General features: G+C 46.1%; 3 protein-coding genes and 6 long non-coding RNA genes across 9 annotated transcripts; 5 read left to right on the top strand and 4 right to left on the bottom strand.

Moving 5' to 3' along the window:
* Positions 1 to 38,946: 38,946 nt before the first annotated feature.
* On the bottom strand, positions 38,947 to 44,779 carry LOC136357254 (uncharacterized). The gene is made up of 4 exons (XM_066312256.1): positions 43,088 to 44,779; positions 42,776 to 42,855; positions 39,575 to 40,093; positions 38,947 to 39,465 (listed from the first exon to the last, which is right to left on the bottom strand). The coding sequence occupies exons 1-4, from the start codon at positions 44,313 to 44,315 to the stop codon at positions 38,947 to 38,949; spliced, it is 2,346 nt and encodes a 781-aa protein (XP_066168353.1). The 5' UTR covers positions 44,316 to 44,779.
* An 18,858-nt stretch (positions 44,780 to 63,637) lies between these two features.
* LOC136357404 (uncharacterized) lies at positions 63,638 to 64,231 on the bottom strand (the record flags this gene model as incomplete). Its single annotated transcript, XM_066312652.1, has 1 exon — positions 63,638 to 64,231. A coding segment is annotated over exon 1 (594 nt), but the record flags the coding sequence as incomplete, so codon positions are not given.
* Positions 64,232 to 87,861: 23,630 nt separating this feature from the next.
* On the top strand, positions 87,862 to 92,680 carry LOC4342890 (uncharacterized). Its single transcript, XM_066312255.1, has 6 exons — positions 87,862 to 88,244; positions 89,303 to 89,396; positions 89,480 to 91,653; positions 91,730 to 91,852; positions 91,953 to 92,244; positions 92,322 to 92,680. The coding sequence occupies exons 2-6, from the start codon at positions 89,391 to 89,393 to the stop codon at positions 92,523 to 92,525; spliced, it is 2,799 nt and encodes a 932-aa protein (XP_066168352.1). The 5' UTR covers positions 87,862 to 88,244; positions 89,303 to 89,390; the 3' UTR covers positions 92,526 to 92,680.
* Positions 92,681 to 92,839: 159 nt separating this feature from the next.
* Positions 92,840 to 94,024, top strand: LOC136357252 (uncharacterized). Its single transcript, XR_010742454.1, has 5 exons — positions 92,840 to 92,975; positions 93,175 to 93,257; positions 93,341 to 93,416; positions 93,628 to 93,686; positions 93,773 to 94,024. It is a non-coding gene; the product is annotated as an uncharacterized lncRNA (long non-coding RNA).
* Positions 94,025 to 96,944: 2,920 nt separating this feature from the next.
* On the bottom strand, positions 96,945 to 99,389 carry LOC136357253 (uncharacterized). Its single transcript, XR_010742455.1, has 3 exons — positions 98,787 to 99,389; positions 98,395 to 98,460; positions 96,945 to 97,275 (listed from the first exon to the last, which is right to left on the bottom strand). It is a non-coding gene; the product is annotated as an uncharacterized lncRNA (long non-coding RNA).
* Positions 99,390 to 101,811: 2,422 nt separating this feature from the next.
* On the bottom strand, positions 101,812 to 106,883 carry LOC136357251 (uncharacterized). The gene is made up of 3 exons (XR_010742453.1): positions 106,321 to 106,883; positions 105,929 to 105,994; positions 101,812 to 101,979 (listed from the first exon to the last, which is right to left on the bottom strand). It is a non-coding gene; the product is annotated as an uncharacterized lncRNA (long non-coding RNA).
* On the top strand, positions 102,465 to 104,764 carry LOC136357249 (uncharacterized). Its single transcript, XR_010742451.1, has 3 exons — positions 102,465 to 103,025; positions 103,351 to 103,416; positions 104,556 to 104,764. It is a non-coding gene; the product is annotated as an uncharacterized lncRNA (long non-coding RNA).
* A 1,077-nt stretch (positions 106,884 to 107,960) lies between the features above and the next one.
* Positions 107,961 to 110,268, top strand: LOC136357250 (uncharacterized). The gene is made up of 3 exons (XR_010742452.1): positions 107,961 to 108,527; positions 108,855 to 108,920; positions 110,051 to 110,268. It is a non-coding gene; the product is annotated as an uncharacterized lncRNA (long non-coding RNA).
* Positions 110,269 to 119,243: 8,975 nt separating this feature from the next.
* On the top strand, positions 119,244 to 123,084 carry LOC136357507 (uncharacterized). Its single transcript, XR_010742828.1, has 3 exons — positions 119,244 to 119,686; positions 120,861 to 120,951; positions 121,896 to 123,084. It is a non-coding gene; the product is annotated as an uncharacterized lncRNA (long non-coding RNA).
* Positions 123,085 to 144,179: the final 21,095 nt, after the last annotated feature.

Here is a 144,179-nt window from a genome sequence, read left to right as displayed (position 1 = left end):
CCCTAGGGAAATCGCAATCCGCAGTCCATGAAGGAGCGCCTCATACTCGGCGACGTTGTGGGACGCCGAAAAATGTATCCAAAGCACATAGCTTAATCTTTCTCCAGTTGGGGAAATTAGAACCACTCCTGCTCCAGTGCCCGAAAGTCGTTTTGATCCGTCAAAATGCATGGTCCAGTGCTCCATCTTCTCCGCGGGAGTATCCTCCTGGCACTCGGTCCATTCGGCGACAAAATCAGCTAACGCTTGGGACTTGATTGAAATTCGGGGCTTGAATGATATGTCCAAAGACATCAACTCCAAAGCCCACATAGCAATCCGTCCATTTGCTTCGCGGTTGTGCAGTATATCACCGAGTGGAAATGATGTGACCACCGTTACCGAGTGACCTTGAAAGTAGTGAGATAGCTTCCTGGTAGTAATTAAAATACCATATAACAGCTTCTGAACCTGAGGGTACCTCGTTTTGGAGTCGGATAGGACTTCACTGACAAAGTAAATCGATCGCTGGACTTTCTGGACATGGCCTTCTTCCTCGCGCTCAACAACCAAGACTGTGCTCACAACCTGGGAGGTGGCTGATACATACAGCAGCAACGGCTCCTACGGATGTGGTGAAGCTAAGACTGGTGGCTCGGTGAGGAGTTTCTTGAAATCTTCGAAGGCCTTCTGTGCTTCGAGTCCCCACTGGAAATCATCTATTTTCTTCAGTAGCTTAAAGAAGGGCATCCCCCGCTCGCCAAGTCTTGAAACAAATCGGCTGAGCGCCGCCATGCATCCAGTCAGCTTCTGAACATCTTTCTGGGTACTTGGCGGTTTCATGTTGAGGATAGCAGTAACTTTCTCCGGGTTGGCTTGGATGCCCCTATGAGACACCATAAAACCAAGCAGCTTCCCTGACGGTACTCCGAAGGTGCACTTTTCAGGGTTTAATTTCATCCTGAAAGCGCGGATGCTCGCGAAGGTTTCTTCTAGATCCGAGATCAAATCATCCTTTTGCTTGGTCTTGACGACTACATCATCCACATAGGCTTCAACGTTGCGACCGATCTGCGTTGAGAAGCATCTCTGGATCATACGTTGATAAGTTGCTCCTGCATTTTTTAGTCCGAACGGCATGGTGACATAGCAGTACGCTCCAAAGGGCGTGATGAATGAAGTCTTCAAGCAGTCGGATTCCTTTAGTCGGATCTGATGATACCCCGAGTAGCAGTCCAAAAAACTGAGAAGCTCACAGCCGGCGGTCGAGTCGACTACCTGGTCAATGCGAGGCAACCCAAAAGGATCTTTAGGGCAACATTTGTTGAGGTCAGTATAATCAACACACATGCGCCATTGCCCCGTTTTCTTCCGAACTAGAACCGGGTTTGCCAGCCAGTCGGGATGAAGGACTTCTTTAATGAAGCCTGCTGCTAACAGCTTGGTTAATTCCCCCTTGATCGCGTCTTTCCTGTCTTGTGCGAATCGGCGGAGTCGTTGTTTGATAGGCTTGGCATCTTCTTTGACATGTAAGGAGTGCTCAATCACCTCTCTAGGAATACCGGGCATGTCAGATGGTTTCCACGCAAAGATATCTTTATTGTTCTGAAGAAAGGTGATGAGCGCGCTTTCCTATTTACAATCTAACTCGGCGCCTATTACAGCAGTTTTAGTAGAATCAGAAGGATCTAGGGGAATCTTTTTAGTCTTGGCTTCGCTTTCTCCACTTTTTGAAATCTTGGTAGCGGGCACTTCTCCTTCGCTCGCCGTGGCTGCAGCCAGTCGGATATCCTCTCGGGCAGACGCCATCTCGCGGGTTTGGGCCATGTCGCAACTCTCCTTGTCGCATGTGACGGCTTGCTTGATGTCGCTCCGTAGGGATAGGACTCCTCGGGGACCAGGCATCTTCATCATCATGTAAGTGTAGTGCGGGACGGCCATAAACTTGGCTAACGCCGGGCGCCCGAGTATGGCATGGTACGCTGTCTCGAAATCGGCGACTTCAAAGCTGATATTCTCTGTGCGGAAGTTTTCCCGAGTGCCAAAAGTGACCGGGAGGGTGATCTGGCCGAGTGGAGTTGCGGATAATCCTGGAATTACTCCGTGAAAAGGCGCATTGCTTGGTTTTAGCTCGGAGCGAGGAATCTGCATATCGTCCAAGGTCTTGGCGAAGAGGATATTGAGTGCACTGCCACCGTCGATGAGGGTTCTGCGAAGCTTGACATTACGGACCACTAGGTCTAGTACCAGGGGGTACCGCCCCGGGTGGACCACTCGGTCAGGATGATCCGAGCGGTCAAACTTGATTGCAATCTCTGACCATCGAAGATATTGGGGCGTGTCGGGCTGAACAGGATTGATCTCCCGTTCGGTCAACTTTTGCTTCCGTTTAGACTCATAAGCCAGGGGGCCGCTGAAGATATGGTTGAGTTCCTTGCGGTGGTCTTGAAATCCTGCCGGGGTGTCGCCGTCGTCCTTCTTCCTCGACGTGCTTTGTTCTTCGTCGGAGTTTTTCCGTGTAGTCTTGGTGTATTGCTCCGCGAACTGCTTGTAGACGAAACAATCTTTGGCCACGTGGTTGGAGTTAGGATGATGCGGGCATTGGGAGTTCATGATCTTGTCGAACGTGTTGACGCGCGAACGCTGTCGAGAAGAGTGAGTGGCGGTTGCAACAAGTTCTTCAGGCTTACGCTTGCGGTCCTTATGGTTGTTACTTCCACCTCCTCCCGTAGCCGGCGTACCCTTGTTTGGCTTCCAACTGGGACCCGACTGCTTTGATGCGGTGACGGCGTCTTCAGCTTTGGCGTACTCGTTGGCTTTTTCAAACATAAGCTTGACTGTCCTGGGAGGCTTACGCCCGAACTTGCCGACCAATTCTTCGTGGCGAATCCCTTTGGTGAATGCGGCGATGATAACGTCGTCGGTGATGTCGGAGATCTTGTTACGTTGTTCAGAAAATCGCCGGATGTAATCTCGAAGGGATTCTCCGGACTTCTGAATAACGTTGTAGAGGTCGTATTGTGTGCCGGGACGCTCGAAGGTGCCTTGGAAGTTGGCGATGAAGTGGTCGCGTAATTCAGCCCAAGATCCGATTGTACCACGGGGCAATCCATGGAGCCAAGATCGGGCGGAATCCGCTAAAGCCACTGGTAAATAGTTCGCCATGGCCTTGCTGTCTCCTCCTGCTGCGCGGATTGCGAGACCGTAGACGGTAAGCCACGATTCTGGGTTAGTGGTACCGTCGTACTTCTCTATTCCAGTCGGCTTGAAGCCAGCTGGCCAATCCACTCGACGCAGGTCGTCGGTGAAGGCTGCTACTCCGTCGAGGTCGTCGTCGTGGCGGTCCGGTGAATGATGATGGCCTCGAGCTGCTCGGCGCTGTATGATTGTGTCGCGAAGATTGACGGGGCGGCGACGAGGTGGTGAGCGAGGCCGTTCCACTCGGCGCTCCCTATGATGGTCGGGAGGTGAGTGAACGGAGCGCTCGTCGTGACCCCTTCTCCTGCGATTGGATCCTGCGCCGGTGATGCTGAGGCTTGGATGACGGTAGTCATGAGATCGGAAGTGGGGGACTCGGCTGCCAGTCGGCGTGTGGACGCTTTCGGAGTTAACTGGGACCGAAGCCGCAATCATGGTCTTCGTCTGGTTCAAGATGTTGACGACGTGATCAGATTGATTGAGCTCGTTTTCCTTGAGGAGGGTGTCGAGGAGGGTGATCGCGGCAACCGCATTCTGTTGAGGGGTGCGGAAAACCGGTGTCCCTTCAACATCTTGTTGGCCGATGAGATCACGCGCTCGGCGCCCTGCTTCCAAAGCTCGCTGCCGTCGATCCTCAGCCTCCTTCGCAGTCCGCTCACGCTCCTGCTGCTCACGCCGTAGTCGTTCTTGTTCTTGTGCTTGATGCTCCTCCTCCAGTCAGCGACGCTCAATCTCGCGACGTGCTTCGGTCTCTCGGGCTTGGCGTTGCTCCTCCGTCTCGTTATCGGCCATGAAGACGCCGAAGTAGAGAGGGGTGTAGTTGTCATCTAGGCTTCCGTCGAAGTCGTCGAGATCCGGATCGTTGTAGCGAGAGCTAAACTCGTCGTACTCCACGATGTCGGTGGGGCGCGAGTCGACGGTGGGAGAGCTGTAGTAGCCATCCAGCTGATCCGTCGAAACCGTGCCGAGTGGTTGGAGGATGACGCCGACTTCCCTGAAGCTAGGCGAAATCGGTGTTGAAGCCGACTTCCGCCTAGGCCTACGGGATGGAGACGCTGTCGTGATGGAGACGGCCGCCAAATCGTCGGGGAGCTTCATCAGGATTGGTGGGTAAGCCCCATCATCTTGATCTGGTGACGTCGGAGAAGATGCGATCTCACCCGAGTGGTTTGAAGCCAACTCGATTGAGATGGTCTTGAAGTAACTTTCAGCCGCGTTTGGGAGTCCAAACGGGACTGAAATCTGGTTCTCTCCCGACTGGTCTGACACCGAGTCAAGGAGAGAGATCTTGCCGAAGTTGTTGGTGACGAAGTCGAGGCTGCCGAACCGAAACGTCTGCCCGGGTGGGAAGACGAGGTCGTCGATGCCGGAGACGGAACCCATTGCACTGATCGGCGAAAAGCTTGACGCTACCCCTACCTGGCGCGCCAACTGTCGAAACTAGATTTCGGCAATAATAAAAGGGGGTGGCTATCAAGCTGGAAAAGTGTATGGGTTTGGAGACAAAAGATTTATACAGGTTCAGGCCTTCTTATTCAAGAAGTAATACCCTACTCCTGTCCGGGGATGAATCCGCCGAGTGTCTTATTGATTGTATAATTTGGAGAAAATCAACATCCGCCCCTAGAGGCACCCGGACCCCCCTTATATATGGGAAGGAGTCCATGTTACAAAAGATAATCTATATCCCTAACGGAATATGTAGATACAAATAAAATACAGTCGTAACCGACTAAGTCTCAAGGTGTTTCCTTGATGTACGAGTTGAGAAACAAACCCGAGATACAAATAAGATATTCTATCTATATTCGGTATTCTGTATTCAGCCCAAATACCATCGCCGTGCAGATATGGGATATCCATAATCTCCACACTCGTGATCTTACTAACTCTTGACTACTTCCCCATCAGTTCTACTGCTGGCATATCTAGCATGCTTTTGGCCTACCTGCGGTGTCGTATGCTTGAACAGATTGCATAGTTGACATTCTTTGAAACACACACTGACCACTTAACAGATCAAACTCAAGAGTCATTCTCATGACATAACATCACGCGTCGATTTTTTTTTGTTGACTCTTCCTGGATTAATGAACCGTAAACCCTGCAACTGCTTTCCCAAAAATATTGTAATCTGCGCGACTGCCAGAAGCTGACTTTGATGCTGCCAAGAGTTTCTGTTCTCTAGTCATAACAACTTTGCTTTCATATTTTCGGTAAAATGATCCGTTGAAAGGGGATTCTCTGCCGTATACCCTGCTTGACTACACATTTCTGGACTTGACTCTGTATACTTCTGACCCATGTATTGGAACAATTTCTTTTTTTCAACTTCTGGGAAACCTCATGAGGATTTTCTGGAATTTATAGCGGTTGCCTTGAACTATGGAAATCATTCTTGTTTCATAATCACACCACTAGGGTGTAATTGCTACTTACCATTCTCTAACGGTTTCCAAGGGTAGAGATTCCTTGTATGATGTTACTTCCGAATATTTTTTTCGTTACTCCTTACACTTGAATACCCTTGATACTGCCTTTGGAGAGATTTCATAGTGTCGACCGCGATGGATCCAACCATTGTCACTTCATTGGTTAATCTTTTATTTACTGGCTCGCAAACAGGTTTTGGAGCAGAACAAAAGTGCGATGAGTTAGAAGGGAAACTCTTGGTTTCTTGTGACTTGCAGATACACATGTTAACTTCCTTTTGCATACTCAAAGGTGAAAAGAAGAGAACCGCTTGACTCCTACTCTATTCAATATTCCCTTTTCAACTATATCACTGTATTGGAACTTCTATGCACAAGGAAGGTATTTCAACACCAAAGGCCTGTGCACAATTGTTGACTCTTGCTGACAGAACTACTGATCAGTAGAACATTTACCCATTGTAATTCTGACATGGTTAACTTGTCCTTTTGTTGGTTACTAGCTGAAGCTCCCACAAGAACAAAACTTTGACTGATGACGTTCCTAAGACAAACATCAATCCTCTTGGTAGCTGAAAGGAACGAGACCTTCTCACTGTCGGTGCAACTCTTCTGTTAATTACTTGCCAGACATCTGAGATGGAGCAGCATGAGATGCATGGCTGATGTTGACAACCACATTGAAGTCTAATGCTTGAGACATTGACTGTAGTCGCTGCTGAAGAATTGAGCTGTCTCTCTACAGTAAAAGTAGATCACTGATTCCCTGACATTGTGTAACATCCTGAAAATTCCCAATAATAAAAATCACTAAAATTTTGAACTTTTTAAAACTTTTGCATCATGCTGGTTGTTATGATTGCTATTGCTTGCCAAACCGTAAATAATCACAAAGAAAGTAAAGAAAAGATCGACATTTAAGCAATAGATATAATTTACGAGAATATATTATTGTTAACCCTACCAATATTTATGCACAAGATAGTAAAGTCAAATATTAATTTCTATTATAAATTACAAATCAGATATTAAATATTCGAACCATGATTGATAGCTTGATGTCACAATTAGCTAAAGAATTAGTAAGATTAAATCTAATTCATTTGAATCCAATCTCACATGAAATATAAGCACACATGAAATGATGATCATCACTATAATGATCGTGTTTATAAATAAGTAATTCACCAGAATATATAGATTGATACTTAGAACATTTCGTCGAGTTCCTCGTGACATGAAAATCACTCATATAAAATAATGGTCATATAAATAAATTAAGCTTTATATATAAATAAGAATATGTGAGTGTTTAATTAAACAATTGGATTAATGCTGTACTGAGTCTCAATTTATATTTATAGAATGAATAGACCCACGTAAAATGCATTGTTATACAAATAAGTTCATTCAATGTGCTATTGTAATAATAATGGCCACATTAGGATATTTTAATTAATTTTAGAACCCTCAAAGCCTCCAAAATTATCTAGGTTAATTTTAGAATTAGACCCCATTTAAATAATGCAATAGAAAAATATATATAAGAATAAAATATGGGTAATATTAAAATTTGGTCAACTTTCATCTAAATTAAAACATATATTGGTTAAACTCCATTTGTGTGAAATCTAGAATTTATAGGACAAGTTTTAATAGGAAATAGGCCCCAAAAGAGGATAAATAGGAAAAAGTCACTGTTCATTACGGCCTAGGTGTTCGATGTGGTCCCCTAGCCCTTTCCCCTCCTCTGCCACACCGCACCTAGCCGTCCTCACGCCCCGCGCCACCACGGGCCGTCACCGTCGCCTCGATCTGCCGCTGCCACCGCGCGCCGTCGCGCTGCCTCGCGCCCCGCGCCGCCGTCGCCGTCGCGTTCCGTCGCCGCTCCCGCACCGTGCACTGTCGCCGTCCCGTCGCCGCGCACCTGTCCCGTCGGCCCCGCGCCCCTGCCCCGCCGTGCGCCTATCACACCGCCGTCGCGTCACCCGTCGCGTCGCCATCGCCGCACGCCGCGAGCCGTCGCCGTTAGCCTCGCGCCCCGAGCCGCCGCGCTCCGCTCGCCTGTCGCCGTCCCGCCCGTCGCGTCGCCGCTCCAAGCCCCGCGCCGTCGCGTCGCCGCGCATCACCGTCGCCTCGCTCTCCGCGCGCCGCGCCGTCCCATCGCCCTCAGGCCGACCACCCCTCCCCGCGCCTATATAAACCCCTCCCCGGCTGCCCATTGCTTCCCACACTACCCTCACCACCTCCCCTCCCTTTCCCCTCTCTTTCCCATCCCCAGCGTCGCCGCCTCTTTGGAAGCCGCCGCCGCGCTGCGCCTCGTCGCCGCGCCGTGCTCCGCCGTCGACCCCGCCACCGGTCAGGTGAGCCTCCCCCTTCCCCACCGCTTGTCGTCGCGCCGCGCCGCCCGCCGGTTCTAGCCGAGCCGGGAGAGAGAGAGAGGAGAAAACAGAGAAGAGAGAGAGAAAAGAGAATGGAGGAGAGAGGTTAGAGTGGGCCCCACGTGATTAGTAAATAGTAATCCTCCCCTTGATCTTTATTAGTTAAGTCCGTTACATGTGGGGTCCCTATGATTAACATCTATGGAAATTCACTTATATATGTTGTGTCCATGGCAGGCCGGTCCCACGGGTCAGTCTATGTAAATTATGGAATAAAAATAAATGAATTAGGAACAGTACTGTTTCGCAATTATTCAAATTTGAATCTTTACACTAGCATAACTTATTCATTTTAACTCGGATTTGAGTGAAACTTGAACCTAAATTCATCTAAATTCATAAGCTTTCCAATGGTATATAATTCACTATTTAATAAAACATATTTATAATTATTAAGTAATTAATATCAAATGGGTAGGTGATAGTGAACTTAAAAATGTGCTAATATATAAAATTGATATTGTACAGTAGAGTAGATGTGATAATATTGGTCTTTAACATGTTTTGTTACTGTAGCAACCACATAAATTAATTATAATTAATGTTTTAAATTAATAGGAGCATAGGAAGTATTAGTGCCATTAACTAATAGATGTCCATATATAATTATGTCCATGACATATAAATTATTTACATGAAGTTTAGCCTTACATTAACCTTTAACTTTTAACTTGTTTATGAGGAATAGGAGCAGAGTGGCTATGATAGAACCACCTAAATAAGGTTGAGTTGGTTAGCATCCAATAATTACTCCAACAGTAAAATCATTTATCAACCCACTTAGATCACATATACTGTGTAGCTTGTAGTATATATATAGTTCGGTCAACCTCCAGTGAATAGCCAACGGAACCATCCTGTACAGTGAACAGCCAAGCCCTTAGTTGTTCTTGAACACTCACATATACTGTACAGTCCATTATAGCTATAAGTTGCAGTATTAAATCGCTTGATTGCATATATTAAAATTAAAGAGGATATATGACAAACATGTATGGTGGATAAATACCAATTATAGACCTTGACCTTATATAACCCAAGTCCAATTGTAGATTAGGATTAATCATTGTAAAATTATATGATGGGATAATCTGTAACCATAATATGATTAACCTAAACAATTCTAACATACAAAGCCTGGATAATTATTAACCTTTTATAATTTATTGTGACAAGTAAAATATGTTCATAATTAAAGTAAAGCCTCCATCAATTAAATAATAATACAAATGATTCACTGTAATTATTTGATTGATCCTAAATCCATCCGACAACAGAACCTCTAGTATATGACCACTTTATTTAGATAAATGCATGTGTAGCCATAATCCTTCCATAGTCATTTGATAGACTAAACCACCGATTAGCCAAATATATATGTATCCCATAAATGCTATGTTGGCTAACTCCTAAATAGACCATGATGACAATAGAAAGATTAAGAAACTTTAGCCCTTAGCATGATTGGAATCCATTGGTAAACACGAATAGTACATTTTGTTGTGCATATTTGATTGTTGTTTGAATGTTGGTTTTTCTCGCGTATTATAGACCTTGTATATCGGTTAGTCGTGAGGCAACGTCTGCAACTTCCAGGAGGTGAAAGTTGATCAAGATTATATCAAAGAATAAGGACAATCCTGAGCAGGAAAGTCATCACTATTCCTTGAACATGTTGATCCCAATTGCGAAATTGTTTTGTTTACAAATAAAATTGCATGCAATGATGAACATCCTACTTGTGATTATGCCATGCCTTGATTATTGTTTACCCTTAAAACTTTGTAACCATGATTACGTATGAGTCCCTAGTCAACTATGACCATTGCTTAGAAATGCTATTCTAGAATCATGCATACTCATATTTATCAAATGCTATATGCTTGGGCAATTACCTTTGGGAAGGTAATTGAGATGCGGCATGTGGAGACATGAGCGCCACATTGCCATGATATTGATGACATGATTTGCGAAAGGAAAATAAAGTGAAACAACTGTTTTCGACTGGGGCGGCTGGAGGATTTGGGTGGTGTCCGGAAAAGGCTAGTGCCGTCCCTGGTTAGTTAAGGACCGAGCCATGAAGTTAAGCATGAAACGACCCAGTACAACCGCACTTCTCGTATGGGTATAGACCTAGCGGAGTAGATAGCTGAGCGGAGGCAGTATCCATGCGTAGTGGTCTTCTTTTAGGTGTGTGATGCAGCAAGCAGTCTGCTGGCGGATGCCCGGTTCGGATGGCCAGGTGGATGGCGGATGCCCGTTCCGGATGGTCAGAGGCTGGCTTGGCAATACTACATGAGGATACCCATAAGAGAACAATCATGATGGACTGGGTTCAACGACAAGAAGCAATGTAGGAATGCGTGTGTTTTTCCCTTCCCGGGAGCGCCAGAACTCCTCTCACTGCTAGAAACGTATGACGCCTAGAGTGCATGAGGGCTAAAGTTCATGGAGCGGGTAGTGCCAACGCGAGGTTATCGAAAGGCTTTGCCGTGACGCGTCTCATGTGTTGGGATGAGGCTCATGTGTTGGGCAGTCGCGGAGCGCAGGTAAAGTGTACATCCACTGCAGTGTGAGTAAACCAAATCTATTCGAATAGCCGTGCTCGCGGTTATGGAGCACCGGGACGTGTATTACACTTGGCTAGACTCTAAATTCTTAACTTGTGTGGGATGGGATATTGCATGATGATTTTAATGCTGATGGAGCCACTTCCTAAGAGGAGGGAAGGTGGACGTCCTCAGAAAACCATGACGACTCAATGGCGGGAAGCTATCCTTGGGATCACAATGGATGGTGGACAGAACCGTCGTTGTTTAATGTGGACATTGGTACTAAAATTTGATCAGTCTATGCTAGATCTTAGACTTGTGAAAAGATTTGCAAAGTTTACTTTACGCAAAAGAACCTGGAGTCCTTCCTTGAAATACCCTATATCATATGCATTGTTGCTGTGGTGGCTTGCTGAGTAAAGTTGGTACTCACCCTTGCTATTTATATATCTTTTAGGAGTGTTGAAGAGAAGCCCTTGTCGGTATGCTTGCGTATCCAACAAGATGATCGGAGTGCGGTCTTGTTCTAGGTCTCGTTCCCCAGTCGACTCCCTGTGGCATGTTAACCGGGCTCTTATAATATTTTGTCTTCCGCTGTTGTTCTCTGATAGTTGTTAGCCTACCTGGCCCTAATGTAAGTATTTAACTCTTTTAGCTTGAATTCATTCGTGATATGTTGTGATCCAACTATGTATGTGTGTACCAACTACTGATCCAGGGATTGGTACGGATAAACACAGAAGATTTCCGATTTCCAAAATCGGGGGTCCACACATTGATTGCCCTACTAATGCTGATTCTGTAGCCTTGAAGCGGTTGCTAGTGAAACAATAGAATCTTTATCAGTGCCCTTAATGACAATTCAGCAAAATGGAAACCTTACTATCAAGTGACTATTGGAAGCACTTCTCTTTCTAGTGTCATTGGACTGGATCTGACCACTTCATATAGGAACTAATGTAACTTGAGGAGGCAAAGACGTTCTAACCATGTTGCTGACTTGATGAGACTGACGCTTTGGCACTGAACAACCTTTTGGGAGATGATAGGCCTTCCAACAGTTGGAAACAATGGTGGACTATCTTTCTTGGTCTCGAGAGTAGACCATTACTGAGGTGATGTCCCGGCTCAAGACAATTGAGACACGTCTCACTTGATGGATCTTTGATGTGCACTCTTCCTGCTGTGCATGCTTCCAACTGAAACCGGAGCAAAGAGGGGTTCATAACCTTGGTGACAATGTTATTACTATCACCGTGGGTTGCCGCTGGAGATGGAGCTTGTGGAAGAGCGGAAGTATTGCTCCTTTTGTTACTGGCTGCCATAAGTTGACGAACAGGTTGCAAGGTTGTCCTTTGGTCTCTCACTTCCTTAGCTAGCACCAAACTCAGTTGATCATCCTTGAGTCCATGGTATATTCCCTCACACAACAATCGTGCGTCCTCTCTCTGCCAAAGACTGGACTGAGGTGTACCATAGTTTTTGTAAGCAAGCTGACCTGGACCTTTCTTCTCTCCTGGGCACGGTGCCCTATTGTCGGTCATTTTGACAAATAAGTCCAACAGGTGATTGAACACTTTGCAAGAAACTGCCCTTGAAACCCATACCTTCTGTAGGTATCACTTGTTGCTCCTGGGATTAGTGGTGGCTTGGCTATGCTGGTCTGCTGAGGACACAACTGGACATTGCCAAGAGTTGAAGGTGCTCGCATTGGAAAAATGTCGTTGACTTTGATTCTGACTCTGGGCTTGCATCTGAGCTTGCATCTGTTGTTGGTGACACTGTCGTTGCATCTACTACCTCGGACTCTGCGGTTGCTGCATCAACAAAGGACCCATCCATCATCTGATCTTGAACACCACATGTTGATGACGAGCAGGGGTTCTTCTGGCATTGGGGCACCTTGCAGCTTTCAACTGAACCATTGATTTGTGACCTTAATACACCGTCGTCGTTGTTGCTCTTCTCTCTGATACTGACCATCCGCTACCATAACGGAAGAGAGGTCGAAGAGAGGGGTTGCTAAAGATAAGACCTTAAACCACTTGCCTACTGATCTGCTGTGAGTAGATTTTTGTGGTTCAAGTTGCTTAAGCAAACTACCTAGTATGGTCGCATCCCCACCAATGATGCAAACCATACCCCTACACACAAGCAAACAACACACGATCTAGAAGCTAACGAAACTACTCTTCTGGGACAGATTGGGTTTAGGTCAGCTATGGGAAAACACTTCTTGACCTTCACGGAATGACGACTCTGAACTGACCTTCTTGCTCTTTGCTGCACGAAGCTTGAGGCTCGACTTGACTTGACTTCCGAACAGGCACTGTCGCGTCCCAAAACGACTCTAAAATACATCCTCGAAATTATGCCTAGAATAATTAAAATCCGTGTGAAAGCCTCCAACAATTAAAATGTGCAAAGTTAAAAGTCAAATAAGGCTTGGAGGATTTTTGTATATTTCCTAAAAAGCCTAAAATGCGTAAATAAATTTTAGTGGAATTTTCAGAGCACAAATAATAATTATTAAGAAATAAACAAAGTTAAAATGATTTTATAAAAAGAAAAGCTCTAAAAAGTCCTTTTCCCCCCCTTCCCCTCTTGGGCCGGTTCGGCCCATCTCTCTCCCTCTCTCTCCTCTTCCCCGCGGCCCATTCGGCCTCCTCCCCGCGCGCGCGCCGCTGACGGGCGGGCCCGCCCGCCTCCCTCGCTGACGGGTGGGGCCCACCCGTCATCCCCTTCCTCCCGCCGCTCCCGCCGCCTCGCCCGCGCCCTAGCGCCGCCGCCGCCGCGAATCCCGCCGCCCCCGTCCGCCCCGCGTGCAACCAATAGGGGGGAAATATTCCCTGGGATCCCCTCCCCCTTTCCCCCCATTTTTCCCTCTCTCTCTCCCTCGGAACTCCTCCCCTAACCTCGCCGGCCCCATTACTCCTCCCCTAACCTCGCCGGCGCCATTAATGGCAGCCGGGACTCCCGCGCCCGTTTCCCCCTCCTCCGGCCACCCCCTCTCACCCCCAACCCTATATAAACCCTCCCCGTGCCTCCCTCCACCGTTTCCGCCACTCGCCGCCCTCTCTCCCCGCCGGAATCGAGCTCACGCCGTCGCTCTCTCTCTCCGCCGTCGCCGCCGAACTCCGGTCCGCCGCCGTCGTCGCCCGGACCACCTTCCCCCTCGGCGCCGCCTCCTTCGGCTTCGCCGCATCCTCGCCGACCTCGTCCACCCCTCCGTTCCGCTCGCCGACCGCCAGAGCACCGCCGACCCCGTCCACCCGAGCAGCGCCGCCGCCTTCCTCCGCTCCGGTCGCCGTTCCCGTCGTCGCCGTCGACCCGGGGTGAGCCGTGGACCGCCGCTTCGTTTCCCCCCTTCCCTCCCCTCTCTCGGCCGCCGCTCCGCCGTGCCTATGGCCGCCGCCGGCGACCATAGGGGCGCGGGCGCGCCGCCTCCCGCCAGCCGCACCGGCGTGGTCGCCTTCGGGCACACCGAGCGGCTGCCGCGTGGGGCCCGGCTGTCAGCCGCCCGCGCCCTTAGGTACGGCTGAAGCGTGGGACCCACGGCGCCGGCCGGTGTGAGCCCGGGTGCGCCCGGTCCACCGTGGACCGTGGGGCTGCCGCGTGGGCCCCACCCCCGTGGACCCGGTCCGCGCGCCCCTCCCCTCGGCTGACGCAATAAATCCATTTTTTAAATTAAAATTTAAATGAAAAAATTCGCAAATATTCATTTAAAGAGCATATAAACTTCAAATGGCCATAACTTGGCCATTTGAACTCGGAATTGGACTGTTCAAGTCTCTAATTTTTCCTTATAAAGTCAAGAACCCATTTTTGTGCTTTGTTCCTGCTTGTTATATGGAGTTTATTAGAGTAAAAGCCTTTTCTTTTCCGTTGGTCGTGTAGACGCTGCAGCTTCGGAGGATCCGCTCTTCGTGGAAGTTGAAACCGGCGTTTGGGAAAGCGAGCAAGGCAAGTCACATCATCCTTGAACATATTGAATCCCAGTATATAAAATTATGTTGCTTTAAATTATTGCATTATCGCTTTATTTAAATTCCCGCGTTATCACTTTTTTATCTAGCCATGCCTATTTACCTTTGTTATGACCTTATTATTATTGTTATTGTTATTATTACCTTGTTCACCCTAGATTAAACAAAACCCCAACTAGTGGACACTCTACCCATAGTGCCACTAGTATAATTTTAGGTAGATGCTTCGCTGTTTAATTAGGTAACATTAGACGGTTTTACAACTCTAGACTTTGGGATATTCATATCACCTGGACACTTTGGAATTGTTAGATTATTGTGGAATTGGATTCACACCGCCCCCTCTACCGGTGAAGGCAGTCACCCCGAAGGCAGCAACCACAACAACCAGGGCAGCCCACCTCCACCTCCTCCCCTGCCTCCACCACCACCACCAGACACCAACGCCATTCTCACCCAAATCCTCGCCCAGCAGGCCAACATGATGGCTGCTCTCCTCCACCACATCCAAAATCCGCCACAACATAATGCTCCACCACCACCGCCACAACACTCTAAACTCGCTGAGTTCCTCCGCATCCGTCCACCTACCTTCTCTAGCTCCAATAACCCCGTGGATGCGTTGGATTGGTTGCATGCCGTGGGGAAAAAGTTAGACACCGTGCAGTGCAGCGATGAGGAGAAAGTCGTCTTCGCCGCCCACCAGCTGCAGGGGCCCGCATCTCTATGGTGGGACCATTTCCAGGCTACGCAGCCAGAGGGGCAGCCTATTACTTGGGCCCGCTTCACCGCCGCTTTCCGGAGGACCCATGTGCCTGCCGGAGTCATGGCCCTTAAGAAAAGGGAATTCCGAGAGTTGAAGCAAGGCAACCGCTCCGTGGTGGAGTATCTGCATGAGTTCAACAACTTGACCCGGTACGCCCCGGAGGATGTACGGGAAGATGAGGAAAAGCAGGAGAAGTTCTTGGCAGGAATGGATCCTGAGCTGTCCGTCCGTCTAGTCTCCGGGGACTATCCGGATTTCCAACGTCTGGTGGACAAGTGCATCCGCTTGGAAGCCAAGCACAAGGAACTGGAGTCGCACAAGCGCCGCTTGGTGAATTTCCGCAATCAACAGGGAGCTAACCAAAGGATCCGCTACACCAATCCCTATCCAGGGGGATCGTCCTCGCCGCAGCAACAGCAGCAGCAACCTCGCTCCGCGCCCCGACCTCAATTCGTGGTGCGCATCCCACAGCCGCAGCAACAGCAGAGCCAGCAAGGGACCCGTGCGCCCCGTCCTCCTACGCCAGCTGCGCAGTCTGGTCAAGGCCGCAGGGACGCTCCAGGTCCGCAGCGTCTGTGCTTCAACTGCCTTGAGCCTGGGCACTTTGCGGATAAATGCCCAAAGCCGAGGCGCCAGCAAGGCCAAGCGCCTCCCCGCTCCAACAACGGTGGTAAGGATGTCATTCGGGGTCGTGTGAACCACATGACGGCCGAGGACGTGCTGACAACTCCAGACGTCATCGTTGGTACGTTCCTCATTCATTCCATCCCTGCTACCATTTTGTTCGACTCTGGCTGTGCCATTCGTGGGGAGAAATCAGTTGGGGGTAGAAAGGCTTAGGAACCCTCTCCTCATCACCACCCCTGGAGGGGTTATGACAGCAAAGTATTATAGTCCTGCCGTCCCTATTGAAATTCAGGGGATTCCTTTTCCCTCGGATCTGATTCTTCTAGACACCAAGAACTTGGATGTGATCCTTGGGATGAATTGGTTGGCTCAATTCCAAGGAGTAGTGGATTGTGCAAGACGCACTGTCACTCTGTACCGAGGGCCGGAACAACCGGTTGTTTTCTTTGCACCCCCAACATCTGTCAGTAGTTCAGAACTTCATCAGATAGGACTGTCAGAAATCCCCATCGTCAGAGAGTTCGGAGACGTGTTTCCGGAAGAACTACCCGGTATGCTGCCCAAGCGAGAGATTGAGTTCCGGATAGATCTTGCTCCAGGAACCACTCCTCTGTACAAGCGACCCTACCGTATGGCAGCAAATAAACTGGCCGAAGTTAAGAAACAGTTGGAAGAGTTGAAAGAAAAGGGGTACATACGTCCGAGTACTTCCCCCTGGGGTGCTCCTGTGATTTTTGTGGAGAAGAAAGACAAGACGAAGAGGATGTGCGTTGACTACAGAGCTCTCAATGAAGTCACCATAAAAAACAAGTACCCTCTTCCCCGGATCGATGATCTGTTCGATCAGCTTAAAGGTGCCACGGTATTCTCCAAGATTGATCTTCGTTCCGGATATCACCAGTTGCGCATCCGTGAAGAAGATATTCCGAAGACCGCATTCACCACGCGATACGGACTGTATGAATTCACGGTGATGTCGTTCGGTTTAACCAATGCTCCTGCCTTCTTCATGAACTTAATGAACAATCTGTTCATGGAATACTTGGATAAGTTTATTGTGGTTTTCATTGATGACATTCTGGTATACTCACAATCAGAGGAAGACCATCAGCACCATCTCCGTCTGGTGTTGGGAAAGTTGCGGGAACATCAATTGTATGCCAAACTTAGCAAGTGTGAGTTCTGGTTGTCCGAAGTCAAATTCTTAGGGCACGTGATATCTGCTAAAGGAGTTGCTGTGGACCCCGAAACAGTGACCGCCGTCACCGATTGGAAGCAACCCAAGACAGTCACTCAAATTCGCAGTTTCTTAGGTTTGGCAGGATACTACCGGAGGTTCATCAAGAACTTCTCCAAAATCGCTCGACCCATGACACAGTTGTTGAAGAAAGAAGAGAAATTTGTGTGGAGCCCGCAATGCGAGAAGGCGTTCCAAACTCTCAAAGAAAAGCTGGTTTCCTCGCCAGTGTTAATCTTACCGGATACTCGCAAGGACTTCATGGTGTATTGTGACGCTTCGCGCCAAGGATTGGGGTGCGTGCTCATGCAGGAAGGACATGTGGTAGCCTATGCCTCACGCCAGCTACGGCCCCATGAAGGCAATTACTCTACCCATGATTTGGAGTTAGCCGCTGTGGTTCATGCTCTAAAGATCTGGCGGCACTATCTCATTGGGAATCGCTGTGAAATATATACTGATCATAAGAGTTTGAAATACATCTTCACCCAGTCGGATCTGAATCTTCGGCAGAGAAGATGGTTAGAGCTCATCAAGGATTATGATGTGGGAATCCACTATCATCCCGGTAAGGCCAACGTGGTCGCCGACGCTCTAAGTCGAAAAAGCCATTGCAACACTCTTAACGTCCGTGGCATTCCACCCGAACTTAATCAACAGATGGAAGCCCTGAACCTAAGCATAGTTGGTCGCGGATTCTTGGCTGCGTTGGAAGCCAAGCCTACCTTGCTCGATCAAATCCGCGAGGCTCAGAAGAATGATCCGGACATGCGTGGACTCCTCAAGAATATGAAACAGGGTAAAGCCGCTGGTTTCACAGAGGATGAACACGGAACCCTATGGAACGGAAATCGGGTATGCGTTCCAGATAATAGAGAACTTAAACAGCTGATACTTCATGAAGCTCACGAAAGTCCTTATTCCATCCACCCTGGCAGTACGAAGATGTACTTAGACTTGAAGGAGAAATACTGGTGGGTTAGTATGAAGCGGGAAATTGCAGAGTTCGTGGCCCTTTGTGATGTGTGCCAGCGTGTCAAGGCAGAGCACCAACGACCAGCCGGACTTCTCCAACCTCTCCAAGTACCAGAATGGAAATGGGATGAAATTGGGATGGATTTCATCACCGGACTTCCAAAAACCCAAGGTGGATATGATTCTATATGGGTAGTTGTGGACCGATTAACCAAGGTAGCTCGGTTTATTCCTGTGAAGACCACCTATGGAGGGAACAAACTAGCCGAGCTCTACTTCGCTAGGATCGTGAGTCTCCATGGCGTTCCTAAGAAAATTGTATCCGATAGGGGAAGCCAATTCACCTCTCACTTTTGGAAGAAGCTCCAAGAAGAGCTGGGTACCCGATTAAATTTCAGCACCGCGTATCACCCGCAGACAGATGGACAGACCGAGCGTCTAAATCAGATCCTAGAAGATATGCTTCGCGCATGTGTCCTAGATTTCGGGAAGACCTGGGATAAGAGTCTCCCCTATGCCGAGTTCTCCTACAATAACAGCTACCAAGCCAGCATACAAATGGCACCTTATGAAGCGCTGGACACCGCTCCTGTGGGACCAAGTTGGGGAAAGCCAAGTGTTCGGGACTGATATACTGAGAGAAGCTGAAGCGAAGGTCAGAACCATTCGGGATAATCTCTAGGTGGCACAGTCCCGGCAGAAAAGTTATGCAGATAACCGTCGCCGTAACCTGGAATTCGCAGTGGACGATTTTGTGTACCTTCGGGTCACGCCATTGCAAGGTGTACACAGGTTTCAGACGAAAGGGAAGCTCGCACCTCGGTTCGTGGGTCCTTTCCGTATCATTGCTCGGCGCGGAGAAGTCGCTTACCAGTTGGAGCTGCCCACCTCCTTGGGCAACGTGCATGATGTGTTCCATGTGTCGCAACTCAAGAAATGTCTTCGAGTGCCATCCGAGCAGGCCGACTCAGAGCAGATTGAAGTTCGCGAAGACTTGACCTACGTGGAGAGGCCAGTGAAAATCCTGGACACCATGGAGCGCAGGACCAGGAACCGGGTAATCCGTTTTTGCAAGGTCCAATGGAGCAACCACGCCGAGGAAGAAGCTACCTGGGAGCGTGAAGACGAGCTGAAGGCAGCCCATCCCGATCTCTTCGCCAGTTCTTCCGAATCTCGGGGTCGAGATTCCGTTTAAGGGGGGTAGGTTTGTCGCGTCCCAAAACGACTCTAAAATACATCCTCGAAATTATGCCTAGAATAATTAAAACCCGTGTGAAAGCCTCCAACAATTAAAATGTGCAAAGTTAAAAGTCAAATAAGGCTTGGAGGATTTTTGTATATTTCCTAAAAAGCCTAAAATGCGTAAATAAATTTTAGTGGAATTTTCAGAGCACAAATAATAATTATTAAGAAATAAACAAAGTTAAAATGATTTTATAAAAAGAAAAGCTCTAAAAAGTCCTTTCCCCCACCCCTTCCCCTCTTGGGCCGGTTCGGTCCATCTCTCTCCCTCTCTCTCCTCTTCCCTGCGGCCCATTCGGCCTCCTCCCCGCGCGCGCGCCGCTGACGGGCGGGCCCGCCCGCCTCCCTCGCTGACGGGTGGGGCCCACCCGTCATCCCCTTCCTCCCGCCGCTCCCACCGCCTCGCCCGCGCCCTAGCGCCGCCGCCGCCGCGAATCCCGCCGCCCCTGTCCGCCCCGCGTGCAACCAATAGGGGGGAAATATTCCCCGGGATCCCCTTCCCCTTTCCCCCCATTTTTCCCTCTCTCTCTCCCTCGGATTCGTTTGGAAAATCCTCCCCTAACCTCGCTGGCGCCATTAATGGCGGCCGGGACTCCCGCGCCCGTTTCCCCCTCCTCCGGCCACCCCCTCTCACTCCCAACCCTATATAAACCCTCCCCGTGCCTCCCAACACCGTTTCCGCCACTCGCCGCCCTCTCTCCCCGCCGGAATCGAGCTCGCGCCGTCGCTCTCTCTCTCCGCCGTCGCCGCCGAGCTCCGGTCCGCCGCCGTCGTTGCCCGGGACCACCTTCCCCCTCGGCGCCGCCTCCTTCGGCTTCGCCGCATCCTCGCCGACCTCGTCCACCCCTCCGTTCCGCTCGCCGACCGCCGGAACACCGCCGACCCCGTCCACCCGAGCAGTGCCGCCGCCTTCCTCCGCTCCGGTCGCCGTTCCCGTCGTCGCCGTCGACCCGAGGTGAGCCATGGACCGCCGCTTCGTTTCCCCCCTTCCCTCCCCTCTCTCGGCCGCCGCTCCGCTGTGCCTATGGCCGCCGCCGGCGACCATAGGGGCGCGGGCGCGCCGCCTCCCGCCGACCGCACCGGCGTGGTCGCCTTCGGGCGCACCGAGCGGCTGCCGCGTGGGGCCCGGCTGTCAGCCGCCCGCGCCCTGAGGTGCGGCTGACGCGTGGGACCCACGGCGCTGGCCGGTGTGAGCCCGGGTGCGCCCGGTCCACCGTGGACCGTGGGGCTGCCGCGTGGGCCCCACCCCCGTGGACCCGGTCCGCGCGCCCCTCCCCTCGGCTGACGCAATAAATCCATTTTTTAAATTAAAATTTAAATGAAGAAATTCGCAAATATTCATTTAAAGAGCATATAAACTTCAAATGGCCATCACTTGGCCATTTGAACTCGGAATTGGACCGTTCAAGTCTCTAATTTTTCCTTATGAAGTCAAGAACCCATTTTTGTGCTTTGTTCCTGCTTGTTATATGGAGTTTATTAGAGTAAAAGCCTTTTCTTTTCCGTTGGTCGTGAAGACGCTGCAGCTTCGGAGGATCCGCTCTTCGTGGAAGTTGAAGCCGGCGTTTGGGAAAGCGAGCAAGGCAAGTCACATCATCTTTGAATATATTGGATCCCAGTTTGCGAAATTATTTTGATTTAAATTAATGCATTATCGCTTTATTTAAATTCCCGCGTTATCACTGTTTTATTTAGCCATGCCTATTTACCTTTGTTATGACCTTATTATTATTGTTATTGTTATTATTACCTTGTTCACCTTAGAATAAACAAAACCCCAACTAGTGGGTACTCTATTCATGGTTCCACTAGTATGAATTTAGGTAGATGCTTCGCTGATTAATTAGGCAACATTAGGTGGTTTTATAACTCTAGACTTTGGGAATATTCATATCACTTGGACATTATGGAATGGTTGGATTATTGTGGAATTGGATGCACACCTCCCCCTCTATTCAAAACCCTCAAAATGGTTTTAGGCTAGGCACGGGGTGCATGGTTTTGATAGTAGCACCTTGGCCACATAAGGACCGGTCTTCGGGCCTCTGTTGCAAAGCACTACCGTACTTCCACATGTCTAGTGGGTAAGGCTTAGTTTGTGGCTCAGTCTGGTTGTAAACAAAAGTACACGGATGGAGATGGACGAAGTCGGGGGTCGATGGACATCTCTAGGACAAATGAAGGCTACACGAGCTGCGGCCCGGTAGTCGAGATGTCATGGCACAGGGCTGGTGTCCTGCTGCTAGGGGCTCAGTCCTGCCTACCTGTCCCGGAGGTTCTGGCCGTAGGGGGGGTTGGGTCGGTACTCTTGTCTATGGCTAGGATGGGTTGGAAACTATGTCATGTCTTCCGTCCATATGCCGTGGTGGTATGTGGCACGTGGTTGCACGTGAGAAAGACGTGTCTTGTGGGTAAGGATGTACACCTCTGATCAGAGTATAACCTATTCGAATAGCCGCGCCCTCGGTTATGGGCAATCCTAACAATGTACCCAAGTTAGTGTTTTAAATTCTTAAAACCTGCTTAACAACTAAAATGTGGAATGGTTGGCCTAGGTTGGCTTGGGACGAGATGGGACCCAGGGTCGGGTTGAGGCAGGTTAAGGCAGGTTCGTGTGGGTTCACGGCCTTGTTTAAAAATATTGTATAGATCTAGGATCGTGTTTTCTAAAAGTAGCTTTGAGCAACTAAGTGTCTTCTAATGCTGTTTACTGCAAACCCTAACCCCCTCTATATTATTACTCCTTTGTACTCCTTTGCATTTATTCTGCACTCGTGGGTGTGTCTTGTTGAGTACGGTGGTTGTACTCAATCTTGCTCAATTTTTCCCAAACCTAGAAGAGGAGCTCCTGGATGATGAAGGCTTTGGTGTCTAGCTCGTGCCTGCCATCAAGCGTGTCGCGTCCCAAAACGACTCTAAAATACATCCTCAAAATTATGCCGAGAATAATTAAAATCCATGTGAAAGCCTCCAACAATTAAAATGTGCAAATTTAAAAGTCAAATAAGGCTTGGAGGATTTTTGTATATTTCCTAAAAGCCTAAAATGCGTAAATAAATTTTAGTGGAATTTTCAGAGCACCAATAATAATTGAGAAGAAATAAACAAAGTTAAAATGGTTTTATAAAAAGAAAAACCCTAAAAAGTCTTCTTTTCCCCCCTTCCCTTCTTGGGCCGGCTCGGCCCACTTCCCTCTCTCTCTCTCCCCTCTCCCCCGCGGCCCAATCGGCCCCCTCCCCGCGCGCGCGCCGCTGACGGGCGGGCCCGCCCGCCACCCTCGCTGACGGGTGGGGCCCACCCGTCATCCCCTTCCTCCCGCCGCTCCCGCCGCTCGCCCGTGCCCTAGCGCCGCCGCCGCCGCGAATCTCGCCGCCTCCCGCCGTCCCCGCGCGCAATAAAGAGGGGGGAAATATTCCCCACGATTCCCTCTCTCTTTCCCCCCGTTTTTCCCTCTCTCTCTCCCTCGGATTCGTCCGGATTCACTCCCGCAAACCACGCCGGCGCCATCAATGGCGGCCGGATCCTCCGCGCCGGTTTCCATCTCATCCGGCCGCCCTCTCTCACTCCCGTCGCTATATAAACACTCCCCGTGCTTCACTCCTCCGTTTCCGCCACTCGCCGCTTCCCCTCCCCGTCGGACACGAGCCCGCGCCGTCGTCCTCTCTCTCCGCCGTCGCCGCCGAGCTCCGGTTCGCCGCCGTCGTCGCCCCGGACCTCCTCCCGCTTCGGCACCGCCTCCTTCGGCTTTGCCGCATTCTCGTCGACCCCGTCCGCTCCTCCGTTTCGCCCGCCGACCGCCGGAACACCGCCGTCCTCGTCGACCCGAGCCGCGCCGCCGCCTTCCTCCGCTCCGGTCGTCGTTTCCGCCGTCCTCGTCGTCCCGGGGTGAGCCGTGGACCGCCCCTTTCGCTTCTCCCTTCCCTCCCCTCTCTCGGGCGCCGCTCCGCCGCGCCGTTGGTCGCCGGCGGCGACCATCGGGGCGCGGGCGCGCCGCCTCCCGTCGGCCGCGCCGGCGAGGCCGCCTTCGGGCGCGCCTCGCGGCTGCCAGGTGGGCCCGGCCGTCAGCCGCCCGCGCCCTCGGGTGCGGCTGACGCGTGGGACCCACGGCGCCTGCCGGCGCAAACCGCGTGCGCCCGGTCCACCGTGGACCGTGAGCCTGCCGCGTGGGCCCCACTCCCGTGGACCCGGTCCGCGCGCCCTCTCTCCCGGCTGACGCAATAAATCCGATTTTTAATTAAAATTTAAATGAAGAAATTCGCAAATATCCATTTAAAGAGCATATAAACTTCAAATGGCCATATCTTGGCCAATTGAACTCGGAATTGGACCGTTCAAGTCTCTAATTTTTCCTTAAGAAGTCAAGAACCCATTTTTGCGCTTTGTTTCTGCTGTTATGTGGAGTTTATTAGAGTAAAAGCCTTTTTCTTTTCCGTTGGTCGTGTAGACGCTGCAGCTTCGGAAGATCCGCTCTTCGTGGAAGTTGAAGCCGACGTTTGGGAAAGCAAGCAAGGCAAGTCACATCATCTTTAAACATATTGAATCCCAGTTTGTAAAATTATGTTGATTTAAATTATTGCATTATCGCTTTATTTAAATTCCCGCGTTATCACTGTTTTACTTAGCCATGCCTATTTACCTTTGTTATGACCCTATTATTGTTATTGCTATTATTACCTTGTTCACCCTAGAATAAACAAAACCTCAACTAGTGGACACTCTACTCATGGCACCACTAGTTTAATTTTAGGTAGATGCTTCACAATTTAATTAAGCAACATTAGGTGGTTTTCAACTACAGACTTTGGGAAATATTCATATCACCTGGATACTTTGGAATGGTCTGGTTATTGTGGAATTGGTTTCACACCGCTCCTTCTATTCAAAATCCCCAAAATGGTTTTAGGCTGGGCTCGGGGTGCATGGTTTTGATAGTAGCACCTCGGCCATATAAGGACCGGTCTTCGGGCCTCTGTTGCAAAGCACTACCGTACTTCCACATGTCTAGTGGGTAAGGCTTAGTTTGTGGCTCATTCTGGTTATAAACAAAAGTACACGGATGGAGATGGATGAAGTCGGGGGTCGATGGACATTCTCCAGGGCAAATGAAGGCTACACGAGCTGCGGCCCGGTAGTCGAGATGTCATGGCACAGGGCCGGTGTCCTGCTGCTGGGGGCTCAGTCCTGCCTGCCTATCCCGGGGGTTCCGGCCGTAGGTGGGATTGGGTCGGTACTCTTGTCTATGGCTAGGATGGGTTGGAAACTATGTCACGTCTTCCGTCTGTATACCGTGGTGGTATGTGGCGCGTGGTGGCACGTGAGGATGATGTGTCTTGTGGGTAAAGATGTACACCTCTGATCAGAGTATAATCTATTCGAATAGCCGCGCCCTCGGTTATGGGCAAGCCGAGCAATGTACCCAAGTTAGTGTTTCAATTCTTAAAACTTGCTTAACAACTAAAATGTGGAATGGTTGGCCTGGGTTGGCTTGGGACGAGCAGGGACCCAGGGTCGGGTTGCCAGTTCGGTCTGAATCATCGTAGGCCTTGGGTTAAGGCAGGTTCGTGTGGGTTCACGGCCTTGATAAATAATGTTGTATAGTTCTAGGATCGTGTTTACAAAATAGCTTTGAGCAACTAAATGTCTTTAAATGCTGTTTACTGCAACCCTACCCTTTTATAGTATAATTCCCTTGTACTCCCTTCCATTTATTCTGCACTTGCGGGTGTGTCTTGTTGAGTACGGTGGTTGTACTCAGTCTTGCTCAATTTTTCCCAACCCCAGAAGAGGAGTTCCTTGAAGATGAAGGCTTTGGTGTCTAGCTCGTGCCTGTCGTCAAGCGCCTGTGGTCGTCGCCCTAGTCTTCCGCTGTTTCCCGTTTGTCTTTGTGTGTGCTGGGCCTTCGCTGCCCATGTAATAAGTTAACTATTTACGCTTCCGCTTGTTAAACTCTGAATTGTATCAACTTTTGGTGTACCTTGCCTCCTGGGACAAGGATTAATGCACGCACGTAACGAACGCCCGTTGGGTTATTTCCGGTCGTGACAAAGCGCCTGTGGTCGTCGCCCTAGTCTTCCGCTGTTTTTCGTTGTCTTCTTGTGTGCTGGGCCTTCGTCGCCCATGTAATAATTAACTATTTACGCTTCCGCTTGTTAAACTCTGAATTGTATCAATTTTTGGTGTACCTTGCCTCCTGGGACAAGGAATAATACACGCACGTAAGGAACGACCATTGGGTTATTTCCGGCCGTGACAATGGCGGCTTCAGGTGGTTGCTGGCCAGGATGGAGGAAGGTTGGGGATGGACCTGACAAGTGGGTCCCGCGGTCCCACTTGTCGGCCTGAGGGAGAGAGGGAGCAGTGTCACGCCCGGAATTTCTATCCAAAATTCCAAACGCTTACATGTGTGTGAACCCTCGTCCAGGAATCAGCCGAGGCACACAATAACAAATTGATAATAGAGTACAAATATTACTCTAATTAATAAGCGAATAAAATGTCATTACAGAGGTAGATAGTTCCTCTCAAACAATAAAGATCTAAGCAGCGGAAAAATAAGATAAACGGCGCAGACGGCTCCACTCCACAGGCAGCTTGACCAAGGCTACACCTAATCCTCCACACCATCAGCCTCATTGTAGAACTCTTCCTCTGATGAATGATTGCAAGGTGAGTATATGACATACTCAGCAAGCCACGCAGCAAATATGCAAGTGCACAGGATAACAAAGGATGGCATAGTAGGGTTTCATTTGCAAAAGCAGCATTTAACAAACATTTGAGAATTTAATAAAACAGTTAAGTATTAAACAATATTAATCCAACGCTATACAACATACCCTGTTGTATAGGCCCAACCATTCTGAACAACCATCCCGGCTGCACAGTTCTATCTCCAAACCAGGAATGTACCATTCCAAACCAGGAGCTAATCAAATTATTACCAATTATAGCATCATTTACTATGGTGAGAAGTGTGAAACTAATCACGAAAGACATTGTTAGACCCGCCCATAATCGCGGGCACGGCTATTCGAATGGTTTTACTCTGATCAAAGGTGTACCACTGTACCCACAAGACACAACCCCACATCATGTCACCATGTGCCTCAATACCACCACGGTACCTCGGCAAGGAGTTGTGACAATACCCCTTGCATAACACAATCCACCGCAGCGCACCTTCCTGGATCATAATCACCCCCTTATAAACAAGGCATGGACTCCCCAGCGACCCCCGTGGGCTTATCTCCGCCACTTCGCAGTCTGGTGCCCCGCAATGAATCATGCTATACAAAAGATAAAGCCGTTGCCCACGCTGGCTTGTGGTTGGCACGGTTAATGTTTCACAACCGAAACTCGTGAACCGGTCCTTAATTGTCATGAGCACGACCATCAAAACCATGTGCTCACAACCCACCATTATCAGGTTTTAGTTGTCACATTAATTAATTAACCAATCACGATTGACCATCGTGAACTATCATTAAGCCATCATTAAATAATAGTGAGTCATAAGTTATCCCAATGGTGTGCTAATGTTTCTAAGCAGGGCTAAGCAATTATATCTAATATCTAGTTGAACCAATATAAATAAAGCTCAACTAGTCAAATTATAATAACCCAAGGTATCAAGGAATAAAGTAATCAAGAACAAAAGGGCTATAACAAACAATAGGTTAATTCCACCCAATGACATTCGAAAATAAATGCAATACTTGAATAGAAACCATAGCTTTAAACAGGATCAACATGCTCAAAGGGTTGTTTGGGATCTGTGTGACTTGCCTTGCTGGCCTTGGAACTCTTCAAACTCTTCTCCGGCGAAAACGGACTCTCCGGAAACGACGGAATCTAAGCAGAAAAGAGCAAAATCACCAAAACAGCACATAAACAAGCATGAACAGTACATGTGGATATTTTTAATATGTAGATCTCAATTTTAGAAAGATGAATTAGTTATGAATTTTTAAAGATTAAATCGGATTAAAACACTTATTTAGATTTTAATTGAATTATGACGCAATAATGAATTATTTTTGAAAAGGAAAAAGAGATTTATTGCGTCAGCGGGCTAGGGTTTCGGTGGACCGGGCGCACGGCGGCGGTTCACGCGAACGGACGGCCGAGATCGACTCATCCAAAACGGACGGCCGAGATCAATCGTTCTACGACCGGCTCACGGGAGAGGGCGACGATGACATCGGCGATGACGTCACCACCGGCGGCGGCGGCTCGGCGGCTCGGACGGCGCACGCTCGCCGGCGAACGGCGGCGCTTCGGCACGAACGGAGGACACCAACGGGTAGAGCGCGACGCGGCGAACTCACCGGTGACCAAAGGAGCGGCGGAAGACCAACGGACGGCGACGGCGACGAGGTTGAAACGGCGGCGGAGATCGGGTCGACGGCGGCGACGGTGCTCCGGTGATCTTCGGCAACGGCGAAGGGGCGGACGAGGACGGCGACGACTTGGCGACCACGACGGCGGTCTTCCCGAGCGATGACGATGACCGGAACGGCGGCGGCGCACGGCTGGAGCGACGGCGGCGACGACGGCGCTAGGGCACACGGTGCTAGGGCGTTTCCGACGACAAGAGGCGAAGGCGAGGGTGGCGGCGGGTAGAGGAGACACCGGGGAGCCTTTTAAAGGGGCTAGGAGACGACGACGAAGGCCCACGGCGGCCGGCGACGAGAAGGAAACTTCGGGGTTCGGAGGAAAGAGGACGATCCGAATCGAACTCGATTCCACGAACTTCCAAAACGAATTAGCCGATGTTTCCAAAAGAGAAAAGGTAGAGGAGATCCCGAGGATCATTTCCCCTCTATCAATTCGGCCGGAGAAGGAAAGGGGCGGCCGGATTTGGAAAGGAACGGCGGCGGCGGCGCGCTAGGGTTTCGGGCGGCGGCGGCCGGAGGTAGACGATGGGTCCGACAGGTGGGACCCACCTGTCAGCGACCGAACGCGCGCGCGGCGGCTGCGGACTGGGCCGACTTGGGCCGAGGAGAGAGAGAAGGGTTTTGGGCCGACTTTCGGCCCAAAGCCAAAAGAGGACTTTTTAAAACCTTTTTCAATTTAAATTATTTCTTAAATGCAATTCTATTTATTAAAAATACTTCCTTAGCTCAAATAAATCCCAGAAAAATCTAGGAATTATAGGATTAAGCAAAGTATTTAATAAAATTTTATCTGGCCCCATTTTATATTGGAATTTATTAATTAAAATTAGATCTTCTCTTCTAGGCTTTTAAAATTATTTCTAAAAATTCCATTTAAACAACAATTTATATATTTTGAATTTTCAGGGTGTGACAAGCAGGGGGTTATTTAGACTTCAAAGGTGAGCGGGCCGATGGGGAGAGAGAGAGGCCCGAGAGGGGGAGGGGCGCGCGGGCCGCGAGGAGGGGAAGGATTCTTGGGCCGAAAATGGCCCAAGGAGTTAGGGGAGTTTTTAATTTGTTTTCTTTTTATTTATTTAAAGTATTCAATGAACTTTGTGCTATTAAAATTACTTCTTGAGCTCCGAAAATTGACGGAAAATTCCGGAGAGTACATTAGGGCACAAAGAATATTACAAAATATTCCCGGCCAATGATTTTTAAAGGAAATTTTAATTCTCCCATTATTTCACTTTATTAAATTGCTTTAACTTTTATTTAATTTCTAGAAAATGCATTATTAAATGATTTTTAATTCCGAACGAAAATCGGGGAGTTACACCGCCTGGGGAAAGGCGCCTCCTCGTCGGGGGCATCTCGTCACCCTACGCGAGGCGGCCTGCCTCCCACATCCCTTCTCGATGGGACCGGGTGTAAGGCCTTCGTGGCGAGTCTCCGGAATGTCCGGTGGCCCCCGAAGTTCCGCCTCAACCTCACCGAGAAGTACGACGGCAGCGTCAACCCCTCTAAGTTCCTCTAGATTTACACTATGATCATCGGGGCTACGGGGGGTGACGACCGGGTCATGGCGAATTACTTTCCCATGGCCCTCAAGGGTCAGGCGCGAGGCTGGCTCATGACCCAACCCCCCGACTCCATCCACTCATGGGAGGATCTGTGCCAGTAGTTCGTTACGAACTTCTAGGGCACATACCCCCGTCCGAGAGCGGAGGCGGACCTCCACGTTGTGCAGCGGAAGGACGACCAGTCCCTCCGCTCGTACATACAGCGTTTCTGCCAGGTACGCAAGACGATCCCCTGCATACCGGCCCATGCGGTCATTTATGCGTTCCGAAGCGGCGTGTGGCATAACTGCATGCTCGAGAAGATCGCCTCCAAGTAGCCCAAGATGACGGCCGAGCTTTTCGAGCTGACGGATAAGGTGGCTCGGAAGGAGGATGTTGTAACGCCCCGATTTTCGTTCAGGATTAAAAATCATTTAATAATGCATTTTCTAGAAATTTAATAAAAGTTAAATCAATTTAATCAAGTAAATATATTGGGGAAATTAAAATTTCCTTTGGACAAATCATTGGCCGAGAATATTTTGCAATATTCTTTGTGCCCTAAAATACCCTCTGGATTTTTCCGCGAATTTTCGGAGCTCAAGAAATAATTTTAAAGTCACAAAGATCATTTAACCAATTCAAATAAAAAGAAAAACAAAATAAAATCTCCCTTTCTTTGTCCTTGGGCCTCTCTTCTCCACCTCGCGCCCGCCCGGCGCCGTTTCTCCCATTCCTCCCCTCAAAAGCGGCCGCCATTTCCCCACGTTGCCGCCCCACTCCGGCCGGCGAATTCGCCACGCTCGGCCACGATCTTACCGCGCCGAGCCCATAAAAAGCATCCCCGGCCTCCCCTCGTCCATTTCCCCCACTTTTCCCAAGCCGCTGCGTCCTCCCTCGCGCTCTCTACGCCGCACCCCATCGCCGCCACTCACCGGCATCCTTCGGCCGCCCGCCACTGCTGCCCTAGTGGTCGCCGCGCCGCGTAGCCACCGCCGTAGGCTCCGCCGCACGGTGCCGCACCTCGGCCCCCGCTCCGTTTCCCCATTCCATCGCCGGAACCACCTCCCCACCGCGCTCCCTCTCTCCACCACTCACTGACGAGCTCCGGCCACCGCTCCTCGCTGCCCCAGCCACCGCCGCGCCGTGCCGCCGCCACCGCCGGCATCACCCCGCCGAGCTCCACCCTGGCCTCCGCTACTTTCCCCCTCCCCTCCACCACTGGAACCGCCATTGCACCACCACACCCGAGCCGCTTCAACTCCTCAGCCACCAGCCGCTCGCCTCTGGCGTTCGGGGCCACGTCCGACCGCGCCGACGCCCCCTCCGTCTCCGCGGTGTCGAGCCGCGTGTCAGCCACCCCTCCGTCTTCATGACTCGCCACCGAAAATCCCTCCCCTCTTCTCAAGGTAAGTTCGGCCTTTCCCGCCGGGTTCCAGCCGCCTTTTGCTGTAGTTCCGCGCCACCTCCCTCACTCTAGCTCCCTTCTATACCTTCCCCAGGTCCTGCCAGTACTCGGCCGTACCGCGGTCTTCACTGGGAATCACCGAAAGTGCCATCCCACCGTCACCCCGAGGCGCCCGCCGTCACCTTGCTCGCCACCGGCCGCCTTCTTCCGCCGTTTGGCCTCTCGGTGAGCACTCCCCTCCCTCTCCCTCTTCCTCCCTTTCGCTGGCCGCCTCCCGGGCCTGCTCGTGACGCGCCGCCGCCGCTGGTGGCCGTCCGGCCAGTTCGCTGCCGCGCGCTCCGCGCCCACGTCGCTGCCGGCTGTGCTAGGCAGCCGGTTGCTGCCTCCCCATGCCGCGCCGCGCCGCCGCTCCCTAGCGTGTGCTGCCACTGCCCGCATGAGCCGCTGCTTCCCGCGCCGTCGCCGGTGGCCGCGCTGCCGCGCGCCGTCGCTCGGTCGGGCCAGCCTGAGCCGTGCCTGTGTCCCGGCTGCGCCGCCCCGTGGCTGCCCGATCGGCTAGGGCCGATCCGGGCCGTCGGTTCCCATGGACCGGCTGTGGACCGCCTCGGTGGTCCCAGTCCACGGTGGACCAGCGCCCTAGTGCCTCTGACCGGTGGGGCCCGCCTGTTGGCGCCAGCCCTTTGCTGACGTCAGCGGCTGTGCCTTTTCCTTTAAATCGTATTTAATTCTAGAAATTCATTTAAATGGCTCAAAACTTCTAAAATTCATATCTAATTCATTCGAACTCCGAATTGAGCCGTTCAACTTGCAAAATTCATCTAAAATTGAGCTCTACATGTTTGTTTACTTTTTATGTACTGTTCCCTTGGTGTTTATTAGAGTTTTTCCTTGTTTTGCGTGCCAGCGCGTAGAATCCGTCGTTTTGGAAGTCTGCTGTAGCGAGGAAAAGAGTTCAGAAGATTGTTTGAAGAAGCAAGGCAAGTCACACATTCCCCTTGAGCATGTTGAGCCTGATTTATAAATGTTTTTACCATTTGCAAATAAATATGCATGTTTTGCTAATTACATGGGAATAGGGTTCACCTATCTGCTCACTTGTGCCATGTTTACTTGATATCTGTCCTTTGTCAACATTGGGTAATAAATCGACTAGCTCATGTTACTTATGTGACCTAGCTAGAACTATATGCTTAGCCATGCTTAATTACCACTAGCTCAGTTGATGGGATAATTACAGTATTAGACCTTTTTAGTATCAGAATGAGCTGCGTGCTCGAGACATCTGGCCATGCTTCATGGTCGTAATTATCCAACCAAAATGCGACAGAATGGTGGGTCGCCTATGGCAATTAATGACCGGTTCGCGGGATGCCCTGGAAGAACTTATCGTACTTACCCACAAGCCAGCGTGGGCAACGGCTAGGCTTGTAGTGTAGCTTTCCACTAGTTGACGCATCCAGGCAACGGTGGGCGTGATGGAGCGGGGCGGGCCCTGCGACGGCCTCTGTTGCTTCCGGATTTACCTAGGCACGAGAGGGGACTGCCCATTGCCCGCTGGGGACGGGGGTGAAACCTGAGGTGTGGTGTGCTTGGCTAGAGGGGATTATGCGAAAGGTCCTGTCACGGCCTCTTTCCGGTATGTCGTGGTGGCATGTCGGCGCACGGCAACGTGTCGTGGGGCTGTGTCTTGTGGGTACAGTTGTACACTTCTGATCATAGTAAAACTATTCGAATAGCCATGCCCGCGGTTATGGGCGGTCGACCAGATTCACCGTGATTAGTCTCACACTTAATAAATCGACCCAATGCACTGTAGTTCAGGTGGGTTGGTTGGGCCTGTTCAACGTGGTGTAGCGTTGATCAGTGGAGATTTAATATTACCTTAATTACTCTACAGTTTTACTGTTTGCTAAATAAAATGTTTTACTACCGCCTTCATGCAAATAGCCACAAGCTATTCTTGAATCCCCTTGCACGTCTGCATCATTGGTGTGGCTTGCTGAGTACGGTGGTTATACTCAGCCTTGCTATTATTCCCCCTTTTCAGAAGTGTAGTGCTTCTGAGTTGAATATGAAGTTAGAAGACCAAGGCTCAGACCCCAGTTGAGTTTTGCCTGTGGAGTGGAGCTGAAGCCCCGCTAGGATCGCCTTTTTCCGCTGCTGTCGTTCTCTTTCGGTGTGAGGACTAAGCGCCTCTTCTGTAAGTATTTATGCTTTTATTTACGTTTGGAACTGTATATTACTTGTCGTTTTGTGTACCCTAGCTGGTCCTGGACAGGGATTTAATACACAAAATAGTCTGGAAATTTGGGCTAAATTTCTAGGCGTGACAGAGGTGTGGGACTGGAACTCCTCCAGCTCTGGTGCGGCGGCTACGGCTTACCCCGAGCCCTCTTCCCACTCCAAGCGGCGGGATAAGAGGAGAAAGAGGAAGCAGCCCACTCCGATGATGAGGGCAACGTCCTTGCTGTCGATGGTCCCTCTCGGGCCCTGGCAAGGAGAAGGCCATCGACAGCAAGCCGAGAGCCACCACTCCCGGTGAAAGCTGTTCGGCGGACAAGTGGTGCTTGGTGCACAACACTTATCGACACAGCATTGCTGACTGCCACACGGTCAAGAACTTGGCTGAGCGGTACAAGAAGACCGATGAGGAGAGGCGGTAGAGTTGCCGGGAGGGCAAGGCCCCCGCGACCTCCGCTGGTGACCGCTGAGAGGAGGCCAAGAAAAAGGCCCCCGTCGATGATGACGTTGACAGTGAGAAACTGGAGTTCTAGGAACCTCAGGGGACCGTCGCTACGCTCGACGGGGGGGCTTGCGCTCACGCCTCCCGTCACAGTTTCAAGGCTATGAGGCGTGAGCTTCTGGCCGCCGTCCCAACCCACGAAGCGGCATAGCGGGCGCGCTGGTCAGAAGTGAAGCTCACCTTCGACCAGAGCGACCACCTGACAGTGCTCGCCCGTGGAGGGAAGCTGGCCCTCGTGGTCTCCCAGACCGTGCACAATGTCAAGCTGAAGCGCATCTTGATTGACGCAGGGGGGCCTCAACATCGTCTCCCCGGCTGCCTTCCATGCCCTGAGGGCCCCGGGGATGAAGCTTCAGCCGTCGCTGCCGATCATCGGCGTGACCCCGGGACATACGTGGCCTTTGGGCCACATCGAGCTCCCGGTCACCTTCGGCGACTCCACCAACTTCCGCAACGAGTGGATTGACTTCGATGTGGTGAATCTCAATTTTCCCTACAACATGGTCTTAGGAAGACCCGTGTTGGTGAACTTCATGGCCGCCACCCACTACGCCTACCTCCAGATGAAGATGCCGGGCCCTAACGGCCCCATCACCGTCTCTGGCAATGTCAAGATTGCCCTGGCTTGTGCAGAGCAGCGTGTCGACAGTTTGGCGGCAGCCACCGAGCCAGTGGAGGCCGGCGGATCACCTCTGGCGACGAAGTGCCTGTCAAGGAGGTACCTCTTGGCGACGATCTATCCAAGACCGCGAAGATTGGCAGTAACTTGGACGCCAAATAGGAAAGCGCGCTCATCTCCTTCCTGCGGGCAAACTCCGACGTCTTTGCTTGGAAGCCGTCGGATATGCCCGGGGTCCCCAGGGAGGTGATCGAGCACTGCCATGCTGTGCAGCCGGTTGTGCAACCCATCCAGCAGAAGGTACGGCGCCAGGCCCCGGAGCGGCAAGCCTTCATCCGCGAGGAGGTGATGCGGCTCCTAGAGGCCGGCTTCATCCGAGAGGTCATCCACCCAGAGTGGCTGTCAAACCCGGTGGTCGTCCCAAAGGACAACGGCAAGCTCCGGATGTGCATCAACTACACGTACCTCCACAAGGCACGCATAGATCAAATAGTCGACTCCACCGCGGGGTGCGACCTCTTGTGTTTCCTAGATCCTTATTCAGAATACCATCAGATTCGCATGGCTAGGGAAGATGAGAAAAAAAATTTCTTTCATTACTCCTGTATGCACCTTTTGTTATACAACCATGCCTTTTGGTTTAAAGAATGCAGGCCCTATTTCAACGCATGACTCGCATTACTTTGAGTAATTAGTTAGGGCGTAATGTTGAGGCCTATGTCGATGACTTGGTGGTAAAGACGCGCCACCAAGACACATTATTGCAGGATCTGGCTAAGACTTTCGATAGCGTTTGGTCCACACGCATGAAACTGAACCCCGAAAAGTGCGTGTTCAGCGTGCCGGCGGGCAAACTTCTCGATTTTCTAGTCTCGTCATGAGGCATAGAAGCTAATCCCGAGAAGATACGCGCGATAGAGAGGATGCGCCCCCCCAGCAAACTTAGGGATGTGCAGTGCGTCAAAGGATGCATGGCCACTCTAAGTCGATTCATATCGAGGCTAGGAGAGAGGGTGTTACGTCTATTCAAACTCCTCAAGTGCTCAGGGCCATTTGTGTGGACGGAGGAGGCCGAGCAAGACCTCAACCAGTTGAAGGCTTACCTCACCTCCCCTCCGACCCTGGTGGCCCCGAGGGCAGAGGAACCGCTGCTACTATACTTGGCCGCAACCCCCCAAGTGGTGAGCGCCACCCTAGTAGTAGAGCGTGATGAAGATTACCCGCCAACCGCGAGCCATGAGCCCACTCATGGGATGGAACCAGGGGCCCCCTTAACCGGTGACGGCCCCTCGTCCCCCAATGGCCCGACGCCTGAGGCCACCACGGAAGGACGGGAGGCTCTAGCCGGTGGCCCCGAGGCCACTCGCGCGGACGAGGTAGGGAGCCCAACTGAGGCCCCGACGGACAGGCACCCCATGGCAAGAACCCCTAACGACAAAGACCGGCCCCGCCGAATGGTGCAGCGGCCCGTTTAATTCATTAGCAAGGCACTCCGGGACGCAAAAACCCGATACCCTCAGGCCCAGAAAATGCTTTACGCAGTCCTGATGGCCTCGAGGAAGCTGCGCCATTACTTTCAGGCGCACCGGATTTCCGTGGTTATGTCCTTCCCTCTCGGCCAGATCCTGCACAACCGAGAGGGTACCGGACGGATCATGAAGTGGGCCAACGAACTCGCTGAGTTTGATCTGCACTTTGAACCACGACACGCGATTAAAAGTCAGGTCTTAGCTGACTTCATCACTAAATGGACCCCGACGGACGATTTCGATCTGCCCCATGATCCTTCCCTTCCCGAAGGTGAAGAAGACCCGAAGGCCGACATCCGCATCGGACATTGGGTTATGCGCTTTGATGGTTCTTTGAACCTTCAAGGCGTAGGGGCCGGAGTCACGCTGACTTCGCCGAGCGGGGATGTCCTCAAGTACGTCGTTCGTCTCGATTTCCGAGCCACGAACAATATGACGGAATACGAAGGACTCCTAGCGGGACTGAGGGCCGCGGCAAGAATGGGCATCCACTACCTCCTAGTTCTAGGCGACTCCTAGCTGGTCGTGAACTAGCTATCTAAGGAGTACCAATGCACCGACCAGCAGATGGACGCCTACGTCCACGAAGTTCGACGCATGGACCGCCACTTCGATGGGCTCGAGCTCCGACACGTTCCCAGGCGCGACAATGCAGTCGCCGATGAGTTGTCGCGCATGGCGTCAGCACGAGCCCCACTCCCCCAGGGGCCTTTGAAGAAAATCTCACGCAGCCGTCGGCGCACTCGGACCCCCCGAGGGTGCCTAACGCCGCGACCCCCACCCCGACGCCTGGTGAGCCACAGGCCTCGGGGCCCGAGGGGGTCAACCCCGACCCCCCATGTCAGGTCGCCTGGATGGCCGACATCCGGGCATACCTCGACAATCACACTCTTCCTGAGGATCGCGCCGAAGCCGAAAAGCTCGCGCACATCTCCAAACGGTACATGCTTGTAGAAGGGACCCTCTACCGGAGCGGCGCCAATGGGGTCCTCTTGAAATGTATCTCTCGGGAACAAGGCGTAGAGCTTATCACCGACGCCCGCGAGGGAAAATGCGGGGCCCACTCGGCCTCGCGCACTTTGGTCGGTAAAGCCTTCCGTCAAGGATTTTACTGGCCAGCTACACTCCAGGATGCCCAGGACTGGGTCAGGTGATGCAAGGCTAGCCAGTTCTATGCCAAGCAAACCCATCAGCTGGCCCAAGCTTTGCAGGTCATCCCCTTCTCTTGGCGTTGACGGTCGTTATTGATCAGTTTCGACCGTCAATATTACCAAAATAGAAGAGAACTAGTGATGCTTGCAATGCATATATCTGTTAGAATAATAATATTCCACTAGTATTAGGTATAATAACCTTTTGCAGAGAATGACAATAAAGTGGAGGAGAATCGACATCAACTTAGACGATAAATCAATCGGACGATGTCAAGAACCAGACTTATGTATGAATGGGCAAGAACTCAGAATTGACACGACACACTGGGCCAAAATTCACAAGTCTACGGAGAGGAACACCAGAGGAGGTCACCAGCCAACTTGTGGGCTGGTTGGGCCAGCCCAGGGTTCGGGTTCGACCGAACCAATGCCAACGCTGATGGATGCAGGGTTTTGAGGGAACGGTAGAGATTAACTCCGTATGGCGGTTGGAGCGTATTACCGACCTTTCCAACCACCATAACCATCATTACCTGCCTATTTAAGGAGTTCACTATCTTCACTTCAACACATACCTCAAGCAAGAGCTCTCTCATTTCTCTCAAATTTAGTTTAGTAGTATCTAGCTGGTGGAATAGGAATACAATAGAAATCAGGAGTCCGGAAGCCTTCGGAAGAGTTCGGGTATGGCTCTAGTAGCTCTCCTTTCCTCTTTTGTAGGCTTTTTACTTTTATTAGAATACTCTTCTATATACATTTATGGTATTGAAATACTTTCCGAGTATATGAGTACCTACTTTACATTATGTTCATGTTATACTGAATATACAGCTAGCTTATCTGGGAGATGCTTTGGTGCGGGTATAATGTTTGCATATGCAATTACTCTATGTCATGACGATGATATTAGAGTAGTATCTGGTAGTTTAGGCATGGTGTATAGATTACGGGATATCATTATTTGGAATTATATACTGCGGATGAGAGGTGGACCGCTGATGGTGACAGCTCAGTATGGGTATTCTTCCACGCCGGTATATAATCCTAAGTTAATTCCCTAGGGAGGGTATTCCCCCATATTTAGCTCCGGTTGTATGGTCATAACGGGCTATCATCAGGGGTGGCTTCTCAAAGTACCAGGAGGGCATCGGATAGAGGGTATTAGCTAGTATATCGGTTAACTAGAATGTATGTATACTATGTACATTAGAAGTATAGGAATAGATTTTCTCTCTCTTTTCTTTCCGCTTAGCTTAGATAATATATTATGAGAATGAGTAGCTAGAGCTTGTGTGTCACTCTACCCTTGGATTATCTTAACCCCTGCTTAGAATATGATTATCACAACTAATATATAAATTATTAGTCAAGTTCTCTCTACATGATCTTCCCACGGGATAAAATAAATACGATACCCTTGGAATACTCTCGGGTGAAATGTTACAATGGTATATCCGTCGCTTGTGGATGAACTCTATAACCATAAAATACCAGAAGTATTTCTGCGCTATTGCTGGGAATTATATTTCTAGTAATGACGTTAAGAAATACCAACAAGCATTTCTGGCGCCGTTGCCAGGGAAGATTCATAATAGAGATTACCTGCAATAATACTTTATATTTACCTCTGTATAATCATTTTCCTTTGCATGCTAACATTGGTTGTTTTCACTTTTTTTTGTGAAAACAGGGTAGTGCATGACTGGTTTCAACTTGCCGGAAAACTTCAAAGAAAATCCAGATGCTTTCTTCCGGAGCGTCAGGCCGCGAGTCGCTGCTCCGCAGAAAACTCTATCGATAAAGAAACCAGCCGTACCAGCGCCATCGACCTTTAAGACTATGGCTAACAAGACTCTCCGCCACCGAACGTGTGATGGCTTATCGAAATAAGCACCTTGGTTTGATGTCAAGGCGATAACCCGCAAGACTATCCTCATACAAAATAGGAACAAAGGGCATAATCGTAATGTCATTGGAGCAAGCAGAATTCTTCCTAGATGAAGCGGGTGCAGGCGCATCATAAGAGAACCTGTCATGTTCTAGAGGTGACAGCCATATGCGAAACTTCCTGACAGAATGCTGACATTTTAACTGGGAACCATCATGGACTTGGATCTGCTAAGATTTTTCTTTATCTTCGACATGCAGCGACTCATCTGTCTGTTTGACACGCAGCACCTCATCAAGATCATACAGGTTTTCGATAACCCGCTTCGTTGGATCATAGAGACCCAATTTACTCCCTGTGTTGAGCAGAATCCTTCCATCCTTCGGATCAACAGCCATCGGAACCACGACATTAGCTCCAAGGGAATAACCAGGCCAACCTTTCAGACACACTCTGTATGCTCTATCCCATTGACCATGCTCCATCTTCCAAATATCCAATTCCTCTTCAAACGGATTAGCGAGAACAACGCAAAGCATTCCTTCAAGCTCTACCACAAATGATTTGCAAGGGCTTCTGTTGTGTCTTGTTAGAGCACACGAAGGGCACTGGATGACAACAAATGTCTTGGTCGCGATCTCGAACGAGAGAATGGCGCTTGTCTTACTCTGGCTCAACCTTGGCTCACTCATCCAGTACAGAAATCCAGCCAAGTAAGCCGGAGGCATGTCATTCACAGGCAGAGGCGGCTGTAAAAAAATCACACGTGTGACGCGATTTACAGGTAAAAAGCGAGCATGTTATGTTGTAACGACAGGTTTTGAAGTTTCTCCACTGATAGAAAAGCTCCACAATGACATGCTCCTGCATCAGTGGATCGAACCCCAGGCCGACATTCTTATTACCGGTAGTAAAAGCATGATCGTGACGAAATCTATCACTAGGTATTCTATTTGGAATGTAGACAAGAGCCTCTCGGGTACTGCGGACATAGCGGTAACCTGTACAAGGGTTGTATAGATAATCCTCCAGCTCAGTGCTTATGAGATTCATCCCATGGCAAGGCTTGGAGCAAACCAGCTTTGCATCAAACCATGTATCTTTACTAGGAGATTCTTGAAGCAATTTTTCTATGCTGGCAAAACTAAAACCTGATGATCCACCTGTGCCCATGCCCACAAGCCTGATCTTTGGCCTCCTGTCCTTGTTGTTATACATGTCGTATCCACGAGCGAAGCTCCAACTTTCAATAAATCTATGCCACTGCTTAGAGACAAGTTTGAACTGCACGGCATAATCACCCGGAAGCCGTAGTAGGGCCTCCTTTATCACCTTGGCAAGGGGAGATGACAATGCTATCTCTTCATTGGTTTTACACTGTCACATCCTAAAAATCCAAAAATATATAAATTGTTGTTTAATTGGAATTTTTAGAATTTATTTTTAAAAGCCTAGAAGAGAAGATCTATTTTAATTAATAAATTCCAATATAAAATGGGACCAGATAAAATTTCATTAAATACTTTGCTTAATTCTATAATTCCTAGATTTTTCTGGGATTTATTTGAGCTAAGGAAGTATTTTTAATAAATGGAATTGCATTTCATAAATAATTTAAATTGAAAAATGTTTTTAAAAGTCTCTTTTGGCTTTGGGCCGAAAGTCGGCCCAAAACCTTTTCTCTCTCTCTCGGCCCAAGTCGGCCCAGTCCAGTCCGCAGCCGCCCGCGCGCGCGCGCCCTCGCTCGCTGACAGGTGGGGCCCGCCTGTCAGGTCGTCGTCTTCCTCGCGTCGGCCGCCGCTCGAAACCCTAGCGTGCGCCGCCGTCGTCTCCTTCCAAATTCGGCCGCGTCTTTCCATCTCCGGCCGAATCAATAGAGGGGAAATGATTCTCGGGATCTCCTCTACCTTTTCTCTTTTGGAATCATCGTCTAACTCGCTTTGGAAGTTCGTGGATTCGAGGTCGATTCGGATCGGTCTCTCTCTCTCCGAGCCCGAACTTTCCTTCTCGTCGCCGGTCGCCGTGGGCCTCCGCCGCCGCCTCTTAGCCCCTTTAAAAGGACCCCCGGAGTCGCCGCTATCCGTCGCCACCCTCGCCTTTGCTCGCCGTCGTCTGTAGCGCCCTAGCGCCGTGAGACCTTGTGCCGCCGTCGTCGCCGCCGCTTCAGCCGTGCGCCGCCGTCGTTTCGGTCGTCGTCATCACTCGGGAAGGCCACCGTCGGGATCGCCAAGTCGTCGCCGTCCTCGTCCGCCCCTTCGCCGTCGCCGAAGACCGCCGGAGCACCGTCGCCGCCGTCGACCCGATCTCCGCCGCCGCTTTTTCCTCGTCGCCGGCGCCGTCCGTTGCTCTTCCGCCGTCGTTTTGGTCATCGGTGAGTTCGCCGCGTCGCGCTCTACGTCCTGGTGCCCTCCGTTCGCGTCGCCGCGCTGTCGTTCGCCGGCGAGCATGCGATGCTGAGCCGCCGAGCCGCCGCCGGTGCTGACGTCATCGCTGACGTCATCGTTGCCGTTCCCCGTGAGCCGGTCGTGGACCGATCGATCTCGGCCGTCCGTTTTGGATAGGGTTGATCTCGGCCGTCCGTTCCCGTGAACCGCCGCCGTGCACCCGGTCCACCGCAAACCCTAGCCGCTGACGCAATAAATCCCTTTTTCCTTTTCAAAAATAATTCATTATTGCGTCATAATTCAATTAAAATCAATATAAGTGTTTTAATCCGATTAAATCTTCAAAAATTCATAACTAATTCATCTTAGCTCGGATTTAGTTGGTTCAAGTCTCTAAATTTTTCTAAAATTGAGATCTACATGTTAAAAATATCCACATATACTGTTCATGCTTGTTTATGTACTGTTTTGGTGATTTTGCTCTTTCCTGTTTAGATTCCGACGTTTCTGGAGAGTCCGTTTTCGCAGGAGAAGAATATGAAGAGTTCCAAGGCCAGCAAGGCAAGTCACACAGATCCCAAACAACCCTTTGAGCATGTTGATCCTATTTAAAGCGATTGTTTCTATTCAACTATTGCATTTATTTTCGAATGTCATTGGGTGGAATTAACCTATTCATTGTTATAGCCCTTTTGTTCTTGATTACTTTATTCCTTGATACCTTCGGTTATTATAACTTGACTAGTTGGGCTATGTATATTGGTTCAACTAGATATTAGATATAATTGCTTAGCCCTGCTTAGAAACGTTAGCACACTTTTGGGATAACTTATGACTCACTATTTAATGATGGCTTAATGATAGTTCACGATGGTCAATCGTGATTGGTTAATTAATTACTTGCCAACTAAAACTTGATAATGGTGGGTTGTGAGCACATGGTTTTGAGAATCGTGCTCATAACAATTAAGGACCGGTTCACGAGTTTCGGTTGTGAAACATTAACCGTGCCAGCCACAAGTCAGCGTGGGCAACGACTTTATCTTTTGTATAGCATGGTTCATTGCGGAGCACCAGACTGAGAAGTGGCGGAGATAAGCCCACGGGGGTCGCTGGGGAGTCCATGCCTTGTTTATAAGGGGGTGATTATGATCCAGGAAATGTGCGCTGTAGTGGATTGTGTTGTGCAAGGGGTATTGTCACAACTCCTTTCCGAGGTACCGTGGTGGTATTGAGGCACATGGTGACATGATGTGGGGTTGTGTCTTGTGGGTACAGTGGTACACCTCTGATCAGAGTAAAACTATTCGAATAGCCGTGCCCGCGGTTATGGGCGGGTCTAACAATGTTTTTCGTGATTAGTCTCACACCTCTCATCATGATAACAAATGCTATAAATGGTAATAATTTGTTTAGCTCCTGGTTTGGAATGGTATATTCCTGGTTTGGAGATAGGACTGTGCAGCCGGGATGGTTGTTCAGAATGGTTGGGCCTATACAACAGGGTATGTTGTATAGCATTGAATTAATATTGCTTAATTATCAATTGCTTTATTAAATTCTAAAATGTTTATTAAATGCTATTTATGCAAATGGAACCCTACTATGCCATCCTTTGTTATCCTGTGCATTTGCATATTTGCTGCGTGGCTTGCTGAGTATGTCATATACTCACCTTACAATCATTCATCAGAGGAAGAGTTCTACAATGATGCTGATGGTGTGGAGGATTAGGTGTAGCCTTGGTCAAGCTGCCTGTGGAGTGGAGCTGTCTGCGCCGTTTATCTTATTTTTTCCGCTACTTAGATCATTATTGATTGAGAGGAACTATCTACCTCTGTAATTACATTTTATTCGCTTATTAATTAGAGTAATAATTGTACTCTATTATCAATTTGTTATTGTGTGCCTCGGCTGATTCCTGGACGAGGGTTCACACACATGTAAGCGTTTGGAATTTTGGATAGAAATTCCGGGCGTGACATACACACAGGAGCAAGACTGTCTTCAAACAAACTGATCAGTCCAAGAGCAGAACGTGAAGTTTGGTAAGGCAAAGGAGTTCCCTTGATCTCAAGGATTGTTTCTAGTGTTTCAGATGTAGGATCATAGGCGATCGCCTTGCGATTGGATGTAGCAATGATTACATTCTTCTTCCCTGACATACCACTACTGTCAGCAGAACCAATAACTCTGATAAAATCTGGTTTCATTAAATCTCGGGCAACATGCTCCGTCGACAAATCGATGCGATGCTCCAATGACCAATCACTGGAGTAAAGATCATTCAGCTTCCAAATCTCCAGCGTAGACGACATGCGACGAAGGTCCCGGACCATGCACAGGTTACCAGAGAGATCCACCAAGTGCACTCCTGAAACCTGAAAGGGCGGTGACCTGACCAATCTGAATGTCTCTTCTGTCACAGAGAAGGATAAGATGGCAGCATGTGGCCTCAAGAAAGAGAACAAAGAGCCAGTAAGCCAGTGAAGAAACCCATCCACAAACACTGGAAGAAGTTTATGTTGTTGTGAAGCTAAAATAGAATAAGTTCCAGCAGTGCGGAATTTGAAAGGTACACCTCCACTAGCTGGCCTCCATGAGTCACCATGCTTGCCCCCTAGAGTGTATATCTGACACTTGGTATGCGGTTCTCCAGAAATTATCTCTCGAAACAGCCTAACCACCTTGTACTCCCCTGTCCGGGCATCGAATCCCAGTCCAGCAGATCCAGATGGCACGGTTTGGCAAGGTGGCAGACGGCTGATCGACCTGGTTGCCACATTGAGAACGTAGTACTCTAGTCCCATAGCATCGTGCAGAAGGGTGAGGCCATGGCACGGTGTAGGCGTCATGGCCATGAAATCGCCGCGCACATTGTCCAGATTGAAGAGCAGATCACGATGATCGTCACCGCCGAGGACTGACCGCGACAGCGGCGAGGATGCGTGCACCGATGTGGAGCCGAATCCCGCGGTCTGCGAGACGAAGAACAGCTTGGGTGGCAACGGCTTGATCTTGTTCTTGGCCGTGTGGAAGCCGCGGAATTGGTCGGAAGAGAGAGCCGTGGCCCAGGACCTGCAAACGGCTCGAAAACATAGGACGGATTCGACGGGTAGCCATTGGAGCACCTCAATCATCATCTCTTCTGGCAGCACTACCGGTGCACCACTGGCTGGTGAAACCTTCCTCCTCTTGCAGCTCATCATCACCATGGATACGTCGGCTCAAATTCGCCAAAAAAAAAAAGTACGGGAGAACGAAGTTGCTTGTATATCAGGACAAGGAAGGTAAATGTTGAGTTCTGAATTAAACAGGGTCAATACATATAGAAATATAAATTAATTAGCCGAAAAGGTCCAATGCACAATACGGTGAGAATATATAACGGATTGATAATAATTTGATATAGGTGTATTATTAGATGAAATTAGACTCATACGGGAAAGGAACGAACTCTTCTTTGCATTCAAATTGCAGATCTAACGTGGACATGGAGGTTCAGAAAAAAGCTTCAACCTTCCAGACCTAGAACAGAAGCTTGCCCTAGAGGTAAACCAAATTCGAGAACAGGTGCGTGTTGTGTAGAGAGATGATCGATCGAGATGCTCACCAGGATGCTCCTGCTCGCGAGATTGATGGAGATCGGCGCAGGTGGCGGGCGAAGTTCCCTCGCGGGCCGACGGGGAGGAGAGATACTCGAGGGGGAGAGGCACAATATTTTTCGGCACAGATGAATTTGACACGTTTTGGGCTGGTGGCCGAGGCTTGTAAGTTGTAACACCACACGGTTTCATCAAATTTTGCGGCTTGAAAAGAAAAATCTAAACATCCAATAAGCTTTGCTCACTACAGATTTCATTTTTGCACAAGGCCCATGGGGATAGGCATACGCTCAAAAAATCAGGATTTTGCATGCGTTCAGCCCAACCACATGCGAAAAAAAAAAATTTTCATGCGCGCGCTTAAGCCAACCGCATGAAAATCAAAATATTGTGAAAAAAATAAAATTCTCAACAAGAAGAAACCTAGCCCCGCCGCTGACGGTCTGCCACAGCTGGTCGCCTAATCCCAAACCCTAGCCCGCCCATTGGCCTGCCACCTGTCGCCGCTCCTGTCACGACCGGAAATAACCCAACAGGCATTCCATGCGTGCGTATATTATTCCTTGTCCTAGGAGGCAAGGTACACCAAAAGTTGATACAATTCAGAGTTTAACAAGCGGAAGCGTAAATAGTTAATTTATTACATGGGTGACGAAGGCCCAGCACACTCGAAGATAAATAAAAAACAGCGGAAGACTAGGGCGACGACCACAGGCGCTTGACGGCAGGCACGAGCTAGACACCAAAGCCTTCATCCTCCAGGTCCTCCTCTTCTGGGTTGAGTAAAAATTGAGCAAGATTGAGTACAACCACCGTACTCAGCAAGACACACCTACAAATGCAGAATAAATGCAAAGGAGTACGAAGGGCATTTAGAAGACATTTAGTTGCTCAGGGCTATTTTGTAAAGATGATCCTAGAGCTATACAGTGTTATTAATCAAGGCAGTGAACCCACACGAATCTGCCTTAACCCAAGGCCTATGATGATTCAGACCGAACTGGCAACCAGACTCAGGTCCTAGCTTGTCCCAAGCCAACCCAGGCCAACCATATCAAATTTTAGTTGTTAAGCAAGTTTTAAAAAATAAACCACTAACTTGGGTACATTGCTAGGCTTGCCCATAACCGACGGCGCGGCTATTCGAATAGATTATACTCTGATCAGAGGTGTACATCTTTACCCACAAGACACGTCTTCCTCACGTGCAAACACGGCATACGGACGGAAGACGTGACATAGTTCCCAACCCAGCCTAGCCATAAACAAGAGTACTGACCCAATCCTGGCTACGGCTGGAATCCCGGGACAGGTAATCAAGGTTGAGCCCCCTAGCAGCAGGACACCGGCCCTGTGCCATGACATCTCGACTACCGGGTTGCAGCTCGTGTAGCCTTCATTTGCCCTAGAGATGTCCATCGAGCCCCGACTTCGTCCATCTCTATCCGTGTACTTTAGCTCATGACCAGACTGAGCCACAAACTACGCCTTACCCACTAGACATGTGGAAGTACGGTAGTGCTTTATAACAGAGGCCCGATGACCGGTCCTTATAGTGGCTGAGGTGCTACTAGCAAAACCATGCACCTCATGTTAACAACCAAATTTCGTAATTTAAGTATCGGAGATGAAGATAGAATCGAAGCGGAATTCAAGATGGAGATCGTTACGGAAACAGAGGGAGAATCGGCTAAAGTCCGAATCGACTGCGATTAGGATTGGGAGAGTTCGAGTTGGACAAGGTTGGCCGATTGAACCGATGCCGACAATGTGACGTGGTACACGTTGTCGGGTTGAGTTAATGTGCTTCATGAGGATTGCCATGACTGGATTGAGTCCTGAAAAGGCAATTGTATCTATTAATTAGGACATTTCATGTAATTTTCTTAGAGATAAGTTTGGGCAAAAGTCTGCCGCAAAGACTTATGGTATCTTAAAGTTTGTTAGAGATAAGAGTCGTGTCCGACACGGACATATTTGTAATCTCGGGTATAAATAGACCCCGAAACCCATGTAATTCAACAACACACGTTCAATATAATCTCGGCGCATCGCCACCTTTTTACTTTCGTTTTGTTTCGACGAGTTCTTACTTCCGGGCTGAGCTGCATCGGTTTCAATCTTCAACTAGAGGTAAAACTTGTTATGGCGGCTTGCGTTCTCGAGATTAGTGCTTCTATCTTTATGATACTCTAATTTTATTTATGTAATTCGTCGAGTTACCATATATTCTATATAATCGTCGCAGGTTGGGCGCCGTACACAAGCATTCAATTTCTTAAAATCAGTCCCTAGTAAACATACACATATAAATAGGCACAGGAGGGAAGGATTTTTTACGGCACAAGAGAATCTCTGCCCTTGTGGTGCACGTACCATATGCTTTGCACAAGTTGGGCTCTATTATTCTGGCTTGGGAAGCACTAGGAATCATTGATGTGTTGGAGGCAGCAAGTGCTGTTGATTTGGTACGCGTGCTAGCACCAGAGCACTGATTTCGCCGTCCATGGGGAACCCTATGAGGTCCGTGCATGGCAGCTGTGAGGTGCAGTCTTAGAGCGTCCACATTGTATATTTTATCCAGGTGTGTTAGGTGTGGGGGCCATATCGGACAAAGCAAGTAGCAGTGAGAACTGCTGCATTTTGTAAACCAGCCATACAAGTACCATCATGGAGAAAATGCTGGAGTGTGTAGGAGCGACACCATGCTTCTCTCTACCCCTCCCAATGCAACAATATAGAAGCTGTTAGCAGAACTTTTGATAATTGCTACAGTAACTCATATGTGCTAATGATAGATTAATTAGACTCAAAAAGATTTGTCTCGTGGTTTCCATACGAGTTATAAAAATAGTTTTTTTATTCGTGTTCGAAAACCTCTTCCGATATCCGGTCAAATGTGACACCCAAAATATTTCATTTCACCAACTAAAAGGCTCTTAGACTGGTTGGAGAAAATGCTGCACTGTGTAGGAGCTACACCATGCTTCTCTACCCCTCCCAATGCAACAATACATATGCTATTAGCAGACCTTTCGATAATTTTGTAGGCACAAAACTTTTAAATAAAACTATAGTGTAACTATTTATGTATAATTTACATGTACCTTATGACATCATATCATGCGCGTGCCAGTGTAGTTGGCCACTGCGCTTTTGTTTCTGTCTCCCTGCTCACTAATCTTAAAGCCAATCTTAAAAATAAGGATACAACTTGTCGAAACATGAACTCGAAAATAATAAAAGGAGTAACGCACGAGACCTAAAAGTGGATGGATACGGAGACAAGGATTTAGACAGGTTCAGGCCCTCTCAATGAGAGGTAATACCCTACTCCTGTTTGGGGATTTGAATCCGCCGGGTGTATTATAGATCTGACGATCTAGTTGTGTCTCATGCCCCTAGACGGCCTCCTGCCCACCTTATATAGGATGGGGGGCAGGATTACAAGATAGAAACCTTAACCAATACGGTATTGGTTTCCTAAATCTACTTTACAATATTATCAAACCAAGACTTTAGGTCGTTCCGTAATATACAAGGAAACGTAATACCCAAGTCATGATCTGTTACATATTCCATAGATATAAGTTATCCCCTTTAACTAGTCGGATAACCATGCCGTGTGGGTATGGGGTACCCATAATCTCCACAGTAGCCCCTGAGACATTCACAGTCGAAAAGATATTCTTCTCTCGAACCAGATTACTCCAAAGCCGAGTGCTTCAATCATCTTTACCATGGTCTCCCGAGTACTTTTACCAAATATGAAGACTGTAGAGGGCTGAAAAATAAAGTCAGGTGCATCGACTAGATGCACCTAATAGGTGTAGCCCCCGACTATGTGGTTAGCTGAACAAACTAAACATATAGTCAAGGAATAAATAATCCAACCAACCGAGTGGTTTTGATAATTGTAATCAACCAAGTGACTTGATATCAATATATAGCATATGCGGTGTGAATCCCCCAAATAACATGATCCAAGTGATATACCAACTGCTTTGTAAAATATGATGAGCGCAACATAAAGTTGACTACATCATTGAAAATAAAGCAGCTACAAAGAAGCTTATATGCTGTGAATAAAATATTTCCAAAGTATTGGGCACACACCATGCGCACACTACTTTAACAGATGTGCTTAAGTCCCTAAAAGACACATGGTTTCACCACACCTGAAAATATATGGCATATGTGGTATGAAATCCGAGTAAATAAACTCAAAAATGATTTACCAACCGCTTGGAAAATGACCACGATATATAATCAGCCTAAGCCATAATATTGATCAATAAAAATGCACAATTACGTGGCAAAAAGCAATAATATTGTATCCAATCAATTACTTTATAAACCCAAACAGCGCCTTGACTATATAGAAAAGTCAGCGGGGCAGCTATATAAAGCTTTACTGTTTGACACCTTTTAAGATGCATTGTACCAACTCCTAAAAAGTTGAGTAACTGCGGTATAAAAGGATTTTAAGGTATTGGGCACTTGATCACGCGCACTTTGGCCCAAGCAAAAAGTGCCTAAGTCCCTAAAAGAACGTGACAAGCCACACCTGAAAATATGGGCTGCAGACATATTAGGCCTAGGCCAAAAAATATGCCTTCGGCACCCTTTAAAGGATGACGCATGTAACATGCTCCCGAGTAATAAATCTTCCGGGTGATATAGACCAAGTGTAGCTCATATGAATAGCTTCTGATTTGAGTGATTATCCCTTATGGGATACTCCAAAATAGATATAAAAATTGAATCCTGACTGGCGCAAGTATTCGGTTGATAGCCCTTACGGGGAATAATGAATAGTCCAGTCGTTGAGCATAAGAAATCGACTCATGACCAAATTGAAGACATAATCCTCGCGCTTGTGTCGATGAGCCCCTAAGCATGTAGTTTATCCTTCTGTTATAGTCACAATTGTCCATTGATGGTAGCTCACGTAGTCGGCATGGAGATAAAATGACCAACATGAAGATGATATTGCTCATCAGAGGTGACGGAAGATGTCAGTAGTAGTAAAAACAGTGACACCAATCAAAGGTGATGAAGTCACATAGCCGTGGAGACGAAGAAACCAGTTGGCAGCCGTCAGGTCAGCTAGCGGTGAAGATAAAGGTGCCCAACAACAACGACAGAGCAGTCGGTGGCGACGAAAGCAAGCCGATGATGAAGATGTAAACGCGCATCAATGATGATGGTGAAATCCAAGAATCATGAAGATGAAGAAAATAGTCGGCGACAACAAACGCAACCAACAGTTATGATGAAGACGCTCATCGGCGTTTGCGTAGTAGGTCAACCGTGAAGGTGAAATAACAAGTCGGCAACGACAGAAGCAACTGGAGGCGAAGACATAGTCACCCCTTAGCAACGACGGAGACGTCAGGGCCAATGAAGTAAAGGTGCTGGTGATGATGTCAGTGAAAATAATCCATCAATCTGTTGAGAAGATATCAAAGCTCGAGTAGTTTCCTTGATGCGAACGTGTGCATAACGAAGATTGATGCAACACCCCTTGATTTATAAAGATGGCAGTAGAATTTGGTGTTATAGCTGTTACAGATGCTTCACTTGGAGGAAAGTAGATGCTGTTGTCCAACTCGTTGAATCTATGTTAATTGGTTGATAACTCCAAACTCCCGGTCATGTAGATAAAATCTCAAACCTGATACTGGAAAACTTTGGAGTAGATTCTGGCGGCGTGGAGAAGCCAAAATTGCCGGTGTAATAATTGGAGTTGCTGAAATTAAATGTCGGCTCTGAAGCGAAGACGAAAATAATAACTCCCAGAGTTGACTCATTGATTGATTGATTGCTTCAGCTTGTCGAATTTTGAGTCTTGTATTTGTGTAGCCCCTGACTCTTTAGTTAGTTGGAAAACAACTAAACATAGAGTCGAGAACTGTAGCTACTTGTCGTCGAGTACTCGTTGCTTGAGTGAAGATAAATATTGAAGATGTCCGAATAGAAATCGTGAAAATTGTAGAACCACTTGCTGTAGTATAATAACACGGCATTTTAAGTGTTGACGCATGCCAAGATGTCGAAGCTCCTATAGACGTCATGGCTGGTGAAGTAGCAAAACTTGCGAAGTAGCGGCAATTGAGTTTGCCGGTGCCGAAGATAATAAAGATGAAGTCGCTCCACCATGGTGACAAAGTTGCAAAGCCGTGATGAAGTGAACACGAGTCAGCGGCAACAGAAGCAAACTAGTAGGGAAGACACGTAGTTGTAAAGATAAAAACACCAGTCGTCGACGGAAGAAGAAGAATGATGACGAAAACGAAGACGTTCTTGAACGGCGACAAAATAGGCCAGCCGTGAAAGTAAAGACACCATTTGCAGCGGCAAAGGCAAACCGGCGATGACGATGACGCCAGGCAATGATGACGAAGACGCGCAGTCATGGAGGCGAACAAACCAGTCGGCGTAAGACAAGGCGGCCGGCAATGAAGACGATGACGTCCATCAGTAGTGGAAGCGGCATAAACCAGCCGTAGAGGCGAGGGCACTAGTCAGCAACAGACGAGAACACTGGCAGAATCATGCAGCCATAGAAGTGAAGAAACCAGTCAGCAGCAGACGTAGACACCTTGCGTTGAAGGTGATGACGCCTATTTGCGGTGGCGGCAACGTGGCCAACCGTGAAGACGATAGCACCAGTTGGCGTCATACGAGGCGGCCGATGGGTGAAGATGTAGACACCCAACAACGGTGGCATAATAGGCCAGCCGTGCAGGCGGAGACACCAGTCGGCGGCAGACGAGGCGGCCGGTCGGTGAAGACGTAGACGCCCAACAACGGCGGCATAATAGGCCGGCCGTGCAGACAGAGACACCAGTTGGCAGCGACGAAGGCAAGCCGGTCGGTGAAGATAGACGCCCAACAACGGCGGCATAATAGGCCAGCCGTGCAGGCGGAAACACCAGTTGGCGACGACGGAGGCAGCCGGTCAGTGAAGACATAGACGCCCAACAACGGCGGCATAATAGGCCAGCCGTGCATGAGGAGACACCAGTCGGTGGCAGATGAAGGCAGCCGGTCGGTGAAGACGTAGACGCCTAATAACGACGGCATAATAGGCCAGCCGTGTAGGCGGAGACACCAGTCGGCGGCGACGAAGGCAAGCCGGTCGGTGATGTTCTGACTGATCCATTTCTGAAGCGTAGGGGATAAGCTTTGAAAGCCATGAATCCCTATTATGCATATCTGGATCTAGATCCTGCAGAACAAACATATAGGATGAGTAGTATCTAATATAAATATAATACTCGAGAAAAATTCAAGTATTTTAAAATATTTATAAATATGTATTTCTACTCTTGTCAATTTTGATTTCCCCGAGCAGATGACTCTGTACGTTTAAACACTCTGCCCGACTAGTCATAGCCCCAAGCACTGGGAGTCGGCCTAGGCACTTCCCAAACATGCATATGAGTGACATGAGTTCGTCATTAATGGAATAAAGTTTCACGAATCAGAATTTACTACTCGGGTACTTTTGCAATTGTTAAGAGTAAAAAATAAATTATCTTATCTCTATGCTTTTGATTTCTTCCGAGTAATACTTAGCACCTTGCGTTACTCGGTCTATCCAACGAGCCCCCGGGTGCTAGGAATCGGCCCAAAGGCAACTATCCATGACAAACCAAACGGAAAGCATAGGAAGATAGAACTCCATAACTCGATAGGCACTTTTGTACTCAGATTATGTCGCAAGCAATCAAGATAAATATTATGAAAATTATTGAAAAAATATGATATAACATCTGTAGCCCCCGACTCACTAGGCAACGGCGAAACAGTTGACGTAGTGAGGCAGAGGAAAAGGAAAATATCATATAAAAAATACTTAGCTTTTTTGTATTCCCTCGACAACGACAGAAGCAGCCGATGTAGGACCGAAGCCGTCCATCAATAGCGATGAAAACACCTGTCGGCGGCAGCGGAAGCAAGTCGGTGGTGTAGATGACAAGGCCCATCAACGGCAGCGGAGTCCGTCAACCGTATAGGCGAGGACACCAGTTGGCGGCAACAAAGGTAGGCCGGCGGTAAAGTCGTAGATGCCCAACAACAGCGGCAGAGTCCGTCAACCGTATAGGCAAGGACACCAGTCGGCGGCAACAAAGGCAGGCCGGCGGTAAAGACAATGTCGCCATCAGCAACGGCGGCGGAATCCACCAACCATAGTGATAAAGAAACCAGTCAGCGACGACGAAAGCGGTCAACGATGAAATCACACCGGTTGGCAGTGGAGATCACAACTCCGAAAATCCAACAATTCATGGATTTATTTTTTCCGGGTAAGCTGTAGGCGACTGCTCCCATGTGCCCGTGGTGGCCACAAGACATCCGTGGGCACTGGTCCAGTATTTGGATCGCTCATGGATAAAACCTCTATGTATGAGGGCGCTGCCAACGGCTCCATCTTGATCTCAGCCGGCCAGCAGGAAAACACCAGAAGAGCAAATCATGATTAGAGATTAATCTAATGGATGCAGACTTTGAGAGAGAGGGCCGAGCAAGCTGAGGAGGAAAAGGAGGCCGGCTGGCCGGATGGGGGGAAGGAAGAAGGGGGGGTGGGGGATTTAATTTGTTTTCTTTTTATTTAAATTGATTGAATGAAAATTGTATTATTATAAATACTTCTTGAGCTTCGAAAATTCACGGGAAATTTTCAGAGAATATTTAGGGCACAAAGAATATTACAAAATATTCCCGGCCGATGATTTTTAACCGGATATTTTAATCCTCCCATTATTTCACTTGTTGAATTTGCTTTATCTTTTATTTAATTTCTAGAAAATTCATTATTAAACGATTTTTAATCCCGAACGAAAATCGGGGCGTTACAGCGTCCCTCCACCCCACCGCGGCGTCCATGTCACATCCTGATTTTTGTTTCAGGATTTATAAATTATTTAATAAATTATTAATAGAATTTATATTAAATGTTCATTAATTTACAAGTGAAGTTAAATGTGGGAAATAAAATTTCCCAAATATAAAGCATGGATGGATTTAATTTTTATTAAATTCTCCATGGCTAATTATACTCTCTGGAATTTTCTCGGATTTTTCGGAGCTTAATTATTAATTTTAATCATACAAAGAGCATTTCAGTAATTACCCACATATTAAATTAATCATTAAATGGTCTGATTATAACTTTGTTAAGTACTTTTAGTGTCCAAGTATTTTCAGGATTTTTCTTGAAATTATTTGAGCATTGGAAGTATTTTTAACAATTGAAAGATCATTTAAGTGATTATTTGTCACGCCCGGAATTTCTATCCAAAATTCCAAACGCTTACATGTGTGTAAACCCTCATCCAGGAATCAGCCGAGGCACACAATAACAAATTGATAATAGAGTACAATTATTACTCTAATTATTAGTCGTATAAAATGTCATTACAGAGGTAGATAGTTCCTCTCAATCAATAAAGATCTAAGCAGCGGAAAAAGATAAACGGCGCAGACGGCTCCACTCCACAGGCAGCTTGACCAAGGCTACACCTAATCCTCCACACCATCAGCTTCACTGTAGAACTCTTCCTCTGATGAATGATTGCAAGGTGAGTATATGACATACTCAGCAAGCCACGCAGCAAATATGCAAGTGCACAGGATTACAAAGGATAGCATAATAGGGTTTCATTTGCAGAAGCAGCATTTAGCAAACATTTGAGAATTTAAAACAGTTAAATATTAATTAAGCAGTATTAATCCAACGCTATACAACATAACCTGTTGTATAGGCCCAACCATTCTGAACAACCATCCCGGCTGCACAGTTCTATCTCCAAACCAGGAATATACCATTCCAAACCAGGAGCTAATCAAATTATTACCAGTTTTAGCATCATTTACTATGGTGAGAAGGGTGAGACTAATCACGAAAGACATTGTTAGACCCGCCCATAACCGCGGGCACGGCTATTCGAATAGTTTTACTCTGATCAGAGGTGCACCACTGTACCCACAAGACACAACCCCACATCATGTTACCATGTGCCTCAATACCACCACGGTACCTCGGAAAGGAGTTGTGACAATACCCCTTATACAACACAATCCACTGCAGTACACCTTCCTGGATCATAATCACCCCCTTATAAACAAGGCATGGACTCCCCAGCGACCCCCGTGGGCTTATCTCCGCCACTTCTCAGTCTGGTGCCCCGCAATGAACCATGCTATACAAAAGATAAAGCCGTTGCCCATGCTGGCTTGTGGTTGGCACGGTTAATGTTTCACAACCGAAACTCGTGAACCGGTCCTTAATTGTCATGAGCACGACTATCAAAACCATGTGCTCACAACCCACCATTACCAGGTTTTAGTTGGCACATTAATTAATTAACTAATCACGATTGACCATCGTGAACTATCATTAAGCCATCATGAAATAACAGTGAATCATTAGTTATCCCGAAAGTGAGCTAATGTTTCTAAGCAGGGCTAAGCAAATGTATCTAAACATCTAGTTGAACCAATATAAATAAAGCCCAACTAGTCAAATTATAATAACCCAAGGTATCAAGGAATAAGGTAAACAAGAACAAAAAGGGCTATAACAAAGAATAGGTTAATTCCACCCAATGACATTCGAAAATAAATGCAATATTTGAATAGAAACAATAGCTTTAAATAGGATCAACATGCTCAAAGGGTTGTTTGGGATCTGTGTGACTTGCCTTGCTGGCCTTGGAATTCTTCAAACTCTTCTCCGGCGAAAACGGACTCTCCGGAAACGACGGAATCTAAGCAGAAAAGAACAAAAACACCAAAACAGCACATAAACAAGCATGAACAGTACATGTGGATATTTTTAATGTGTAGATCTCAATTTTAGAAAAATTTAGAGACTTGAACCAACTAAATTGGAGCTAAGATGAATTAGTTATGAATTTTTAAAGTTTAAATCAGATTAAAACACTTAAATCGGTTAAAATTGAATTATGACGCAATAATGAATTATTTTTGAAAAGAAAAAGGGGATTTATTGCGTCAGCGGCTAGGGTTTCGGTGGACCGGGCGCACGGGCGGCGGTTCACGTGAACGGACGGCCGAGATTGATCCAATCCAAATCGGACGGCCGAGATCGATCGGGTCTACGGCGGTTCACGGCGGACGACCCCGATGACGCCAGCAATGACGTCACCGACGGCGGCGGCGGCGGCTCGGCGGGCGGGGACGGCTCGGGCGGCGCACGCTCGCCGGCGAACGGCGGCGCGAGGACACAAACGGAGGACACCAGCACGTAGAGGACAACGCGGCGAACTCACCGGTGACCAAAACGGCGGCGGCAACCTTCGGGTCGACGGCGGCGATGACGCTCCGGCGGTCTTCAGCGACGGCAAAGGGGCGGACGAGGACGGCGACGCGACGGCGAACACGACGGTGACCTTCCCGAGCGACGGCGACGGCTGGAACGGCGGCGACACACGGCTGGAGCGGCGGCGGCGACAGCGAAGCTAGGGCGCACGGCGCTAGGACGATTCCGGCGACGAGAGGCGAAGGCGAGGGTGGCGGCGGGTAGCGGAGAGCACGGGGAAGCTTTTAAAGGGGCTCGGAGACGACGGCGGAGGCCCACGACGACGGCAACGGCGAAGGAAACCTCGGCTTGGAGAGAGGGAACCCGATCCGAATCAAACTCGATTCCACAAGCTTCCAAAACGATTTAGCCGATGATTCCAAAGAGGAAAAGGTAGAGGAGATCCCGGAGATTGTTTCCCCTCAACCAATTCGGCCGGAGAAGGAAAGGAACGGCCGGATTGGAAGGAAACAGCGGCGGCGGCTGTCACGCCCGGAATTTCTATCCAAAATTCCAAACGCTTACATGTGTGTTAAACCCTCGTCCAGGAATCAACCGAGGCACACAATGACAATATTGATAATAGAGTACAAATGAATAACTATTGAATACTCGCAAATATTAAAATATTACAGAGGTGGATAGTTCCTCTCAAAGAAAAACATTCTACGCAGCGGAAAACAAAACTATAACAAACTACGGAACAGCTATGGCGACTCCACTCCACAGGCAACTTAACCAGAACAAGCCTAATCCTCCAGATCATCACCTTCACTGAGATACTCCTCTTCTGATGAATGAATATTGCAAGAATGAGCATATAACATACTCAACAAGCCACACAGCAAATATGCAAGTGCACAGAATAACAAAGGATGGCATAATGTAGCTCATTTGCAGAAAACAGCATTTAATAAATATTTAAGAGAATAGTAAAACAGTTGAATAATTAATCAATATTAAATAAACACCATACAACACACCCGTGTTGCATAGGCCCAACCATATTTGAACAACCAACCCCAGTTGAACAAATTAACCCTCCAAACCAGGAATTAACCATTCCAAACCAGGAACTAAATTATTTACCACATTATTACCATTGATAAGTAATGTGAGACTAATCACGAAAAACATTGCTCAACTCACCCATAACCGCGGGTACGGCTATTTGAATAGATTAAACTCTGATCAGAGGTGTACCACTGTACCCACAAGACACAACCCCACATCATGTTACCATGTGCCTCAATACCACCACGGTATCTCAGAAAGGAGTCGTGACAATACCCCTCGCATAACACAATTCACCACAGTGCACCATACCTGGATCATAATCACCCCCTTATAAACAAGGCATGGACTCCCCAGCGACCCCCATGGACTTCTCGCCACTTCTCAGTCTGGCGCACTATAATGAATCATGCTATACAAAAGATAAAGCCGTTGCCCACGCTGGCTTGTGGTTGGCACGATAAATGTTTCACAACAGTAGCTCGCGAACCGGTCCTTAATTGTCATGAGCACAACCATCAAAACCATATGCTCACAACCCACCTTAATCAGGTTTTAATTAAGAATTAATTAACATCACACGATTTACCATCGTGAGCTACCATTGAATATAACCCTAATTAAAAAATAATTATGTAATATAATTTATATTTAACCCCTTTTAATTTGCTAACGTTTCTATGCATGGCTAAGCAAGCTTACATATAGCATTTAGCTGAACCAATCCAATATATAAGGTTCATGCTAATCAAATTATAACCCATAGGAAAATAAAGTCATCTTCGGCCATTAATAACTGGGAAAGGTTCACCACCCGATGACATTCAAAAACAATACATAGTTGAAATAAAATAATAGCTTTAAACGGGATCAACATGCTCAAAGGGTTGTTTGGGATCTGTGTGACTTGCCTTGGGCTTCCACAAACGCTTCGGAACCTTCCTCAACAGAAACGCTCTCCTCCGGAACGTCGGAAACTAAAGCAATTAAACAAAATCAACAAAACAGTACAAAAACAAGCATAAACAGTACATGTGGATATTTTTAACATGTAGATCTTGATTTTAGAAAAATTTAGAAACTTGAACCACCTAAAACGGATCTACGGTTATTTAGTTATGATTTTCCAAAGTTTTAATCTATTAGAAAATGGAGAAAAAGGAAAAAGAGAGAGAGATGACGTCAGCCCTGGCCCTGATGACGTCAGCCCTAGGGTTGACGTCATGCTGACGTCACCCAACGGCGGCCGGCTCGGGTTCGCGAGCTCGCCAGCGCTAGGGAGGTCGGCGGCGGAAACGGAGGGCACCTACGCGTAGAGGACAACGAGGCGAACCCGTTGGTACTCACCACGTAGTCAAAGGATGCACGACGGCGGCCGGCGACGAGAGAAGGCGGCGCGGCGGTTCGGGTCGACGGCGACGAGCGAGCTCCGGTGGTCGGCGGCAAAAACGGAGGGGCGGCCGAGCTTCCTCTCCTCACGGCGCACCTAACGGCGGTGGCGGCGAGCGGCGGCGACGGCGGAGACGGCGCGGCGACGTTGCCGAAGACGGCCGGCGGCGGCGGCGGACTTGGAGCTCGTCGCGACGGCGCTAGGAGGCACGGGAGGACTCGGGAGAGGGGGCAAACGGAAGAGGAGAACACGAGGAAGCTATATATGAGCTCGGATTGAAGAGATCAAGCCGCAAACGTGAGGAATCGAATCGGGAAGAAATCGAATCCTCAACGGTTCGCTTTGATTCTTGGGGGAAAAGAAAGAGGAGATCGAGAAGAACAAAACCCCTAACTCAATCGGAGAAGACGGAGTCGGATTTGGCCGGATTTGGAGCGGGAAACGGCGGCTAGGGTTCGGCTCGGGCAGCGGCGGCCGGCTGGAGGTCGGGGACGGACCTGACAGGTGGGCCCCACCTGTCAGCCTCCACGAGAGGGGAGCGGGCGCGGGCGCGAGCGCGGGCGGCTTGGGCCGGCATGGGCCGCGCGCGGGGAGAGAGAGAAGGAGAGGATTGGGCCCAAAACGGCCCAAGGACCAAAGAAGGGGGACTTTTGAACTTTTTAAACAAAAACCATTTGTGAATTGATGTTTCAATTATTAAAAATACTTCCCTTGCTCAAATAATTCCCAGAAAATTCTAGAAAATAGAGGAGCAAGCATAGTATTTAATAAAATTTTATCTAGCTCATTTTTATATTGGAAATTTTCCTAGAAAATTAGGGTTTAGCTTGTAGGCTTTTAAAATAATTTCTAAAAATTCCAGTTAAACAACAATTTATATATTTAAGATTTTTAGGGCGTGACAGCGGCTCGGCGGCGGCGCGCTAGGGTTTCGGCCCGAGGAGGACGACGGGCCTGACAGGTGGGACCCACCTGTCAGCGACCGAACGCGCGCGCGGCGCGGGCGGCTGCGGACTGGGCCGGCTGGGCCGAGGGAGAGAGAGAGAGGAGGCGGTTTTGGGCCGACTTTCGGCCCAAAGCCAAAAGAAGACTTTTTAAAACTTTTTCAATTTAAATTATTTCTTAAATGCAATTCCATTTATTAAAAATACTTCCTTAGCTCAAATAAATCCCAGAAAAATCTAGGAAGTATAGAATTAAGCAAAGTATTTAATGAAATTTTATCTGGTCACTTTTTATATTGGAATTTATTTATTAAAATTAGATTTTCTTTTCAAGCCTTTTTAAAATAAATTCTAGAAATTCCAATTAAACAATAATTTATATAATTTGAATTTTTAGGGTGTGACAAACCTACCCCCCTTAAACAGAATCTCGTCCTCGAGATTCGGAAGAACTGGCAAACAGATACGGATGAGCTGACTTCAATTCATCTTCTCGTTCCCAAGTTGACTCTTCTTCCGAGTGATTACTCCACTGGACTTTGCAAAAACGAATAACTCGATTCCTGGTTCTTCTCTCACTTGTTTCCAATATACGGATTGGTTTCTCCATATAAGTCAGATCCTCTTGGACTTCTATCTGTTCAAGATTAGCTTCTTCGGTAGGTACCCTTAAACACTTCTTCAATTGCGACACATGGAACACATCATGGACTCCTGCCAAAGATTGAGGTAACTCTAACTGATAAGCAACCTCTCCTCTTCTACTGACAATCTTATAAGGTCCCACAAAACGCGGTGCCAATTTGCCTTTGGTCTGAAAACGATGAACTCCTCGTAGAGGCGTGACACGAAGATACACATAATCTCCTTCTTCAAAACTCAAATCTCTGCGGCGATTGTCGGCATAACTCTTATGACGAGACTGAGCCACTCGCAATCTTTCTTGAATGATTTTCACCTTTTCTTCTGCTTCCCTTAGGATATCCGTCCCGAAAACCTGACGTTCTCCCGTTTGATCCCACAAAAGCGGAGTGTGGCACTTCCGACCATACAATGCTTCGTAAGGAGCCATCTGAAGACTAGCTTGATAACTGTTGTTGTACGAAAATTCTGCATAGGGTAGATTCTTATCCCAACTTCCACCGAAATCTAAAACACAAGCTCTCAACATGTCTTCCAAGATCTGATTCACCCTTTCAGTTTGTCCGTCTGTCTGCGGATGATAAGCAGTACTAAAGTTCAGCTTAGAACCCATCTCTTCCTGAAGTTTCTTCCAAAAATTTGAAGTAAACTGACTACCTCGATCAGACACTATCTTCTTAGGTACGCCATGCAAACACACAATCCTTGCCATATACAATTCCGCTAACCGACTTCCGGAATAAGTTGTCTTTACCGGGATGAAATGAGCCACTTTGGTAAGTCTGTCGACTATCACCCAAATAGAGTCATGACCCGATGACGTTCTGGGTAAACCAGTGATAAAATCCATACCGATTTCTTCCCACTTCCATTCAGGAATCTTCAAAGGCTGCAACAAACCGGCGGGTTTCTGATGTTCTGCCTTGACTCGCTGACAAACATCACATACTGCTACGTATTCTGCAATTTCACGCTTCATACTTGCCCACCAAAATCTTTCCTTGAGATCCTGGTACATCTTAGTACTACCGGGGTGAATGGAGTATAAAGTATCATGAGCTTCTTTCAGAATTGCATCTTTCAAATCTTTATTGTCCGGGACACAAATTCTTTCACCCAACCATACAGTTCCTTGCTCATCCTCCAAGAAACCGATAGCTTTTCCTCTTCTCATATTCTTCTTGATCTCTTGAATATCAGGATCATTAATTTGGGCTTCTCTAACTTGATCAATTAGAGTGGACTTCGCTTCTAAGGCTGCAACGAAACCTCTACTGACAATTCCCAAATTTAACCTTTCAAATTCCTTGCATAATTCCAATGGCAACTGTCGTCCTTCTGTAGCATTGCAATAGCCTTTCCTGCTAAGAGCGTCTGCCACTACATTAGCCTTTCCTGGGTGGTAATGAATTCCCATGTCATAATCCTTAATTAATTCTAACCATCTCCTTTGTCTCATGTTCAGATCCGGCTGAGTAAAGATATACTTTAAACTCTTGTGATCGGTATATACCTCTGTACGAGTACCGGAAAGATAATCACGCCAAATCTTCAACGCATGAACTACTGCAGCTAACTCAAGATCATGAGTGGGGTAGTTCTTCTCATGCGGACGTAACTGACGAGATGCATAGGCAACCACCTTCCCATCTTGCATCAGAACACAACCTAACCCAAGTTTGGATGCATCACAATACACTTGGAAACCCTTCTTTGGATCAGGCAAAATCAGAATAGGGGCTGATACTAAGCGATTCTTCAATTCTTGAAAACTCTGCTCACATTCTTCCGACCACTTATACTTCACATCTTTCTGAAGCAGTCGTGTCATGGGCTTAGCAATCTTGGAAAAATTCTCTATAAACCTCCGATAATATCCTGCGAGACCTAAGAAACTGCGAATCTCTGAAACTGTCTTTGGTTGTTTCCAGTTGGTTACGGATTCCACATTGCTAGGATCGACGGCAACTCCTCCTGCTGAGATGACGTGACCAAGGAACTTCACTTCAGACAACCAAAATTCACACTTGCTGAACTTGGCATACAATTGATGTTCTCGTAGCTTCTCTAATGCAAGGCGAAGATGTTCTTCATGCTCTTCTTTGGTTCGAGAGTAGATAAGAATGTCATCAATAAAGACTACCACGAACTTGTCTAGGTATTCCATAAACACCTTATTCATCAAGTTCATGAAGAAAGCGGGGGCATTGGTAAGTCCAAAAGACATAACAGTACATTCGAACAACCCATACCTAGTGGTAAAAGCTGTCTTAGGTATATCTTCCTCTTTGATTCTCAACTGGTGATATCCTGATCGAAGATCTATCTTGGAGAAAACAGTGGCACCTTTAAGCTGATCAAACAAATCATCAATTCTGGGCAGCGGATACTTATTCTTGATAGTCACATCGTTTAGAGCACGATAATCCACACACATCCTCTGGGTATGGTCTTTCTTTTCCACAAAAATAACTGGAGCTCCCCATGGTGACGAACTCGGTCTTATGTATCCTTTCTGAAGCAAATCGTCAACTTGCCTCTTAACTTCTACCAACTCATTTGCTGCCATCCTATATGGTCTCTTGTGGATCGGAGTTGTTCCTGGTACCAAATCTATTCTGAACTCTATATCCCTTTTAGGCGGCATACCAGGTAAATCATCTGGGAACACATCAGGATACTCCCGGACTATAGGAATCTCTTCCAAAGTTATCTGGTTCAGTCTTGACCTTAAAAACTCAGCAGACATTGCATGAACAGTTACAACTTGACCATCATTGCTGGTGAGAGTTACTTTTCTGTTAGCACAGTCTATCACACTTTTATGTCTGGCTAACCAGTCCATCCCTAGGATAACATCAAGGTCTTTGGATTCTAACAAGATAAGGTTGGCCAGAAATGGTACTCCTTGAATTTCTATTCTGACAGAGGGGCTACGTTGCAAAGAAAGTGCTTGATTACTTGGGGTACTAACCATCAAAGGACGTCTAAGATCTTCTACTTCCATCCCATGATTTCCCGCAAAACTCATAGATAAGAATGAATGTGTAGCACCAGAATCGAAAAGTACTGTTGCAGGAACTGAGTTAACAGGGAACGTACCCAAAATCACATCTGGAGCATCTTGAGCTTCTGCAGCTGTAACATGATTGACACGGGCCTTGGATGCTGGTACGGCAGAGTTGCTCTGGGCAGGGACAACCTTCACGCGTCGGGGCTTCGGACACTTGTCAGCATAATGTCCTGGGTCTCCACAGTTAAAACACACCACGGGCTTGCTGCCTTGCTCCCTCTTGGCAGGTTGTTGCTGTGCTGGAGCTGCAACAGGACGTGGAGCTTGATTGCGGATGTTGTTGCCAGCATTGTTGTTGAAGAACTGACGCTGCGGACGAACAACAGACGAGGAACCTCCCTGTGGCACAGACTGGGGTCGAAAAGTGAGACGTGGCCTTTGATTATTCCCCTGTTGTGCCTTAAAGTGAGCAATCCGGCGTTTCTTCTGCTCCATACGATTATACTTGTCCTCCTGACGAATAGCCTTATCCACTAATTTCTGGAAATCAGAATAATCTCCAGTCATGAGTGGGTAAGAAAGCTCATCATTAAGTCCTTCCAAAAACTTCTCCTGACGTTCTTCATCATTGCGCACATCTTCCGGAGCATAACGAGCAAGACGATTGAACTCGTGCAGATACTCCGTAACAGAGCGAGATCCCTGAGTAAGCGACCTGAACTCCTTCTTCTTGAGAGACACCACTCCCGATGGTATATGCGTCTTCCAGAAAGCAGCGGTGAATTCAAGCCAAGTGATAGGTTCAGCAGTAGTCCTATTCAAGCGGAAGTGATCCCACCATTCAGAAGCAGGACCATGCAACTGATGTGATGCAAATGAGACCTTCTCCTGATCAGTGCACTGAAGCAAATCCAACTTCTTCTCTATGGCATGCAGCCAATCACCGGCTTCAACAGGATTAGTGGTACTAGAGAAAATAGGCGGCCTCACACGAAGAAATTCTGCTAACTTATTCTGAGGAGGTGCATGGTTATTTCCTTGGTTCTGCTGGTTCTGAAGTTGTTGCATCATCATGTGCATTAGCTGAGTCTGTTGAGCAAGAACTTGAGCAAGGGTTGGATTCTCTCCATTGTTGTTGTTATTGGGGTTGTTGAGGTTGGGACCATTCCCGTTGCTGCGAGTATTCACCATCTGGCATGGACAGGATAAGAAAAGAAACCGGGGAAAACTACTTAGGACAGAGAATTACTTTAACTTTTATTGATCTTAACTGAGTTTTTCATTATTACAAACTGAAGACTCTCACACCACTTAACTCACCAACTTCCTAACACTCAAAAGCAAACAAACGCATGCACTTACATCCCACCACTGATGTAAATCACATGCAAGACCCACACACACACAAGCAAACTTAAAACAAGCAAACTAACACAACGATCTAAGACAACGACCTAACAAGTCACTCTAGTTCTTCCGAGCATCGGAGGTCGATTGAAGGCTCGTTCGGCTCGTCTTCATCATCTTTGGTAGCTACCCACTCAATCTTGGAATTGTTGCGCTTGGGTTCTTCTTCTTCATCACTACTTATGATGATGACTGGAGGATCTGCTTGAGCTGGGGCAACTTCTTTCTCCACCACGCGGACCTTTGGCGCCAATTGATAGCGAGGGACAAATAAAGCTCTCTTCCTTGCGGTAAGACGAATCCTGGCCTTCTGCGGCGGTGCTTCTCCCTTCAACGCGGCTAGTTCCTTCTCCAAACGATCCACCTTGTCTTCTAGCTTGCAAATCTTACCACGGTTCCAATCTTCACGATCTTGGGCTGCTAACACAGTCTCCGCACGACTTTCATCCATAGCCCATAGCATCTCAACCAAATGTCTTGTGGTAGCATCATTCTCAATTCCTTCAGTCTCAAGGTAACTACCACGGTCACTTCCCTACGGTTGACGAGGATGGTAACGATACTCAGTGTCGGCCAACTGATCACTGTAACGATCACGGAGCTCTCCTATGGCGATCCTTGCCACCTCCAGCTTCAAACATCACCGATGGGACCTCTTCACTATTGCTGTTCAAGGTGACTTTGACTCGGCACTTCTCTTCATGACGATCATGACGAATCTGGGCATAAAAAGGAGCAGTCCCAAATCCAATGACAAAGGACATAGTACGCAACTCCTGGACAAATCCTTCAACACCAAACAGGTACTCAGGCTTGAAGCGCGGCATCTAAAGACAAGTGAAAGGAGGGAGTTAAGGCATTTACCCAATTAATAGCACAAGTTTTTGGATTAATTTGAATAAAGTTTGGAAAGTCAAAGTAAAAGATAAACCAAACTTTGCGAGATAAGTTGAAACAGTTGGAAACAAGGTTACAAATTTTGTACTTTTGAATAACAGGTTTCAAAAGAAATAAAAGAAAGTTATAAAATCAACTTGTTAAATTTATTTTATTGCAGCAAGATTAAATGAAACAACATTGTAAAATTTTTGCTGAAAAAAAAATGAGCCATTAGTACAGTAATAGATGTACGGTACTAATAACACGGGAATAAATTTTTGAATGAGAACCATTAAAAGAGATTAGAAAGTGCATGTGCCATTAGTTTGGTTTAATTAAAAGAGAAAGAGAGGAGAACAGTTCTACTTTTCCAATATTTTTAGAAGGCTTCTATGGGTAACCACTTGGCATAACCTAGGGTCAAGGACGCTCTGATACCAACTTGTCACGCCCGGAATTTCTATCCAAAATTCCAAACGCTTACATGTGTGTAAACCCTCGTCCAGGAATCAGCCGAGGCACACAATAACAAATTGATAATAGAGTACAATTATTACTCTAATTATTAGTCGTATAAAATGTCATTACAGAGGTAGATAGTTCCTCTCAATCAATAAAGATCTAAGCAGCGGAAAAAGATAAACGGCGCAGACGGCTCCACTCCACAGGCAGCTTGACCAAGGCTACACCTAATCCTCCACACCATCAGCTTCACTGTAGAACTCTTCCTCTGATGAATGATTGCAAGGTGAGTATATGACATACTCAGCAAGCCACGCAGCAAATATGCAAGTGCACAGGATTACAAAGGATGGCATAATAGGGTTTCATTTGCAGAAGCAGCATTTAGCAAACATTTGAGAATTTAAAACAGTTAAATATTAATTAAGTAGTATTAATCCAACGCTATACAACATACCCTGTTGTATAGGCCCAACCATTCTGAACAACCATCCCGGCTGCACAGTTCTATCTCCAAACCAGGAATATACCATTCCAAACCAGGAGCTAATCAAATTATTACCAGTTTTAGCATCATTTACTATGGTGAGAAGGGTGAGACTAATCACGAAAGACATTGTTAGACCCGCCCATAACCGCGGGCACGGCTATTCGAATAGTTTTACTCTGATCAGAGGTGTACCACTGTACCCACAAGACACAACCCCACATCATGTTACCATGTGCCTCAATACCACCACGGTACCTCGGAAAGGAGTTGTGACAATACCCCTTATACAACACAATCCACTGCAGTACACCTTCCTGGATCATAATCACCCCCTTATAAACAAGGCATGGACTCCCCAGCGACCCCCGTGGGCTTATCTCCGCCACTTCTCAGTCTGGTGCCCCGCAATGAACCATGCTATACAAAAGATAAAGCCGTTGCCCATGCTGGCTTGTGGTTGGCACGGTTAATGTTTCACAACCGAAACTCGTGAACCGGTCCTTAATTGTCATGAGCACGACCATCAAAACCATGTGCTCACAACCCACCATTACCAGGTTTTAGTTGGCACATTAATTAATTAACTAATCACGATTGACCATCGTGAACTATCATTAAGCCATCATGAAATAACAGTGAATCATTAGTTATCCCGAAAGTGAGCTAATGTTTCTAAGCAGGGCTAAGCAAATGTATCTAAACATCTAGTTGAACCAATATAAATAAAGCCCAACTAGTCAAATTATAATAACCCAAGGTATCAAGGAATAAGGTAAACAAGAACAAAAAGGGCTATAACAAAGAATAGGTTAATTCCACCCAATGACATTCGAAAATAAATGCAATATTTGAATAGAAACAATAGCTTTAAATAGGATCAACATGCTCAAAGGGTTGTTTGGGATCTGTGTGACTTGCCTTGCTGGCCTTGGAATTCTTCAAACTCTTCTCCGGCGAAAACGGACTCTCCGGAAACGACGGAATCTAAGCAGAAAAGAACAAAAACACCAAAACAGCACATAAACAAGCATGAACAGTACATGTGGATATTTTTAATGTGTAGATCTCAATTTTAGAAAAATTTAGAGACTTGAACCAACTAAATTGGAGCTAAGATGAATTAGTTATGAATTTTTAAAGTTTAAATCGGATTAAAACACTTAAATCGGTTAAAATTGAATTATGACGCAATAATGAATTATTTTTGAAAAGAAAAAGGGGATTTATTGCGTCAGCGGCTAGGGTTTCGGTGGACCGGGCGCACGGGCGGCGGTTCATGCGAACGGACGGCCGAGATTGATCCAATCCAAATCGGACGGCCGAGATCGATCGGGTCCACGGCGGTTCACGGCGGACGACCCCGATGACGCCAGCAATGACATCACCGACGGCGGCGGCGGCTCGGCGGGCGGGGACGGCTCGGGCGGCGCACGCTCGCCGGCGAACGGCGGCGCGAGGACACAAACGGAGGACACCAGCACGTAGAGGACGACGCGGCGAACTCACCGGTGACCAAAACGGCGGCGGAAGATCAACGGACGGCGACGGCGACGAGGAAGAAGCGGCGGCAACCTTCGGGTCGACGGCGGCGATGACGCTCCGGCGGTCTTCAGCGACGGCGAAGGGGCGGACGAGGACGGCGACGCGACGGCGAACACGACGGTGACCTTCCCGAGCGACGGCGACGGCTGGAACAGCGGCGACACACGGCTGGAGCGGCGGCGGCGACAGCGAAGCTAGGGCGCACGGCGCTAGGACGATTCCGGCGACGAGAGGCGAAGGCGAGGGTGGCGGCGGGTAGCGGAGAGCACGGGGAAGCTTTTAAAGGGGCTCGGAGACGACGGCGGAGGCCCACGACGACGGCAACGGCGAAGGAAACCTCGGCTTGGAGAGAGGGAACCCGATCCGAATCAAACTCGATTCCACAAGCTTCCAAAACGATTTAGCCGATGATTCCAAAGAGGAAAAGGTAGAGGAGATCCCGAAGATTGTTTCCCCTCAACCAATTCGGCCGGAGAAGGAAAGGAACGGCCGGATTGGAAGGAAACAGCGGCGGCGGCTCGGCGGCGGCGCGCTAGGGTTTCGGCCCGAGGAGGACGACGGGCCTGACAGGTGGGACCCACCTGTCAGCGACCGAACGCGCGCGCGGCGCGGGCGGCTGCGGACTGGGCCGGCTGGGCCGAGGGAGAGAGAGAGAGGAGGCGGTTTTGGGCTGACTTTCGGTCCAAAGCCAAAGGAAGACTTTTTAAAACTTTTTCAATTTAAATTATTTCTTAAATGCAATTCCATTTATTAAAAATACTTCCTTAGCTCAAATAAATCCCAGAAAAATCTAGGAAGTATAGAATTAAGCAAAGTATTTAATGAAATTTTATCTGGTCACTTTTTATATTGGAATTTATTTATTAAAATTAGATTTTCTTTTCAAGCCTTTTTAAAATAAATTCTAGAAATTCCAATTAAACAATAATTTATATAATTTGAATTTTTAGGGTGTGACATTATTTTAATTGGAAAAAGTTTTTAAATCCTTCCCTAAGTCGTTGGGCCGAATCCGGCCCAACATCTTTCTCTCTCCGCGCGGCCGAACCGGCCCAATCGGCCCAGCTGCAGCCGAGCCGCCCTTCTATCTCTCTCTGTCAAAGTCTGTTTTGCCTCCCTCCTTCAATCGGGCCGAGGAAATGAAGCCCAGCCGGAAAAGTCTACTTTTTCTCCCTCTGCTACTGTTCATCTTCCAGCTCTGGACAGAGCCCGAGCTGCCACCTTGCGCCGTCTTCTCCTCTCAAATCCGCTCCAATCCGACCCCGTTTCTTCCGGATTTTTGAGGGGTTTTGATCCTCTCGTTCTCCTCTATCTTTTCCCCCAAGAATCGGAGCAAATCGTTGGGTATTTTGCCCGAATCAAACTCGTTTTCGAGTTTATCTCCAAAACCGAGTTTTTGATTTCTCGAAGCGATTCCTCTCGTTTGGAGTCCGATCTCTTCAATCCAAGCCTATATAAAGCACCCCCTAGTCCTCCTCTTTCGTTTGCCCCCTCTCCCGTGGTCTCTCGTGCCTCGTAGCTCGCCGTCGATGCCGCTTAGTCCGCCGCCGACGCCAGCCGAACTCCGGTTGCGCCGCCGCGCCGTCTCCGCCGTCACCGCCGCTTGCCGCCGCCGTCTTTAGGTGCGCCGTGGTGAGGGGAACCTCGGCCGCCCGTCCTTCTTCGCCGCCGGCCACCGGAGCTCCGCCGTCGCCGTCGACCGAGCCGCCGCCGCCTTCCTTCTCGTCGCCGGCCGTCGTCGTGCGTCGTTGGTCGTTGTGGTGAGTACCGTTGGGTTCGCCTCGTCGTCCTCTACGTGTGCATGTCCTCCAAATCCGCGGCCGACCACCCTAGCTCCGGCGAGGTCGCCAACCCGAGCCGGCCGGCCTGACGTCATCAGTTTTTCTTTTTCCCGTTTTTCTAATAGATTAAATCTTCGGAAAATCATAACTAAATAACCGTAGATCCGTTTCAAGTGGTTCAAGTTGCTAAATTTTTCTAAAATAAAGATCTACATATTAAAATTGTCCATAAATTGAATTAAATTTATTTAATTCTTTTTAAATGGGCTTTAATTAGATTTAATCTTGTAAAGTTCATAGTAAATTCATTTGAAGTCGGAATGAGGCCGTTCAAGTCTCATAATTCATCTAAAATTATGATTTACATGTTTGTTTACTTTTTATGTACTGTTTATTTGGTTTTTATTAGTCTTTTTCTTCGTTTTGCGTGTTAGCTTGTCGTTTCCGTCGTTGCGAAGGTTCGTGTGTGCATCGGAAGTGATCAAGAAGATTAATTGAAGACCGATTATTGCAAGGCAAGTCACACAGATCCTAAACACAATCCTTTGAGCATGTTGATCCTATATTTAAATTCTCTATTTATTTCAACTGTGCATTTAATTTTCGAATGTCACCGGGTGGTGTGAACCTATTCCTTTGTTATGGCCAATTTGCATTGAATGCCCTATTCCTTGATACCTTGGGTAATAAATTGATTAACTTGAACCTTATGTATTGGTTTGGTTCAGCTAAATGTTAGATATAATTGCTTAGCAAAGCTTAGAAACATTAGCTCACTAATGGGATGAATCATATATATTACATTATTATTTATGGTTATATTTAATGGTAGCTCACGATGGTTAATCGTGTTATGATAACTAATTGGTAACTAAAATATGATTAATGGTGGGTTGTGAGCACATGGTTTTGAAGGTCGTGCTCATGGCAATTAATGACCAGTTCGCGAGCTACTGTTGTGAAACATTTACCGTGCCAACCACAAGCCAGCGTGGGCAACGGCTTTATCTTTTGTATAGCGTGATTCATTATAGTGCGCCAGACTGAGAAGTGGCAAGAAGTCCACGGGGGTCGCTGGGGAGTCCATGCCTTGTTTATAAGGGGGTGATTATGATCCAGGAAAGGTGCGCTGTAATGGGTTATGTTGTGCAAGGGGTATTGTCACAACTCCTTTCCGAGATACTGTGGTGGTATTGAGGCACATGGTGACATGATGTGGGGTTGTGTCTTGTGGGTACAGTGGTACACCTCTGGCCAGAGTAAAACTATTCGAATAGCCGTGCCCACGGTTATGGGCGAGTTGAGCAATGTTTTTCGTGATTAGTCTCACACCTTTCACAATAATTATTGATGATTATATTTGGTAATAATTTGCTTAGCTCCTGGTTTGGAGATTAGATCTGTACAGCCGGGTATGGTTGTTCAGGATGGTTGGGCCTGTGCAGCATGGGTGTGCTGTTCAGTGTTGATTAAAATTGAGGAATAATTACTTTACTGTTTTACTTGTCTTAAATGTTTTGCTAAATGCTGCTTTTTTTGCAAATGAGCCTATATTATGCCATCCTTTGGTATCCTTGTGCACTTGCATATTTGCTGTGTGGCTTGTTGAGTATGTCATATGCTCATTCTTGCAATAATCATCAAACCTCAGTTGAAGATAAAGGATCCAGAAGGAGAAGACGTTTGGCTTATACCCCAGTTGAGCTGCCTGTGGGTGTGGAGCTGAAGCCATCGCTAGACCGTTAATTCCGCTGCTGTTTTTCTTTTCTTTTGTAAGTATGTAACGTTATTATTAAGATGGATTTGTATATTAAATTGTCAGTTTGTGTACCTCGGCTGATTTCTGGACGAGGATTTTATGCACAAATAAGTTCGGAAATTACTAGTGAATTTCCGGGCGTGACAGTCCGCCACCGCCGAGACGGTGTCCCCGGCGGCGGCTAAGGTGGCCGCCACGGCCCTCTCGACGGCTGCTCTGATGGCGCAGAGGAGGCAGCTGAGGTAGCCCGGCAGCTGGACCAGCATGAGCAGGAGCACGACGGCCATGGCGGCGCCCTTGAACACCACCGCGGACGAGAAGGTGATCACCGTGCTCAACCCTGTGATGAACAGCTTCGCCATGGCCATTGCCATCGATCGCCTCTTGTCTCTGTCGTTCTTTTGCCTGAACACGACGTGTTCTTGAGATTTCTTGATGAAAATTTGTCGAACACAAAATGTATGTTCTTGAGATTGAGCAGGGAGAAGAGATCAAAGAGGAAGAGATATGAATTTGTTTGGTCGATTGGATGTGCCATCGATTTGGTTGCCACTTTGAGTGGTAGAGCACGCATTAGACCGGTCGTTTGCGACGTTTGTTTATGACAATGTACTACCAGAGTTCAGTGTTATAGTGTTCCTCTCAAGCTGTCTTTGCAGTTTGTATCATCATTGAATGTTTGTTATATGTTCAGGTCAACTCCCCATCTCTCTGTGCCGGGAGGAGAGGAGGGAGCGACGCACGCGCACTCGCCGGTTGACCAGGGAGCTCGCCTAGCCGTCCGCCGCCCTTCTAGCGCGGCGTAGGCGGCGGGAGGACGACAAGCGCGGTGTAGAGGCGCTCGGCGATGCCGTCCTGGCGCGCGTGGAGGTCGGCGGCGGCGACACGGATGGTCCGGTGGTCGGCGGAGGTCCCGGCGCGCGCGTTGGTCGGCGGCGGCGACACGGATGGCGGCGTCGAAGGCGTCTTCCAGGGCGCCGCCGTGCTGCTCGCCTTCACGCGGACCGGCGGCGCTCCGGTCGGGGGGCGGCGCCGACCACGCCCACCGCAGCCGCCGGAGCTCGCCTGCTCCACCACCCACCCACGCCGTCCTCTGTCCGCGAAGAAGAGAGAGAGAGGAAAGGGAAGAAGAGAGAAGGGAGAGGGATGAAGAGAGGAGTGAGGCTGACATGTGGGGCCCACATGGCCCCACCATTTTAAAATTATTTCTTTTTGCAGCTGACATGTGGGGCCACACTTTTTATTATTTTGCTAAGATATAGTTGCCACGTAAGCGCCACATCAATGCCACGTGGGACGGAGACCTAGTCAAACAAGCCACGTATGCGCAACGTCAGCCAAAACCGCCTTCAAAACCGCCGAGGGACCACATTTGCCGGGTTTTCGTAAGTTGGGGGACGGGTAATATCCGGTTTTGGGGTCATGGGACGAAAATCGGACTGGGCGACAAATAGAGGGACCCAAAGTGAACTTATTCCGGAAGAAAAAAGAGAGGGAGGAGGGAAGGACTTCGGCCGCGGGCCGAGGGAGAGAGAGGGAGGCTTTGGGCTGGACTTGGCCCAAAGGGAGGAGAGGGTTTATTTTTAGTTTTTCTTTTTAATAAACTTTGTTATTTGTTGTTGTTGCTTAATAATTATTTTCGGTGTTCTGAAAATTCAAGTAAAATTTGAGGGCTCCTTTTGGACCAAGGAGAATTTAACAAAAATTCTCTGGGCCACATTCGAATTTTTCTTGTACGTATTTTAATGTTTGCCAATTTCTTTTCGAATTTTAATTAATTCTATTATTCCTTTTAGAGAATGATTTTTAATTTGGGATGAATTTATCAGGACGTGACATAATTCCCAGCAATGGCGCAGAAATACTTCTGGTATATTATGGTTACAGAGTTCATCCACAAGCGCACGGATATACCATTATAGCATTTCACCCGAGAGTATTCCAAGGGTATCGTATTTATTTTATCCCGTGGAAAGATCATGTAGAGAGAACTCAGCTAATAATTTATATATTACTTGTGATAATCATATTCTAAGCAGGGGTTATGATAATCCAAGGGTAGAGTGACACACAAGCATTTCTACTCATCCTCATAATAAATAATCTAAGCTAGGTGGAAAGAAAAGAGAAAGAGAATCTATTCCTATACTTCTAATACACATAGTATACATACATTCTAGTTAACTGATATACTAGCTAATACCCTCTATCCGATGCCCTCCTCATACTTCGAGAAGCCACCCCTGACTGCCGAGTTACTTACGACAGCCCGTCATGACCATCCAACCGGGGCTAAATACGGAGGAATACCCTCCCAGGAAATTAACTTAGGATTATATATAGGCACGGAGGAATACCCGTACTGAGCTGTCACCATCAGCGGCCCACCTCTCATCCGCAATATATAACCACAAATAATGATATCCCATAATCTAGACATCACGCCTAAATTACCAGATACTACTCTAATATCATCGTCATGACATAGAGTAATTGCATAAGCAAACATTTACCCGCACCAAAGCATCTCCCAGATAAGCTAGCCATATATTCAGTATAACAAGAACATAATGTAAAGTTGGTACTCATATACTCGGAAAATATTTCAATACCAGAAATGCAATCCTGGACGTCCACGCCAAAACCTGGATCCAACGGCGCCAGGATTGGTTCGGCCGAACCTGAGGCTGGCCCAATCCAACCCAATTTCGGCTGGTGGCCTCCTCTATTGCTCCACTCCGTAGACTTGTGAATTTTGGCCCAATTCATCGTGTCAATTCTAAGTTCTTGGCCCATTCATACATAAGTCTGGTCCTCGACATCATCTAATTGATTTATCGTTGGTGTTGATGTCGATTCTCCTCCACTTTATGTTCATTCTCTACAAAAGGTTAGTAGACCTAATACTAGTGGAATATTATTATTCTAACATATTTATGTATTGCAAGCATCACTAGTTCTCTCCTGTTTTAGTAATACTGACAGTCGAAACTGATCGATAACGACCGCCAATAGTGATATGATGACTAGACTAGCTTGTGTGCATGTTAGTTTTTATACGAGCTTTTGATATTGTCTTTAAGTGAGATGATGCATGACACTAACTCTTTTACTTGAATTAAGAAAATATGCAATATTGATGCTAGCATATGGTTTGATTTATAAATGCTTTATATATATGCTTATTGAATTATTATTCCTCAAATAGCTTTGTAATTGCTCATTGTGCAAGAGAATGAAAAATATCTATGAAAGAAATGAATACCGAATCCTTTGAAACAGTCTTGACGATAAGGACGTATTCGATGTGAGCAAAAATAATGGGTGCCGAATCCATGGAAACAGTCTTGACGACAAGAATGTACCCGGATTAATTGAAAAAAAAAAGCAAAAAGGCTCAAATAAAAGCGAAAAAGAAATTCTCTTGATTGTTTTGTGCTAAAGCTATTTTGAGAAAGAGTGATAAATGCAATAGGTATATATGTATAGTGTTTGTTTTTCAACATATGTGCTTGTTAACATATTACATTATAAATCATTTGAAGTCATGAATCTTTAGTGTTGATTTGATATTTTTGACAATATCTTTGGTTCATGTTTACACTTCTATGCATGCTTGTTAACTAGATTGTCATGCTATCTACCTTGTTGTTGCAAAACATGTTCTTGAATTACTTTTGGTATAGCAAAGCTCTCCGAGGAAAAAAATTTTGATGAACTCATTGTCAAAAGGGGGAGAACAAGGTAACAAATTGTGCATTATTGTCATAAGTAGAAGGAATCTCTTTCTTTTCGAAAGTGAGAGATTTTTCTTTGAAATTTTTTGGCGTTGAAGATGCTTTTTGGATTTGGTTCACAAAACACCACAAACCATTTGTTGTTTGCCAATGATTTTCATCAAGGAGGAGATTGTAGAATCAAGGAGTTGATTTAGATTTTGTGATGAAAATATTGGTGGTTTGCTAATGTTAATTTAGAGATTTTATGAGATGGTTGATTTTGTGAAGTGTGCAGTTTCGGTTGACCATGGCGGTCAAACCGGCTGAGTGCCGCCGGTCAGACTGTAGGTGTTGCAGCGGTCTGACTGGCAGGCCCGACGGTCTGACCAGCAGGATCCTAATCGATGTCAGTTTCGGCTTATTTTGTTGGATTTGGATATTTCCTTCGGGGATTTGGTTTCTAGATGGTTTCTATGCGTATGGATACTGTTGTTATACTAATGTGAGTCAAGTTGGGAGGAACTTGGTCTCGGAATATGGTTTCTTGGTTGTTGCATGTGCAGGTGTTGCTTGAGTCCTCGGGAGAGGATTGCCAGTGATAGATCGGAGTTAACTTGGGAGAAGTTGATGTCGAGGGATCAAGAGATCATGCGGGATACTAAAGGCTAGAGTACAATGCGTGTGGTGATGAATAAATCCATATGGTATCCAAGAGGGATTGTGTACATATTGAAAGAGGAGTCGAATTTGGAAGGAAGTCTGAATTTGGGAAGTTTGATTGAGATAAGGAAAGAGATGAGTTGTTTACTTGCAAGAGAGGGTTTTCTACGTGGGTTAGGAGTCCTAAGTTGTGTTAGATTCGTGGGCTTTGCATAGCCTACCTCATGTATAAATAGAGAGGGAGGGTGAGGCCTCCCGATATCGATTTTGGAGAGACTAGAGTTGAGAGAAAGTTAGGGTTTCGAGTTTAGTTCGAGATTTTAGTGAGGAGTGCTGTTGGTGCAGTTTGTAAACACTAGTTGATGCAATAAAGTTGAAAAGTTTCAATCTACATCTTCGAGTTTGTCATCTACCGGTGTTTCTAGATCCCGACGGTCTAACCGCAGGTGTGCGCGCGGTCTGACCGCAGGTGTTCGGACAGTCTGACCGGCGAGGCTTCGGCGGTCTGACCGGCGGCAGAGGGTAGTTCGACCGGCGGCGATAGGGCTTCATCATCGACTTCATTTGAGGGTAATCTTTAATTACGCAAAAGATTTTTGGGTTTTTGGTTTTCCCTACCATTCACCCCCTCTTGTAGGTTTGTTTGATCTCGTGCAATCCTACACTTTGAACTACTAAGACCCTGTTTGCAATATCAGTACTATGCAAAATCCATCAATCAAGTGTCTTCGGAATGCTCATAGTTAAGAACATTCATAACGAGAGAGAAGCAATAAATCGGTGTAACAAACAACGTAAACATCCGAATGGGTAGTTGTATGCATATACTTTTCCATAATTCTTGATGTTTTAGATATTGATATGGTTTTCAAAATATATTTTTACTACATTTTTCTATTAGAATATATGTAATAAAGAAATATTTTTTTACTTCTACTATAGGTTTTTAAGACAAATCTATATATGCAATTATAGTGTCTTTAAGGCACAAGTACTATAATGCTTGTTGCCTTGAAAAATGCCACATAGGATAAGATAATGAGGTGGAAGAAATAAATGAGGAAAGAGAAGGTGAGCTACCCCTCATGCAAGGGGTAACCTTCACAGACTCCAAGAAAAAAAGTGATGAATGAAAGAGAGGATTGGACAAGCAAATAAAATAAAATCATTTGGATTAGTATGCTAGAGGTAGAGTTGATGTGGTGTACTTGTATGTATCAGCTCTTATATTACATAGATAAAATTAGATGTGGCAACTACCCCTACTATAAAACTTGCCCTAATGCTCCATATGTTGCCCCTAAAAATATCACATTGAATTAAGTGATGAGGTGGAGGAGAGAGATGATGCGGAAAAGCTAGCTCGCACGCACGCGTCGGCGGCGCGCGTTTCGTGAGTTAATGTGCGAAGTTAACGTAATTAACTACTCCTACTTAGTTAAGAATAATGATAGAATTAATTAGATTATCTCTTTTTCTAATTTGTTTTACTAATAAATTGAAAACTTTCGACTTAATATGTAAACTTTGAAGTCAAATTTTGAAAAAATTCAACTCAACATTGAAAGTTTTTAACTCAAAATTTAAATTTGTATGACAAATTTTGAAACTTTCAACTCAGAATTGAAAACTTTCAACTTGAGATTGAAAACTTTCAAGTCCAGATATGATAACTTTCAAGTCCAGCTTTGATAACTTTTCAAATCATTTGAAAAATTTCAACTCGGGATTTAAAATCTTTCAACTTGAGATACGAAAACTTTCAACTCATATTTGAAAATTTTCAACTCGAGACTGAAAACTTTCAAGTCCATATTTAAAAATTTTTAAGTTAAGATTTGAAAACTTTCAAGTCAAGATTTAAAAATTTTCAACTCAAACATTTTGAAAACACATGTGGTGATGATAAAAAAAATCCAAAAGGAAAGCGAAAAACAAGGAAAGTGAAAAAAAATCGCAAAAAAAAAGAAAGCGAAAAAAATCACGCGTGAGGAGCTGCAGCTGGCGCACGCGTGCCAATTAGCAATGCCCGAGATGATGAGCCACCCCTAAATTAAGATGCAACTTCTCTACAAACTTTAAGAAGGATGTGAGAATATTAGAGATATTGATATTTGTGTATTAGAGGTGACATATTGCATGGGTTAACTCTTAATTTATTAGTGAATGGTATGGATAAATTTGGAGGTGGTAGTCACATCTACCATAGCACTTGCCCCAAACTATTTAAATATTTTTAAAGTTATCAATAGTCAAAATTAAAAAATTTTAACTTCAACCTTGTCCAGAATGTCAGGAGTTATGGAACCGGAGGAGTTATGGAACCGGAGGGAGTAACTCTTAGGCTCTTAGTATTAGGGTTCTAGGATTTGGACCATTCGATTCGGCTAATTTCGTTCATTTCGGTGAGGTCCGAGACAACATTACATCCCATGTCGCCTGAAATTGGTGAAATTTGATTCAAGTTTTATCATTATTGTTTGAAATTTCCGTACTCAATCCCTTTCGGTGGAGCCCAGAGTTTTTACGCAATCGGATACAGAACCATGCTTAGTATATTTTGTTTAGGCACTCCTCACAACTTCCCTTGCTAGTGTCTTGCATATGACACTGTAGTTTCGATCTCTCATCTCATTACAACTCTCTTGCGTAGCACCTTATTAATTACTGTAGGAACTCGATAACATGGACCACTAGGAATATATGCTCTAAGAGTATATTTGCTACCTTTAATTTTAATTTTTTTCAATGTTATATCTACTCTACTCATAAATTAAGAGGTGACATCTATACTATATATATTACCTATAGTCTAACTTTCTACAATAGCTTCGATATTTATTTGTCCAGTCTACTCTCATTCTCTCCCTCCTTGTTTTGATGTGTATTAGATGTTGTCTCTCTTGCATTAGAGGTCTAAAGTAGTATTTTTCCTCGTTAGCATGTTTCTTGTGCTCAATCTATCTCTTAGGTGCAGCCAAGAAGAAGAACTTGTGTCTTGGTTGTGAGTAACTTTACCATAACTAGTTGAATGAATTTGGTATGTTTACTGCGCCCGTAACCGTAAGGCACTTGTTTGCTTTTATTGAAGAAAAATGTGCTAAATTCCATCTATATGATTTTGTTGAGAGATATTCAACTTTTTTATGAGAACTTGCAGGTCATGATATTGAACTTGCTTCCACTGACCTTTGTATTGAATAGTCCCACATTGTATTTACATTGTAAAATATTATGGGTTTTAAATAGATTCATGCATAGATCTATCCTTGGTATATATTTTCAAATTCATATGCATGTTAATAAATCAAGATAAGAGATGGAGATGCCAAAACATATTAGAATGTGGAATAGATGGAGTAATAATTTTGGGAACGATGCAAATGATGGAGAGAGAGACGTAGATAAAAGAAACTAAATGTTTGATCTACTTCAATTTCCAGTTACTTTACCCAATTCCTGCATGTTATAGAGTGATACTATATATATGTGACACCATAATTATATTTTTTTTCATGTTTTTAATTTTTCTTTATAATAGGTTGGATGGCGTGTAAAAAATAATACACTTGCATTCAATTATTCAAATTCTTAAAAGCAGTCCCCTGTAAATATACACATATATAAGTAGGGCACAGGAGGAGGTTTTTAAAAACACATTACACATGGGATTGTGCCCTTAGGGCAAGTTTTATAGTAGGGGTAGTTGTCACATCTAATTTTATCCATGTAAGATAAGAGGTGATATATACAATACACCACATCTACATCACCTCTATCATTATAACCCAAATAATTTTATTTTATTTGTTTATCTAATCCCCTCTTTCTTTCATCTCTTTTTTCTTCGGGTTTGTGTGGAGGTTGCCCCTTTCATGAGAGGTGGCTCACCTTCTCTTTTCTCAAATATTATTACTTCCACCTCATCATCTAATCCTACGTGTCATTTTTAGAGGTAACATATTAAGCATTATGGTAATTGCCCCTTATCATTCACGTACCATGCTTTGTACAAGTCCCCCAATTGTTCCAGTGGAGGCAGCAGGGGCTGTCAATCCATTACTCGGGCTACCACCAGCGGTGACGGGGCCATCCCGAGGCGAGCCTCTTTTGTATCAGCAAGCATGCCACCCGCGATGTTAACTGTTTGCAGAAATCTTGAGTACGCGCGCCAAGAATCTCGATTAAGTTTGGCCCTAGATTTTGTTGGAGTTAATAGATAGGCTAAAGACTATTCGAATATTAATTCTTTAGAAAATCACAAAAGCCCACCTCATAGGATGGCATGCATGTGGAGTTTAGTACCACCTTACTTATTCTAGGAGAGGGAGACCTCCTTAAAAGGGAGGATGCCCACCTAACCACTTGAAGCATGTGTGGTGGAGAGAAGAGGGGGAACACACGTGCGCGTGCTCGCTCGCCTAGCCCGGCAGGCGGCGCGCGTATGTCGAATGGTCCGCAAAATTGGCTCCTCACCCTTGCGCAGATGCAGCCTCCTTTTGCAGTTTTGTTTTGCTGCAGGAAAATTCGGATTTGTTTTGTTTTGGAAACACTCCGAAAAATCCGGTGCGTGAAAACGGCGTGGAGTCCGGATAAGTTACGCGCGACTTATCCGGTTCGGTTACGCGGAGTGGAGATCGTGCGGGCGCCCTGATCAAGCGACCTATCTCTATATAAACCGAGCCGCCGCCTTCACGCAACACACGCGAAATCAATCTAGGGTTTGCCTCCTACTCTATACTGCGCCGTCGCTCGTAGACTACTCCATCTCGTTCGCCGGCTTGCACCGGCGATCGGGAGAGCAGGTCTCTGGAACCTCTGCCTTCGACGTCCTGCACCGGGAGAAGGCGGCAATAAGGTTTTTGGGAAGCGCTTCGCGCGACTGCTCTCTGTTCGTCCGCGACGGCTCGCCTTCCTCTCCGCTCGCGTGCTTCGCGCCTTCGTCGACACTCGCAACCGCGAGTAGTTCCTGCCGAGCAACCGGTCTTTCCACCACCTCGGTACGTGTTCGACATGTTGCGCATATTTGATCTGTTCATGTTTTACTGCTTAGTTTACATGTGTAGATCTAATGATGCGTTCAATCTAGTTTATATCTGCAATGTCATGATTTATTTATGGAATAAATTAAATCATTATGTGTTTATACTTTCAACAGATTTTACATTAATTAAAATGCACCACATATGTGACCCGGTCTGAATTTGGACACATCCAAATGAGGCCATGCAGTAAGCAGGGCTGGGACAATTCTCTCCTTGATGGGTTGTTTGCCGATGTACACCAGTGTGATCGTAACAGCAGTATAAGTACTATACAAAATCCATCAATCAACTGTATCTTCTGGTTGCTCCTAGTTAAGAACAGTCCAGATAAAGTATCTGAAGAGAGAAGGTGTTCAACAAACAACCATCCTAATAAGTAGTAATACACTAATAATGAAAATGTATAGAATTATAAGTGCAGCTCCAGTGAGGCAAGAATCGATTTTAATAGGAAAAAAATGAACCATGCACACGTCGGTAGTTCACTCGAGCTTCTCTGAGGAATAATTCAACTCCAAAGTGGAGTCGAACTCAACAGACTAAAAGATTGTGTATCACCCATACCCCTTGGCACAAGCAGGCAACACAGCTATATGTATGTGATTGTAAAATGCATGTGAAATGAATATGGGGATTCTGATGCTGTGTTCGCTCATCAGGAGATGGAACCCATCTCCTCTACACAGAAAACGGAGCGATTTATTAGCACATGATTAATTAAGTATTAGTATTTTTTTTAAAAATGGATTAATTTGATTTTTTTAAGCAACTTTCATATAGAAACTTTTTTTAAAAAACGTACCGTTTAGTAGTTTGAAAAACGTGCGTGTGAAAAACGAAGGGGAGAGGTTGGGAACTAGATCGTTCCGAACACTGCCTAAGGATGGATGTATGTATGCTATATATATCTTATGATTCAAAGGACTAGTTATGTGAATATATATCTCTATTTCCGGTCATTTTTTACATGCATAACTAATAATTCTATGAGACTATGCAATAAAACATTTTCTTTAAAAGCCTCATCAATAATGGGATACAACCTAACCCCATCACATGCAAGCCCCACCTATATATGACGGGTTAGAACAACATCCTATGACCGATAGTCATCCGTGATGGACGCTAACCCATCAAAGGTAACTGAGTCATATATAATCAGTTAGAGTTGGAACCTGTGATGTGTTGTTTTATGTGTGTATGTTGGTGGTGGTGGTGGTGGTGTGTGTGGGGGGTGGGGGCGGGGGGGGGGGGGTGTTAACAACATGTCAAAAGGTACGTGACATCTATCATAGAGGATAGCTAGCCTGATACATTTGAGTTTTACATGGTACTTACAGCTTGTTAAGTCGATGATCAGGCCAAATATGTTTAATTTAGCTCGAATGTTAAGTTTCTGGAATTATTATTGGTTTGTTTTTTTTTCTTTTTACTATGCTGGATTCTAAAGAAAATGAAAAAGGGTATGACTAAGGCCCTGTTCGTTTCCTCCTAAATTTGAGGATGAACTTTTGGATTAAAATTGTATGTTTTTTAAACTGCTAAACGGTGTATTTCGAAAGTTTTCGCACGAATATCAGATTAATCCATTTTTCAAGTTTGTAATAATTAAAACTTAATTAATCATACGTTATTACCACCTCATTTTACGTAAAACACTAATTAATCTTCATCTTTATCTTCAGAAGATTCAAATACCACCTAAAATCAAATACTCACCTGTACTGTCTCACGCTCCAGATAGGTACAAGCCTAACCAAACTTTGGTCTCTTATGATTTCTTCCTGCCATCGCGTAGATCAATACCATATGGAGGCGGACTCATCTCCTCATGTACGGGCTACTTGCGTGAACCGACAGTGATAGATCAATACCTCTGGCTGTATTTGCTATTCTAGGTTGGGAACCTGGAACAGTCTCACGGAAAACGGAGCTGTTCATTAGCACATGATTAATTAAGTATTTGCTATATTTTTTTAAAAAATAAATTAACTTAATTTTTAAGCAACTTTCGTATAGAAACTTTTTTAAAAAACACCATTTAGCTGTTTGAAAAGCGTGTACGTGGAAAACGAGAAAGAGAGGCTGGGAAAAAGGTGCCGAACACTTGTAACACTTGGTTCTGCCTTTTTTAACGCCCAGACCCATCAGAAAGCACTCTCGCTCGCTATTAGTTTCTTATCAGTAAAATCCACAGAGAGATGCAATATATACCCCCTTCGTCCCTAAATATTTAACGCCGTTGTTTTTTTTAAATATGTTTAACTATTCGTCTTATTCAAAAACTTTTGTAAAATATATAAAAATATATTTATACATAACAATATATTTAACAATGAATCAAATGATAGGAAAATAATTAATAATTACTTAAATTTTTAAATAAGACGAATGGTCAAACATGTTTAAAAAAATCAACAGCGTTAAATATTTAGGGACGTTGGAGGTTCATCTATAAGTGTAGCTGGCTACGAAGACGTACCATACATGGTTCTTAGCTTGATCTACAAACCAAGCAGACATGCACACTCATGTGAGAGTCTCACCCGCGCTAGTATCCCAAAACTAAAAATCCACATAGGTACACACTCCCTCCGTTTTTTAATTTTTAACACCGTTCATTTTTTTAGCACATGTTTGACTGTTCGTCTTATTAAAAAACTTTTATGAAATATGTAAAACTATATGTATACATATAAGTATATTAACAATGAATCAAATTATAGAAAAAGAATTAATAATTACTTAAACTTTTGAATAATAAGATGAACGGTCAAATCTATAACTAATATAAATATTCGTATTTTTTAATTCATCACATCTAATTTTCGTCTATTTTTCGTCCATACAAGATCCGAGTTGGTTAGCAATAGCGATAGAAAAAATTGCAAAAAAAAAAAAGAACGGCGGCCGCCGACGCCACCACCGCCGCCGGAGGGAGAAGAGAGGTGGCGGAGGGAGCCATCCGGCAGCGGCGGCTCTACCCGCGGACGCCGCAGACGCCGCCGTCGCCGTCGACGTTGCCGTAGGGACGGCCGTCGCTGAGGGAGCGCGGACGCCGACGATGCCGGAGGGGAGGGGAGTGGAAGCGGCGTCGGTGGGGAGAGGGGGAGGGAGAGAGGCGGTGTCGGGGGCGGGGGAGGCGGCCGGCTTGGCTGGGAGATGGGAGGGAGAGGGGGAGAAGGAGCGGCGGCGCTGCCGGAGGGGAGGGGAGTGGAAGCGGCGTTGGTGGGGAGAGGGGGAGGGGGAGAGGCGGTGTCGGGGGCGGGGGAGGCGGCCGGTGAGATGGGAGGGAGAGGGGGAGAAGGAGCGGCGGCGCTGCCGGAGGAGAGAGGAGTGGAAGCGGCGTCGGTGGGGAGAGGGGGAGGGGGAGAGGCGGCGTCGGTGGCGGGGGAGGCGGCCGGCTTGGCTGGGGGGAGGGGGCCGCCGGAGGGGAGCAGGAAAAGTGGCGTCGGGGGTGGGGGAGGCGGGCGGCTCGGCTGGGTGGAGGGGGAGGGGGAGGGTTAGGGTTTTCATCACTTTGGAACTAATCTAAGCCGTGCATCAAAACGAATGGCTCAAATCGATCGAGCATTGGGCCGCACCACTTGGGCCGCACGCGGGCCGGCAGTCCAGGAAGCGTGAGGAAGAGTATAGGGATATAAATTAGACTTTGGTTGCTTGCGGGCTGAAGAAGAAAGTGGGCTGAAAAAGGCCCATAGAGATAAAAGGATAAATGCTAAAATGATGTTTGTATTATCAAAATTAGCAATTAAGCTACTAAATTCCAAGAAAATTTCAATGAATGTAATTAATAACATAGAAAATTTAATAAAAATTAAATCCAACTATAACATTTTATTTCTCACACTTACTTTACTTATAAATTAATTTAATTATATATCTAACTACTTAAAAAACCCAAATATTTCCAACCATAACATTTTATTTTTCACACTTACTTTGCTTATAAATTAATTTAAATATATACCTACCTACTTAAAAAATACCCAAATATTTTAGAAAATTTGTATTTCATTTAATTATAATTTAATGTGTTTTAATTTTATCTTTTTGTCTTTCCGTTGCAACGCACGACCACTTTTGATATAATTTCAAAGAGTGTAATTAATATTGAAGCAAATTTATATTTCATTAAATTAGAATTTAATATGTTTTAATTCAATTTTCTCATTTTTCCTTTCGCGATGCGAGCTAAGCAAGAATATTTTTATCCATCTTGATTATCATTAGCGCAATGAATAATTTACCTATCTTGGAATATTATTATATACATATTAACGGTGTACTTTATAGAATTTAACCGTTCCTTTACCCGTAGCGAATTCGCTACGGGCATTTTGCTAGTATATTTAAAAAAGCTAACGACGTTAAATATTTAGAAACGGAGGGAGTATATTAGCAAGTCTGATATGGATCGGGAGGCATCGGTAACACAATGCGTACAGTGACGAAGCTTAACTCCCGTCATCTGCTCTATGGTGTGTGCACCTGGGCGGCTGTGCTTGACGCCCAGAGTTTTTTTTTTTTTTTGAATGGAGGGCAAAAGTTTTGGGACGTGCCTAAGGACCGGTCGCCCGATCCGGGGCGGGGGAAATCGAACGCTGTCGTCATGCTGACGTCAGTGTCAGATTTACGTGTAAAACTATTTTAAACTGATTTTTCTCTTAAATTACTTATCCAAATCATAATCCGATTGCACCATTAAATTGCAATTAAATCTTCAAAACAAGACCACACATGGATATATTCCCAACGAAAAAAAATTAGCTTATTATTGAATTTTTTTTAATATTATATGATGTTCCACCAGGTATATCGGAATTGTTTCACTAAGTAGAGCGAAAATGTTTCCCTCGTTTAAATCGGGTGTTGTTTCACCTTATATAAAAACAATGTTTCAGCAAATAGCGAAATAATGTTTCAGTTCACTGCAACATTAGATCTATACATAGTGAAACATTGTGAGTACACTAGGTGAAACATTTTTCGGTGGAACAGAAAATAAACCAAATTTCCTTAATATGGGGTTTTCAAAATATGTGGATTTTTTGTTGCAATGGAATGTTTCGTTCACTGCAATATTACATCTATACATAATGAAACATTGTGAGTACACTAGGTGAAACATTTTTGGTAGAACAAAAAATAAACCAAATTTCCTTAATAGAGAATTTTCAAAATATGTGGGTTTTTTTTTTCAAAAGAGTATTTTAATTCAATGCAATATTGAATATATAAATAGTGAAATATTGTAGGTACACTAGGTGAAACATCTTTTGTGGAAAAAAGTGGAGAGAGAAGTAGATGGGCACAACGGTATGGACGTGGGGGAGGGGCGTGCGGGGGGGAGCGTCCGATCCGGCTCCCCCGCGTCCGGCGCTCGGTAACGAGCATTATGGAAAGTTTTGCCTCTTATACTATATAAAAGGTAAACAAAATGATGTACAGGTCTGTCAAAAAAAATATAAGACCGGAAACTCGACGCTCAGAGATTTTGGTTATCAAAATTCTTAGGCGGACACCTTGACGGATGGGTGGGAGATGCTCTGTAACCTTTCTCCAATAGCCAAGAGGAAGAAAATAATTGGAGATCTTCTCATAACCTAGTGGAAGTGGAATATATACCTAGAACGCAACCATCGGATTTTCCAGCAAACCTGTCAAACCGAGGCCCAAGTGGCTTTCGTTGCAAAGGAAAATGGGTTAATTAGATCTATGCCACTATAAATATGCCAAATTAGAAAAATGCCACTAATAGTCACGATATCGGTTGGGTGCCACTACAATTTCGGAAAATTGGTTCCATGCCACTTCATCGTGTTTCCCATCCACTCCCCGTTGGCACCGTCTCTCCGTGGCGCCACTTCGCATTTTCCCATGCGTGGACGACGCTGCCGCCGTCGCTCCACTCAGCGTTGCCGTCGACGACGCCATCGCGGAGATCGAAGGCAGTGGCGGCCGGGGCCCAGGTTCTGGATGCGCCCGTCGCTATGTGGGACGGGAACACAGGGGCCGATGGTGGCGGTAGCGCCGTCAATTGCACGAAGCTCCACACGTTGTCATCACTGCTGATGGTGCCGCCGTTGGCACGGGCGAGCAGCCTCGTGGTGACGGTGGAGTTGTAGGCGAGGCCGTCGGCTACCGAGGCGTCGGCGGCGGCAGCAACAAAGCGGAGCTGGTCGTCGAGCGAATCAGGGTTACCGTTGAGGTGCGACGCGACGAGGCAGTCCATCATGGCCTAGTCCGTGCGGTGGTGGTAGTGGAGCCGCAGATAGTCGGCGGCGGTGGTCGATGAGGCCTCATCGCAGCCGGTGCTCGGAGTAGACAAGAGCGCCGTGGCTGCCGCCGCACACCACACACGCCTTGCCCATGCCGTCTCCCTCGTCCTCTGCCTCCATGGCCACTCCATCCCTGTCCTCCATCCTCGCTCACCTCGCGGTGTGCCCCTCCGTCGCCAGCTTTCCGTGCCGATACACCTGCTGGCGCCGTATCCCGTGCCGCCGCCACTGTCCACCGCCTGCCGGAGCCTGGATTCCGGCCATGTTGCGTGGTTGGTCCTGGAGCCAGCGGCGGAGGAGGATGGCAAAGCGTTGCTGGATTTGGTGCCTGTTAGCAGCGTTAATGGAGGGGATGTCGCCAAGAACTTGCCGTAGCCGCTGTGGATCTTGGATTTGTCGCCGACACAGATGCACGAGGCGCAGCTGGGCTTGGTCGGGTCGAATTAGAGAACCGAGAGGAGGTGCCTCTTACATGTGGCTTGCCCCGCGGGGGAGATGAGAGGATGGTGGCGGAGACACCGGCGCTAGATACATGGTGGCGGTCATCGGCGTCGCCAAGCAAAGAGGAGAGGAGATGGAAGGAAGACAGGAGAAGACAGAAAGGAAGGAGATTTGGATACAAAACGTGACGGCAGTGATATGGTTAGTGGTACAACTACGAATGGATGAATTGTAATGTCATTTTTCTACGTAGACATATTTGAATGGCATGTATCCAATTAACGCTTACAACTATAGGTACCGGTTCTAACGTAGAACCGCTACATATGTCGATTATACCGCGGGCCGTCTCCCTCTTCCTCTTATCCCCCGAACCAACGCCACCCGCTCGCCCGCCACCGCCGCCGCCCTCGCCTGGATCTACCCGGCCCGCCGTCCCATTCACCACCGAGAGCCGTCGTCGTCGCCCCCCACCGTCGGCCCACATCTCCACCGCCACCGCGCTCCTCAGTCGCTCCAAGGCATCCTCCTCGCGTCGTCACTCGCCACCGCCCGCCGTCGGTCCTCCCGCCAGCGCCATCCACCACCGTCGGCGTCGTCGGCCCTACTCCGCAGCCGGCGACGCCCCCAAGATCTGCGCCGTCGCAACCTCGGCCCTTCTCCACCACCGCCGCCGCCCTCCTCCAACTCCGCCGCGGCTCTCCTCCAGCACCGCCGTGGACCTCCTCCGCCGCTGTGGTGTGTTCCCCTCTCCCCTCCCTATATGTAGACCTTGTCAGAGAGCAAAATATTGGTGCAATTTGTTGAAAATGAAATGCTAGCTAGGGATTATGATGCAATCTCTGAATGAAATTATTGTGCAATTTTGATATATTTGAGTTTGATGGGTATAGCAACCTCTGAAAATGAAATGCTATCTAGAGGTTGTGATAGCTAGGTGTATACTAGTATCGATTAGCTATGATGAATTGTTTGGCTATGTGGCCATGTGGAGTAACAGTAATATGCTTGCAAAGTGATGTTTTTAGTATGTTTTCAGAGTCCAAGGTACAGCTGTCTACAACACTGCTCTTAGCTCTTTGCTCAATTGGTTAGCTCAAAACTAATTTGCAATTAAATTGAACGATTTTACATGCCATCAGTAAACAGCACCACTCCATCCTTTCTCTCTTAGCTTCATTTTCAACAGACTAGCAAAAAAATTGAATAGTAATGATACATTTCCTATATTTCCAAAGAAAAACCTACCCCCTACTTCTCATCATTGGGGATTGTGACATAATCTTGGATCTGCTTCAGCAATGCATAAATAAATTAGAAATGCAAATATATATAGTTGTAGGTCTTTACTGAAGATGATTTTTTTTAGAAGTTCTATACTGATGAATCATTCCTTTTGACAGTCTTAAGTAGTCTTCTTCTTAGTTCCTGTGTATACCTGGGACTTGTGAGCCTATATTTCAGGTTTGAGTTCTAGTTGTCAATCATATTTGTGAATCAGATTGTTCAGGGTCCATACAAAAAAGTTCAGAGTTTGCATGTCTGTAAATCAATTTCGTACATGTTCTGCAACTGATTGTTCAAAATACATGCTCTTGTAACTTGAAACTAATAATGTGAATGCTCTTTTAAATACAAATCCATAGCTGGAATTTTTTTTTGCAGATTGGGTGTATTATTCTGTCAATTCTGTATAGGTTAGAATATGTGTGCCTCTTATGCAGATTGGGGTAAATTGCTATGAATGTGCTGAAATATTTGGGAAAATTGCTTATTTAACGTTTTTTTGTCAGTAGTTGTAGTCCAGGTCTACAAAAGCGATGGTGCTATGTTAGCCTAAGTAGCTTTCTAAACTTGAACCAGCCTGGTGATAACCCTGATAACATGGAGGTAAATTCGCCCTTGTGCAACAAATAAGACCTTAACTGTACATATATCTGTTCTAAATGACTAATCTATACCGTTCTTTCAAGGAGGTTAATCCATCGGCCACTGCGCACTCTGGGAATAGTGTCACTTCATCGGGAAGAAGGGCTAGAGGTCCAACCAGGATGCCCTCGGGCATGTACACTATCACAGCAGTAGATGAAGATGGGAATCCTACATCTCCAAAATCGGCACTCACCCCATATTCCAATGCTATAGGTGTCATTGCTCGGGATGACATCCCCATCAAGTACCGACACTGGAAGAAAGCTGATGTAGATGAATTGGAGTGGACGGTACCAAACAGATATAAGGACCTTGCTTGGGAAAGGTTGAAGCGGACATTCCAGTTTCCTGAGGGTTCAGAACAACGCGCAAAGGACAGGGCCCTTCAGAGGATGTCAGTTAGCTTTAAGAAATGGAAGTCGGACCTTGCCAGCAAGTTTATAAGGAAGGGCCTGACACCAAATTTTGAAGACAATAATTATCGAAGGATCCGCCTTTTCTGGGATGACTTTGTGGCCTACAGAGCATCAGAAGAGGCAAAGGAGATTAGTGAAAGGAACCAAGCCAATTCGGCCAAAAATCTGTACCCTCACCGTCTCGGCCCTAGCGGATATGCTAAGAATGTAGACAAATGGCGAGAGAGGGAAGATGAGCTGCTGGAAAAGGGAATCGAGATCGAGACGAAGGATTGGAGCCAACGGGCCAAGAATTACCAATACGCTCGAGGGGCAACACTTTCGGATATAGGTGAGTTGGTACACAAGGGTCCACGAGAGCAAGAAGTGACACAGAGGCTCCACGATGCCCATCAAAAGTCCTCAGAGGGTTCTTTTGTTCCGAACAGGGAGAAAGATGAGCTCACACTTGCATTGCAGAATGATGAGCATCCGGGACGCACAAGAGGAGTAGGCCTAGTTCCATGGAGGGAAGGTTTTACTGAAGACGGACATAGGTACCGGTCTCGGAGATATAAGAATTCCGGAGACCAATCAGAAGAGATAAGGCAACTGAAGGATCAAATGGCACTGATAATGGCGAGGCTCGATAGTCAGGATAGAGGCGATGCTGGCCGTGTAATCAGCCCAGGTGGGAGGAAAAGCAGTTGTGCGTCAACTAAGGTTCCTCAAGAACCGGACATGGCTCGTTACCCTGTGGATGACATCACTGTACGTACTGCATGCAGGCTGCATGTGCCACTTCAAAACATCACTCAAGAGGTGGCACGCGGTATGGCACATCCCGTAATGGAGGGGGGAAAGATACACAGTAATCTGATACCAAGTGGCTACTCAAGGGTCGAAGTGGGGGACGTGCCGAGCAGATACAGGGCAGTCCAGCTTGATTTTGCTCCAGAGAAGGGAATAAACACTCTTGGAGAAGCCGTCCACAACATAATCCTGTGGCGCAAGCGTTTCATTGTCTTCCCTTCAGGAGATAGTGATGATGAGCCAAGCGATGATGGGTCTAGCTCTGAAGGGCTTTCTGTCTCCCCTCGAAGGATGCCAACTCCACCACCATTGCCACGTAAGAGCCAGTCTCCTCCACCGGCACAACGTAAGAGCCCATCTCCTCCACCAGCAGAACACCATAGGCTAGCTTCTTCAGACCCACCGAAAAAAAGGGGGCGCCTATGTAAAACATCCCAGATGTTCGAACCCCCATCTCTGAAGAAGACCAAGAAGGCGCCATTGCCTAACATGTCTGAGCCAACTTTGAAGGAAAAAAAAAAGGAGGCAGCAAACGTAAAAGTGCCAGTTGCAATACAGGACCACTTCATTCGCATGGCAAGACCACCTGCCCCACTAGTACCTATTTCGAACTTCCGACGCACAATCAGGAAAAAGAAATTGCAAGAATTTTCCAAGGAAGAATTTGAGACCAGCAAGACTATGCAAGATTTTCTAGAAGGTGCAAGGCTGAACAGTTTATTTGATGTACGCAATATTGCGAATGCCCCATTGGCAGCTCAGTACAAACTCGGTCATTCTTTGACTACCGATGAATATCGCAACATCGTTGGCAATTGTACTCAGATGAGGAGGGTAGAAGAGTGGTACTTACAGATGGCTAAGGAGGGTAAGGAGATGTTCCCCGTCTTTTACAGGGACGAGGACTTTCATCACTGTGATGGTATATTTTGGGTCCCATTTAAAGAACTATTTCAACTATACAATCTGATGGAGCTAGACTTATCGCTAATTCAATTATGGACATTGTAAGTATACTCGATCCCTCGCTATTTTTTCTAAGTAGATATCCTCGTTGCATGTCTAATTTTTTTCCTTATGCAGAATGGCGGCACTTGAATGTAGAACGACACATGGCAAACTAGGATTCCTCGATCCACAAATAATCAATTCCAGAAATATTGACCAGTTAGGCGATAAGTCTGAACAAGCAGTGGTCGACTATGTGTATGCATCCTTTGTCAACCTGCACGACAAGAATTCCAGAAATATATCGTTGTACTTCCCATTTGTACTTTAAGATGTTAATTGCTCTCCTTTTATGTAGGCCTCACTGGATCCTTCTTGTGATCCATTTAAACGATTCCAAGATTGTTGTCTTCGATGGACTGAGGACCCCACAAGCCAAGTTCCAATCTGTCATTGACACCCTCAATAAGGCACTTGTGAGGTATAAGAAGAAGTGTATTCGACACGCTCCGCGTGCAAATACATTCCGGGTTTGGGCCCACCCTTATTGCTTACGCCAGGATCCGGGCACGAGTACATGTGGGTTCTACCTGATGAGATTTATGTCGATTTTCATGGAGGACAACAACTGGAACATTATGGATGCCAAGGTTCGCCATGCTCTAAGACGTAAATCCAACTTTCTAAACACAGTACATTTTCATATCTTCAATTCTTCCATTTGCAGAAATTAAAGCTCCCGACAAGTAAATTGTTGCCACATGCTTGTTTCGGCCTCGCTGAACAACTCTGTGGATTCATCTTCAATCATATCATCTCGTCAGATGGCGCATACAACATTTCAAAAGCTCCTACTGGGCTAGTGGGTTTCATCGAGGCTGGTTGCCCTAGTGACACTTTAGATAGCCGTTCAACAACCAAGGAGATGTAGGCTTAGAATAAATATTAGTGGGCAGAACGTACCCTTTAAACATTTTCTAAGTATCTTGTAGATTAGTTATCTGGATTGATGTGGTTTTCTTAATGTCTTGAACATGAAATTCACTATGATGGATTTAATCTGTTTATCTATTGCTTCCTTGAACACTTTTCTGTTCTTTGTATTGGGGTTAATTGTAGATGGCATGAAAAATGTATATCCTTTTATATTATCCCTTCGACGATATCGCCCTCCAGCGCCCGCCCGCCAGCGCTGACAACGTTGGTCCATCCATCCCATCAATCCACCACCGCACCGATGAAATTTCCTGATCAATTTTGGCTACGAACATAATGAGCCGATATGAACAGCAGTTTTGTAGTTAATTTGTTCCCTCATATTAACTTATGTGTTTGGAAAGTCATTCACACATATTGGTGGCATGGAAATTTAATAGCTGATGTTAGTATACCTGAAACACTACCTTCTGTATCTTTTTATTAAGTCTTCTTGTATTTTTTGTTAATGAAAGTGGAAGTAGTTTCCTCCCTTCGAAGTATTTTTTTTTCTTTTTGTTTTTGTCCCTGGATGCTTGTGCATATTTATTTTGGTGCTTACCCTTAATGGTAGCTAACTAAGTTCTTGTGCTTCTCAATTGCAGCTATGTTCCTAACCCTGTCCTGGTGATTATTGATGTTCAACCGAAGGAGTTTATTGTGCTATGCTGTGGAGGAGGTTAAAGAGGTTAGCTTGTGATCTAAGAAACTGGAAGTTTATTGTGCTTTTGTCCTGTTATCCTTCATTATTGTACATGTTGTCTTTTACAGAATGCTACTCAGAAAAGTTAAAAGGTGTTTGTTCATGTTCCTTCAGAAATAGCTGCCCACTAGGTTGAGGAAATTGGTATGTCTGTTTCATCTGTTTTTACTAGGAAAAAGGGATGCTATGTGTATTTTGCAAGTTACAGATAATAGTTAGCTCGTTTGAGCAATAAATATATTAAGTTTTTGATGCTAGTGAGGTTTTCCTCACCAAGAAGAAAGAATCTTTTTGTGGTGAAGTCTTTTTCCTTCAGAAAGGATTTTTGACTGATGTATGTTCATCCTACTTATAGGAGTTGAGCACCTTCTGATGGATGTCAAGGACACAACAATAGGCACGCTTGCAACAGAGGTGATATTTCACAAGAATACGCATTTTCAGCCTACAAGTTGCTTTATTATGCCCTAATATATCGTTTATCATTGTTGTCATTAAAGGTAACCAGCAAGCTTGCAGCCTTGAAAGGACTGGACGCGAGGCTCAGAGAGATCCGTAGGTACTTAGATCTTGTAATTTAAGGGCAGCTCGGACTGAATCATGAGATTTTGTACCACTTGCAGGTTCGCCTTCTGCTCATTGCTTTCTGTATGGTATTCTTAGGAGTTACATATACCTCCAATTCTCTTGCATTTGCTATATTAGGAGGTCAGCACTTGAAAGCTATCTCATTTTACCGTCCTTTGGTTTTATGGAATATTTGTGCCTTTGAGATATACCCCTCTATTATTGTGGTGGTTCGGAATTCAGTATCAGTATAAATATCACTCCCAACTCAAATAAAAAATTGATTATTTGTGGAATATGCTGCCACTGGTAGTTTATTGCCTTGTGATGCTTCTGGTAGTTTTCACAATACATTGGACACGGGATATATGAAGAGATCTTTTGTATGGTCAAATCTGTTTTATGTATGGTTGTTATGATTCGTAATGTCCTCTATTTTCATGAGGAACGTGTTTTTTTTCCCTGTAAAAGAATGAATGAATACAGGACGGTACTAATGCGTGGTAATGCTTTACACTAGGTGGAAAATACAACGATATAACTACTTGATATGTCTTGAGCTTTGGTCCCCCCAGTACTTTTTTGATGTGTAAGCTAAGCAACATTGTTTCAGGCCTCTTGTTTCCTAGATGGACAATGTGTAGTACTGCGATATGTTTGGAGATTTTTGGATGTGGGGTGATGTGAATATGTGAATTGATGTTTGGAGATGGATAGCATATATTATGTGAATTGATGTGGGATTTTTGTGTGTATGGTGGATTGATTGAATGGACATACTGTGAACTGGCTACTTTTTTTTTTTTTTGGCTACAAGATTACAGGTGCCAGTTATTAACACCAACCGACACCTATAAGCTTACGAGTGCAGCCCTTACACCATCATTGGTGCTGGTTCTTTATCAAAACCGGTACTTGTAATACCATATAGGTGTCGGTTTGGGAACCGGCACCAATGACACCATCATTTGTGCCAGCTAGTTGGTGTCGGCATCGAAACCGGTACCTATTAGACCTTCGGAACCAGCACTATGACTTCATGTAGTATTGTTATTGTTCGTTGTAACTATGCTGGTAAAGAAAAAGCTGATTAACTCAAAACCCCGTAGTAAGTGACAGTACTCTTGGGTAACATCTTGTTTGCAAATTTATGTGTGGTAAAAACAGCATACCCGCGTACATGTCATCCACCAATCCAATCGCCATGTGCACATTACTGACTGTACTGACAACTGATTTTCTAGTGAACCAGCAAAGATAGCCTTAGAGCAGATACAATAGTAGGCTATAAGCCAGCTATAAACATATTTTAAAGAGATAAAGGAAAAGAGAAGAACAGTGGACTACAGATCTGTAGCCAGCTACAGCACGGACTTTAAGACATAATGTGTGTATGATAGGTGGGACTAAGTATTAATAGTATAGTAAACAACTATTGTATAAATTTAGCTATAGATGATTTGGAGCTAGTAGTGAGCTATACTATTAAACTTGCTCTTATATCACCCGTCGTAATGAGAGGTGAACCATCTTCCATTTTAAATTGGTATGTAGTTTTCAAAACTGAAATTCATTACAGAATGAGAAACTACTGATAATCCCAATGTATGCATAAGATAATATAGATAGAAAAAATAAACCATGTGAACCAACGACCCAACCTTTCCTCATATTCTATTTAAAACCAATTTAGTATTAGATATTACGTTTTCTAGTATGCCTAAATTTGTTGTCCTTTCTAATCCAATATACGTCTAATCCAATATTAGGTTGAGTTTTTTGGACGGGGGACTACGTGTTTCTTTAAAAACTGAAGTTTTATACACACAAAATTTATACAAAATAAAAGGGCGAAAAAACATATATAAAAAGAAAAGAAAAAGGATAGTCCGATTTAATGACGCGAAAAAAAACCCTCCCAGATCGCTGTGTTGCGTTCAATCCGAGTCTGATTCCCCAAACACACACGGAAAAATCGTAAAATCCCCCCAAATCCAATCTCAAGACACACGAGACAAATCCTAAACTCCTCTCCAATAAATCCAATCCAATCTCATGAAAAAAAAAATCCAATCTCGTTGTGGGAAGCCGCCGACGTGGCGTCGCCATCGGATCCACCAGGGGAAGCCATTGACGCCGTCATCGCTGCCGCTCGTGGTGGGGGAGGGCGTCGCCGCCACCGCTGCCGCTCGTGGTGATCTTGAGGGTGGAGAGGGCGCCGTCGCTGCCGCTGCTCACGGTGGGGAGGGCGCCGTCGTTGCTGTCATGGTTTGGGAAGTGCCGCCGGTGCTCGCGGTGAGGCAGCACCCCGCTCGCCCACCGATGTGAGAGAGAGAGGGGAGTGAGTGGAGAAGTAGAGACGGGGAGACGGAGAGAGCCACGAGACAGAAGCGAAGTAGGCAGAAGATTCGAGAGACGGAGAGTTACGACAAGATAAGGTTCGAGTCTTCGAGAGGAGGTGGGGTCACGCTGGTTTTTTTCTCATCCGTGCGGTGCTCCAACATCTATCGGGTAAGGAGAACCGAACGTTGCTAGCGTGGCTAGCCTCGTCAGCAGCGAGCAGGCAGCGCACGCGAGTTCGATCCCTCGGATCGCAACTCGCGTCTCTCACCTGGGTTTTATCCCCAAAATAAATTTTCCAGCTCTCTCGTTGTATTTAAGAGGAGAGCAGTAAAAAAAAATGTATCGGGTAAATAAAATAACCGGTACGTTTTGTTTTGTTTTTTTTTAACAAAACAGCCACGGATAGAATCGGCTCCAATTAATTCCTTGTTTTTTTAAAAAAATATATGTTAATTAATTACTCCCTCCTTCCCTAAATGTTTGACGCTGTTGATTTTTTTAAACATGTTTGTCCATTCGTCTTATTCAAAAACTTTTCTGAAATATGTAAAACTATATGTGTACATATAAGTATATTTAACAATGAATCAAATGATAGGAAAAGAATTAATAATTACTTAAATTTTTTGAATAATACAAACGGTCAAACATGTTTAAAAAAGTCAACGGCGTCAACTATTTAGGGATGGAGATTTAGGGATGGAGGGAGTAATTATCAATGATAGGTAATAAAAAAATTAATTGGCCACTGCAAATACAACGTATTATAAAAATACTATTACTATTCATGAAATCGGGTGGATATGCCACTATAATTTTTCTAAGAATAGAACAATGTATCTGTCACGCCCGGAAATTCACTAGTAATTTCCGAACTAATTTGTGCATAAAATCCTCGTCCAGGAATCAGCCGAGGTACACAAACTGACAATTTAATATACAAATCCATCTTAAAAATAACGTTACATACTTACAAAGAAAAGAAAACAGCAGCGGAATTAACAGTCTAGCGATGGCTTCAGCTCCACTCCCACAGGCAGCTCAACTGGGGTATAAGCCAAACGTCTTCTCCTTCTGGATCCTTTATCTTCAACTGAGGTTTGATTAATTATTGCAAGAATGAGCATATGACATACTCAACAAGCCACACAGCAAATATGCAAGTGCACAAGGACTCCAAAGAATGGCATAATATAGGCTCATTTGCAAAAGCAGCATTTAGCAAAGATTTAAGATAAGTAAAACAGTAGAGTAATTAATCATCAATTTTAATCAACACTGAACAGCACACCCATGCTGCTTAGGCCCAACCAAACCTGAACAACCAACCCCGGTCGTACAGATCAAACCTCCAAACCAGGAGTCAAATTAATTATCACATTATTAACATTTATGAGTAGTGTGAGACTAATCACGAAAAACATTGCTCAACTCGCCCATAACCGCTGGCACGGCTATTCGAATAGTTTTACTCTGGCCAGAGGTGTACCACTATACCCACAAGACACGATTCCACACATGTTGCCATGCCCCGAAATACCACCACGGCATTGCAAAGGGGGAAATCGTGACAATACCCTTCGCACAACACAACTCACCACAGTGCACCATTCCCGGATCATAGTCACCCCCTTATAAACAAGGCATGGACTCCCCAGCGACCCCCACGGACTTCTCGCCGCTTCACAGTCTGGCACACTATAATGAACCATGCTATACAAAAGGTAAAGCCGTTGCCCATGCTGGCTTGTGGTTGGCACGGTAAATGTTTCACAACAGTAGCTCGCGAACCGGTCCTTAATTGTCATGAGCACAACCATCAAAACCATATGCTCACAACCCACCTTAACCAGGTTTTAATTATCAATTAATTAACATCACACGATTTACCAACGTGTGCAACCATCAAATATAACCATAATTAATAAGAATAATATAATATAGTTTATAATTAACCCCTTTAGTTAGCTAATGTTTCTAAGCATAGCTAAGCAAACTTACATATAGCATTTAGCTGAACCAATCCAATATATAAGGTTCATACTAATCAAATTATAACCCATAGAAAAATAAAGTCATCTTCGGCCATTAATTAACGGGGAAAAGGTTCACCACCCGATGACATTCAAAAATAATGCATGGTTGAAATAAAATAATAGCTTTAAACGGGTTCAACATGCTCAAAGGGTTGTTTGGGATCTGTGTGACTTGCCTTGGGCTTCCGCAAACACTTCCGAACCTTGCTCAACGAAAACGCTCTCCTCCGGAACGTCGGAAACTAAAGCAATTAAACAAAAATTAACAAAACAGTACAAAAACAAGCATACACAGTACATGTGGATATTTTTAACATGTAGATCTTGATTTTAGAAAAATTTAGCAACTTGAACCACCTGAAACGGAGCTACAGTTATTTAGTTATGATTTTCCGAAGATTTAATCTATTAGAAAAAAAGGAAAAAAGAAAGGATGATGATGTCATGCTGACATCATCCAAGGCAGCCACAGGTCGGCCGACGACCTCGCCGGCGCTATGGACCTTGGCCGGGCGATTGGAGGGCACCTACGCGTACAGGACGACGAGGCGAACCCAACGGTACTCACCAACGAGCCAAACGACGAACGACGACGGCCGGTGACGAAGAGGCGACGGCGGCGGCTCGGGATAACCGGCGACGGCGAGCTACGGCGGCCGGCGACGAAGGAGAGGTGGCGGCCGAGCTTCTCCACCTCTTGGCGAAACCAACGGTGGCGACGGCAAGCGGCGGCGACGGCGCAAACGGCACGGCGACGCGGCTGTTCGTCGGCCGGCGGCGACGACGGCTTGGACGGCGTGGCGACGGCGCTACGGGGCACGAGAGACCACGGGAGAGGGGGCAAACGAAAGAGGAGGACTAGGGGGTCCTATTTATAGCCTTGGATTGAAGAGATCGGACTCCTCCCGCAAGAAATCGATCCGGGAAAATATAAACTCGGTTTTTGGGGATAAAATCGAAACGAACTCGATTCGGATAAAATACTCAACCTCTTGCTCCGATTCTTGAGGGGAAAGATAGAGGAGGATGAGAGGATAAAAACTCCTCAAACAATCGGAAGAAAAAGGGCCGGATTGGATGCGGATTTGAGGGAGAAAAGGGGCGGCTCGGGCGGCTTGCTTCGCTCGGCCGGCCGGCTGCTAGAGGAAGAAGAAGGGCCCCACATGTCAGTGCCTAGAGAGAAGGGGGCGGGCGGCTCGGCTTGAGCCGACTCGGGCCGGTTTTGGGCCGGCTCGGCCGTGCGGGAGAGAGGGAGTGTTGGGCCGAATTCGGCCCAATGACTTAAGGGAGGGCTTTTGGAACTTTTTTTTCAATTAAAATAATCACTGAAATGATGTTTGAATTGTTAAAAATACTTCCAATGCTCAAATAATTTCAAGAAAAATCCTGAAAATACTTGGACACTCAAAGTACTTAACAAAATTATAATCAGACCATTTAATGATTAATTTAATATGTGGGTAATTACTGAAATGCTCTTTGTAAGATTAAAAAATTAGGAATTGAGCTCCGAAAAATCCGAGAATATTCCAGAGAGTATAATTAACCATGGAGAATTTAATAAAAATTAAATCCATCCATGCTTTATATTTAGGAAATTTTATTTCCCACAATTAACTTCACTTGTAAATTAATGAACATTTAATATAAATTCTATTAATAATTTATTAAATAATTTATAAATCCTGAAACGAAAATCAGGGTGTGACAAATCTACCCCCCTTACAAAGAATCTCGTCCCGAGATTCGGAACGGCTAGAAAGAAAAAGGGCATAGGTAAACTGCAGTCTATCTTATTCCATAACTCCGATAATTATTCTAAGGCTCTAAAGAAAACTACTGCTGCTTTGAAACTGGTGGCTGAGCTATAACACTTGAAGACGCAACTCTTGAAGACGCAACTGGCACTGCATTGGCTCCTGTGACAACAATGTTGTTGATCTGACCTTGCGGCTGCTGATGCTTCGGCTTCGGACACTCTCTTGCAAAGTGACGTGGCTTGTAACATTTGAAACACACCCGCTGCTCCCTTCCATTACTGTTATCTTCTTGGGGCTGATCCTGCTGAAATGACACTGATTGAGTAGCTTGCTCATCATTGTCTTCATTGCTTGCATTAGTCTCTGAGTCGATCTCACCACTGATGCCCAACTGTTGTGACTGTTCTTGACCTGCAGAAAAAGATTCACCAAGTTGGAGTAGCTTGATACGCTGCCTCTGGCTACTATCCTGTGCCTCCTGGAAAACAATCCTTCCTCTCTTACGATTGTCCATCCTGTTCTTCTTGTCTTCCAGTCGAATTGCTTTATCAACCAACTCCTGAAAATCCTCATAGTCATGAGAGATCAACATAACTGACAGCTCATCCTTTAAGCCTTCCAAAAACTTCTCCTGCCTTTCCTCGTCAGTATGCACATCTTCTGGAGCATAGCGAGCTAGACGATTGAACTCATGAAGATATTCCGTCACGGTACGACCCTTTTGCTTCAAAGCCCTAAACTCACGCTTCTTCAAAGCAACAACTCCTACAGGTATGTGTGTCTTCTTGAATGCTTCGGTGAACTCCGCCCAAGTGATTGGTTGTCCTTCTGCTCTGTTCATCCGGAAATGATCCCACCATTCTGAAGCAGACCCTTGCAACTGATGTGAAGCGAAAACAACTTTCTCCTGATCCGTGCACTGGAGCAATTCCAACTTCTTCTCAACAGCGTGCAACCAATCACCTGCTTCCACTGGGTTGGTAGTGCTAGAGAAGGTAGGGGGTCTCACACGTAAGAAATCTGCCAGCTTGTTTTGGGGAGGTGGGGGTGGATTCTGGTTCTGATTGTTTGCCTGCTGATTCTGTGCCTGCTGCACTAACAGATTGATCAGTTGTGTTTGTTGGGCCAGAATCTGAGCTAGCGTGGGATCTCCTCCATTGTTAGCAGCTCCACTTCCACTTCCACTTCCACTTCCGGTGCGCGTGTTCACCATCTGTTGCATATTAGAGAAGATAGAAGGAGAGGGGTTACACTAAAGACAAGACCTTAACTAGTTTAACACTGATCTGATGTGTGTAAACCATTATATTGTTCAAGTTGATTAAGCAAGCAACCTAGTATAGTTACACACTCATCAATGAACTACTCCAATGATGGGAATGCAACCATACCTACACACAAAGCAAACAACAAGCGTTCTACCCTACTAACTATTCTTCAAAGACACTTTGGCGGCATAGGTTCTAAGGTAGGATCCAACTTCATTCCATCTTGACATCTGGGCACTTCAGTTCTTCCTCGATCCACTTTACTTAACCTCCATAAGTAGACCTCATTGGCGTCTTCAAGTTTCAATGTCTCAGAACTACTCAAGTTGAAAGAGAGACGGGAGTAGACAATGAAACAATTTGCAAAGAATTCTAGATAAGGAAGAAATGAAAATTTTCACAAATTATGTTTTCGGAAGATTTGTCCTTAAGGTTTGACCATTTGGCTTATCCTACAGTCAAGATGGCTCTGATACCAACTTGTCACGCCCGGAAATTCACTAGTAATTTCCGAACTAATTTGTGCATAAAATCCTCGTCCAGGAATCAGCCGAGGTACACAAACTGACAATTTAATATACAAATCCATCTTAAAAATAATGTTACATACTTACAAAGAAAAGAAAACAGCAGCGGAATTAACAGTCTAGCGATGGCTTCAGCTCCACTCCCACAGGCAGCTCAACTGGGGTATAAGCCAAACGTCTTCTCCTTCTGGATCCTTTATCTTCAACTGAGGTTTGATTGATTATTGCAAGAATGAGCATATGACATACTCAACAAGCCACACAGCAAATATGCAAGTGCACAAGTGTCACGCCCTAAAAATCTACTAAATTAAAAATGCATATTTTAAATCATTTTTAGAAAATATATTAAAAGCCTACAAGCTAAACCCTAATTTTCTAGGAAAATTTTCAACATAAAAATGAGCAAGATAAAATTTTGTTAAATACTATACTTGCTCCTCTATTTTCTAGATTTTTCTGGGAATTATTTGAGCAAGGGAAGTATTTTTAATAATTGGAACAACATTTCACAAATTATTTTTATTTAAAGAGTTCAAAAACCCCTCCTTTAAGTTGTTGGGCCGATTTTGGCCCAACACTCCCTCTTTCCCGCGCGGCCGAGCCGGCCCAACCCGTCGCCGCCGCCCCCTCCTCTCGGTAGACCGACATATGGGCCCCACATGTCGGATCCATCCCTAACCTCCAGCCGGCCGGCTGCCTAGCCGAGCCCGAGCCGCCCCCTTTCTCCCTCAAATCCGCCCCAATCCGGTCTCCTCGAGTCCGATTGTTAGGGGGGTTTTGATCTTCTCTTTCTCCTCTATCTTTCCCCTCAAGAATCGGAGCAAATCGTTGGGTATTTTATCCGAATCAAACTCGTTTTCGAGTTTATCTCCAAAACCGAGTTTTTGATTTTCTCGGATCGATTTCTTGCGGGAGGAGTCCGATCTCTTCAATCCAAGGCTATAAATAGGTCCACCTCGTCGCCCTCTTTCGTTTGCCCCCTTTCCCGAGCTCTCTAGTGCGCCGTAGAGTCGCCGCCGCGTCGCTTTAGCCGCCGCCGTCGCCGGTTGGAGCCCAGCCGCGCCGCGCCGTCGATTCCGCCGTCGCCGCCGCTTGCCGCCGTCGCCAAGAGGTGCGCCGAGGAGTGAGGAAGCCCGGCCGCCCATCCCCCTTCGTGGCCGGTCGCCGTAGCTCGCCGTCGTCGGTCGAGCCGAGCCGCCGCCGTCGCCTCCTCGTCGCCGGCCGTCGTCGTTCGTCGTTTGGCTCGTGGGTGAGTACCGTTGGGTTCGCCTCGTCGTCCTCTACGTGTACATGCCCTTCAAATTCGCAGCCGACCACCCTAGCTCCGGCGAGGTCGCCATCCGAACCGGGCCGGCCATTGATGACGTCAGCATGACATCATCATCTTTTCCTTTTTCCTTTTTTCTAATAGATTAAATCTTCGGAAAATCATAACTAAATAACCGTAGATCCGTTTCAGGTGGTTCAAGTTGCTAAATTTTTCTAAAATCAAGATCTACATGTTAAAAATATCCACATGTACTGTTTATGCTTGTTTTTGTACTGTTTTGTTGATTTTTGTTTATTTGCTTTAGTTTCCGACGTTCCGGAGGAGAGCGTTTCCGTTGAGGAAGGTTCCGAAGCGTTTGCGGAAGCCCAAGGCAAGTCACACAGATCCCAAACAACCCTTTGAGCATGTTGAACCCGTTTAAAGCTATTATTTTATTTCAACTATGCATTGTTTTTGAATGTCATCGGGTGGTGAACCTTTTCCAATTAAATAATGGCCGAAGATGACTTTATTTTCCTATGGGTTATAAACTTGATTAGCATGAACCTTATATATTGGATTGGTTCAGCTAAATGCTATATGTAAGTTTGCTTAGTCATGCTTAGAAACATTAGCTAACTAAAGGGGTTAAATATAAATTATATTATATAATTATTATTTTAATTATGGTTATATTCAATGGTAGCTCACGATGGTTAATCGTGTGATGTTAATTAATTGATAATTAAAACCTGGTTAAGGTGGGTTGTGAGCATATGGTTTTGATGGTTGTGCTCATGACAATTAAGGACCGGTTCGCGAGCTACTGTTGTGAAACATTTACCGTGCCAACCACAAGCCAGCGTGGGCAACGGCTTTACCTTTTGTATAGCATGATTCATTACGGGGTGCCAGACTGAGAAGCGGCGAGAAGTCCGTGGGGGTCGCTGGGGAGTCCATGCCTCTGGTTGTAGAGGGGGTGATTATGATCCAGGTACGGTGCACTGTGGTGAGTTGTGTTGTGCGAGGGGTATTGTCACAGTTCCTTTCCGAGGTATCGTGGTGGTACTAAGGCGCATGGTAACATGTTGTGGGATTGTGTCTTGTGGGTACAGTGGTACACCTCTGATCAGAGTTTAAACTATTCGAATAGCCGTACCCGCGGTTATGGGTGAGTTGAGCAATGTTTTTCGTGATTAGTCTCACACTACTCATTAATGGTAATAATGTGATAATTAATTTGACTCCTGGTTTGGAATGGATAATTCCTGGTTTGGAGGTTTAATTTGTTCAACTGGGATTGGTTGTTCAAATGTGGTTGGGCCTATGCAACATGGGTGTGTTGTATGGTGTTTATTTAATATTGATTAATTATACAACTGTTTTACTATTCTTTTAAAGTATTTATTAAATGCTGTTTCTGCAAATGAGCTATATTATGCCATCCTTTGTTATCCTGTGCACTTGCATATTTGCTGTGCGACTTGTTGAGTATGTCATATGCTCATTCTTGCAATATTCATTCATCAGAAGAGGAGTATCTCAGTGAAGGTGATGATCTGGAGGATTAGGCTTGTTCTTGGTTAAGATGCCTGTGGAGTGGAGTCGCCATAGCTGTTCCGTAGTTTGTTATAGTTTTATTTTTCTGTTGCGTAGAATGTTATTCTTTGAGAGGAACTATCTACCTCTGTAATAATTTATTATTTGCGAATATTAAATAGTTATTTATTTGTACTCTATTATCAGTTTGTCATTGTGTGCCTCGGTTGATTCCTGGACGAGGGTTTAACACACATGTAAGCGTTTGGAATTTTGGATATAAATTCCGGGCGTGACAACAAGGACTCCAAAGGATGGCATAATATAGGCTCATTTGCAAAAGCAGCATTTAGCAAAGATTTAAGATAAGTAAAACAGTAGAGTAATTAATCATCAATTTTAATCAACATTGAACAGCACACCCTTGCTGCTCAGGCCCAACCAAACCTGAACAACCAACCCCGGTCGTACAGATCAAACCTCCAAACCAGGAATTATCCAATCCAAACCAGGAGTCAAATTAATTATCACATTATTAACATTTATGAGTAGTGTGAGACTAATCACGAAAAACATTGCTCAACTCGCCCATAACCACGGGCACGGCTATTCGAATAGTTTTACTCTGGCCAGAGGTGTACCACTGTACCCACAAGACACGATTCCACACATGTTGCCATGCCCCGAAATACCACCACGGCATTGCAAAGGGGGAAATCGTGACAATACCCTTCGCACAACACAACTCACCACAGTGCACCATTCCCGGATCATAGTCACCCCCTTATAAACAAGGCATGGACTCCCCAGCGACCCCCACGGACTTCTCGCCGCTTCACAGTCTGGCACACTATAATGAACCATGCTATACAAAAGGTAAAGCCGTTGCCCATGCTGGCTTGTGGTTGGCACGGTAAATGTTTCACAACAGTAGCTCGCGAACCGGTCCTTAATTGTCATGAGCACAACCATCAAAACCATATGCTCACAACCCACCTTAACCAGGTTTTAATTATCAATTAATTAACATCACACGATTTACCATCGTGTGCAACCATCAAATATAACCATAATTAATAAGAATAATATAATATAGTTTATAATTAACCCCTTTAGTTAGCTAATGTTTCTAAGCATAGCTAAGCAAACTTACATATAGCATTTAGCTGAACCAATCCAATATATAAGGTTCATACTAATCAAATTATAACCCATAGGAAAATAAAGTCATCTTCGGCCATTAATTAACGGGGAAAAGGTTCACCACCCGATGACATTCAAAAATAATGCATGGTTGAAATAAAATAATAGCTTTAAACGGGTTCAACATGCTCAAAGGGTTGTTTGGGATCTGTGTGACTTGCCTTGGGCTTCCGCAAACACTTCCGAACCTTGCTCAACAAAAACGCTCTCCTCCGGAACGTCGGAAACTAAAGCAATTAAACAAAAATTAACAAAACAGTACAAAAACAAGCATACACAGTACATGTGGATATTTTTAACATGTAGATCTTGATTTTAGAAAAATTTAGCAACTTGAACCACCTGAAACGGAGCTACAGTTATTTAGTTATGATTTTCCGAAGATTTAATCTATTAGAAAAAAAGGAAAAAAGAAAGGATGATGATGTCATGCTGACATCATCCAAGGCAGCCACAGGTCGGCCGACGACCTCGCCGGCGCTATGGACCTTGGCCGGGCGATTGGAGGGCACCTACGCGTAGAGGACGACGAGGCGAACCCAACGGTACTCACCAACGAGCCAAACGACGAACGACGACGGCCGGCGACGAAGAGGCGACGGCGGCGGCTCGGGATAACCGGCGACGGCGAGCTACGGCGGCCGGCGACGAAGGAGAGTTGGCGGCCGAGCTTCTCCACCTCTTGGCGAAACCAACGGTGGCAACGGCAAGCGGCGACGACGGCGCAAACGGCGCGGTGACGCGGCTGTTCGTCGGCCAGCGGCGACGACGGCTTGGACGGCGTAGCGACGGCGCTACGGGGCACGAGAGACCACGGGAGAGGGGGCAAACGAAAGAGGAGGACTAGGGGGTCCTATTTATAGCCTTGGATTGAAGAGATCGGACTCCTCCCGCAAGAAATCGATCCGGAAAAATCTAAACTCGGTTTTTGGGGATAAAATCGAAACGAACTCGATTCGGATAAAATACTCAACCTCTTGCTCCGATTCTTGAGGGGAAAGATAGAGGAGGATGAGAGGATAAAAACTCCTCAAACAATCGGAAGAAAAAGGGCCGGATTGGATGCGGATTTGAGGGAGAAAAGGGGCGGCTCGGGCGGCTTGCTTCGCCGGGCCGGCCGGCTGCTAGAGGAAGAAGAAGGGCCCCACATGTCAGTGCCTAGAGAGAAGGGGGCGGGCGGCTCGGCTTGAGCCGACTCGGGCCGGTTTTGGGCCGGCTCGGCCGCGCGGGAGAGAGGGAGTGTTGGGCCGAATTCGGCCCAACGACTTAAGGGAGGGCTTTTGGAACTTTTTTTTCAATTAAAATAATAACTGAAATGATCTTTGAATTGTTAAAAATACTTCCAATGCTCAAATAATTTCAAGAAAAATCCTGAAAATACTTGGACACTCAAAGTACTTAACAAAATTATAATCAGACCATTTAATGATTAATTTAATATGTGGGTAATTACTGAAATGCTCTTTGTAAGATTAAAAAATTAGGAATTGAGCTCCGAAAAATCCGAGAATATTCCAGAGAGTATAATTAACCATGGAGAATTTAATAAAAATTAAATCCATCCATGCTTTATATTTAGGAAATTTTATTTCCCACAATTAACTTCACTTGTAAATTAATGAACATTTAATATAAATTGTATTAATAATTTATTAAATAATTTATAAATCCTGAAACGAAAATCAGGGTGTGACAGTATCACACCGTCGTGATTTTTCTTATCTCCATCACATCATTGTCTCCGTATCCGTGATAGTTCGACAACACGCCTCTGGTCAGCTTGCCGCGTGTCACGCCCTAAAAATCGCCTAAATTAAAAATACATTGTTTAAATCAATTTTTTTTAGAAATTATTTTAAAAGCCTACAAGCTAAACCCTAAATTTTCTAGGAAAATTTTCAACATAAAAATGAGCTAGATAAAATTTTATTAAATACTATGCTTGCTCCTCTATTTTCTAGATTTTTCTGGGAATTATTTGAGCAAGGGAAGTATTTTTAACAAATGAAACAACATTTCACAAATTATTTTTATTGAAAAGTTCAAAAACCCCTCCTTTAAGTTGTTGGGCCGTTTTTGGCCCAACTCTTTCTCTCTCCGCGCGGCCGAACCGGCCCAATCGGCCCAGCCGAGCCGCCCTCCTCTCTCTCGTGTCACCGACATGTGGGGCCCACATGTCGGATCCATCTTCCTCCTCCAGCCGGCCGGCTCAAGCCGCCCGAGCCGCCCCCTTCTCCTCTCAAATCCGCTCCAATCCGGCCTCTTTTCTTCCGGATTTTTGAGGGGTTTTGATCCTCTCATCCTCCTCTATCTTTTCCCCCAAGAATCGGAGCAAATCGTTGGGTATTTTATCCGAATCAAACTCGTTTTCGAGTTTATCTCTAAAACCGAGTTTTTGATTTCCCGAAGCGATTTCTTGCGGGAGGAGTCCGATCTCTCTAGTCCAAGGTTATATATAGGATCATCTCGTCGCCCTCTTTCGTTTGCCCCAACTCCCGTCCTCTCCCGTGCTCCGTAGCGCCGCCGCCGCGCGCGCCTAGCTCGCCGCCGCCGCCGGCCGTCTTCGGCGCCGCCGCGCCGCCGCATCCGCCGTCGCCGCCGCTTGCCGTCGCCGCCGTTAGGTGCGCCCGGAGGTGAGGAAGCCCGGCCGCCCGTCCTTCTTTGCCGCCGGCCACCGGAGCCCCTCCGCCGCCGGCCGACCGAGCCGCCGCCGCCGTCCTCCTCGTCGCCGGCCGTCGTCGTTCGTTGTTAGGCTCGAGGGTGAGTACCGTTGGGTTCGTCTCGTCGTCCTCTAGGTGTACATGTCCTCCAAAGCCCCGGCCGACCGCCCTAGCTCCGGCGAGGTCGCCAAATCGAGCCGGCCGGCCATTGATGACGTCAGCATGACATCATCATCTTTTTTCTTTTTTCTGATTTTCTAATAGATTAAATCTTCGGAAAATCATAACTAAATAACCGTAGATCTATTTCAGGTGGTTCAAGTTGCTAAATTTTTCTAAAATCAAGATCTACATGTTAAAAATATCCACATGTACTGTTTATGCTTGTTTTTGTACTGTTTTATTGATTTTTGTTTAATTGCTTTAGTTTCCGACGTTCCGGAGGAGAGCGTTTCCGTTGAGGAAGGTTCCGAAGCGTTTGCGGAAGCCCAAGGCAAGTCACACAGATCCCAAACAACCCTTTGAGCATGTTGATCCCGTTTAAAGCTATTATTTTATTTCAACTATGCATTGTTTTCGAATGTCATCGGGTGGTGAACCTTTCCCAATTAATTAATGGCCGAAGATGACTTTATTTTCCTATGGGTTATAATTTGATTAGCATGAACCTTATATAATGGATTGGTTCAGCTAAATGCTATATGAATGTTTGCTTAGCCATGCTTAGAAACATAAGCTAACTAAAGGGGTTAAATCTAAATTATATTATTATTTTAATTATGGTTACATTAAATGGTGGCTCACGATGGTTAATCGTGTAAGGATAATTAATGGATAATTTAAAACCTGGTTAAGGTGGGTTGTGAGCATATGGTTTTGATGGTTGTGCTCATGACAATTAAGGACCGGTTCGCGAGCTACTGTTGTGAAACATTTATCGTGCCAACCACAAGCCAGCGTGGGCAACGGCTTTATCTTTTGTATAGCGTGATTCATTATAGTGCGCCAGACTGAGAAGTGGCGAGAAGTCCATGGGGGTCGCTGGGGAGTCCATGCCTTGTTTGTAAGGGGGTGATTATGATCCAGGAAATGTGCGATGTAATGGGTTATGTTGTACGAGGGGTATTGTCACGACTCCTTTCCGAGGTACCGTGGTGGTATTGAGGCACATGGTGACATGATGTGGGGTTGTGTCTTGTGGGTACAGTGGTACACCTCTGATCAGAGTTTAAACTATTCGAATAGCCGTACCCGCGGTTATGGGTGAGTTGAGCAATGTTTTTCGTGATTAGTCTCACACTACTCATCGATGGTAATAATATGGTAATTAATTTAATTCCTGGTTTGGAATGGATAATTCCTGGTTTGGAGGTTTAATTTGTTCAACTGGGGTTGGTTGTTCAAATGTGGTTGGGCCTATGCAACATGGGTGTGTTGTATGGTGTTTATTTAATATTGATTAATTATTCAACTGTTTTTACTATTCTCTTAAATATTTATTAAATGATGTTTTCTGCAAATGAGCTATGTTATGCCATCCTTTGTTATCCTGTGCACTTGCATATTTGCTGTGTGGCTTGTTGAGTATGTCATATGCTTATTCTTGCAATATTCATTCATCAGAAGAAGAGTATCTCAGTGAAGGTGATGATCTGGAGGATTAGGCTTGTTCTTGGTTAAGATGCCTGTGGAGTGGAGTTGCCATAGCTGTTCCGTAGTTTGTTATAGTTTTATTTTTCCGCTGCGTAGAATGTTATTCTTTGAGAGGAACTATCTACCTCTGTAATCTTTTATTATTTGCGAATATCAAATAGTTATTTATTTGTACTCTATTATCAAATTGTCATTGTGTGCCTCGGTTGATTCCTGGACAAGGGTTTAACACACATGTAAGCGTTTGGAATTTTGGATAGAAATTCCGGGCGTGACACCGCGCTAATCGCTTGTCCGACGGTGAGAATACTCAGCTTTTCCTGGCAGCTTAGAAAGCGTCCGTCTGCATGCAATGCCACAATGACGGCCGTGGCAAAAGCCACCGAGATGCGGAGCTTGCAAGGGATACATCCATGACCTACCACTGCAGTTCAATGATGACATCCTACACAACTGCCAGGAGTGGTACTAGTACCAGTGATTCAACATATGCATGTACCTTAGCAACGGTGGCCTCGGCGAGTGGGTGGACAACGCGAACACCGTTGAGGGTGTAACACTCCGCTTTTCGTGAGACGTTAAAAACTAATTCAGCAAAATTCTAATTTCAAAAATTCCGTTCTTTGTGTGCGAGTCTAATTTGTGCCAAGATCTCAATTCAATCTCCATCTTTGTTCCCCCTCGTCGCCATTAAACATCGCCCACCTCAAAATTTCAATTCCGATTCAAGTCTCCGAAATTCAATCGCCTCCTTGAATCCTCACCAAATACTTGTCCTGATTCCAAAATATCCGAGTCCACCTTGGATCCATTCCTTGGCTCCTCCGTATTTCGCTGAGTTCAAATATGCAATTTGAATTCAAACCTAAATTCCAATTCTCTCCAATTCAATATCTCTGCAGAAGTCTGTTTTGCGTCCTTCTAATTTTGGATGGGCCGGATCCCCTCCCGTTGGCCCATCTCCTCTCTCAGCCGTTCCCCCTCCTTCCCTCGTATGTGCGTCGCGTGTGCGCCGCGCTCGAGAGAGAGCGCTCGCTCTCTTCTCTTCCTCTCTTTCTCACGCGATTCTCTCTCTCCCTCTCTCGCCGCTTCCCGCTAGCGCCCCGCCGATTCAAACCGCCACCGCCTTCGCTCGTTCCCGTGCGCGCTCCCGCCATGGTGGCTGACCGTCCTCGGTTGCCGTCCGCCCTGGCCCGCCTGCGCCGCGCAGCCGCCCGCGCCCACTCTGCCGCCGCAGCGCGCATGTGTCCAAGACGCGGAGGCAGCGCCTCTCTCTCCCACGCGCTCTCTCCTCCCTCAGCTCGCCCAAAAACAGCAAGGAGCAAAGCTCCTTTCCCCCTTCCCCTTTTTGCTTTTTCCCTTCCAGCCACCATCGCCTCCTCTGCCGCGCCCGTGACCACGCTCGACCGCCATCTCCCGCTCCTTGACCGCCTAGGTCGGTTTCCTCCCAAACCGACTTCACCACCCCTATAAAGCCCAAAGCCGAGCTCCCCTCCCCATCTCAATCCCTCCCACTTCAGACTCCTACTCCACCGCGCCATTGTCGCCCTCCCTCTGCTCTCGCCGTCGCTGTCCACCGCCGAGCACCGGGGAGACCGGTGCGTGCGAGGACGCGTGACGCGGGACTCCGGGCGCCCGTCTTCCTCCCCTTCCCCGGCCCGAGACCGGAGGGGGCCATCGGCCGTGCGTGCTTGCGCCCGTCCCGGCTTGGTAGTGCCCCCTTCCGTTCCCCTTCCTCGCTCTCCCTCGCCTCCTTTAGCTCGCGCAGCAGCTCGGTAGCCGTCCCGAACGCGCATAGACGCCGCCCCAATGCCCGCCGCCGCCCAGCATGGCCTCGCCGCCATTGTTGCCCGCTCCCGGAGGTCGCCGCTCGTCGCTGGCCCTCCTCGGTGCCTCTCCTCCCCATCCGGCGCCGGAAACGGATTCCCCGAGCCCCGGAGATGCTCCCGCCGCCCTCAATCGATCCCTTGTTGACCGCCGCCGTTTCCCCTCTTTGCTCGCCGCCGGTATGCGCCGCCACGATTCGTCGCCGCCGGCCTCCCTCCGGTGAATCCGGGCCGGTGGTTCGCTCCTTATTGTCCCTCCCGTCGCTCCGGTGACCTCCCTCTCCATTGAATCCCCGTGTGCTGCCCGGCGAATGTCGCCGCCGTCCGCCGTCCATCCGGCCGCGGCCTTTCTTCCTCCTCCCGCTCGCCAGCGTGGCCGCCACCTCGGCTTTGACCGAGCCGAGCCGGTCAGCCGCCTCCTCCCTCCCCCACCCTCGTGCGCGCGGTCCACGGTGCGCCAACCGGCTGCGCGTGGGCCCGCCGCATCCCTGGTCCATCCGGTGCACGCGCGTGAACCGCGCTCACCCGAACCCTAGCGCCACCCTTGCGTGCGCCCATCCCTCCATGAGCCGCATCACCGACAAGCGGGTCCCACTCGGGACCACGCGATGTGAGCCCGGTCCACCGGCTGCCTCTCTCCTCCCCTCCCGCGTGCCCTAATGGGCCGTGTCTCCTCAGGCCGGCTGGCCCGTTAGCTCGGCCGAGCCGTGCCTCTTCTCTCGGGCGGCGCCCTAGCCGCCTGAGGGAAGTCTAAATCTCCTCCCCCTTTCTTTTCCTTTTCAAAAAGGGTTTAAATAAATCCTTTTCCCCCTATTCCATAAATCAATTCCTTATTCCAAAATTCCATGAATCATTTTCCTTGGTTCCGCACGTCAGTGACTATCAATAATATTCTTGTGAATATTATTTCTATAAATTCCATAAACCATTCCTCTTATTCCAGAAATTCCAAATAAACTTCCGAAATCCATATCTTCTCAACCGCTCATCCAATTGACCCCGTTCCACTTCCATTATTTCCATAAAATTAGATCTATCTAATGGCACTATTAATTAGTCTAAATAGGGTCTTTCTTTTGGTATTTTGTTTAGGTTTTTGATTGTTTACGTATAGTCGAGGTTACCGGATTTTCGTCATTCACGGGTTTTCTCGAAGATTTGTGAAGCTTCATGAAGACCTTGAGCAAGGCAAGTCACCTTTGATCATCTTGCACCTATAATTTAAATCTAAGTATTTCTTTTCCGCAAATATTGCATGAATAGGTTTAACACAAGTATTTCAGCCGTGGCTTGCGAGATAGCCTGCCGGCCCCAATCCTAATTGCTGCAATTACCCTCCTTGAATTGTTGAACACTTAGACCTCCTTTGTCGATTGTTGTGCTTCGATGCATGGGCCTTCGGGCTCGAGCATCGGAACACTTCCCTTCAAATTTAAAATATCCAACGATGGGTAAAACTTGGGGTTTTACAAAAGAATTGGAAAACCCGACACCTGGGTCGGTGCTTGCGAACTAAATGAATTTCCAAAACCGCAGACCGGAGGACGTACTGGGAGTACGGTTTCCCATTCTTGCACTTAAGGACCGTTTCCTTGGAATTTCATCCGAATATAAGGCAAGTGCGACCACATGGGTGGAATGGGACACCCCTGGCTGAGTAATTAGCTAATCGGGGGAACCATGATGCCAAGAGACATGTGGATTCAACGGGGTGGCGCCGGGGAGAACCCCCGGGCTTCCTGGCACAGTATGGTCTGGGACCTAACCTGATGTCGGTTTGGGACCCCTCTCGTTGGCATATGGTGAACCTGTGTCGGCTTTCGAAATGCCTTGTCGTGAAAGCCCCAAGTCACCAGACGTGTCTGATCCACATGGGCTAGGTGACCAAGGCTAGTAACGTTGTGTGGGTAAAGTGTACCCCCTCTGCAGAGGTTATTAAACTGTTCGAACAGCCGTGCCCACGGTCATGGGCGGATGTGAGGTGATTCCTAGCGTAGTTTTGTTTGACTACTGCTTGTGAAATTACTGTTGTGGAATGGGTTCGATGTTTGGAAAATCTGCGGCTGATGGGATCAGCCAGGCCCGGGTGGCCGTATGAAAGCCGTTGGCCGGGTGCCAACCTTGAATCAATTCAAAGACTGATACATTGCACATACTCTGACTGGATGAGACGCACTGTCTCATCCGTGTCGTTTGAGAAGCACTCACTTAGTTGTTTCAAAAAGGAGTTTAAATAAAACCAATTGCAAAAACAACAGCCTTTCCTTTGAAGCCTACATTAAACAATTAATTCCCATGGCTTGCTGAGTATGAAAGTACTCACCCTTGCTCTATATAAATATATATATAGTTCCTCCGTCTTGAAGAGAAGATGAAGTGAAGCGAAGATTAGGGTTTCGTCCTGGTTCCCAGCCGTCGCCTGTGGTGTTGGATGTTAGTTCGTTGGTTCCGCTGCTGCTGCTGCTATTGGTGTTTCCCCGTCCGCGTCGTCGGTTGTATTCTCAGGCTGTCCTGAGCTGCAACCTAAGTTAAGGTAAATAAGTCCTCTAATTATTTTAAGGATTTGCAATGATTCATATTTGTCACCGTGGGTACCAGCACTATGTCCTGGGACTGGTACTGAGAACGCGGTTTCGTAGGAAGCGGTTCACGCCGTTATTCCTACGACACGCTCCTGTCAGGTGCCATTGTACGGCAGTGCCAGATTGGGGTGTGACAGAGGGCTGGTACAACACTAAACCCTAGGGACTCAAGTCAGTGCGGGCAACAACATTCCTCGATGTGCGAAGCTCACGGAGTTCGTCTTAGCCCTAAGGCCCTCGATCCACTCAAGTCAACGATGACAGATGGTGGGGAACAAGGAGAGGGATGTGCGAGGGATGGAAGCATAGCAGGTCGTGTGGTGGCAGAAGTCAGGGAGTAGCGGGATGGAGGCACGAGGGGCAGGAAAGGAGGAAATGGAGGTAGGAGATTGGAGCCAACAATAACGGATGCAACAACTGAGGGAATGGGGACGGGGATGAAGACAACGATGTGACGGAGTGGTATGGTTATATTTTTAGAAGATTGTAGTAACATCTATTCGATTTCATTAATAGTAATGGTATTTATTTTCAAAACGTTATATTTGCAACGGCATGTATCCAATTAACCCTATAAAAAACCGGGACAAATGTATACTGAATACATTAGTGCCGATTTATTTAAATAACCGGTACTAATGATCTCATATCAGTGCCCATTTTTTTCCCATATTTATTTGAGACACCAAACCCTTCGTGCTTCTGGATAATAATGTATGTAACTTATAATTAAGGCCTGACATTTTAGTTATGGCTTTGTTTTGTATTACGAGAGTAAACTCCACTTGCATGTGAAACTATCGGGTCCTTTTTAGAACGACCACCCCTCTCTTCCATGCCAACATCTCACTCTGCTAAGTATTGACAACGATCTCTATATTCTTAACTTATTTGTTGTTTTGTCCCGTTGCAACGCACGGGTATCTTTGCTAGTATGCTATATATTCATGGTCTTCACATTTGCATGTCACATGACATTCCATCTCACTGCATGCCTACATACATGTACTTAAGCTTTTATGAATATTCACAAACCATACATAGTGATATTTCATACGAATTCAGAGTCCTAACTAGGTGGGAGCAATTTTTTTTGAACGACTCGCACAAGACAATGCAAAGTACATATTGATAGAGCAGAAAAAAAAATTACAAGATTACAACCCTAGAAAGCTGTAACTAGGAAAAGAAAAAAGTATAGCACCACCCACACACCGACAGCGCCGAACACAAACCCAGGAGAAGGCTAGCACCGGACCGGCCACCGCTAAGCATGACCGACCGTTGCTATGCCAACAAAAGAACTACAACAGGGAACACCCAAAATCCAACCCTTACAACCAACACAAAACCCGCTCTATCCACATCCCGGGGATTTAGGGAGAGAGGGTGAGAGAGAAGATGGAACCGCTCTCCCCCCTAGGCCCCCCGACGCGGCCAGCTTGTATAAACTAGGATGTCGATACAAGAGGAAGAGACTCTAAAGCGAGCTCGCAATAGTTATTTGTGTGGCTGTGGCAAGGGTGCTGCCAAGACGACGTCACCAGGGAGAAAAACGATGAAGGCATCGCCGCCGCCGCCCGTCAAGGTCACAAGAACCTTAACTGAGCTTTCACCCGGCAGCCCACTAGAGGGGGTGAGGCAGCACGACAACGCCCTCAGGAGGGATAGTGACGCCAGAGCGCCATCGTTGTCGGCCCGGCCAAAGCCGGGTTGTGTTTTCACCCGACATCCACCGCCAACTTATCCCCCGATGACGCACCGATGCTCCACCGCCATCTAACCTCCGCCGGCGCGTGGGCAACACTGCATCAGCGCCCCCCACGCTGGCCAGCCTCTGCCTGCCACCACTGTGGGGCCGGCCACTGCCTCCGCCAACCACACTACAAACGGCACCAACACTGCCGCCACCAGCCAAGCCTCGCGCCGCGGCCAACCCCACCGCCCCGTTGCCCACATCTCGCCGACCTACGCAGCCTCTAGCCGTGTCGCGCCTCCCCGCCCCACCTCGCGCCGCGGTCCCCACGCCGGCTGCCACCACTGCCTAGCCACTGCTGCCGCCGGCCAACCAGCCACCAGCTGGCGCCGCCGGCCATCCGCTGTCGCTCCTGTCACCACGGGCTCCACGCTGTCGTCACCGCGAGCAACATGCCACCGCCGCCGCCGTCGCCGCAGCGGTCCTCGTCCTCGTCCGATCTAGCCACTTGCGGACCAGATCCTCCTCCAGGCGCCGGATCCGCCTCTGGCGCGGCCGGATCCGCCTCGCCGTCGCCATCCCATCACCATCCCCGCCGCCGTCACCATCCCCTCCGCCAGCCGCCGGTCATGCTAGCCCTCGCCCCTACCGCCGCTGTCGCCATCCCCGCCGCCGTCGCCGTCCCCGCCGCCAGCCGCCAGATCCGGCCGGAGCGGTGCGGATCTGGCGGTCACTGCCGCCACCGCCCAGGAGGCTCCCCTGGCCGCCCGGGAAACGAGAAGCAAGGAGCCCCGCCGCCGCCGTCCTTGCGGCCGCGCGGCTTTGCCGGCGGCCACTCAGGCGGCGGCGAGGCGGAGGAGGAAGATGTGGGAGAGGGGGTGGCCGGGTCGTCGCCTCCCGAGCCGCCCCTGGGGAGGGCGACGCGAGAGTTTCAAACTTTTTATTTTAAGTTACAGGTGGGAGCAATTAAATTTCACTACAAGCACTCTTTGTATCCTCAAAAATATTTTTCTTCAGATTTGTTTTGAGAGTTAATTTTTAGTTTCATAACGTACACGGAACAATTTCTACTCCTCTTTTCAATGCTTTCGAATTATGTCTGCCACTAATACTGGTGGAGAAAAACCTTCTTTGGTCGGTCGACCAGATTTTACAATAGTCCCGGTTGTATTAAAAACCGGGACTAAAAATATCTTTAGTCCCGGTTTAAAAGCTATAGAGTATTTTTCAATCTTTAGTACCTATTGGTGTTACCAACCGGGACTAAAGATCTATTTGTAGTTCCGGTTGATAACACCAACCGGGAAAAAAGATCGCCATACGCTTTACTCCCGGTTGGTGTTACCAACCGGGACTAAAGATCTATTTATAGTCCCGGTTGGTAAAACCAACCGGGAGTAAAGATCTACGCGGAGATCGGAGAGGTGTGCCCGATCGGATCGAGCTACCTCCTCCTCTCCTTTTAACTCCTCTCTCCTCCTCTCCTCTCCTCAACCTTATCTCCTCTCATTTTTAACTCCTCTCCTCAACCTTATCTATTCTTCTTCTTATCTCTATTCCTCTCCTTCTCTTCTCTACTGCCAGGCCGGCGCAGCGGCGGCGCGGCGTGCGGTGAGGCGGCGGCCAGTGGGGCGCGGAGGGCCGGCCGGCTGGAGCGGCGGCGGCTGGCGGCCGCTCGCCGGCGGGGCGTGGAGGGCCGACTGGCCAGCCGGCGCGGCGGCGGCGCGGCGAGGCAGCTCTTTCTCTTTTTTTTTGGAAGAATTTGAGATTGTTGTGTGATGTATTTGATTGGATCTGAGATTGTTGTGTGATGTATTTGATTTGTGTGTGATGTGAATATGTAATGAATTTTGTAGAAGTTGTGATGTAATTTTTTGTAACATACTGAAAATCTGCTATTTTCTAAATATGCATCATGCCGATTCTTATGTTTTTAATAACTTCCTAAACCCAAGAAATTATAATTAGAGGGACCTCCTAAAACTAACATGCATAAAATCCCTCTTTGGTATTTAAAATCTTTCATTGTTTTATTCTAAAAATTGGTCTTGTTAAATTGAGGTATTCTCTTTGATTTGATTTTGCATCTTAAACCTTCTTTCGACCAAAATTTCCTTTCTTCAAATTTAGTTTGAAAATCCTTTTTACCTTTATGAATTATGGTCCAAGAAATCCTCCAATACTACCTTTGAACCTAAACCAAAGTAATTCCAATTTTCTTGGAATTAATTGTTAACCCATCCCTTTGATCTTAAACCTATCCTTGATTCTCGATCCAAATTTCCTATTAGCCTCATATACTTCTCTAGAATCCATGCCATATATTTTGGGCTAAAATTCTATTTATTCTACTCCCTCCATATTCCCTCCACATACTCAAAAATATTCAAATCTACAGCCATATTATTTATGGTGTTGAATATTTTGAATTCCTATTTGAGTGCATTAAATAAACTCCATCTCTAAGATATTGCACTCAAATAAACCAGAAATTATCTCTTCTGGGAATTATATTTGGATATAATTTCCTTTCAAACCTTCTTATTCAAATATTCTCCGAATTCGAATCCCTTGTAAAACTTAGCCATCCAAATTGCTTCCAATTACAAACTCTCCTCTAAATTAAACCTCTATGAAAATTAGACTTCTTCCTTTTGACATTGCGCCGAATTCCCCTTCTTTCTTGCACGGCCCAAGCCGGCCCAGCTACCCCTCCCAACCGTGTCGTCTTCCTCCTCTTCCCCTGGGCGCCGCTGGATTGGGCGCCAACGCCCCCAGCCGACGCCGTGCCGTGTCCATCTACCACCGCCGCCCACAACTCTCTGCCGCTTCCGTCGCCGCTAAGCATCCGCCGCTGACGTCAGCCGCCACCTCAGACCGCTGACGCCAGCCATTGCACCAAACCGACATGATCGACCAATCGGATGAAAGGCCGGCGCCGTAATTCTCTTCCTCACGTCGCCGCAGCCGTGTCTCCTCTCGCTTTCTCCTCCGGAACCGCCATAAGCAACCGACATCCGCCGCCTATAAATAGCCGGCGAGATCGTCCTCCCCTCCTCACATTATCAGAGCTTGAAGCTCTTCCTCTCTCTCTGCTGTCAACTCCGGCCGACTCCGCCATCGGTCGATCTCCTCCCCTATAGCTTCCCTCCTAGTTTCCTTGCACCATCGGCTTTGCCTCCCTCCGGCGAACCCATTTTTCCTGTTTCCCCCTTCTTCCCCACCCCATAGCAACCACCACAACCACTTTCTTTGTAGCCGAAGAGAAGCTCTTCTACTTGCCGTTCCGGCCAACTTCCCCTCTCTCTCGGCCAGCCACCGACTTCCCCGGGTGTACGTCGCTCGGGAACACGCTTGGCCGCCGCCGTCGAGGCCGTTCCACCATCGGAGCACCGGCGCCCCTTCTCTCTTTCTCTCTGCTGTTACACGGGAAGAAGAGGAGGAGGAAGATGACGGGAGGAAGAAGAAAAAAGAAGAGAAAAAGAAAAAGAAAGACTGACAGGTGGGCCCCTGTACAGTAGCATTTTGTATTTTCTCTATTTAATTCAATTCCTATTCTTTAAAAGCCCATATCTCCTAAACCGTAGATCCGATTTCAGTGAAACTTGGACCTAAATTCATCTAAATTCAAACCCTACCTTTTTAAACCAAATTTTCTATTTTACTATTTTATTTTGAATTTCCTTAATTTATTCGAATACCATTTGAATAAATATTTGATTTAATCTTATAATTGAATTTACAATTTAAACTTATATTTGCTTTTCGAATATTTTCATTTATTTCCAAAATACCTTTTAGCCACTAAAAAGCCGCCGGTTGGAACTTTACGCCTTCCATGGGGATGTTCGTGCGGTCTATTGACCCCGACGTCGGACCGTTGGTTGTAAAGCCTGGCAAAACCAAACCTAAGGTCGAAGTGCTGCTCCTGGCACCCCACGCCTTGATGCGTATAGTGGTCGGAGCTTCACTATTCCCTCGACCTCTACAGCACGCCGCACAGTTAGCTCTTGGGCTCTGTGTGATCCTAGCCGCTCCGTCACCACTCACGGTTGTCGGAGTAACACTTCCGCCCCACTAAACCCACACAAACCTCCTATCCCTCTAGCCGTTATGCTGTCTGTTGACACCGGCTAGAGAAGATACCAATTCTAGTCGTAATACTGTCCAACTCTAGCAACGACTAGCAAACACCCAAATCCCAGCCGATATTCATCCTACCTCGATATCGACTTAATCAAATGAAACCCCAGCCAGCCTGCTATCCAAATTCCATACCAACCATTTACCCTTCTACTACCCATAGCCTATGCATGAAATACGAGCCGATATGCTATCCTATTTCAGCATCGACTAGAGAACAACTAAATCCTAGCCATTCTTCTACCAAAGCCCAACTTCGACCAATACTAGCCACATATCCACTTAACCAATTAGATTATTTAGTATATCCCCTATTCTCCAAGAAACCAAAAACCACACATAAAATATAAGTGACAATTGTTACTTAATCCCCTCTAGCCTCCAACCCTTTAGAACCTACACATATTAGCCCAGTAATCCCTACACCCTATAAAAGGAGATAGGTTATACCCTAAACCCTAGCCCTTTTAGTTGTTTATCGTTTTCTTGTTATTTTATGGATTTTATTGAAATTGGCTCTCCCTCTTCTCTAGTAGAGTCTATTGTATTTTAGAGGCAACCTGTGGTATTTCAAGGATCGGATAATCAGGTTGCCTATCTCGGATTTATTTGCGTTGGAGCAAGGCAAGTTATTATTCCTCCCCTTGAACATAATTACCCTATATTCTATATCTCTATTCTATGCATTAGTCATTCATGATTTTGAATGCATAACCTGAACATATAGCAAACCAGATATATGCTAGATTTGCTTAGCACTGCCTAGTTAGTCTGCATAAAAATATAATGAACTTAGATTGGGACAGTACGTAGGAATTGGTTGATTTCCGGGTGGCTAGTACTGTCTCAGTCGATATAGTTATTACCAAGTACTTATGTCAAACGAACGAGTACGACCGCAATTCTAGAATGGGGACAGACCTTGCAAAGTAGGTTATCTAGCAAAGGTGGTACCTCTGTATAGTGGTTCTTATTTAAGTCCTTGCGTAGGAGGCAAACATATGCCGCGAAGGGCAAATATAACATTTACCGAGGTGCAGGTAAATGATTTGTTGAGCTCAAGTGTGTGTGTATTGTGAAAACCTGGTTGAGATGACGGGGGTCTCTCAACCATTTCTCTCTCTAAAAACCTCGGGAATGCCAGAACTCCTCTCGCTGCTGATAACGTTACGTTCAGAGCGCATGAGGATGAGAGTTCATGGAACAGGTGCCACTGATGTTAGTAACCGAAAAGCTTTGCCATGACTAAAGCTAATGAATATTGGCATGTCATGGATTGCGGGTAAAGCGTACATTTACTGCAGTAAAATAAACATGAATCTATTCGAATAGCCGTGCTCACGGAATTGAGTATCGGGACTCATATGGTACTTTGGTTAGAAACCTAATTCAAGATTTTACTAAATGCTGCTACATTTAAAACATCAGGCTTTCTATTTCTATATTCTCTGCCTTCTGCAAGTAATCGTAACCTTACTCAAATATTACCCTTTTCATACATTCATTATTGAATATAATAGCTTGCTGAGTACATTGTACTCACCCTTGCTTCAAACCCCTTTTTCCAGAGTTAAATTGAAGTTCTTGCCGAAGCCAGGAGTTTAATCATATAAGTTAGTCTTATTTCAACCTAGTTCTCAAATCTAGATTAGTTAGATGGTTTAAGTCTATAGCAAAACCTTAGAGTTGAGTCACTCTATAGCTTCTGCTGTAATAGTTAGCCACAATCTTGTAAATTCCCCTATTATTTTATGTAAGAACAACTCCTTTTGATGACGCTCTCTCTCGTGGCCCGATCTTCTGGTGAGGGGATAACTCTCGCTTTAATCGAGTGCGACGTTTGCGATGTGACTATCAACTAGAACAAGTCCAGGACGCTGTGCAATCGCTACACCACAAACGATGTCGTACCAACCGTGACGCGCGGTTGATGATCCCTGCAATGCAAACGAGAGAACACTGCAAGAACAAGATAAGATGCAATCTAAATATTGCGAATAGGTAATTAAGCATGAAGGAATAGTTGCGATTGAAGTGGTAGATCTAATCGACCCGGCAAATCAATACACCAACTATTGGGGGCTCTGAATCAATAGTCGCCAACTAATCGAGCGAGGACTAAAGACAAGGTGAATGGCACTTGGCAAAATTCAACTAAACAAAACCCAATTGTTTTTTAGGATGTACAAAGCTATTTATAGAGGAAAATAAAGCTAGGGTTAAATGCTAATTCGTGGAGGTGGAGGGAGACACTTCCGAGATGGGCCTAGTCTATTACAAGGCCCAAGGCCCAAGTTCGGTTTCAACAACAGCACTATCTTGTTTTGGCGATTCCCGTTGACTCGAGATGAATTTGGACATGAGACCGGATGCATTTGAAAGGTAGCGAGATAAGCTTTCTACGAACTCCAAGATCACCCAAATCGGAGTTGGCATGAAGGCGCTAGGTCCGTTTAAAGTCAGTGCTGTCTCCGGAGGCCGAACTGGACTTGGACTTGGAATTATCATTGGAACGTGTGAAGTTATGAGCGTATCCGACAAAGTGATGTCGTCATCACCTTTGGAACCTAGTTCAAATGTATGGAATGAAGATCCAGATTGTTGAAGCTGTATCAATCTACTGATCCAGGGCTTGATATAGTTAAACATGTCGGTTTCTCAATCATTAGTTTTGGGACCCGACATTTTTTTTAAGATTTTGTGATGTATTTGAGTATTTGAGATGATCGATTTGTGGATTTGGAGGCAATTTGAGGATGATTGATTTGAGATTTTGGGGACGGGATGGGGTGAAATCAATATATTTAAAAATAATGAAGAAAAGAAAAAATAAAGAGGAACCGGAAAGAGCAACCGGATTAGCCTTAACACCAACCGGGACTAAAGATGCTTTATCTTTAGACTAAAAATGGATTTTTACTCCCGGTATTTTCACCCGGGAAGATAGCGATCTTTAGTCCCGGATTCGTAGTCCCGGTTGGAAAACCGGGACTACAGGGGTTACGAACCGGGAATAATAACCCTTTCTCCACCAGTGTAAGTCTGGCTTATAACGTTTTCTTTTTCTTCAGGCAAACTATCTTATACAGTATATGCCAATAAGTTCTATCGAATGTCCAGCGCTCCAGCATATAAGCCAAAGAAATCTCACTAACATGCGGAACCACATCCTAAAATTCTGGCTCCTAATAGTACTGCTGAGCAGATTTCTATTGATGTTTTGGTCATATGTGCACATGGCAAAGGTTATTGATAAAACTAATTAGTAGCATAGTTTTTGGTTTACACTAATCCTACATTTTTAGTTTGTACTAGATTGCGATGAAAGCTAAAATTATCCATCCTAGAATGCAGAGCACATATGCTCACTTACTGCCTAATAATAGTAAAGACATACAGAGAGTTGTAATATGTAAAGGAATAGTAAAGGAGAGTTATATAAGTAGCTAGTCAGACCATGCTACTTGATATCCACGAAGCTAATAAGCATACAGACTCCTTTGAAGCAGCTCGCACGATGAATATGCATGATACGACGCAAGGGCTATAAACTTTCCATATCATTGTTTGTTGGATATGTGTGATTGAGAGGCATCAGTAACACAAGACGTACTTGCAATGGAATAAGTCTAGCAATGTACTCCGGACCCGCAATGTGGTTTGTGGGTACTGATAGGTGTTGTTCAAGCTCGTCTCTAGCTCTGGAAGGGACGGGAGGCAGTCATTCTGTCAATCCCAGCTGTCTCACATATGACTTTGAAAGATGTTTGATGTGAGTATAGTGACCACAACCGCTCTTCAATATTCACTAGCTTCGTGCATTCGCACGACTCTAACTATTCTATCATGTGTGGTGTATATAAAAAATATAATTTGTTGTGAAAATTTGTAAAGTGTTAATTAGGTTTCGAAAAAAACTTTACTATCAAGCATAGTATAAAATTGTTGGTGTGAAAAATATATGTAATGCTATTAGTTCAGCTAATAGTCTAAAGTAATTTAAAATCTTGTCAAAAAATATTGTAGAATCATAATATAAATAGAATGATAGTTTATAACTAATATTTAAAAAGTGGAGCATAGGATAAAAAAACAATAAATGGAATTATAATGAAAAACAACAAATGCCGGATGCGTTGAGAGCATCACATGTGGACTTTTGGTCGCCAAATTTCCACCATCTACGCTACTTCATAACCGCCTCTTTGTTCTCCTCTTATATTTTATTTATCATTCGCTTGCGATACTTATATTTTAGCAAATTTGATTTTGATTTATATACTTAATATGCGTTCAGATTTAGTATGAAATCAAGATACACCACAAATAGATTTATCTTGATCTGTAAAAATAATTTAATATGATTACAGTAAACTTGTAAATTTATCGTGATACACCAAATCTATAGAAGCATGTTGTGTTGCCAAAATTCCTATACTATGTGCATTTTTAAAACGATCATAGCGCTTTTTAAATGCTAATTCTAAGACTTTGTTTATAATAATTTTATAAGCTATGTATACAAAAATTTTTAAAATAATTTATTTCAGTAAGTTAATTAATTCTCAAAATGTTGATGCGATGCATTGTATTGCATTTCTATCGAATTTTATATCTCCATATGAGCGAATTTCAGATCAGGTTATTTGATGGCTAAGTTCCCTATTCGATAGGCTAAGTTCCTAATTTAAAAATGCTGCATATATCCGGTTGGATGTAGAGACCGGATAAAAAATACCCTTCTCTAAAAATAAAAAAATAAAAAAAATCAGAGTTATTTGAGGCATTTGTGTACATCAGATTCTCGACGTATCCTAAGGCTAACCAAACAATGTAGGCTGATAAACAAGGTATGCATGAAGACAAACCTTATAGTGTTATTCATGTCACTGCAACCACCAGGCTACATGCCTTTTCATTATCTCAAATATCTCTGATAGGACCTCGTAGAATTTTGAGAGGAAGTTGAACTTGAGGAAGAAGAAAGTTGAGAACTCAAACAAGGGAGGAGATAGTTCAAACTCTTCAGTTTCTCATTTCTAGTATTCGATACCGAATCCATAGTTCAGTTCTTACATTTATGGAATAAGTTCACTTTGTGTCCCTCAAAAGTGATTGAAATATAATCCGTGACCTTAAACTACAAAACCGGATATCTTGACCCCACAACTCTTAAAACCAATACAATTTGACTCCCTCAGCGGTTTTGGATGGCGGTTTTGCTGACGTGGCATCCCAGTCATTAAATTAATTAAAAAAATAAAGCGGGCCCACTAGTCATCTTCCTCTCTCTACTAACCTATCTCACTTCTCATCCGGTCAACCCTCTCTCTCTCTCACCCCCATTCTTCTCGGCGTGATAGCCGTAGCGCTGGGATGATGATGGGCAGCGGCGGGGCTCTCCTCACACCCCGACCCTTTCCACACAGACGCTGGTGGTAGAGTGGTCGGATATGCGGCTTCCTCATCGGAAGTCGTCGATGGGCCACGGCGGCGGGAGGGGGTTGAGGTGGGAGGACAGATTGCCAAGGTTGCCCATGGAGCTGGTGTCAAGGGCGTCGCTGGCCAAGACCGAGTCAGCAGTCGACACACAGGAGCTCGGTGCTATGGACTAGGCGTCGGCTATTCGTCTTTGATGTGAGGACATCAGGAGGAGGGGGCGGCGCAAGCGGCGTGCCCACGCGTGGAGGCGGGCCTCAAGGGCCTCGGGCGCGGCGCGGAGGCGAGCGGCCAAAGTCGGGGCGACACTCCGTGTGGTGGGCCCATGGGAGGGCTGCCTTGTGCGTTCCAATCCACGGTGGCGGTGGTGCTCAGCAGCGGCCCGAACATTTGCTGTCACACCTGTGCCGCCATGGAGCGCATCGGCACCCGGCCATCTGGTACTCGACAGGAGCGCATCGGGGAGGGCTCCCTCGGCATCTACAGCGTCGCTGCCCATCCTCCCGACTGCCGCCACTCCAGGTCCCGTCTTCCCCACTGCCGCTACCACAACCGTCGCTCTGGCAATCGCACACCCGCCGCCGCTACCGTTCCATTGCACATCCTCTCTCGCACGAACATCTCCTCCGCCTTGGCCCTCCCAGGGCTAGTCTCTGTCTTGGCCCTCGTGATGGTGTTGAGTATCCGCAGCGCCATGGCGTCGTCGTCGCTGTTGAAGGCGTCGTCGGTGAGCTCCCACGGCGCGCTGATTTCAAACATGTGCGGCCACATGCGCACGACACGCAGCGCGAGCGCCTTGGCGAAGTAGGCGACGACGCGGGGCATTGGCGTGGGCCCGCCGGCGAAGCCATCTCGGCGCACACAGTGAGCCTCGCCCTCCTCACCTTGGCCTCCTCGCCGCCCTCCTCGACGGTGCTGAAAAATGTGTTTATTTTCGCATGCGGCCTTGTTACGATGCCCGCAGCGAAAATCGATTTTTACATGCGGGCGTCTTAAAGAGCCATATGCGAAAGGAATAAGTTCAACTGACATCCCTCAACTTTACATCGAGTCAGTCTAAGGTCCCCAGTGTGCAGTACCAGAAATCTCTACCTCTCAAGTATCACAAACCGTGCAAAAAGGATCCCGAGGCACTATTGACCCAATTTTCCCTGATTTTGCTGACATGGTATACGGTGGGACCCACATCTCAGCAGCATCCTGTCTTCTGCACTTTTCTTTTTCTTTCTCTTTTTTCTTCTTCTCTTCTCTTCTCCTCTTCTCTTCTCTTCTCTTCTTCCCCGAGCCTGATAGGTCGGCAAGCAAGGCGGCGGCGGGCGTGCAGCGGCGGCATGTGCTCTGGCGTTGGTGCACATATGGTTGAACACCTCGACGGAGACAGAGACGGGCCGGTGCACGAGTGCCACACGACGTCGCCTTGGGCGCCACGTCCTTGATGGCCTTGAGGAACTCCTATGCCCGTGCCAGCGTCAGCACCTCCTTCACTGTGGCCTCCATTGTGCGCCAGATCAGCTTGTCGGCCCACCGCACCACGCGCCCCATCTCGCACATCTCCTCCCCCCGCCGTCTCTCGGGCGTGGAGTCGGCGTGCAGTGGCGGCGGAGAGCGCATGGCGGGCTGCGCGGGGACGGTGGGGAAGAGCGCCGGGAGGATGGTGAGGAAGATATAGGATGGGCGGAGGTTGAAACCGAGCTAGGAGAGCGTGGCCACGGCGAGCGGCGGGTCGTCAGTGCGAGGCAGAGGATGTCACGGGAGCGGACAGATTAGCCGGTGGCGAGGCGGGAGTAGCGCGCAAACGGAGGGCGAGGTCGGCAGTGGCAATGTTATCATTGTTGTGGGATCAAAGGAGAGGAGGCGGCGGTGTGCCATCGCATCCACTAGATTGAGGTGCGCTCGTCATGACTCTCCCATCGGCGACGGTGGATGAGGGAGTTCACGCTGCTCTGGCAGGAGAGTTCCAACTACTTCATCCCCTCCACCTCCGCTCTGCCTTCTTAATGTCCTCGAATGCCTGGGGCCGCAGGAACTCCGCCCGCCGCCCCTTCCTGCTCCGCCTGCCACCGCCGCCGCGCTTGCTCGACGCTACCCCGCCAGCCTCTCGGGCTCGGGGAAGAAGAAAAGAGGAGAAGAGAGAAAAGAGAAGAAGAAAAAAAGAAAAGGAAAAGAGGAGAAGAGATGATGCGACGTTAGCGAAACCAGGAAGAAAATGGCCACTAGATAATTGAGCTATTGCCACCAAATTATTACAGCAAAAAATAATTCATACAATATATTGTACTGTTGTAATGATAATTTTTCTGTGGTAAAGAACTTTATTTTATTGCAATGATTTACAATTATTGTTTTATTTAGTACTTTTGTTGTAATAGAAAATGAGATATATATAAAAAACATTAATGTTGCAAAAAAAATGCTATATAGCCACAATTTTATTTTTTTTGGCATTTTACATAGTACATGTGTGGACGGGGGATACTTGTAGACCGAATATAGAGGATATTGGGGTCTGTTGGTACGAGGATCGACGTAGTATGACATTAAGCAAACAAACGACATCAAGCAAACAAAAGATAAGGATTATACTGGTTCAGGCCCCTTGGTAGGTAATAGCCCTAATCCAGTTGGTATGAGATTATATGATGGAAACCACAGATTACAAAGGGAATAGCAGAACTCGATGATACCGACGAGACCGTAGTCGAGTTGGTCCGACTAGATCTCCCGACGACTTGGCTCCTGCATGCTCCGCCTCCGTAGGCTGTGGTGGGTGTGTTGGCGGTGATATTCGATGCCTTAGGTCCTGCCCAGGGGGTCCCTATATACCGCGGGTCAGTTGATCTCCAAGCAGGACTCGGAGATATCAGACCCCTCACGATATGGTAAAGACCCAGTCTTGTCCAAGTAGAACTCCTTCCATCCGTACATACCATCCCTATCACGTGATAGATTTTCTTAATGTATACGGAAACTATCCGTATACGCGCGGGTATACCGTGTCAGTATACAACGTACATCAAAGGATAGAGGGTATACCTTATCTGTAACCCTGACAACATGGCTGTAAAGTTACTTTTCACAATATTTTTTATTGTCACGATCAATAAATTTGTTGCAATAAAAAAATTGTCGTCTCATAATTTAATTTAATTTTTTCATATGGACACGGATTGAGACAAATTTTATATGAAAATTATAGCTCTCGACGAGATCTACAATTTCATAGGTGATAACTTTTTCATTTGAAATCATTTAGATATTCATATCCATGATTCGAATCTCAGTTAGGTAGGCTCAAATAGAATGATATGCATTTTCCAGCAGAATTGAATTGATGTGTAGGTGAGTTTGTAAAAGAGAGCACACGTGAATGATAAGAGCACACGTGAATGATAGGTCTTGGGTTCGACTCCTAGCTAAGACACGGTATCAAAAATGAATAGTTAGGATGATAGATTAATATTTGAACTTTTAATTTGGTGCATATACGTAATGCCACATATAGAGTGGTGGCAATAATTTTTATTGCAACGATGAAGTGTTGCAATATGCTTTTTTACCACATCCATTCCATGGCAACATCGAAATTTGTTACCACTAAATAAAAATCATTGCAACATCCTATTACCACCGTATTTATTACCACGGCTACCAACGATTCTAAAATTATGGCAACATATATCTATTGCCATGATTTTTTTCGTGCCGACAAAAGGCGGCATATGACAGCAATCATCGTGCTTTGGAATTCAGTGTTGGCGATTGGGTTTGGTTGCGTCTGCTCCATCGGCCGATAGCGTCATTGTCTGTCAGCGTTCACGGGAAGCTCGGTCCGAAGTTCTTTGAACCATATGAGGTTGCAGAACGTATTGGCTCTGTGGCTTATCGTCTTCTTCTTCCGCCGGGTGCTTGGTTGCACAATGTCTTCCATGTGGGTCTGCTGAAGCCTTTTCGAGGAGTACCGCCAGCTTCGGTACCGCCGTTGCCACCAACTCAACATGGGGAAGTTTGTCTCCAGCCGGCGTTGGTTTTGCAGAGTCGTTTGGCCCGTGGCGTTCGTGAAGTTTTGGTTCAGTGGAAAGACAAGCCAGCTGCGGATGCTTCCTGGATGGCGCTGGATGATTTTCGGTCCTGGTACCCAGATTTTCAGCTTGAGGACGAGCTGCTTCTCCAGGGAGGGAGAGATGTCATGTGGGGACTTCAATACCAGCGCCGCCGCCGCAGGTCTCCTAGCGCCAATGCGTGACGGCAAACTGTTTCGTTTTCCTTTTGGATTGGAGTTTGTTATGGAGTTTGTTAGTTTTTATCTCTTGGTTTGTTAGGACTTTATCCCTTAGTTATGCATATTCTGTACGTGAGTTTAGTTGGAATCAATCAATCAAGTTCAGATTAATCTATTCCTAAGCCCTGCCTCGTTGGTGCGTCGTGATCATGGCCCTGCCGCGCCGGCGAGGTCCAGGGTCGCGTCCCTCTACTTCCTTCAAATACAATCTCCGAGGAATTCTCCCTTCCAACATCCTTGCCCGTGACAGAAACAAACTTTTCAGTTTACTGAAGATTTGCCTAATTTGACGTATATATATGCATTGTTGTTCTGATATTTTTTGGTTTCATACAAATGGAATAGAGTGAATTTTGAAGTTCTGAAATTTTTGTTTTCTTTCAAGTTGAATGGAGTGAATTCATTTTTGTTTTCGTACAAGTTGATTGGTATTAATTTTGACGTCAAGGGCGTCAAGGTCATTATGATTGGCACAGATCGAACTGAAGTTCAATTTCTTCAGTGTTGTGATGTAAATACATAGACTGAATAGTGTTGTCTGTTGTGAAGCAATGTACTGGTGAGCAGCACATGGGTCGACCCATGAAATCAGCGATGGTTCGCTGACCCACAGACCCTACATGGGTCAGATTTGGCTCGACCCAGCCCGACCCATGTGCATCCCTAGGTGAACGCTTTATCGTAACATGTTGTTTTAACATGTCAAAGGTGTTTGACATCTATGCTAGAGGATATCCTCACACAGTTGAGTTTTGCACTGTACTTACCACTTGTTCATAATCAGGCCAACTATATTTATTTTTCACCACGATTGTTAGTTTGTAGAATTATTATTTATTTGTTTTTTCTTTTCACTATGCTGAATTCTAAAGGAACTGAAAGAACCGTATGACTAAAATCAAATGCTCACCTATGTAATTATGTAGATGTGGAGAGAGAGCTGGAACCGTGCCAAATAGACATGTACTGTCTCACGCTCCAAATAGGTACAAGCCTAGTCAAACTCTGGACTCTTATGTTTTCTTCCTGCCATCGTATAGATCAATTCATATGAGCCGATCTAGAATAAAATTAGAGGGGGACTCATCTCCTCATGTACAGTCTACCACTGCTACTTCGGCGTGAAGCGATAGTGATACAGTAACACTGTCGCTTCTACATCTTTTTTTTTTCGCCTAGACCTGCCCAAAAGCACGCTTGCTCGCTATTTGTTTCTGATCAGTAAAGATCCACATAGGGAGATTTAATATATATATATACTACTCCCTCCGTTTCTAAATGTTTGACACTGTTGACTTTTTAGCACATGTTTAACCGTTTGTCTTATTTAATTTTTTTGTGAAATATGTAAAACTATATGTATATATGAAAGTATATGTAATAATGAATCAAATGATATGAAAAGAATTGATAATTACTTAATTTTTTTAATAAGACGAAGGGTCAAATATGTTTAAAAAAATCAATGGCGTCAAATATTTAGAAACAGAGGGAGTACAATATTGGAGGTTCATCTATAAGTAGCTGGCTTACCAATCTATTTCTCACTTTTAGATTAAACTTGCTTTATTGTAAGCATACGCGTAAAGTAGGATAAATATGATAAATGCATTCTAGCTATATGGCCACGACTATATTATTACTTGCATTTATTTCTTCACACCCACTCCTTTCTGGTCCTGAGTGCAATGGAGAAGGATGTGAAAAAAAATTGGAAATTAAATGTCTGATTTCCTTTTATATCCGGTAAGTTAATCAAATTCCTGCACCAAAAGCATGTTTTTCAAGTTTTAAGAATATTTTCATAATTAGTTGGATATCATGAAGAAAATAGTACGTGTGCATTCAATTTCTTAAAATCAGTCTGCTGCAAAATACACACATAAGTAGGCACAAGGGGGAGGCTTTCTACGGCACAAGGGAATGTAAATAGACCTTGCTTTGCACGAGTTGGGCCTATTGTTCTGGCTTGGGAAGCATCGAGAATCGTTGATATGCCAATGACTCTAGCGGAGGCAGCATGCGCTAGCACCAGCAGTGACGAGGCCATTCTGAGGCGAGTATCACTTGTATCCGGCGCGTGCATGCCAGGCGCGGCTTGCACTTTCATGAGACATCTTGCTAATTAAGGGCGCCCTGTTGTTTCATGATGAAGTCAAGTGATCGTAACAGCACTATCGTTTACAATGCAAAATCCATGAATCAACAGTCTTCTGGATGCTCGTAGGAAGGAAGGGAAAGAGCTCGGGATGATGACATGAGTGTATGAGTGTTAGAGTTTGTGTCAAATATGTGTACAAAGTCGATTATATTTTACGACTTGGAGTTACAACATGTATTAGAACAAGAGTAATAGTCGGACTCTATCCTAGATTCTCTCTTAAATAGAAGGGCGTACCTGTTGTAACCACAAGACGACTTAGCATAGGAGGGGAGCGGCTGTCGGTGGTGACCGGTCGTGAGTCATTGTAACTCTGATACGCTGTAATATGCTGGATCAAGAGGAGAGCCCATAATATGCCCCAAAGATGTAGGCTATGGCTGAACTCCCTTACCAAATATCCTGCATGGTTGTAGGATGAAGGTTCTCTTTTATCTTCGGTTTTTATCCGGTTACAAACTTTGTAATCCTGGACGTTTTTGTATCCTTTTGTATATATTAATATATTAAAAACTACTGGGGGACCCTTGTAGTATTCCTTTAAAAAAATATCGTGCCTCGGTGTCATCATCGTATTTGGATCTCTTATGGCGTTTCTTCCGCGTTTAGCTACCGATGTTGATTTCGGGGCTGATTTTATTCCAAGTAGTATCAGTGCCTGCGGCACGTCCATGGATAGAGGTGCGATGAAGGTATAGATCTCCAAAAGGCCCGCCCGACACGGCCCGGCCCAGGCACGGCCAGACACGACCCACCAGCCATCGGGCCGGCACGGCCCGGCATGAAGTGCCGATCGGGCCGTGCCGGCCCATGGGCTGCGCCTCCCGCCCAGGCACGGCCCACTAGCCGTCGGGCCGTGCCGGGCCCGCCCGAAGGCGCGGGTGGCCCATCATGCCTTTTTTAAATAAGTCTATTTTCCATCCCTCCTTTTTTGGGCTGACATATTTATAGCAGAAATAAGTCTATTTTCCGTCCCTCCTCTTTGGGCTGTGACATATATGTGGTGAAATAAGTCTATTTTCCGTCCCTCTTCTTTGGGCTGTCATATATATAGCTAAAATAAGTCTATTTTACGTCCCTATTCTTTCGACCGTGGCATATAATATGTCTACTTTTACTCCCTATAGTTTATGTGTCGGGCCTGGCCTACGGCCCATCGTGTCGTGTCGGGCCGGCCCAACGTGCCGGTGGAGAGGCCCAGGTACGGCCCGGTGGTCGGGCCGGGCCGGCACGGGCCTGACCCCTGACGGGCCGGGCCGTCGGGCCTCGGGCCTTTTGGCCATCTATAGATGATGGTCTCCCACACCGCGTAGCCTAATTGTAATGTCCAGGGAGGAGGCATTGGCATAAGGTGGAGCACGGTGGCGATCAACGGAATCTTGATTGGTAGATCGAACACTTCAAGCGGCGGCCGGAACCATTCGATATGGCTGCTTTCAACAAGGAGATGACCAGACGTGGTGCTCATGTTGATGGCGGTGGAAGCGATTGGTGATCCAATCGGTGGGTCAGACACTTCGGGCGGGTGGCTCGGACTTTCCGTTGAGCTACTCCTCGACAGGGAGAATTTTCTTCGCTGCACCCAAATCCTTCATCTCCAGAGCACCTCCCACCGCCGCCCCGCCCGCCGGCATCTCAGGATTGGGGAAGGAGAGAAGAGAAGAGGAGAAGAGAGGAGAAGAAAGAAAAGAGAAGAAGAAAAGAGAAAAAGAAAAGAGGAGATGAGATGATGCTGACAAGTGGGTCCCACCGTATGCCACATTAGCGAAACCGGGAAAAAATGGGTAGATATTGCGTCGGGATCCTTTTTGCATGGTTTGTGATAGTTGAGGGGTAGAGATTTCTGGTATTGTGGATTGGGGACCTTAGATGGACTCGAAGTGAGTTGAGGGACATCAGGTGAACTTATTCCATGCGAAATGCAGGTCGATTTGTTGCAGACGCGGCTAGTTACGGTCCATCTGCGACCTAAAGGGTGTCTTGTCCAGAAAAATCGTTTTTTAGTGGGAAACGAAATGTTTGATATACCTCAATTTCCAGTTACTTAACCCAATTTCATGTTTTTAATTTTTTTTATAATTGGTTGGATGGCGTGCAAAAATTAGTACACTTGCATTCAATTTCTTAAAACCAGTCTCCTGTAAATATACAGATATATAAGTAGGCACAGGTGGAGGTTTTTAACAGCACATGTGGCATTGTGCCATTACCATTCACATACCATGCTTTCCACAAGTTACCCTATTGTTCTGAGCTTGTGGCTTGGGAAGCATCGAGAATCGTTGATGTGCCAAGTTTTCTGGTGCAGGCAGCACGTGCTGTCAATCCATTTCTCGGTCTACCACCAGCGGTGACTGGGCCATCCCGAGGCGAACCTCTTTCGTATCAGTTGCTTGCATGCCACCCGCGATGTGCACTGTTTGCAGACATCTTGCATCCATGTCGTGAAGTCGAGGTGATCCGCAGGTAGCAATGGAAATCATGGCCCATCAATGAACTGCAATGCCCTGTTTGAGTATGCAAAGAATCGTGATTATGTTTGGCCCTAGATTTTACATTAAAATGCACCATATATGTGACCCGGTCTGAATTTGGGCACATCCAAATAAGGCATGCAGTAAGCAGGAATCGGGACTATTCTCTCCTTGATTGGTGTTGTTTGATGATGTACACAAGAGTGTGACCGTAACAGCAGTATCAGCACTATACAAAATCCATCAATCAACTGTATCTTCTGCCTTCTGGCTGCTCCTAGTCAAGAACAGCCCTAACGCAGATAATGTATCTCAAGAGAGAAGGTGTTAAACAAACAACCATCCTAATAAGTAGTCATACACTAATGAAAATATGCAGTACTACCTCCGTTTTAGATTATAAGACTTTCTAGCATTGCGCACAATTCATATAGATGTTAATGAATCTAGGCACACATATATGTCTAGATTCATTAACATATATATGAATGTGGGTAATGCTAGAAAGTCTTATAATATGAAACAGAGGAGGTATATTATAAGAGCAGCTCCAGTGTGAGGCTTGAATCGCTTATACTAGGAAAAAAAAATGAATCATGCACAATTCGGCTGTTGAGTCGAGCTTGTCTGAGAAATAACTGAACTCCAAAGTGGAGTCGAACTCAATAGGTTAAAAGATATATGTGATTGTAAAATGTATGTGAGATGAATATGGGGATTCTGGCATGAATGTATGTATGTGAAATGTATCTTAAGATTCAAGTACCAGGTTATGTGAATATATACGAAAGGGCATGTAGCCTAGTGGTTACAGTGACCTGAGTAGTACCCCAAGGTCCTGAGTTCAAATCTCCTATAGAGCGAATTTCAGATTAGATTGTTTGCGGGACTAAGTTCCCTATTTCAATGGCCGTATATATCCAGTTGGATATAGAGGCCGGGTAAAAAATATCCTTCTCTAGAAAAAATAAAAAAAATATGAATATATATCTTTATTTCTGTTATTTTTTTAGTGGGCAAGCCTAACAATTCTATGAGGCTATGCAATAAAATGATATTTTTAAAAAACCTCATCAGTGATGGGTTACAACCTAACCCCATCACAAGTAAGCCCACAGGTAAGCCCCACCTATACGATGGGTTAGAACAGTATCTTGTCACTGATAGTCAATTAGTCATCCATGATGAACGCTAACCCATCAAATATGACTAAGTTATCTATGACCAGTTAGAGTTGGAACTCGTTACACGAGTCATGCATCGTGATGTGTTGTAGAAGCCTTATGTGTGTGTATGATGGTGGTTGGGGGGCGGGCCAGGGGTGGTGAACGCGTTATCGTGACATGTTGTTTCAACATGTCAAAGGTTTTTGACATCTATGCTAGAGGATAGCCTAACACAGTTGAGTTCTGTATGGTACTTACCACTTGTTTATGATCAGACCAAATATATTTATTTTTCACCTCCATTGTTAGTTTCTAGAATTATTATTGGTTTGTTTTTTCTTTTTCACTATGCTGAATTCTAAAGAAATTGAAAAAACTGTATGACTAAAATCAAATGCTCACCTATGTAATTATGTAGATGTGGAGCACAGGAGCTGGAGTTGTGCCAAATAGACTCGTATTGTCTCACGCTCCAAATAGTTACAAGCCTATCCAAACTCTGGACTCATATGTTTTCTTCCTTCTATCGTATAGATCAATTCCATATATGTTCCGATCTACGATAAAGTTAGAGGGGGACTCATCTTCTCATGTACAGGCTATCACTGCTACTTCGGCGTGAACCGACGGTGATACAGTAAACACTGTCGGTTCTACATCTTTTTCTTACGCCTAGACCCGCCCAAAAGCACGCTTACTCGCTATTTGTTTCTGATCAGTAAAGATCCACAGAGGGAGATTTAATATATGTACTACAATATTGGAGGTTCATCTATAAGTAGCTGGCTAGGAAGACCATACATGGTTCTTTGCTTGATCTACAAACCAAGCAGACATGGATGTACACTCATATGAGAGTCTCACCCGCGCTAATATTCCAGAACTAAAATTCCATATAGGTATTAGCAAATCTGATATGGATTGGGAGGCATCGGTAACACAGGATATTCAGAGAAGAAACTTAACTCTCGTCGCTATCTGCTCTAAGGTGTGTGCTGTGTGCACTTGTGCTCGACGCCCAGATTTTGGTTATGCAGCCGTGGTTATCTACTTCACGCAAGTGCTTGGCCAAGAGTGTCGCAGCTAGTTGAAATGGCCGAGAGAATAATTTAGGGCATCATAAGAGAAGAGAAAGGAACGAGCTTATGTGTGTTAGTGCGAGTGATGGGCCGTGGAGTAGATATATTTGTTAATTAGCTGAATTTCGATTACACCATGCTATTATCTGCCTGAAACGGGGGGAAATAAAAGTTTCTTGGGATTCCGGTTTTGATTTGTTCTTTTTCTTTTTCAGGGATTCTGATTTGGGTTTCGGTTTACCTACTCTGGGTTTTGGCTAGCTGTTATGTCACTTACTGCATGCTAAGAGTAATTCTTTAGCTGTGAACAGAAGATATGCTAGCTAGTAATTCTTTAGCTGAAGACGGTTAACTTTAAAAGGAGGGAGTATAACACTGTCAACTTCGCCGTGATTTTTTTTATGAAAAAAAAACTTCTATCCCCAGACATTAATTACTCATTCTGGGAAATGTTTTTCCACCATTTTGTTCAGCGATCTCTCAGTAATCACATCTCTGATTCCTAGCAATCTTCCATGTATTTTCTCCCCTCTATTTACATGATTGTTGGTATAGCCGTATAGGCTTAGGACTGCTGTATTTTCACTACAAAGAGGTCATGGGGGAGTATGGGATATAAACCCCGCTTTCTGGTTACAAAAGTTAGATGATTTTCAGCCCCGATTTCTTTTTAGAAAAAGTAATACTATTTTAGTGGAAATTTGCAAACGTAGAGGTTGACTAGCTAAAATCACAAATTTACCACTTGTCAAACAACCAAAGTTTGACAAGGTACATATCAAATGACATTATATGATTAGCTACGGGTCTACCCCAACAGATAGTCTACCAAATAACCAATGTTCGATAGGCCATAGTTTGATAGGTACCTATGGAACAACATTTTTTATAGGCTATCTAACATGGTACATCTCTAACTAATCTTCAGTCTTGGATTTGCACCCTGCCGAACTTTGGATGTTCAAAAGGGTACGGAATTTACGATTTTATTAAACCAACCTCTATTTTGGTAATTTTCCATAAAAAGTAGTAGATTAGTTTATAAAATTTCTTAAACTCGTATATACATAACTAGTAAAAGACATTTTTTTCCAGACAGACCAAAAGTGGTTTTCACGTGCGGATCTCTCGCCCGTATGCTCGGAAGGGTCTACGAAAATCTAATTTTTTTTCATGTGGGTGGTGCACCCACACTCAAAAGTCGGTTCTTCACGTGCTGTGCTTCGTCCGCACACAAAAATAAAAATCCAAAAAAAAAAACAAAAAATCGCACCCACCGCCTCCTGATCCGCCTTCGCCAAATCTGTGCGGGGGACGGCCGCCGCCGCCGAATCCGGGCTAGGTACAGCCGTCAGCACTAGCCCACCACCGTGTGCCCCTCGCCGCCTTAGACTCTCGTCACCCCATACCAGATGCACTGTTGCACGGCCGCCACCGCCGCCGGATCCGCGCGGATCCTAGCGGGAGATGTCCGCCGTCGCCCCTCACCGCCTTTGCCATGCGGGGCGCCCACTGCCACGCGCCCGTCGGCCACTGTTGCCGCCATTGACCTGGCCGGGAGAGAGTTTGAGAGAGAGAGAGGAGTTCGAGGAGAGGAGATAAGGATGAGGTGGGGAGAGAGGGGATGAGTTAAAAACTTTTGGGCTAAAGAGGGAAAAGAGGAGGTAACTCGGACTTCTGGGCGGACTTTTAAGATGCCCATCTAGAAAATATATTTTTCTATGCGGCCGCTGAAGAGGCCTATCTGGAAAAGAGCCCTATTTAATTATACATACGATTCTCTAAGAGGACCGTCTGTCTGCTACCTATCGAGGTGCTTGAACAGGAAAATTATTTGTGTAGTATTGATGGAGGCAATAAAATGATCATATACATGCATAGCAGGGCCATTTAAAATGAAAGACTACATACATAGCCTGCTAATTCTGCGAGGTCTACAACTCAGACCATATACCATGTGATGCAAAATCGAACACCATATATAGCCCTCATGTCCTATGCAGGTTCAACATGTTGTGCCATGTGATCGATTTCAAACATTGCTCTCCTGACCATGTGGATTGGTATGCATGGGTTTTCAGCCATATATAGGCTCTCATGAGCAACCGAGCGAATGATGTTCGGGCTTGTGGAGACATCAGATATCTATGATACGCACCTGTTGAGAGCCATGAGTGTGTATGTGTAGGGATAAAAACGGAGTGGATACAGACGGATAATATGCTCATATCATATTTGTTTTTATTTTTTTTGTCGGATACGGAAACAAATACGGACTATCTCGAATACGGATAAGAATCGAATATGATCGGACACGAATATGGAAACACATTTTTCTCGGAACACGAAAATCAACTCAACTTCTACTAGAAACAAATATCAACATATATAATTATCTCATTTTATATATAATATAAACCGCCTCCCCTTTGTGTGCCGCTGCCTACCTCCTCTCCTCCGCCGGATCCGGAGCGAATGAAAACTATCCACTCCGTTTTCATCCCTGTATACGTGGCAATGCTTGTATGCAGGGGATATGTCAGCTTCAGTGCATTGCACGAGATAGGCCCATGGCCAGTGGCGCCTGTGACAGGTATTAACTGGTTAATAAATGTTGATGCATGCAGCGGACATACATGAACTGAACATCATATGTTCAAACAGTGCATGAACAGTAGAGTAATATTACGGGGTAATAAAAGTCATATACATAAATAAAGATTGGTCACGTGTTTTTGGTACAGGCTCTGTGGTTGAGTAGAAATAATTTGGTTTTTGACAAATCAACATCTATTATATATATGCAGGTAATTTTCAGGGTAACATAATGGCTCTAGTGTTGGACTCAGTAATAAAGGTGTGATAAAGATGGCGAGTTTATGAAGGTTGTATGCCGTAGGCTTGAGACGACAGTTATGCAACTTTTTGCCCATTATGGTTGGAGATTAACAAATAGACTTCAATAACATGTTCTCCTTATCTTAGATGGGTTATTTTTTATTTTAAGTGCGTGTTCTCAATGTTTGTTGAACTACACTTCTTTTTTTTAGTGCAACTTTGTAATAATTAGCTGTAGCTCGGTTTGAGCAAAGGCCGGGATATTCTATTCCATTACCTAAAAAAACAAAAAAAAAGATACTAAGATATAATTCTGTATAATGTTGTGTTCAATATATTTTACCAATTTCTTTTCTCTTTTTCCATATTCTCAATCTAAAAATTACGATAAATATGGCTATTATTGTACTTATTTCTATTTCTTCATGCCCACGGTCCTATCTTATTTCTCAGCATAATGTCTTTAACTAAATTTGAGATTGTTGCCGATGTAAGTGATGTAGAGTAGAAACAAAAAGCATTTTGATTTACTTCTGTTCTTATGGTGTGTTTGGTTCCTGGTCAAGCACTAGTAAAAAACCTTCATAGGTGTCGGTTTTTCCTAATGAACCAGCCTATAATCCTTAAATGTGTTGGTTTTATATTTTCTCGACATGCGGATGTGGGAAAAGTGTCGGTTATAAATGAACCGGCACGTATAAGGCCGGTCCCTACGAGGGTTTTTGTAGTAGTGAGGTTGGATGGGATATGGCGGTCCATATTTTGATGGATATGGTGATCCAGTTTTTTGTTTGGTGGAGTGAATATGGTGATCTAATTTTTTGTTTGGTTGTGGGGATGAAGGTGGATATGACGATCCATTTTTTTGTTTGGTAGGGGGAATAGGATGGATGAGTGGTTACAATCACCCTTTCATTAGAGGCGGTGAGTATACCCCCTTCCAATTCTCCAAACCCAAAAATTATCAATCTACTATACAAACAAAAAAAATCTAAATAGAAACAAAAAATCAGAAAGAAATAAAAGGGGAAAGGAAAGAAAAAGGTAAAAAAGGAAAAAACATCGGCGTCGCCTCCAGATGGTCGTCGGCGACGCGTCCTCTTCTCGTTGCGTCTCCTCTCTCGCCGGCCGCCGCCGCGCCTCCTCTCTCACCGGTCGCCGATGCCCCGTCTCCTCTCTCACCAGCCGCCACCGCGCCTCCAGATCCGGTCGTCGTCATCAGCGGCGCGTCCTCTTCCCGCCGCGCACCCTCTATTGTCAGCCGCCATTGTACCTCCTCTCTCACCGGTCACCGCCGCGCCTCAACTGTTACCGTGCTTGTCGCCCACGCCGACCGCCGAGCTCGCCTCCTCTCTCACCGGTCACGGCCGCCCCGTCTCCTCTCTCACCGGCTGCCGCTACGCCACCAGATCCGGTCGTCGGTGGCGGCGGGGCATCCTCTTCCTGCCGGGCCCCCTCTATCGTCGTGTAACATCCTGAAAATTTACAATTTTCTAATCCTGCATCATGCCGCTTCTTGTGTTTTTAATAACTTCTTAAACCTAGGAAAATATTATTAGTGGGACCTCCTAAAACTAACTTGCATAAAATCCCTCTTTGGTATTTAACTTCTTTTGTGTTTTTCATTTAAAGATATATTTGGTTAAATTAAGGTGTTTCTTGATTTGGTTTTAAATTAAAACCTTCTTTCGACAAAATTCCTCTTATTCAAATTTAGTTGAAAACCCTTTTCATTTATATGAATTATGGTACAAGAAAACCTTCAAACCAACTCTTTGTAATTCCAATTTTAATTGAAATGAATTGTCGACCCATCCTTTGATTCCAAACCTATCCTTAGTTCCCTTTCCAAATCTCAAGTATCCAAATTCCTCCTTTCAATCTAGCCACCAATTTAATTCCCGTGGCTTGATTTCCTCCTCGGAACAAGAATAATATTATTACAAATATTGCAAATATTGCTCTTGTGCTAAGAAGATATATTTCATCCTTCCATCCCAAATCCAAAACCTCATTTAGCCCATAATTAATTCTAGATTTCCTACCACATATTTTGGGCTAAAATTTTATTTATTCCATTTCCTCCATTTTCCTCCCACATTCCCAATTATATATCTCTCTCCCCCATTTGAGTGCATCTATATAAATTCCACTATATTCCACTTCCAAAAATATTGCACTCAGATTAGAAAATATATCTTTTGGAAATTATATCCAAATATAATTTCCTTTTATCCTCTCTCATTCAATTTCCCTTCAAATTCAAACTATCCAAATCTTATTCCAAAATTTAGAAATTAATTGTTTTTAGTTTGGGCCGAAATTTCCTTCTTTCTCCCTTCGGCCCATCTCCCTCCTCAGCCCAGGCCGGCCCAGCCTAATAGAACAGCCGAGCCGCTCCTCCTCCCTATCCTGTGGGCGCCGCCGCCGTGCTCTCCAGGCGCGCACGCGCAGCTGCCCACAGCCGACGCCGCCCGCCGCTAGCTTGCCGTCGACGGCAAGGCATCGCCGCCGCCGCTAACTTGCCTTCGACACTAAGGCACCGCCGCCGACGTCATATGCCACCTCACGCCGTTGACATCATCCCGTGAAGCAAAACGACTTCACCAACCAATCACTGGACAGAACCGGCGCCGTGTTCTTCTTCTCTACGCCGCCGTCGTCGAGTCTTTCTCGTCTTCCTCCAACGAACCGACCTTGCAAACCGACCGTCGCCGCCTTCCGACTACCGGAGCCCCGACGCCCCTCTCCTCCTCCTCTCTGTTCGACCGGAGAGAAGAAGAAGGAAGAGACGGGAAGAAGAAGAAGAGAAAGAAAAAGAAAAAGAAAAGCCTGAAAGGTGGGTCCCCTGCAGTGACTTTTCTCATTTTCTCTATTTAATTCAAATCCCAAACTTTAGAAGCCCATATCTCCTAAACCGTAGTTCCGATTCTAGTCAAATTTGGACCTAAATTCATCTAAATTCAAAATCTACATTTTGACACCAAATTTGCTATTTTAGCATTTTATTTGGATTTCCTTAAGTTATTTAAATGTCATTTGCTTTTCAAATATCTCCTTTTATTTCAAAATACCCTTTAGCCACTAAAAAGCCGCCGGTTGGAACTTTACGCCTTCCATGGGGACGTTCGCGCGGTTATGGACCCCAACGTCGAACCGTTGGTTGTAAAGCCCGGCAAAACCAAACCTAAGGTCGAAGTGATGCTCCTGACACCCCACGCCTCGATGTGTATAGTGGTCGGAGCTTCACTATTCCCTCGACCTTCACAGCACGTCGCATAGTTAGCTCTCGAGCTCTGTGTGGTCCTAGCCGCTCCACCACCACTCACGGTTGTTGGAGTAACACTTCCACCCCACTAAACCTGCACCCACCTCCTATTCTTCTAGCCGACATGCTGTCTATCGACACCGGCTAGAAATGATACCAAATTTAGTCGTTATACTGTCCAACTCTAGCGACAACTAGCAAACACTTAAAACCCTAGCCGATATTTATCCTACCTTGATATCGGCCTAAACAACCAAACCCTAGCTAACACCTTGCTAGTTCAAACCCAACCGTCATCCAAATACCCCACCTACCAATATCGCCTATCCACTATACTCAGCCACCTCTCTCCTAGAACCTATACATAGCCTAGCCGATATGCTTCCTTACTCCGCAATCAGCTTAAATATAACCAAACCCTAGGTATTATACTACCCGAACCTACCACCAGCCAATACTAGCCATATTCCAACTGAACCAGTTCAATTATCCAATATACATCCTATCCTTTCAGCAACCAAGCATTCACATAAAATATAAGTAACCTTAGTTGCCTGATCCCCTCTCCACCTTAGCCTCCAACCCCTTTAGAACCCTATACCCCTTTAACGGAGATATTTATACCCCAAGCCTAGCCCTTCTTGCTCTTTATCACTTTCTTGCTATTTCATGATTTTTATTGAATTTGGTTCTTCGTCTTTCTTAGTAGAGTTTATTTTATTTTGGATGGCAACCTGTGGTATTTCGAGGATCGGATAATCAGGTTGCCTATCTCAGATTTGTTTGTGTTGGAGCAAGGCAAGTTATTATTCTTCCCCTTTGAGCATAATGATCCTATATTCTTATATCTCTATTCTATGCATTAGTCATACATGATTTCAAATGCATAACTTGAACATATAGCAAATCAGATATATGCTAGATTTTGCTTAGCCATGCCTAGTTAGATTGCAGAAAATATAATGAACTTAGATTGGAACAGTACGGTAGAAATGGTTGATTTTCGGGTGGCTAGTACTGTTCCAACCGACATAAGACTGCCAAGTACATGTGAAGAACATATGAGTACGACCGCAATTCTCGTATGGGCATAGACCTAGCTGATTAAGTTATCTAGCAAAGGTGGTACCTCTGTATAGTGGTTCTTC

Source organism: Oryza sativa, chromosome 7 (genome assembly GCF_034140825.1).
Source record: "Oryza sativa Japonica Group chromosome 7, ASM3414082v1".
Classification (NCBI taxonomy): Eukaryota; Viridiplantae; Streptophyta; class Magnoliopsida; order Poales; family Poaceae; genus Oryza; species Oryza sativa.
Note: the sequence above shows the minus strand (reverse complement) of the source record. Positions and strands in the feature narration are given on the sequence as shown.

Excerpts from the sequence above, each read along its gene's own strand:
- LOC136357254 (XM_066312256.1), bottom strand. The coding sequence starts at position 44,315 with ATGGTGATGATGAGCTGCAAGAGGAGGAAGGTTTCACCAGCCAGTGGT. Across the intron at positions 42,856-43,087 it reads AGACAGTCTTGCTCCTGTGT|GCAGCTTGACCAAGGCTACA; the intron begins GTATGTCACGCC and ends TCCACTCCACAG. Across the intron at positions 40,094-42,775 it reads CTCTGATGAATGATTGTAAG|TGTAAAACCAATGAAGAGAT; the intron begins GTGAGTATATGA and ends AGGATGTGACAG.
- LOC4342890 (XM_066312255.1), top strand. Across the intron at positions 91,853-91,952 it reads CAAGCAGTGGTCGACTATGT|GCCTCACTGGATCCTTCTTG; the intron begins GTATGCATCCTT and ends CCTTTTATGTAG. Across the intron at positions 92,245-92,321 it reads GGAACATTATGGATGCCAAG|AAATTAAAGCTCCCGACAAG; the intron begins GTTCGCCATGCT and ends TTCCATTTGCAG.